At 42.8% G+C, this 144,179-nt stretch overlaps 2 protein-coding genes across 19 annotated transcripts in view; both read left to right on the forward strand.

Moving 5' to 3' along the window:
* Positions 1 to 732: 732 nt before the first annotated feature.
* On the forward strand, positions 733 to 88,335 carry LOC117412360 (sarcolemmal membrane-associated protein). 14 transcript variants are annotated; one of them, XM_034906237.2, is made up of 27 exons: positions 733 to 1,211; positions 1,868 to 2,158; positions 24,302 to 24,449; positions 33,881 to 33,953; positions 37,770 to 37,806; positions 40,454 to 40,516; positions 41,073 to 41,168; positions 42,308 to 42,379; positions 43,355 to 43,495; positions 47,437 to 47,574; positions 50,112 to 50,280; positions 50,651 to 50,701; positions 51,310 to 51,360; positions 53,323 to 53,385; positions 57,707 to 57,769; positions 59,821 to 59,895; positions 60,747 to 60,806; positions 64,169 to 64,249; positions 64,602 to 64,661; positions 77,562 to 77,687; positions 78,479 to 78,553; positions 79,119 to 79,424; positions 80,841 to 80,958; positions 82,400 to 82,571; positions 83,165 to 83,299; positions 84,412 to 84,499; positions 85,461 to 88,335. In XM_034906237.2, exons 2-26 carry the CDS (start codon positions 1,961 to 1,963, stop codon positions 84,493 to 84,495), a joined length of 2,655 nt encoding a protein of 884 aa, XP_034762128.2. In that variant the 5' UTR covers positions 733 to 1,211; positions 1,868 to 1,960; the 3' UTR covers positions 84,496 to 84,499; positions 85,461 to 88,335. The 14 variants fall into 14 exon arrangements, with proteins under 14 accessions (XP_034762128.2, XP_034762126.2, XP_034762125.2 ...); XM_034906235.2 differs by lacking the exon at positions 84,412 to 84,499 and having other exon boundaries at positions 733 to 1,539; XM_034906234.2 differs by lacking the exon at positions 84,412 to 84,499.
* A 10,693-nt stretch (positions 88,336 to 99,028) lies between these two features.
* Positions 99,029 to 144,179, forward strand: part of LOC117411756 (filamin-B) — a 142,023-nt gene continuing 96,872 nt past the window's right edge. For 4 of the 5 annotated variants that reach the window (XM_058988931.1, XM_058988933.1, XM_058988932.1 and 1 more), the window contains exons 1-3: positions 99,033 to 99,450; positions 140,513 to 140,761; positions 141,762 to 141,859. In XM_058988931.1, coding sequence (XP_058844914.1) covers positions 99,159 to 99,450; positions 140,513 to 140,761; positions 141,762 to 141,859 — 639 coding nt within the window. In that variant the 5' untranslated portion in view covers positions 99,033 to 99,158. Of the gene's footprint in view, positions 99,451 to 140,512; positions 140,762 to 141,761; positions 141,860 to 144,179 lie in introns of all 5 variants that reach the window. The other variant, XM_058988936.1, reaches the window with a different exon arrangement.

The raw sequence follows: 144,179 nt of genomic DNA on the forward strand, positions 1-144,179 counted from the left end.
GATTAAAGCAAACACTAAGGTATGAAAACACTGAGGCTAACGCCTAAATGCAGCCTGCATATTTAAAGTGTTTAAAATGTGAGCTCGCAGCTATTACACCCCTGGTATTTAAACTGTTCTTGAGGGATTTTTCAGAGCAGCAGTCTTACCCATCCTGACTGAAAATGACTTGCACAGGTTATGCTTATTTTCTGAATTGCAGAATACATTCAATTACATAACATTGGGCAGACATTTTAGGGTCAGACCATTAAATTTACACGAAAATGCATAACGCATTCAACCTGGTCTGCCTAATAATCCTTCTTCAGTGCATGTTACTTGTCGATACGACACTGATCTGCTCCTTAACGTCTACGCATGGACATTATGTAGGGTGAGGGATACCATATGATACCTCAGACTCTCAGATTTAGAGTTTACAAATTTCTCTCCCGCAGCCAAATGCAGACAGCAACAGTGCGGAAACTGCTGTGTAAGACATATCCGTGTCTGTATCCGACCCCAAAGCTGGCCACACCCCGTCGTCACGTGGGCGTTTCCAGCCTCGCACCCGCTCCTCCTTCTAACTCCTTTCGTTTTCTTGCGGTGGAAAATAAGTAACACCCCGCTCTGCCTTCGTTCCCATTGGAGCGCTCTGCAGAGCACCTGTTGCTTGATTCGAGTAGCAGCTGTCATTCCCCCCGGGCCCGCCCCTTCTTCACGCTGGTGAGCTGGTCGCGCGCGCGGTTCAGAGCGCGCCTGGGTGAGCACGAGCGTGTGTGTGAATGTGCTTCAGACAGTATGGCTGCCGTTACCAACACTATCGGGGTTTGTCCTCACTTTCACCGGGGTAGACAGTAACCTGCAGCGGACAGAATCGTTAACATCCCCGAGGGACACCGCCCAGCGACAAGACAGCAGATGGCTTAACGAGCAGATTCTTCCCATATAGCTGCGAGCTGGTACACAGCAGCGAGGGGAGGAGAGGAGCTTCTTGTGTGGAAATTTCCGTGTATGTTTTTTTAAAAAAGGAGGGGATTTGTTTTGATTTGCAGTTCAGAAAGTTCACGCCGCTGCCTGACAGCAACCTCGTTTACTACCTCTAAAACGGGGGGTAGGATTTTAACCGGGCCCTTGTTTGCTTGGACGTGGATCTCCTGTTGGAATATATATGAAGTTGAAGATGCGTTAGGGATGCGAAGACTCGAGGTTGCGCGTTTGTTGCTTCGGTAAATATTTCTACCAAGACTGTGAAAGGGGAAGAATGTAGATTTGTCAGTATAGACCAATGTGCTGAAACCGATTACCCTCAGGTTTACAGCGCGGGGAGTGGTCCATTAAACCGAAAGAGTCTCTCTTTTGAAATAGATTTTTGCCAAGAAGAAAACTGAACAAAAGAGAACGTTGTTTTGGATTAATGTGGGCTTGGAATTCTGGCCTAATAAAAAATAAGCCGAAGGGAGACATGCTCTGTCATGAACGTGCTTGATCTGTAAGGCTCTGTTGAGCTGGGCCGATTCTGGTATGATAAGGTGTTTTTATTCACCGTGCATATAGGTAAAGTTCAAGTCAATTATTTATTCCGTTATATTTTATAAAAAAATACAGCACACGGCTTAATTAATAATGGACTTGCTTCATAAGTATTACATATTCCAAGTTCGTTCTATCATTAGTACCTAATGGTTTCTTGTGAGCAAAGCTGTGGTAGATTGAAGCTGTGGGTACGGAAGAGAGGATACTCCTGATTACTGGCACTGCTAATGCCTAAGAATATAGAGTGACACAATGACGGCTGGACCTAGGGATGGAGCACATGTAGATGGTTTGTAGGACTTTATGTATAAATAATACTTGTATTTTTTTCTTCGTTGTTATATTTCAGTTTTTGGAGGTAGTCGTAGTAAAGTCTGCCAACCTGGATCAAGAATCGTTAACTTTCGTCCCTGGTTGGAGCGACGCCCCCCAGCTGTCATCAATGCCTTCTGCATTGGCAGTCTTTACCTGTCGGCCGAATTCACATCCCTTTCAGGAGCGCCATGTGTACCTGGACGAGCCGGTCAAGATCGGGCGCTCGGTGGCTCGCTGCCGGCCCGCTCAAAACAACGCGACGTTTGACTGCAAAGTGCTGTCCCGGAACCACGCTCTGATCTGGTTCGACCACAAGACCGGCAAGGTAAGAGGGGTTTTATTTCGGGAAATGAATTCCAGCCGCAGGTATGCAAAGCGGATTTAGTTAGGTACCCACCCCGTATGATGCAGAGTAGTGCTGCACACACAGCAGCACGCAGGATTACAGTGTGAAGCGAATTCATGGGCAGCGCTGACGTTTATGTAACCTCAGGTTTGTGTGGATATTATTATTATTATTATTATTATTATTGCCACAAGATATCTGTATTCCAAGAGATGCGCCTAATTTTAATAACGTAATAAGATTGTCAGTGAATTAAAAAAAAAAAAAAAATATATATATATATATATAATACCGAGCCAGTACATTATATTGGAGCAGCACATCCTGAAAATGGTAAAACTATGAGCCAGTCTGGCCTCACAAGTGACGAAACGAATACGATGTAAAGTTAAACAGAGCAAAACAAAGCGCTTTTCAGGTAAACCGTGCGTGTGTTTAGGCCTCGTGGTTGTGGTGTTTTAGAAGGCGGTTCTGTTTATTTGTAGCCTCGACATTCAGCGAGGATTAGCCTGGGACACGGCGGTTCATTATCCATAGCGCTGATAGCACTTGAAGGAATTATTCTGATATTCATTTACCAAGAACACATGTGGATATGAAGAATGATTTGTGAAAACCGGACAGTTACACCCTCCCTTCCTTTTCAAAGTGGAGATTCACCCCCCCCCCACACACAGTGTGTTAACCTTGGTACAGCATCTGCAGGAAATGTTCTGGCTCTAGCTTACCTTTCTGTACTCGGCATTTCAGTGTTTCCAGACTTCAGCAGAGCCCGAGCGCTAGTCTGTGTCTGTGTACTGGTAAATCTGGTTTTAATTACTGGTAAATACTTGGCCAGCAACTGTGTCTAGAGTTTTCTCCTGCCAAATGTACAGCCCACCTTAAATCGTCTATCCTGGCGTAAACAAAAAAAAACTTTACAAGAGTTATGTTTTAATGCAGAAACACAGATGTTCTTCCAGGTAAGGATCTCATTGAATGTAGTGATGTTTAAGTGTTTCATGAGGTCTTGAAGCACACACGCCTGCCCTGCAGTGGCACTGACTTGAAACTCATGTCTTGTAAATCGGTTACAGAGTTAGGCATCTTCCTGGAAAAACTAAATGTTAAGAATGTAAAGAAAGTAAGCACATTTCACTTTAAGGAATCATTAATAGGCAAATTATTGTGCCTTTAACAAGCGACTTTAGAGACTGCAATGTGCACTTATAGAAATAAGGGTTGGCATTGAATTTGCCTCTCATATGAAGAGATTCTAGGTTAGGACTCAAAGATTTATTACATCTTGGGAATTAAAGATTAGTCTAAAGGTAACGATTAAAATGACCTGGAGTTCACCTTCTCACAGTATTGACTTCAGTGCTGCAAGGCTAGCAACAGTACAGTTAAATATGCCATGTGCTGCTACAGTCAGTTGCCACAGCTGTCTAATAGTGTTAAATTCATGAATCGATTTCATGAAAATGTATATAATAGGCAGCCATCATGAATGGAATAGGTTTGCTTGAACAAATGATCTGTAATCAATGTTTTTATTTCTTAAGTTAATATTATAATATATGGATAAGCCTTGTAGTATTTCCCTGTATATAAAACACTTTTATACAAATCCAATCATGTCACAATGCTGGAAAATCACATATCATGTCAGCTAGTGAGAGAAATTCAGTGTCACTTCAGAACTGACTTCAGGTTGCAGGTGTGGGGGAGTCTCCCTGCACCCAGTCCTAGACCAGCCAGCAATCTGCCATGCTCTTCCAGAGAGTAAAGACTGACTGCAGACGCGCATGAGACTTGCAGCACTTGTTGTGTTGCTCCAGGAGTAATCTGGTGAGTAGATGTAGCAGGAACTGGCTTGCTGGCATACAATTATTTTATTAATGCCTCTCAGCATGGGGGCTCTGAAAAACAGGACTGGGTGCAGAAGTGTGATTCCTGATATCTGTGACCGGTCTAACAGCGTTGGGGGAAGAACCATTTGCTTTCATAGCAGTCTAACTACTGTTTCTGTCTTCTGTGTGCTTGGAATCCTACACTTCCTACACTTGGAATCCTAGTTCAGTCCTTCATTAATCCTTCATTTCGCACATCATGCAAAGTAGCCCACCAGGGCGATCACATGCTCGGTACCTTGAGTAGATGTTGTAGAAGTTTATTAAATAATTATTGCAGTGCACAGGTAGTTGATTTAATTAATAAAATGGTATAGCATGGTATAGTGTTTCAGGTTTATTTAATTAAACCAATTAATGTTTTGCATCTGTATAAATTTGTTTTTAAGTATTTCTTTTCCTCAGAAGTTGTGTTGCTCCAACTGCAACACCTGATTTGTATACATTTTGCATTCCGCTGTGTCCATAGAGACTTTTTGCAAATCCTTACTCTCTCATCTCTTCATAATAGGCTGAGCTGAAGAGCTCTTGCTTGAGGTTGTAGCTCGGTTTACAATCACACAGATTCAATGACTGGGAAACCAGATGGCATGAAGAGAGCTTTCTGTATCCAGGGAGGATCAGTTTCATATTGCCATTTTCCAATACAGTAGTATGACCTCTTAACTGTCTCCCAGCTACAGCAATGTAAAAATGAGCACCGTATTCACTTAAATACAGTGTGCTGTAAGTTATGTGCTGTAAGCAAGGACTGCATGAAAATGTTTCTAGACGTGTTCTTTTTCCCTCGGTCATGTAGGCACGGTCTTTCTTACTGGAAGGTGCTAGTGCAGATTGTTTGATAACTAATCTGTTTTCCATATTGAGGGTTGACTTCCATTGCAGCCCAGGACTTGCTTTAGTAGAACTGTGGAAAGAATAGCTTGGTACAGATTGATGTCATTTTTCCAGATACAAAGTGTTTTTAATTTCTGCCAAAATAGTTATGCAATGAAAATTGATATTAGCCAGACCTCGCAGTCCTGCTTTGCAAACATTTCTCCTGAAGAGTTTTGCAGTCTCACTATGTATTACCTTTCATTGCTTCCCCTCTGCAGACCTGGGTTCGAGTTTGGTGTCTGTTGGAAAAACAGCACACAATTCAGCAAGTGTTTCGGAGGGGAAAGATGTTCCATATGAAGGCTAGCTTCTGATGCAATTTGTAATGTTTCTTTTTATTACCAATCAAACCAATGAGATCAGCAGAGTTGTAAGGTGATTATAAAACTCAATGTTGGATCAACAGAATCTGTATGATTACACACATCATAAAAATGTAGGGGGATACAGTAATGTAAAGCAACATTTGAAGCTTATACCTGAATAAAGTACTGTATTCTTGGGGACAGATATTTGTGTATTTCAGTAATAGGTGACGTGTGGTACTAGTTCCAGGAATAGGCTCATTTAATTACATGCACGACACTTGTTGAAACTTAGCACACATGAAGGAACTCTATTAAGAGGAATGCGTTATTGAGAAAAGCATTAAAAGACGGGTGGTAGCAGATGAGATGTACTGTAATATCATTGCTGTTAAATACACTGAACTTCAGTTGCTTTATATACTGTCTTATAGATCCTACTGAGGGTTGAATGAGGTGTTTAGGTGTGGTTTCCAAAAGGACACACTTTAAAATCCTATATTTTATATGGTGAACTTTGGTAATTTATTAGGAACATGGCATTGTTGACATGCATTGGCATCTTCTATCAAGACACCTGGGTCTGTTGGTACAGTTGATCCAAACAGAAGAGATGGTTAAAGTAAACCAGCTGATTACTGTTTGAGGAGGAGAAGGGTTGCAGAGACCAGGAAGGCAGGAGGATCATATTCATCTGGTATTCAGGTATCCATGTACATTTTGAAAGATTCCTGGGCTGATGTTTTCTTCTTTTAAAACTTTTAAATCTTGTGTGTGGTTAATTAGTGGATCAGTCACAAATAACATACTCTAATGGGCTTGTTAAGTACTGTTTGAAGTAGCGTAATGTATCTCAATGTAGTTCTTCTCATCAGCCCCTTGTGTCAGGTCTTTGGGACCTGTCATTGCAATACAGCTTGTTCTCCTTCACCAAAGGTTCACATTGCTCTCCAAAATGTGATCTGGGACAGACAATGTGTACTCTAAAGCAGAAGACCGAGGTGTGTCTGCCTATTCAAAGAGCTCAAACATGGGACAGGCCCTTGCAAATATGAGATTCTAATTTAGACATGAAAGCAGACCTATTTCAGAGAATTACACAAATATTAACCTGTTTGTTTATTTTTTTTTAGCCCAGACATAATTATATCTATGTCTATCTATATCCCCTTGTTTGGTGCCTTTACAGTAAGTTTAAATATAAATGCTAATCTTACTTTGCTTTGCTTAAATCTATAATTCATAATGCACTTGCTTTACAGTTACTGCAACAGCAATATGTTTGGTCCCTACAGTGTACAGTATGGTGCATTTACTGTTGACCTAGAAATCCAATTAAAAGCATTAGATTAGGTAAGATTAGCATTTATATTTAAACTTACTGTAAAGGCACCAAACAAGGGGAGTGATTCAGCAGTAAAGATCAAACTAAGCCTGGTGTTTTTCTAAAACTTTTTTTTTTTATTTTTACACTTTGAGGCAGCCCAGTTGAACTTCTGCACAAAAGCAGAGGTAAAACATTTGGGCCTCGTACACACACACTGCGGTTAGCTTGACAGCCAATTAACAAACTGCACTTGCTGTGGTTGTGTGTTGTACACACGCGCCTTTCATCACTGAAGTGAGTGACTCCCTGTTTAAACAAACCATTGAACTGGGACCACCATTACACGACATTCGTTAGGTTTGTGTGGCGGGAGCATGGAGGCTGTGTTTTTGTGTATGGTTTTGGTAGAAAGTACAGTACCATACATGTCAACAGTCCCTATATGAGCGTAACTGAACTGTGTGTACTTAAACTGTTTTAAGAGCAAAAGGTGAACGTGCAACCGCATTTAGGCTGTGTGTGTACGAGGCCTTGGAAGAGCTTAATATTAAATTACTGCGATACGGCTTTGCCACTGACCAAGTGTGAATGACTGCTCCCTTGTTTTAGCATCCCACTGGACTGTCATTGTAAAGAATAACACCCCCTACTGTGTGTTGTACAGCTGTATAAACTCAAGACTATTCCTTCTGCTCATGCACAGTGAGCATGAGATGTTTGGATAATGTGATGCAGCCACACAATTCATTCTAGGGGGGCAAGGTTTTTAAAAGCAGTCGGGTAACGTGGTTTTGTATTGCATAATAATTCTTCTAAGCCTCATTTACATTAACAACTCAGACTTAAGCTAAAATCCGATGAAACCCAATACTGTAAGTGTGTGTGTGTGTGGGGGGGGGTTCTGTTCTGTTCTGTTCATAATTTTATTTAAATGTAGATGCTCAGAAATCGTATCCTGCGAAGGAGTAAATTACAAAAAAAAAACAAAAAACTGGAGCTTTGAGAGAGCAGCTCATACCCAAACGGCAATTAACAGTGGGAACCCTAGCCTCCATGTTGACTCCGATTATCAAATTCAGACTAACAGACGTCAAGAAATACAGAGTAACATGATTTAATGTAATTAGTAATAAGGTGCCTTAGTCCAGGTTTCTTTGCGCTCCTGGTTGTTTGAATGTGTGAGTTCTTTCTCTCCCTGTAGTCTGCACACTGAACGCACAAGTTATTTCCCGCCAGCGAAAAAAACTAAAAAAAATAAAATAAAAAAAGGTCCTGCCCAAGAATCTCTGGACAGCAGCTTATCTTTTTGATCAGCTTCGTGTGCTTTCCTATGGCTTTCAAACACATGATATCATCACCCGAATAGATGATGACTCAGTACCACTAACTGAGACAGTTAAGGGTTAAAAATAACAGATTTTTTTTTTGTTTTCTCACTATTTATTATTTAATGTGTAAAGTAAATTAAATTACAAGATTAATTAACATTGGGTCATTTTATATGTATTCTGAGACCAAACAAAGGTCAAAGGTCAGATTTCAGGGTAATGCATTTTAACAAGAGCAATATCTATTTACATATTTGTTCTTAACCAATTTTCTTTTGTCTGAAAAAGATGACTACATTGAATTTTGTTTTGTGAACTTTAACAAAGACAAATAGTTTTTTGCATAAAAATCTTAATTCTTTAACAAAACAAAAAAGTGTGTCTTCTGGCAAAATATTAAGCTATTAATTCTATGCTGTAAAAAGCACTCGTGACTAAGTCATGAGTGCTTGATTTCTTACAAGAAATCATTTTTTAGGAATTCAGAAATGTTCTCTGTGTGCCTCATAGTTACTCTGTGTTTTAAGCAGTGTTAGCCCATTCAGTTCATCATTTTTGACCACTTTTACACTTACAGGCAGCACATTTCGTGTTGACATCGTAGCAGGATTTCTGAGACCTGCTTGCTGTAGAGTAGTGTTTTTTTCAGTGTGTCTTTTTTGCATATATGGGATATGATCGATCGCTGTGATCAATTTAACTTCATCTGCTAGTACATGTGTGATCGAGAACGTTTTTCTAAATGGAATGAGGTTTAAAAAACATTTGGAAGCAAACTTTCCTTTCACTCTGGGCGGTGACATCTTCACGCACGCTGTCAGAACTGCCATAAATGATGCAAAACGTATGCAAATTAGCAAAATGGTAATCATTCGTCACACACACGTGACATTTCCTTAGCCATACCTTAAATTAACATAATATTATCTCGTGAGTCATTTACTCGCCAGCATCTGTGTTTGTCGTGTTTAACTGTAACTCCCCATTTAAAATGACCCGGAGCACTTTTTAAGTGTTTTGGTTTCTGAATTAAAACCGAGAAACTTTTAATTGTGAAATGAATTCGTAAAGGAGAAGCAAAGTCGGAAGAAAACACAGAAAGCCAGAAGCCCGTGTGTGTGTGTGTGTGTGGGTGTGGGTATAACTCGTCTCGAGAATGCAACACAGATCTAAAAATCATTCTATTAATTTTCCTGAAACACTGTACAACTATCGGTTTTTCCTTTTTTTTTTTTTTTTTTTTTTTGTAAATTCACATTCCTATCTGCGGATGCCCATGGCAGCCTACAGACCTGCTTTATTAAAGGCCTGATGGAAGTTGAATAAACCTTTACACAGGACTTTGGTCTCCATTTAGACTCTTTACAACAATGCCAAGTATTAAATAGAAAAGCTGCAGTGTGTTTGGCTAGCAGATCAAGACAGAACTGCTAAACATTACCTTTCATCTTTGCTGCCAGACTAATAACCATACATTACAGCACACCAAGTACTTGAGTAATGCAAAATATTATTCTGTAATCCGGAGTTGTAAAAGTACTGGAGGCCTGCTTGCTCTCCTCTGCAGCTCTCGTGTGCTTTGCACATAGCATGTACAGTAACATTCCATGCATTGGTGGTTCACATGTTATGTTCAATAAAGTCAAGGGGAAACAGCTTGCTAGTTTATGACACAGAAACAAAAGGTCAGCCTCTGACAGGTTGAATGCTGATCTGGTTTTCAGTTTGATTACACTTTGCTGATCTATGGAAAACATAATCACCCCTATTTAAACAAACCATAATCTTTTATTGCAGATAATGTAGCTACCACAGTAATGGCTGCTGTAGTAATCTCAAAAGAATTCAGTTTTACCATTGGTTTTATTTACGTCTACACACATGAATGTCTTCATCTAGACAATGTGGGGAAGCTATAAAAAAGACCAACAAAATGCTTGGATATATAATGAAAAGTGTTGAATTTAAATCAAGGGAAATTATGTTAAAACTTTACAATGCATTAGTAAGACCTCATCTAGAATACTGTGTTCAGTTCTGGTCACCCCGCTACAAAAAGGATATTGCTGCTCTAGAAAGAGTGCAAAGAAGAGTAACCAGAATTATTCCTGGTTTAAAATGCATGTCATATGCAGACAGGCTAAAATAAAACAATTCTAAAAACAATTGACAATGTTGACACAGGGGACTTTTTCGAATTGAAAAAAGAAACAAGGACCAGGGGTCACAAATCAAGATTTATATAAAGGTGCATTCAGAACAGAAAATAGGAGGCACTTTTTGTACACAGAGAATTGTGGGAGTCTGGAACCAACTCCCCATTAATGTTGTTGAAGCAGACACCCTGGGATCCTTCAAGAAGCTGCTTGATGAGATTCTGGGATCAATAAGCTACTAACAACCAAACGAGCAAGATGAGCCAAATGACTTCCTCTTGTTTGTAACTTTTCTTATGTTCTTCTGTGTTCTCTCCATGATATCTGTTATTGTAGCATTATATATGTCCCAGAACCAGTGATACATGTTTGAGATATTTCTCTAATCCCACACCCATTGAAATGGTGTGTCTGTACAGACTTGTCAGTCTGGGTGTGCTCGCTTGCTCCCAGGCGGGCTCAGGAAATCAAGTGCTCTATTTTGAGGATCCTCAGCAAGGATTGAAACCCGAGACCCAGGGAAGCAACTAAGCCACAATGGAAGAGCTTCTGCAGCTTCCCAGAGCACTGCAAACCCAACGGCTGTTACACATTCACCTTTTTCAGTAGAGATTCAGCGTTTGGCTTGATTCTGAAAAAAAACATTTACTCAATTTAAGAAGAGAAGGTGTGTAGAGTTTTAAAATGCAGGTGTGGGGGAAAGGGAGAAAAGTTTGAACAACAATTCCTCCAAAGTATGCTGAGTTTAAACTCCTTGGAGTCGTTGTAATTGAAGTTTAATGTCTTGTGTATAGGGTGTCTCATCATAATTTCTAACTTATTAGAAATCATAAAAATAAGTGTGCGCTGAGTTTCTGTCTTTAAAACTGATGTATGCTCAATGCATGAGATGACATCTATACACAAGATAACAACTGGAATTTTGAAAAAATGTTGGGTGACCAGGAATGCTAACTAAAGCATGATCATGCTAAACAGTATGTTTTCTATTTTATTGGCAACATTTTCAGATGATTTTTTTAAACTGAACATTTGATAAGGTTTGCTAAAGCCTCCTGACTCTCCTGTGCTTGTTTCACTGTGTCCCAGGGGCAGCAGTTAGTTAAACTCCCGCTCCCCTTAAACATTGTTACTAATGACACAAACAGGGTTGTCAAGGTAGATAAACAATCCAGCTTTAGAAGGTCACACAGATCCATTACTCTGCCCCTCTTGTGAAGCCAAATATTGAATAATTTCCTGATTCTTATAATCCGTTTTAGCTTATCCTGTTGAGCCAGGGAGGTAGCCATATCTGGGTACACTTTGCATGCATGGAGTTTACTGAAGTGCCAACACAACTTGTATAACAGCTAAACCTGGGCAGATCTATAAAACAGGCTCTTTCTGTACAGAGGCTGTAAATACCAACACAGTCCCTTAACAGTGAGTATCTTTGATGTACCATGTATCTGTAAAAGCAAGTGACGCTGAGCAGGGCCCAGATGTAATCATTGAATGTTGACAGTGTTTAGATTTGCTTTTTATTTGTATTTCTTTGCTTGATCACTCACACACAGATTTGTGCTCATGAATCGTCTGTGTGAGAACAAATGCTGAGCCTGTATTATGTTTACATGCACAAGATGACTTCCTTTTGGACTCGAGTAAGTGAGAATAAACCTGGTAGCTCCAATCTGACTCTAACATTCAGCCTCCCAGTGTGCGGGAGTGAACTCTGCAAACCGAGCAGCTGCTGGCAGGGCGACGGATCGGTGTCCTTGCGAGAGTTCAGCAGAGTGTTTGGCGAGAGTTTGACTGTGATTTCATCACTAGGGGAGCAGGCCAGGTCAGAGCATGGTTGTGTTAATACAAAAAGAATGCACTAGCAAACTCTGCAGGTTTTTGTTGCGGTTTTAGAAACATGTTTGGAGTAGTTTCAAACAGAAGTACTGTACTGCAGTTAAAATGCCAGCCTCTAAAGCAGCTTTTCATTTCTATATTAAAAAAACAAACATTTTAACCTTTAAAATAAGAGAAGCATGCACATGACTGTTCATGATCTTGGCCTCTGCCTGTGATTGGTCGGTAGGCGATCCCTGTACCTGTTCTGATTGATTTTAATTGCTACCTTTGGCTTTAACAATCCGTTTCCACTTAACTGTTCCATTTTAGCTGTGATATGAGGCAAGTGCTTCTACTAATGACACCGCTGAGTCAGTTGTAAAATTGTAGACAGTAGTTATGTGGGTGTTGAATAGGATGTTGAAATGTTGTTTGATTTGTATATTTGACTTTACAGTATGACTTGGGCACTCAGCACTGCTGGTGCAGGTAGGGGAGGGCTGAGCTGAGCAATGTAACATGGCAGGCAGAGGAACCAACCAATAGACCCCATTGTGTAGGAAATAACCCCAGTGTATCTGACACCTGTAAGTGTTTCAGCATTGACTGCTGTAGTGTGGGCTCAAGTCATCTCAAGGTAACAGTAAAAGTGGCAGATTTAATGAATGAACTCCAGCTTGAACTGTAAGCAGTGGTGTACGTGCTGTGTATAGAAGTCACGGCGTCCTGCTCCTTCATTGTACTGACACTTGTAATAATGTGTTGTCTGTGTTTTAGCCGGACTCAAAACGAAGGCTGAAACACGCGTCCTCCGAAACGTATCCACAGAGAAGCCACCAGACCTATAGTGCCGGAGAACAACACAAATCTGAATTGCTCCACAGCAGACCCGAAGGCGCCCTATCAGCCACAGGGGTCGCTGGTGCACGGTGCACCGTGAATTGCCCTGCCGACCTAAGCCCTCCCTACCCGGGCGACGCTCAGCCCCCTAGGAACTCCAGGGTATAGGGCGCATCCTGCACTCCAAGCGATGCGCCACACGGGAGCCCCTGGTTTTTTTTTTTTTAATTACAGCGCACCTCATAAGAACATAAGAACGCTTTCAAACGAGAGGAGGCCATTCGGCCCATCTTGCTCGTTTTGGTTGTTAGTAGCTTATTGATGCCAGAATCTCATCAAGCAGCTTCTTGAAGGATCCCAGGGTGTCATCTTCAACAACATTACTGGGGAGTTGGTTCCAGACCCTCACAATTCTCTGAGTAAAAAGTGCCTCCTATTTTCTGTTCTGAATGCTCATTTATCTAATCTCCATTTGTGACCCCTGGTCCTTGTTTCTTTTTTCAGGTCAAAAAAGTCCCTTGGGTCGACATTGTCTATACCTTTTAGGATTTTGAATGCTTGAGTCAGATCACCGCGTAGTCTTCTTTGTTCAAGACTGAACAGATTCAATTATTTTAGCCTGTCTGCGTACGACATGCCTTTTAAACCCGGGATAATTCTGGTCGCTCTTCTTTGCACTTATTCTAGAGCAGCAATATCCTTTTTGTAGCGAGATGACCAGAACTGAACACAATATTCTAGATGAGGTCTTACTAATGCATTGTAAAGTTTTAACGTTACTTCCCTTGATTTAAATTCAACACTTCTCACAATATATCCAAGCATCTTGTTGGCCTTTTTTATAGCTTCTCCACATTGTCTAGATGAAGACATTTCTGAGTCAACATAAACTCCTAGGTTTTTTTCATAGATTCCTTCTTCAATTTCAGTATCTCCCATATGATATTTATAATGCACACTTTTATTGCCTGCGTGCAGTACTTTACACTTTTCTCTCTTAAATGTAATTTGCCATGTGTCTGCCCAGTTCTGAATGCTGTCTGGATCATTTTGAATGACCTTTGCTGCTGCAACAGTGTTTGCCACTCCTCCTATTTTTGTGTCGTCTGCAAATTTAACGAGTTTGCTTACTATACCAGAATCTCTGTCAGACTTGGTATACAGAACAGGTTAAAGAAACGCTGGACAAGAGAAATAATGTGTCAGATATCAAAGTGGAGATGAGAATGGCAGTGATGAAGCCAATTTGCTTGAAAACATTAAAAGTAGACCGGACATTTCCATCAATGGATTTAAAAAATGTGGAATTGAGGATGTGTTCAGAAACCCAGAGGCAGTGTAAACTGCCTGCTAGTAGGACTGTTCTTTTTTATGTTAAACATTTTTAGAAGGGTTTAATTAAGTAACAGCCAAAATTGTTTGTCAGACTTGTTGAAAGTCTGTAACAAAATGGTTGATTGTTATTGTCGATACGTTGTAGATACGACTATTAATGCAGGCATTGTGCAGGTATCACAAAGTCCTTAAACAAAACAAAACGTTAAATGATTTCAAAGCAAATAAAAGCATTTTCGTTTGGGCTTTCTTGTTAAAGATTTTACACGTGGCAGTACTGCCCTACAATTACTGCATGGGAGTATTGTGATCGTTCCACTGTGTTTGTTGTGAACCATAACAGCAAATGCTTATCCAAGTTGCTGCAGTTACATTGTAGATGCTATAACAAGTTATTGTAAATGAGATACTGTTTTAGCAGACATTTAAGTAAACATTTATTTATTTTGGAATTAAAAGTAAATTCAAAACTGTGACTTTTTTTTGTGAACGTGCTGTGAAAAAAATCCCCCAATGTATAAATCCGACGAATTTAATACCAGCCAGAATTTCCCTTTATGCAGTATATATTAACTTAAAACAAGTTTTTATGCTGACACCTCCAGGCATGTCAAAGTTTGTAGATGGCGCTGTGCATCTGACTGGTGCCTATTAAGCTTGCATATTTTTGGATGAAGTTCGCTGCCATTTTGTAATGTATGTTGTTTATCAGCTTGTTATGTAGTAAGCGTTAAGTTTGCGTCAAGTACCAGAGTCAAGAGGAAGCGGGGTGCAGCCCAAAAAGTTTGAGAACCGCTGCAATAGAGCATTAAAACAAATTCTGGAATTTGAAAGTTTTCAACAGGAATTACAGCAAGTGCTGTATCTTTTAAACAGGCCAGTCACAAAGCACTGTCAATATTAACATTTTTTCCATTTCCTATCTTCTGAAACTCTACAACAGGCCGGACACGTCCCTTTTTATGTTTTGATCGAGCTGTTGAAATGATGTGGTGTTGTGTAAGCTCTGAGGGAGTGTGCGAGGGCTGTGTTTCTACTTTAAACATCTTGCAGTGTTATACAATATAAAGTGTGTGTGTGATATTTAGCATTTCCACTTCTCCTGAGGACTGGCACAGGTAAGTTAGTCCTCTTGTTTTTGACTCTGTTGCATGTGCAAAAAACACATCAAGACAAAGATGTTAGCCCCAGCGCTGTCACTTTATAGGTTAACCCTAAACTTAATGGACTTGTAAAATTCAGATGCACTTGATGGTTTTTTTTGTGAATACGACTGTTAAAAAATAATTTGGTGAAGTTGGTGTTTTGTAACTGAACTGTATCCTGTTAAGACCGCCCACGCAGCATTTGACAGGCTGCACAAAATGTCAGTTCATCAGCCGAGATGATTATATAAATTCTATCCTGTGGTTACCTAGTAAAGCCCAGCCACGCAGCATTTGACAGGCTGCACAAAAGGTGACAGTAAGCAGGCTTGTGAGATGATATCAAGACAGGCCATTTCTCAAAGAGCCTCTGATGCATGGAGAGTGGATTTTGAAAAATCATGATAATAAGTAGGGCATGATATTAAGCAAGGTGATATAAAACGGGTTCATCTGTATTGTGAAAAAAAAATAGTTACTGTAGTTGGACAATTAAACAAGAACCCAAATTCAGCTGTGACCTATATGTGTACAGTAATGTGCAGACTGCTCTGTCCCAAGAATACTACATCTTCAATCTGTTCCTGTTCCTTTGTTTTTTAAAGATTAGCTGCTGATTTGTTCATGCGTTATTTGAATGTTGTGGAGCCAGTGAAGTGTATGGAATTTGTACAGTAAATGTTTCTGGGGTGAGAGGCAGTGGGGTGGCAGACACCACTGTTTACTCCCAGATGGAGTGAATGCTCGTCTGCTCTGGGTCTGTTTCTATACCTGTCCGCTGTTGCAGAGGAGTAATGAGTGCACTGCATATTCTCAGACTCGAAAGTGGGCAGTGACATTGCCTTAAACTTGATAATGCATCAGTTTTCTTTGAGTGGTTCTCAATCATGGGCCCATCAGAAAATTGTGGAAATTTCTCATCACTCAATAAAAATGCTAGGTTTCTTTCCAGTATTAATCTTCATCATATATAAGACTTTGTTCTTAGTCAAAAGATCAGAGGGTTAGTTTAGTTTTTAACTGAATGCAAATTGGATACAGTACATTCCTCCTTCCATTATAAGCTAAATGAACATTGCAGTTTCAATAGTGGTACAGATCCTTTTGTGATGAGGGAGGGAGTGGATTGTCCCCATTCAAAATCACTTATGGAAGGGCTCCATCATAAAGTTTAAGCAGATTATTCAAAAACATACTTCCGGGGATTGTCTTGTTTTGGAGAATTAGCTGGGGCAGGAGGGGGGTAGCAGGATTTAGCCAGGAGTCTTGTTAAGTCCCAGTGCAGGTCAACATTTCTACTCCTTGGAAGAGGTCAGTGGGCTCTTCAGTGTGCACAGAGCATGCAGCACCTCAATGTAATGTGTCATCTTCCTGAAGCACAGAGCTCTTCATGGGGAATTGCTTGAGATTAGGGAGGAGGAGGAGTTTTGAACTGAGTAACAATATGAGCTGGTTGGTTACACAACAAAGAAACTCCTCCCGCCCTGAGCACCTGGCACTTCACATGGTGATTGTATCGCTGCAGCATTGGGCAAAACAGATAACTACAGAAGAGAGGGGTCCCCGAGTGGCTCTCCCGGTAAAGGCACGACCACGTGGTGCGCAGAGCAAGTCATAGACAAGCCGACGGCCTTCCTGGGGATTCCACAGTGAGCATCACGTTGGCACTGGCACTCCATCGGGTTAGGGAGGCAAACCCTGCAGGGTCTGTAGCTCCTGCTGTGCAGCTGGACAGCCCATATCGCTGTGTGTTCAATCACATTTCATTAGGCAAATTCAAAATCATGTTAAAAAGAGTGTTTACTTTGAAAGAAAGGTTACACTATTCAAGTAATTGTTGATTATTGAATCATTAAATATTTAATTTCAGTTACCAAGTTTCTTTAAACACAGCAAGTGAAACCCCTTTCTCATGCACAACAAAAGTGGCAATCTTGCATGGAAGCAAACCAGGACCAGTCTGTTAATCTGAGTTTCTAATTGTAGCGTGTCTCCAGCTTTTAACCCTTTGCGGTCCATTTATTAATCGCGCGTCAGGCACGCCAGGTCTAATTAATTTTCACACGCGCAGTTAATTTTATACGCGCTGTTTAAAAGTATTTTTTTTCACAGTCAAACGGGTTTAAATGGCCCTGCATATCAACAAAGCACACACTAGGCATCTCCAGCCCCTCCCCAGCCTTTTGTTTGCTATAGCGTTCAGCTGTGTAAGAAATAAATAATAATAATAATAATAGTCGTACATACCGATCGATCATCTCCAGATCACTCGTTTTATCACCAAACTCCTCAATAATGCGATCCAAGTCATTATTTTATTACTATAACATCTGAAAAAAGCTCTGCAAATGTCCATGATAGTCTCAGTGCGCTGACGCACTTAGCCAGCTTGTTTATTATGGACGCCCATTATCTGATACCTGATACCATGTATGACTATTCATGAAATACGCCTTTTTTTTTTTTTTTTTTTTTCCGACTTGTCTCGGCTCCTGTCGCTACCACTCGGCAATTGAATGGTTTTCTCGGCTTTTTCCGGAGAAAAAACGACTAAACACCCGTTTATTGCGTTGCTATAATGATGTCGGACCCAGTCCGACAAAGGACCTGTGAGGAATAATTGCAATGTCGGACCCAGTCCGACAATGGACCGCAAAGGGTTAAAGATCTAGCGATTTTGTAACTGGTGATAATGTGTTTGCTTACGTAATGCTGGCAAACTGTTTGTGCAGCTTAAATGCTTCTAAAATTAGAATTTCTTTGACATTGTTAGATAGCCACTTTGCAGTAAAATGTCAGAATCTGTACATCTGCATCAGTTCGTTTTCCAGCAATGCTGTAAATCCGAATATTCACATGAAACAATGAAAGCAGATTTTGTATTTCTTTACCAGTCTGTATTTTTAAGGTCCCCAGTAAGAAAGTCCCTTTTTGTGGCTGGCTGTCACACTCTACAAGCGAACAAGATAACTGCCTTTATTCTTTTCCAAAACTTTTATTGTACACGCCTATAAACTCTTTTTAACCTTTCAGGTACTGTGTGCTTATTGCACCATTACAAGGACCCTCTGTATTTGTTTTACTGTTGCTACAGGATTGGGCTAGTGTATGTTTCAGTACCAATCCCTGCGACTGGTTTCACAGACCCTGATTAGCACTAATCTTGAACTTGTCAATGTTAATTTAACATGTTTGTCAATGGTAATCCAAGATTAGAGCTCATCCGGGTCTGTGAAACTAGCCGCTAATGTTTTCCTCTTTATTCATTGTGCTGGTGCTGAGCAAGACGGATCAAGGTAGATACTAGCCAGGCCGCTATTCAGTCAAATAATTAAACTGATGAAGACATTTGCAGAAATATTGGATTTATTGACCTGGTTCCTAGTAGTCGTTACCTCCTCTAATCAGTGAAGCACCCAGTTAGTAACTGGTGAAGTGTTCAGGAGCTGCTTCTCTCTTCTAGTGGCCTGCCATGGATCTGTAGTGTCTTTAGAGCAGTAAGAGTGAGCAGCATCTATTAATCGGACTCTCTTCTTTCCTTTAGGTTTTTAGGCAGTACACTCGATTTGTTACTAATAGACACTTTTGCTCCTTAGCACAGACTTAGTAAAAAAAGTGTTTTAGTAATTGCAATAAGAACCATGCAACAATCATACAAGCTGCCTTCTGTTTGTTTTTTATATTTATATGGAGACGGCTTTTATACTTTCAGGTTTTGGCTGCATTTAAAACCAAACTACTTCACATAGAGATTAGTTGCGTTTTTCCCCAGATTAAAAGTAGTTGCTGTGCAATGTATTTCTGGTTTGTCAGTTTGATTCCCTTTCTTATTGTTCTGAGGAATGTTCTTTGTGCAGAGATGCCTGCCTGTGAGATCAGTTTAAGTAACTATGGAAACAAGACTGCCCAAACCCTCAGAATTCCCAGTAAACCTGAAGCTCCCTCTATGGGTGTAAACAAGAAGAGACTCCTGCATCTTCTTGTTTGGGTGAGTTTCACTAACAATGGACCAGATAGCAGATCTGAGACTTTTACAAAGAGCTGGTGTAGGAGCTCAATGTACCAGTGATTAACAGGGAGCCGAATCACAAGAGATGAACCCTGAGACCACACTTCACTGAAGGATTAAAGCACTCCTCTTATTAACCCTCCAGAATAATTGTGAAGACGCTGCAGACTCGCTATGTCAGAGCGGAGCCATCCAGGCTGGCCATGGTGTGCCCTTTGACTGCTATGGAAAGTGTGTAAGTTTCTGTCCCGCCCTTTTCTTTACGAGTGGTGTTTAATTGATTCAACGTTTTTGTTGAATTCAAACCTCTGTTAAACTATTCACCGTAAAGGGCCACATGTTGTAACTTACTGGGAAGATTTGATTTTGCTAGTATGTCTGGGAGGTACATATGCTGTTCAGTGATGCAACTGTAAGACCAAAGCCCTGCAAGGATTGTAGCACAGTGTGAACAGGATGTGAGTGGTGCAATAAACAAGGGAAGGTCCAGACAAAAGTTCTCTCCCAAAATGTCTGTTTTATTTTATAAAAAAATAAAAAATAAACCACCCCTCTACCAGCAATGGTTTCGGGACAGGGGGGACATGGCAGGTTTTACAGTCCTGAAAAATAAACAAATAACACTCCTAAACCATAATCCTCCGTGCATGAAACTGCTCGTTTTCTCCGGGATCGTGGTGAGTGCTGGTGCTGTGCTGTGAGGGATGTGCTCTGGGTATAGTGCTGACTCTGTGGCTGCAGCTCCCGAGTCTTACTCCTCTGTCACAAACACAAAACAATAACAAAACACAGGCTCCGGCTGGATTACGTCATCAGCGCAAGGCCTCGTACTAACGTAGCTGCTTCCCCTTTGTACCCCAAAACTCCTCCCTGCAATCAACCAGTCGACATGGTTTCTCCAATAGAGGGCTGCCCCGCAGCTGATTGCAATGGAGTCCTTCCAGGTGTGTGCAACTACGCGCTCTCCCTAATGTGGTCACCTTCTGGTTTCTGCCTACCGTCAAGGCAGTCCATCTAGGAGGAAGCATACCATCAACCTTACACAGCGCCCTTTCTCAGGAGGGAGATTTACAGTTTGAATTATACCTCTCTCTGTCACACACTGCAATGAGAGATTGCTGTGCCAGTACTGATTAAACAGGGAGAGATCAGAGTTTGAACTCTACCTTCACCACTTCACATTGAAAAGACTTGCTTCAGTCAAAGAATGACCCCTAACTACATTCATTTAAGAGGGCTGAGATATACTGTGTTCTGCTGTTTCTATCCTATGAGTAGACCCCAGTGATTTTATTACAAGTCTGCAGACGGGAGAGAAATCCATGATTGTTGGTTGAAGACAATTGCTGCAATATGGTGTTCTTTGACAGGTGCTTGATTAGTTTGAACTACTCTCAGGATATTAGACTGCCATTGTCTGACTTAAGTCTGTATGGAAAGTGTTCATTTAAATTATTTTTATTTATTTATTTTTTTCTTAGACGCCCCTATCCAGGGCAACTTACAGTTGTTACAAGATATCATATTATTTTTACATACAATTACCCATTTATACAGTTGGGTTTTTACTGGAGCAATCTAGGTAAAGTACCTTGCTCAAGGGTACAGCAGCAGTGTCCCCCACCTGGGATTGAACCCACGACCCTCCGGTCAAGTGTCCAGAGCCCTAACCACTACTCCACAATAATGTATTGTTACAGATTCATGACCAATTATTTTGTTCTAATAAAACAGTAATTGTACACAGTCATAAATTCAGAGCGCTTAACTATAGGAACTAATTTACAAACGTGCATTATGAAGGCAAAAGACAGCACATTTTGTAATAGACTCAACATTTCACCCCTAGCTTGGAGGCAGGATTCCTACTGATGTAGGATCTGACTGTATTCCACAATTCTTTTGCTCTTTTGAGAAGTTTATATAATATGTAACCTGAGGTGTTTCATTTGCCTGGTGTTCTTGTAGTGCAATCCCTAATCTTGCTAGTCCATACATGAAGTAGCAGTGTGGTACCTTTTGGGGAACTGCACATTTCTGGAAGTGATGCAGCTGCTTTACTGTAATTTCATCCTCACTGCCATGCCTTTAAGTTAACTGCATAGCCATGTGAAAAAACAACAAAAAAAACAGTACAATGAACTGGAAATTTAGACCAGGCCAAAGAAAAACCGTTGAACCAACATGCACACAACATAGCTTTCAGACAGCAACTGCAATGAGGAATGGCAGAGTTCCGTCCATTTATGGAAGGTGTTTAATTGCTGTGTGCATTTGATGGGACAGAACTGTACTACAAATTCAGCATTTGTACCATGCACCCATAGCTCTCAGTTGATTTAGAATAGACAGACATACTGTCTACCAATTCAGCACAGTGTTTAGCATGTGCGTGCACAGTAATACCTTGACATCTTGGGAGAAATGTTCTCTTTGTCTTATTTATTGTGTGGAGTAGTGGTTAGGGCTCTGGACTCCAGACCGGAGGGTCATGGGTTCAGTCCCCGGTGGGGGACACTGCTGCTGTACCCTTGAGCAAGGTACTTTACCTAATTTGCTTCAGTAAAAACCCAACTGTATAAATGGGTAATTGTATGTAAAAAAAAAAAATATGTAAAAAAATAATATGATATCTTGTAACAATTGTAAGTCGCCCTGGATAAGGGCGTCTGCTAAGAAATAAATAATAATAATAATAATAATAATGCACTATATGACTATATAATGTATAATACATGACTCTATATAATGTAAGAATATAATGATCTACCTGATATAAAAACGTCATCATCTGGTTGCACAGACCCTGATTAGCACTAATCTTGCTCTAACCTGCCTAAGCTAACATTAGGTAGTTCAAGATTGTTGCCAGTTGGGGTCAATGAAACCAGCACAGGGTTCCCACACGTCCTGGAAAACCTGGAAAATTAAAGACAAGTCTTCCAGGCCTGGAAAACACATGGAAAATGAGAAAAAAAATAAAATGTCCTGGAAAACTTTGAGTGTCCTGGAAAAATCATATAAGGTTACAGATGCCGTAGCAACTCAAACTAATAAGCAGTTGCATCAATTCAAAACGTGTTTGGGCATACTGTAGCTTGTATTAGCGAGCGGCGGCAACATCAGAGTCCAGGGAAGGTCAATTCAGTTCAGCTGTGTCACTAACATTATGCATTGAGACTGGTTGTTATGTTTAATTGCAATTACTTTGTTGTATGTTATAATCTAGCTGGAATCAAATTTAGTAACGATAGCAAGCTACCGAGCTAGTCAACTCGTTGTTGGGGTGAGAGATGGTGCGTGAGTGTGATCCTGATGCTGTGATAATCTTTTCTCAGAAACGTAGGCTACTGGTAGCTAGCTAATCTTGTTGTTGGGAAACAATATGCAACATGAAAGAGTAGCTGTTGTGCAGTGCTTCCTCATTGATGGATTCATGCTCACTTCGGGTAATGCATTGAGAATGAGAGCGGACTTGCAGTTGTGTGTGTGCGTGTGTGTGTGTGTGCACGCGCACAACGTGTATCAACATTTGTGCAGTCTCTTATCAAAAACTCAAAACTCTGTGTGAATGCACCTATGAGTGCTCGTACTGTCTTTGTGCGTGCGTGTGTGTGCGCACCCAATGTGTATCTCCATGAAGTCTCTTATCAAAAACTCAACTCTGTGTGAATGCACCTTTGAGTGTTTGTGCACTGTGCTTGTGTATACTGTATGTGTGTGTGCCAGAGAAATAGCTGTGTAAATATTCATTCACTTTCAGTCACTCAATATAACATAAAGTATTCCATATCTGTCCTAAAGTAACGTTGGTTGTTTCATTTAAGTTGAAGTTATGACATTGGATGTGCTTTTCATGTTTCTACTATTCTCCACTCCTTGTTCTGGAGAGGTGCAGTGTGTGCAAGATTTTGTCTCGGTGACAAAGGTCATCTTGCTGATTTAATTAATCAGGTGTGTTAATGGTGGGCTGTATAGAGAGTCTGCACACACTGCAGCTCTTCAAGACATGAAGTGAAGAATACTAACCAAATGAAAAGTCTGGGTGGAAGATATTAAAGTAGTCTGATAAAGAAACCAGATGATTAATATTGAAGTTTAAAAACATGAAGAACGTAAGCCTATTAGTAAATCTTACGCTAATGGCTGGAAGTTGAGTCCAGTCATGGGAGCTGTCTATGGCCCGGAGCTGTACGCAGCTCGGCGCGATCTGGGACTGTGTAAGAAACTAATTTACCTCGGTCTGTCATCATAATATTTCAGGGATGGGAATAAGACTCCTATTGCACAGCAGTGTGATCCATTCCAAGTTTTACTGCTACCAGCTTGATCAGCCCCCAGTGTGTCTGGGCAGCAGTGTGGAGTAGTGGTTAGGACTCTGGACTCTTGACTGGAGGGTTGTGGGGTCAATCCCAGGTGGGGGACGCTGCTGCTGTACCCTTGAGCAAGGTACTTTACCTAGATTGCTCCAGTAAAAACCCAACTGTATAAATGGGGAATTGTATGTAAAAATCTTGTAACAATTGTAAGTCGCCCTGGATAAGGGCGTCTGCTAAGAAATAAATAATAATAATAATAATAAATCTTTAGATATTAAAGTAGTGAAGAAAAGGGAGGGTCAATAGTGCTGTTTGAAAATGGGTTCATTGGTAGATTTAGAGATTGATTAGCACCAACGTGGTGCTGGTGTGTGTAGGGACAGTCCGTAGCCTGGAGCTGTTCCCTTAGTTGCCCTGTAGGCAAGCACCAGTGTCTTGAATCTGATGTACCCTGCCACCGGAGGCCAGTGGAGAGTGCAGAGGGGAGGTGTGACATGACAATGTTTTTACACATGAGGTACCTACTGAGGCTGTGTGGCAGCCAATCATTGTTAGTAATTGCGTATTTCGCCACTCAGTGAGTAATGTCTCCCTATTATTTATCGTAAAATGTCATTGAAAATGTTCTGGAAATGTCCTGGAAAATTATTTATTGAAAAGAGTTGGAACCCTGCAGCAGCTGTAGCTTTAGCATTGAATACACAAACAAAGTTGCATTCTGTGCAGAATGAAATGACAAGAATGCTTCCCTTTCTGTTTTCAGTTCTATCTCCAGGACACGAAGAGCAGCAATGGCACCTTCATCAACAGCCAGCGCCTGAGCCGTGGCTCGGAGGAAAGCCCTCCATGTGAGATTCTGTCTGGTGACATCATCCAGTTCGGAGTGGATGTGACGGAGAACACTCGCAAAGGTAAAGGGGAGGGAGAGTCTTCTGCTCCGATTAAAAACAACCGCTTTAAATGGGGAAATGAAAATAACATTGAAACATAGGCATGGTATTCACAAACACTTTAACTGACAATGTACTGTTGTAATTAGATTTTCACATTGTTTCACATCACTTGCAATATTTGAATGCATTAACAACTGTAATTGAATCCTGCATGTTGTAAAATTCATTGTAACATTTCAAATACAAAAGTAAAATATTAAGATGACCTGTAAAAACTAAAGCAAGTCTATTTTTTTCTTCAATTTATCTAACAGTTTAAACAGTAAACAACCACATATAAAGAACATTTAAATGTTTAATCTACAAACAGATGTACAGCCTTTCAAATGAGTCTGCTGTATGTGTACATGATGCTTTTGTGAGGTTAGGATTGTACAGTATTTTCCTGGTAGGATTCATATTGCTACAGTTTGTGCATTAATTAAAACAATGGCTGTATATACACAGTGGTAGCTTGAATATTGCTTCACGTTTTCTTTTCCAGCCATTCCTAACATGTTTTACTTTGGGAATATGGGTGCACTGTTTGTTTTTTCTCCCTAAGGGATGTGGCATATGTAATGGCATCTTTCTCAACCTCGATCGCTGCTGCCTGTGTTGGCATGGAGACAGCAGGCCTCTGCACAGCGAGTATCTGGCTGGTGTTTAGTGTGCTAGTGCCAATAGCGGCTGGTGTACACCAGCGTCTGACTTAAGATATTCGTTTTCTCTTTTGATTTTTGCTTTTCTATTAAACCACGATATTCCCCCAGGTTTGGATCAAATGAATCCTGGTTAAGTCTAATGGTGTATTTCACGCTGAGCCAGTTTTAGATCAAGGTTTAATTATAATGTAAGAGCACTTATCCCTGTTATAAGCTTAGTCAGTGGGCCTGAACAGCAATCAAACGTACTGTTTTAAAAATGATAATCAAATGGTCCTCCAGCTAGAAGGTTTATGATGTAATTTCCTTGGCAGAAGAGTTTTGAAACCTGGAACATGGCTTTTTGCCAGCTATGCAATGTCTTAATATTTTAGCACAATGAAATTTTTAAATGAATACTTAAAAATCAGAAATCCAGCTGGTACAGTTCAGTCCTTGAAGCCTGCTGGTTCAGACTCAAGATCCGAAGATCTCAATGGAGCTGAAAGGAACTTGGGGGGGTTTGTGGTGCTGTGAACGCACATCTGCTTCAAGGGATGCAAAGCCAACACTGGGAATGCAGAGATGCTGTTTTAGCTTCAAGTTTATTGAACAGCAGTGTTTTGAAAGTACAGTTACAAGGTGGGAATAAGACTCCCATTGCATAGCAGTTTGATCCGTTCCTGGTTTTAATTTAATAAGACGGCTGATAGTGAAACCTGGATTGAGTGAATCTGTTATGCAATAGGAGTTTTATTTCCATCCCTGTGTTAATGTGTTGCTTGTTTCTACTGTAACAGGGCAGGCTTGAATGATGCACGTTTAGTGTTCCGCGTTTTAGGTTTTTATCTTTAAAACAAATTTCCGGGAATTTTTGGGTTTTTTTGTATATATATTTAAATAGGAATAAAATCAGTAAAAAATAGTTCATTGAAAAAATCTCAGTATACACCCTTTACATGTGGAATATGATGTGCAGCAGTTCTGGTTTCTCATTAGGTTTAATGTCCCTGGCATGTCTGATGAAGCAGAATCTGCAAGTCAAAGCCACATTTTCCCACGTTAACTGGTACTTTGCGAACATTTGGGCAATCGCTGTGCTGACAGAAATAGTATATACAGAAGGTATGAACAGGACATCAGCACAAAACAAGCCAGTTTTATTCGCCTTGAAATCATAAAAAAGAAAATTGACAGGACTGGGTGGTGTAAGCCATCGGGAGAGCGGTCAAAAATCACACTGGATATTTCTATCAATGCGTTCCATAAGTTTACAAACTGAAGCATCACCATTTTCTGTCAAATATTTACGATTTAAGATTGTCTGCGTTAGGCAGTGTTTAACTGATGAACAGATAGTACTGTCGCACGAAGTCACCACTACACCTCTGCAATAAACAGCGGCTGTCCAGCAAAGCACAGCGCTCTGACAAACTTATTAACAGAGTCATTCTGCACTCTTTTTATTAAAGCATGTGTAAAAGCCGCATAAATGGCTTGCTTGTCTCACAGTTCACTTTATTGTTTCAGTTTTAATGTGTCACTTATTTTTCAGTATGTTCCTTTATTGTCAGTGCAATCATGTACCTCAATGCAGCAGTATTTGCAGCGCTATGCATCCTCTGTCTCGTCTCCCCCACTTCTGCTATTTCTGCTTTTTGTATACTTGAAACATTCACTTTCTTTTGAATATTCATAAACTGATTTTACATTTTCTCCCCATTCCTCATCCACTAAAAATATTATATTTTTGTGCAAGTATTTCAATTTAGTTTTTGATCAAGCTAGTAGTTACTACGTCCAGTAATTGCCACAATAATCAGACTTTGATTGGCCAACATGTTACAGATTAGGACCCCTGTGGATGAGATGAGGTTAAAAACTATACCCACTAATGCAGACAAGCTCACCAATTTAGAATGTCCAATTATTTTTAGGCTCAGCTCACCGCTACCAGCCCTATGCTGACTCGGGAGGGGCAAAGACGAACACATGCTGTCTTCCTAGCATATGCCGTTAGCCGCCCGCTTCTTTACACACTGCAGACTCGCCATGCAGCCACCCAGAGCTACAGCGTCGGAGGACAACGCAGCTCTGGGCAGCTTAAAGGCAAGCCTGCAGGCGCCCGGCCAGACCACAGGGGTCGCTGGTGCGCTGTGAGCCGAGGACACCCTGGCCGACCTAGGGTTGCTGTACTCGAACCCTTTTATCTCAGACTGTGTCGAGTCTGGTTGAGTTGGTGTTAGGATTGCTGTATTTCAGTGGTTTTCAAACTTTTTAGGCCCCGTACCCCTTTCCAAAAATATAATATGCCTATGAAAACAGAAAAAAAAATTATTTAATTACTAGGCTTATGTACTTATTGATGTTTTTAAAAAAATGCTTACCTACCAATGTGATGGACGTGCCGGCTTTTTATCACAGTTTTCAGTAAAACTACACCCTGATTAGTAAACAGTGCAACCCTGTGACGGATGCGAGTGGTGTATTGAATAAATAAACAGTCCCGAAACAGTATTTCTCCCAAAACGACTGTGTTTATTTTAATAAACCTCCCCTTTACCAGCGATGGTATTTGGGGGGGAACACAGCTGGCTGACACACAAAACAAAAATACAAAACCCAAACAGAAAGTGTCCACAATGAAATCCCGAGTGTCCTGTGCATGAGAGTGCTCTGTAATCCACACTGGGTGTGCTGATGTTGGTGAAGGGAAGGTAGTGCTCTGTGATCTGGAACTGGCTCCGTGGCTGCAGTCCCGCGCTCCAACTCCGCCTCTGAAAACACACAACAAACAACACATAATCCAAAAAACACAACGCTCCGGCTGGTGGCTCAGTTTCTCAGTGCAAGAGGAGGTACTGACGTAGCTGCTTCCCCTTTGTACCCAGCAAACTCCTCCCTGCAGTCAGCGCGTCGCCATGGTTTCTCCAATAGAGGGCTGCCCCGCAGCTGACTGCACTGGAATCGTCCTGAGTACTTGCAGCTACGCGCCCCTCCTAATATGGTCACCTTCCAGTTTCCACCTACACCAAGGGTATGTTATTCTGCATTTTAAAATGCAATCAAAAATGGCTTAGCAAAATGCTTCCATGTTAGTGTAGTCGTCTGTTCATGTTAATCAGCTGCCAGACAGCTTGTTGATGGGCACTCGCTATATCGTATGAACACATTCAATAGGTCTGGAGTAGGGAATCCAATTCCAGACACTTCCCAATCGCAGGAGTTAGGGATTTTTAATTTTTTTCTTAATCCTGCAATTCCATTTTTGTAATAATAATAATACCGTGCTTTTGCTTTTATTAGCCTAATAATTGGCACCGTACATGCATAGGCTAATGCAGTCACGCGACAAAGGAGTTCTTCAACGAATTAGTCATAGTGAAAAAACACACAAAGCATTGCAAGTAAAGATAGCACAGTCGTGTCGCTCCAGTGCAGTGATTTCACTGTCTAAAGTAGGGCGGCACAGCTGCCTGCTCAACTCAACAATACTGTTATTTAAAAACATTAACTTAGATTAAACTACAAACACTGAACATTTAAACTCCAGACAGTCAACTTACCTAGTAAAAACCACACATTTTTAAAAGATTTTTTTTCTTTTTAGCCTACAGACTGCAGAACCGCCGCCCTGCTGTTTTAAATATGTAATTTAGCCATGTGCGCTCAATGCTCACTCGCTGTCAGCAGCCGGTTGGGTGTTTTATAGTTAACCTCGCCCAACAGAAAGGAAACGTACACCCGTACGGTTGTGGTTTTATTTGAAAGGAGGTTCAACATCGTTAATTCGACTGCTAAGTCGCAAAGTACTACAATGTGGTTAAAAAACAAAAACAAAAAAAAAACTGTTGTCGGCAATTACAGGATTTTTCTCACATACCCCCTGAGGAGCGCTCGAGTACCCCCAGGGGTACGTGTACCCCAGTTTGAAAACCACTGCTATACTTGAACCATTCTATCTCCGACTGTGTCGAGTCTGGTTGAGTTGGTGTACTTGAACCCTTCTTTCTCAGACTGTGTCGAGTCGGGTTGAGTTGGTGTTAGGGTTGCTGTACTTGAACCCTTCTTTCTCAGACTGTGTCGAGTCTGGTTGAGTTGGTGTTAGGGTTGCTGTAGTTGAACCCTTCTTTCTCAGACTGTGTCGAGTCTGGTTGAGTTGGTGTTAGGGTTGCTGTACTTGAACCCTTCTTTCTCAGACTGTGTCGAGTCTGGTTGAGTTGGTGTTAGGGTTGCTGTACTTGAACCCTTCTTTCTCAGACTGTGTCGAGTCTGGTTGAGTTGGTGTTAGGGTTGCTGTAGTTGAACCCTTCTTTCTCAGACTGTGTCGAGTCTGGTTGAGTTGGTGTTGGTGTTAGGGTTGCTGTGCTTGAACCCTTCTATCTCAGACTGTGTCGAGTCTGGTTGAGTTGGTGTTAGGGTTGCTGTACTTGAACCCTTCTATCTCAGACTGTGTCGAGTCTGGTTGAGTTGGTGTTAGGGTTGCTGTACTTGAACCCTTCTATCTCAGACTGTGTCGAGTCTGGTTGAGTTGGTGTTAGGGTTGCTGTACTTGAACCCTTCTTTCTCAGACTGTGTCGAGTCTGGTTGAGTTGGTGTTAGGGTTGCTGTAGTTGAACCCTTCTTTCTCAGACTGTGTCGAGTCTGGTTGAGTTGGTGTTAGGGTTGCTGTGCTTGAACCCTTCTATCTCAGACTGTGTCGAGTCTGGTTGAGTTGGTGTTAGGGTTGCTGTACTTGAACCCTTCTATCTCAGACTGTGTCGAGTCTGGTTGAGTTGGTGTTAGGGTTGCTGTACTTGAACCCTTCTTTCTCAGACTGTGTCGAGTCTGGTTGAGTTGGTGTTAGGGTTGCTGTACTTGAACCCTTCTATCTCAGACTGTGTCGAGTCTGGTTGAGTTGGTGTTAGGGTTGCTGTACTTGAACCCTTCTATCTCAGACTGTGTCAAGTCAGGTTGAGTTGGTGTTAGGGTTGCTGTATTTGAACCCTTCTATCTCAGACTGTTGAGTTGGTGTTGGAGAGAAAGTTCAGGTAGCAGTTTTAGGTTTGGCGCATTTCACAGATTGATCTTCATTAAATATATTGAAATGTTCTCTTTTTTGTAATACCTGTATTCCATCCTTTTTCTTGCTTTTAGAATTTTATATACATCTCATTTCATTTGTTTGCTGTCCCCAATGAAAATAATACAAAATTAATACCATACAATAACTATCTGTATAATTGAGAAACTTGGATTCATGAATTATATGTTTTATCTGATTGTTCCTGTTCTACATTTGAAAAGAGAGATACGATTTTGATTAGTACTTGCTGATTTATTTTTTCTGCCCTCTCCCCATCCCCCTGAACTTTTCAGCATATCCTTTTTTTCCTTATCTGTAATAAACACAATTTGATTGTAATTATTGATTTCATTTTTTTGTCTCCCATGTCCATTTAAAAATGTTTCTAATTATTTGATCTGATTTTTTTTCCCCCAGTTATATTTGATTAAAACAAAACATGCACACACAAAATAAGACTGATTTATACTATATTGATTCAATTTTTCTCCTTTCCCCATATCACAAAAACGATTTGTTTTATAATTTGTTGGTTTTGATTTCTTAGGATTTAAAAAAATAAAATTATAATAATTATTACGTATATAAAAATATATTGTATTGCAATCTGCATGTATTTCTGTCAGTTCTCCCCATATGTTTGTTATGAAAAAAAAGGTTGATTCATTTAATTTCTCTTTCCTCTCCCCCAAAAAACATGACTAATATATATTGATCATTTATTTGATTGTATAAAAGCGACTTTATAAATTATTTCACTGAATTATCCCCTTTCCTCTCAACATGTAATTGCATTTATTTGTACTGGGCAGGGGAGGTTATTTTGAGGAGAAAATGACAAGAAAGCATCTTAGTGCACAATCTGTTGCTAACCTGTTAATGGAGTCTGTGCCAGATGATGCTGACAGTGAATGTGAGCAGAGTGACACATCCTCCAGTGAGGAGATCAACAGTGAGCCTGTGAAAACTGAGCCTGTCCCTGCCTGGAACAAGTACAGCAGGTGTGTCTGGACAGAGGGGGGTAGATTTCAGCCATTCTACCACTGGACTCCCCCCCCCCCAAACATCCTCCAGCCTCGGATACCCCTTTTTCTGGCACACCTGGTAGCACTGTGAACCCAACTGGGTTCACCCCCAATTGACTTTTTCCAGTTTATCATTGATTAATTTTTAGAAAATGTGGTAATCCAAACCAGTTTGTATGCTCAGCAATATCTGGCACAGCATGGTAACAACCTGGGGCCACGTTCTATTGTGCGCAAGTGAGTCCCCACAAATGAAAAAGCTCTGGGGCTTATCTCTTCTAATGGGACTAGGGGATAAACTTAGAATGGATTTATATTGGTCCACCAACCCAATCCATGCGGTCTCAGTTTTCCCTTTCACAATGAGCCGGGGCAGATTCCAGTTATTGTTACGTTTTTTATATTCCAATGACAGTGCTATGGCTCTCCCGAGGGATCATCGTCAGTTTGACAGGCTGTTCAAATTCCGGCCATTTCTAGACCATCTGCACCATACACTTGATAAAAAATATATCTTTGGATGAGTCCCTCCTGCTGTTCAAGGGGAAGCTTCTCTTTAAACAGTATATATTCCCATGAAGCGTGCCTGTTATGGGATTAAACAGAGTTCCGCTGGGTATACTCATGGGTTCAGTGTGTACACGGAAGGACTCTCAGATTGAGCCACCTGGCTTCCCCCATTGCTTGTGTGGCATCTTGTTTTTCCCCTCCTAAATCTTGGTTAGCATGTAGGTAACTTCTACACAGGGGTACCTCTGTTCAGGGCCTTGTACACATCCGATACAATGGCTTGTGGTACCAGCGCTGTGAGGAACTGCTGGCAGTTAAATACATAGACAGAAAATGTGTACCTCCTCACCACCATATACGATGAGACAACTGTAGCAATTCCTGTGCGAGGTCAGGACGCACACACACAAAAAAGCCCAAGTGTGTCCTGGACCACAATAAATACATGGGAGGCGTGGATAGGTCAGATCAGATGCTGGAGCCATACAATGCTGCAAGAAGACCATGTGATGGTATAGAAGCTTCCCATGTACATGGTCCAGATTTCTTTGCACAACGCCTTTGTAGTGTACCTAAGTACAGCACCAGAGAATCATCGCATTTCTGTCTTTTCAGACCTCTGTGGTCTCCAGCCATGTATTTGGTACACAAGAAATACCAGAGATGGAAAGATCAGAAAAAGATTGCGAACGGCATTTCATTCGAATGCTGCCACAGTCTGGAAGAAAAGCCAAGCCACAAAAAAGGTGCTGTGTATGTTCCCGCAAGGGCATATGGAGAGATACACAATTCTACTGTCCATGCTGTCCCTGTCAGCCAGGCCTCAGTTTGGAGGAATGTTTTAAAAGGTACCACATCGTAAATGAGTCCTGGAAGGACTAAATAAACCCCAGAAGAAACAACCGTGACACATGCAGTACCAGTACTTGGTATAATATAACCAAAGGTAGTAAAAATCACTTGTTTTTATATCGTGTGACATTTACCTCGGGCTCCTGAAGGATTATGGGTAACAAACAATTGAAGGGATATGTTATGTTACCCATTTCTAAAATCCTTATTTTGTGCAGTAAAAAAATGTGTACTTGTGCCAGAGTATCTCTTTCTTTGGTGGCTTACTGGGCACATGAAATTGGGGTGGGTGAGCTACACCATGGGCTGCATAATTTGAAGTGGAAAGGTCAAAGTGGCCTGGTGTCAGACTAGAGCACGTAAAACCCCCAAAACCAATGAAAAGATGCACATAAAGACACAGGCAAATTCAGCAGCTTCTAAAATCTTTCATCCTACATTAGTAATGTAGGGAGAATGTGATGCATGTAAAATACATTTTATGAAAAAGTCGCCTTTTGTTTAATAGCAGTATTTTGTGGTCACATGACCAAAAATCAACAACAACTTGGCACCAATGAAAACTATGTATAGTTTGCCTCGGGTATCTGAAAGGTAACATATGGTAATTTTGGTGTAAAACAGCTGACTCCCAAAATCCCCAAATTCTTGTAGCACAGTGTCACAAGGGCCTCGGCAGAGAAGGGATTACACTGACACTTGTGCATTAATACAAATACTTGTAACCTGAAAAATGTGTTATTTTGTTGAACTTGTCAGTGGTATTCCTGGTGAGCTGTCGGAGGACCTGTCCTGTAATTGTGATGAACCTTGGTATGGATACTAGCACACATTTAACTGAGACAACATTTCTCAAATAGATTAACCAAACTTTGCATGGACATCTGCTGCAAAAAGTAAGGGTCTTGAACCCCTTATTTTTGATTGTGGGATGTGCATGTCCATTTCTGGTTATTCTTTCATTTCCATGCTCAACGTGTGCAAGGTGATAGTTGCACAACATCGTGTTGACCAAGACCGCTGTGGTAGGAAGCTGCCTGGGTGTGTGGATAGTGCTGGGCAGGCAGTGAAGAAATGCGCATTAGCAAACTGAAGATCCTCTCGCTCTGCACAACTCTGAAGCACAAAGAGGATGTGTTGTAGAAGTTTGACACTGGCTTGCGTGGCTAAATAAAGCTTCATGCTGTATATTTGTACTTGTGTTCTCTAGCAAACGTTTTGCTATGTTGAAGGTTGTGTTTGAGATATTGCTCCTGTAGTCCTAGTGTGCATGTTCAATAATAATAATAATGTGCATTATATATTTATCTGCAGTTACCCATGGATGTATAGTATCTACAATCAAACTCTTTTTACCTGATGGCATGGAGGCTCGGCGCCGGTCAGAGTAAGTTTGTATCCTTCTTTTGATTATGTAAATATTTATCTAAAGGTAAGTAGTACTAAAAAAGGTAATAAATGTTGTTATAAATTAGATAAGTTTCCATGAGAAGTTATTCTAATGTCATGTTTGCCGGTCTTATTGAGAAATTAATTTTGAAACTTACATTATCATAAGGAACAACTGTTAATGTGTAATATCTGGCATTATTTCTTTTTTTTTTTTTAATTTAGTCGTTGCCAATTAGTTTTTATTGTTTTCTCCCCAATTTGAAATGACCAATTATTTTTAGGCTCAGCTCACCGCTACCACCCCTGCGCTGACTCGGGAGGGGCGAAGATGAACACACGCTGTCCTCCGAAGCGTGTGCCGTCAGCCGCCCGCTTCTTTACACTCTGCAGACTCACCATGCAGCCGCCTCAGAGCTACAGCGTCGGAGGACAACGCAGCTCTGGGCAGCTTACAGGCAAGCCTGCAGGCGCCCGGCCAGACTACAGGGGTCGCTGGTGAGCCGAGGACACCCTGGCCGACCTAACCCTCCCTCCCCCTGGATGACGCTCGGCCAATTGAGCGCCACCCCCTGGGAACTCCCGTCCACGGTCGGCTGTGGAATAGCCTGGACTCGAACCGGCGACGTCCAGGCTATAGAGCGCATCCTGCACTCTAGTGAGTGCTTTTACTGGATGCGCCACTCGGGAGCCCCTATATCTGGCATTATTTCAATCAAATATCTATACGCTCTGAGTACTGGAAGGGATCGTAGATTAAAGTTTTGAGCTCGGATGCGGAAATGATTGAGCGCTTACCATAGGGTTTTAGTACAGTGTGCTTTGCATTGTTCTGTAGTTTAAGTTGCATAAATGAATAACTACTGTAAACATTCTTATAAAGGAAGGAGTTTCTTCTTGAATGACTCAAGTCTGAGAAATGAGCTGGTTCAGCACAGTTCCTGTGTGGGTTCTTCATCCATTATGGATGTAAATGTGATTATCAGCTAGGTGTGCCATGTGAGGGGGGTGTTTTTTTACTGACCGGCAAGAAAGCAAAGACAATAGAAGAGCACCAGCGGGATAGCTAGCTGTGGAGTCTGTAGTTAATGTGGAATTGCTTCATGTTTGTATCAGCCTCCCTCCAGCTCCCTTTTGCTGTTTAGCCTTCAGAGGAAGCCATTGCATCACAGGTGGAATTCCAGTGCGTAGGTTCTGCTTGGTTCCATTCGTACTGTTATTCCACAAGAAGCTCTGCTTGGCTGCAAGCCTGTGGGTGCTGAGATATCTGCAGAGCCCTCTGGGGCGTGAGTCTTTGGGGGTGTTCATTTACATGCTGTCAAAGAATTTGAGAACCAAGTTACAAGAAATACAGTTTGTCTGTATTTGCTGTTTCGTTCGGGGTTGTGCTTTTGTTATACACGCTTGAGTATTTTTGCAGGTCTAATACTGTGTTCTTTTAAATAATACATTGATTGTGAATAAAAGAACATACAATCGATTGGTTATCCGCCACGTATTCCAGACACATCTATAAAAATATTACAGTGCTTCATTAAATAAGCAGGACTTGACTAAATAGAAGATCCCCTCTTTGCAGTTAGTCAGGAGTGAAAATGAAATTTCAGTTTTAGGTTGTGCTGGGACAAATACCCAAATATTTCTTGACATGTATTCAAAGACAGAAATGCCTGTGTCCACCAGAAATTACACAATAACAACATGCTTTGCCCACTTCATGTGTGAGATTAATTAATATATTTGAGAAAAAAAAGAGGAGCATCACAGCTGCTTTTGAGCCTCTATTTTAAGTTAGACAGCAAGAAGTAAACGGTTTATTTACCAAAAGCTGCCGATGTCACAATCGGGATCAGCACATGCAGGTACGTCACTCACAAATGCCTCATGCTTTTTAACACTGGCCCAACTTGCAAGGGAAATGCTGTGTAGTGATCAGCGTTGTGTTTTTGTTTCATGTTGTGATCCTGTTTTCTGTTATGCAGCATGTAATAAACGATAACCAAAATGACAATTCCCCTGTTCCACATTTGAAATGTTCAAATTACACAACAGTTTCTGTTTACTCGTTAAGCTAAAAAAAGAAAAGTCAATAAACCTCAGTAATGATGTTATTATTTTATGAAAATGTGTCTATGGCCACTGTTTATTGCAAAGGAACAGCAATGATGGAATAAAAAAGCAAGCGATGTCTACTTTATGTACTGTTTTTACCTTAAATACACTTACGAAAAAACTGTTTAACTTAAACTACTGTATTGCATCCTGTGCTTTTGTAGTTAATTCAGTGCAGTAAAGTAAGACCTTCACAACCTAGTTTTACTCCTGGGATATTTTTCTTCTTGATACAGTGATCTGTTCTGCACAGAACAGGTGAAATGGAATTCAGAATGGAAACAGATTTGAAGTGCTTGTTGCAGCGGACTAGAGGTGATATTAAACAAACAGGAAGGACATTGTCTTGTCTGTTGTAGTGAAGAAGACATTTCTCATAGGGCTGCACATAACTAGTATGTGAGGGGTGATCTACGTGGAGGTGACCATGTGATTGTACTGTGTGCTGGCTGCTGTATGTATGTAAACCCGTAGGCGAGTTGAGATCGGCTGCAGCAGATTCTGTTCTGCTTGGCTTTGAAGAGAATAGGAGAAGGTGTTGGTGAAAGACATTTTCTTTCTGTTGGATTGGAGCTGGGGCCAATGTCAATGTGGTTTTTTTGGGAGGTACTGTAATGTATTGTGGTATGCCAGGGTGTGGAGTCAGTGCTCAAACTAAACGTGCCTCTGGCTGTCAGACTATCCCAGTCACCTGCAGTGGAGGGACTCCATGTCGAAGCTCACAGGATCAGCTATGTGCTTTTCACCTGCCAGCCACAGAGATAAAGAACACCTGGCAGAGAGAAACTAAAGAGAGAACTTCACGTCTCGCTGTCTCGGGTGGATTTAGACAGAAGAGATTGAACTGGAAGAGTATGGTTGTATTTAACCATTTTACTGTAGAGTTGTCTTTTTTTTATTTATGTAACCTGGTAGTGTGCAATACAAAGGAATCTGCAAAAACAAGTTTATAGCAGTTGGGACACAATTGGCATGAGCCAGTGATCTCCTCTGTGAGTCTGTGTCAATGTGTGCTCTTTTTCTTATTGGTCATCACTGTGTGCAGGTCTGCTGGAGAAGATAATAAATGTTTTGTTGAAGCCCAGTGGAAAGTGAATCTTGGTTTTAAAAAAAACCTCTGCAGGGGTCCCGCTGCTGTTGACTAGAGCAGGGCTTCTCAAAAGGGGGCGTGAAACGAGAACCTCCTGTACAAATTGACCTGCAGTGTAGCATGGCAGGTCTTTAAAAGAAATCCCTTTGGATTTTGAAACTTGTCAGGTAAAAACACTACATACAGTATGTCTGTTTTATTTTTTTGTTATTTGCATATTTACTGTTTATTCAATAAACTAATCATTTCTGTCATTTAGAAAGAAAAAGTATTTAAATTCAAGGATCGCACAAGACCCAAGGGATTTAAAATTGGGTCCCAACTAGACAAAGTTTGAGAACCCCTGCTCTAAAGGATAGACTGTTCGCTCCACTCCAGTACAGTGTCCTGGCTCTGACTGTTACCACACCTGCACAAAGAAATCCCCATAGTCAGACTCCTGTGTGTACTGTGCACTTCAGTTAAACATTTACAGTGCTTGCACAGTTGATTCCCAACCTTGGCAGAGGACACCGTGACATGTATTTTTTCTCAGTTGTCCCGTACAGCTGGGCAGGGTGTTTTTAAATCTGTTAGCTTGTCACTGAAATACTTCTGTTTCATGTTTTCCAGCGTCATTCAAGCTCCATTACCACTTCCTGTAGATAAGGTAAGTTTGACATTGTCAGCTGCTTTATTTTACTGAATGCTTTTATTTTAATGTTGGATTGTAGTTTTCAATGTGTGCTGTACGGGGGGCTTGTAGTTTGGATTGTGTGCAGTACGGGGGGCTTGTAGTTTGGATTGTGTGCAGTACGGGGGGCTTGTGGTTTGGATTGTGTGCAGTACGGGGGGGCTTGTGGTTTGGATTGTGTGCAGTACGGGGGGCTTGTAGTTTGGATTGTGTGCAGTACGGGGGGGCTTGTGGTTTGGATTGTGTGCAGTACGGGGGGCTTGTAGTTTGGATTGTGTGCAGTACGGGGGGCTTGTGGTTTGGATTGTGTGCAGTACGGGGGGCTTGTGGTTTGGATTGTGTGCAGTACGGGGGGCTTGTAGTTTGGATTGTGTGCAGTACGGGGGGCTTGTGGTTTGGATTGTGTGCAGTACGGGGGGGCTTGTGGTTTGGATTGTGTGCAGTACGGGGGGCTTGTAGTTTGGATTGTGTGCAGTACGGGGGTCTTGTAGTTTGGATTGTGTGCAGTACGGGGGGGCTTGGCATTTCAATCATTTATTTTAATATACTAAGGTTAGACAGAAGACTGCATTGTCTCCCGTCCAGGTACTTCTCTGTTCTTCACTCTTAATCTGCGTGGCAGTTTTCTCTTCACTGTCAGCACCTTATCACAATGTTGCTTTTCTATATATAATGTTGAATTTGTTGGTTATCAAATTGTAATTTCTTGTTTTCTAGATGGCACATTCAACTGTGTTTTTTACAATTTATATATATTTCTATATCTATATATATATATATATATATATATACAGCCATTTTTGAGTAACTAGCACTGTACAAGCACAATGGTTTGGGAGAGTTGCACTTGCTTAACTATTGTAGTCAGTCGCACTGTCAGTATCTTGCATGCCGTCTCTGTCAGTGCCGAAGTGCTGGTTAACACCCAGAGAATCTTCTCCGTTTCACATTGACTGTCTCTAAACTGTGCATAGTAACCCAGTAAAAACACACAAAGATTAAATGATTACAAAGGCATCGTGAATGATTTCGTAATTTGTAATGTGTTAAGCACACGAAGAAACAGTATGGCTCACCTTACATTTGCCTGTCCTTTATATTACTACTACTGTACTACTGTATTTCGCAAAATGTCCATGTGGGTATGAACTATAAACCCCTGTCCTTGCATATCAAACAGCCTGGGCCAAAATGCATGGCAGAGACAAACACAAGCATTGCTCTCATAAAGAACACAAGCTTCGTTCAAGGATTAAAGGAAAAACAATTGCCTCTGAAAGACAGTTGTGAACCCACAGGGAGATAAACAAATGTGCTTGTGTTGGTTCCCTTACCGGATCAAAGCACATACCATTATTCCTGCTGCCTTAACATGCTGCCATGTGCACTAGTTCAGTCTAAGTTGTTTTTTCTGTTGGGCTTGCTCTGTAAATGTGTGGCTCTGTTTAAACAGGTTTTGCTTGTGGAACAAATATGTCACGTGAAACTAACCACCTAGAATTCCTGTTTGACAGGGTGTGGGATCTCAGAGTTCATTTTCAATCAAACAGCTGAAACGTAAACATACCATAAGTACAATTGGTGATGGGAATCGGAGGGGTGAAGTCAGCACTGGTAATGGGACCTTTCAAAAACAGATTTTAAGCAGTTGAATGTTATAGGTTATGTATTGATCTTTTTTAGTTTTGTTTAGACAGTTTCCTTAACAAGCTTATAAACCCCAGAAACAATCTATTTTGTTTAGTTTATTCACTTTGTGCCCAGGCGGCCAGCACAGGTACACCTTTATACATGCGTGCAGTGTAATCTATATATACATACACACCGATCAATCCAGTGAACAGAACATTAAATGACTTTGTCAGCACCATAGGGAACTCTAGGTGTGTTTCCCAGCTGTGAGTTTAAATTGTTTTTGAGATTGTGATGCAGTAAGCAAAGAGTAGGGTGAACAGATCCTGAGTTTTACAGCTTCACTGCGAACAAGCAATGCTACACGTGTTATTAACCAGCTGAGAAAATGCCACTAAAATCCTTCCGCTCCCTAACGCTCACATTGTATGCTGTAAATAAGCTCTTTTCTGCCACCTCTCTCTAGCTGAAACCAGAGAGAAAGACGGGGAGGTGCTTTTAGTTACACAATCAAGAACTTCAGCCTCAGAAGATCATATGTATGATTAGGCACCCAACATGTGGATTATATCAAAACAATTGCAATTGTGTTCAGCCCTGCATAGTCCAGGGGAGCCAGATGGAAATGAGCTGCTGGCTTCATAAATCAGAGGTCTGGTGCTGTGTTTTAGGATTGAGTCTATTCAATTCATACAAGTGTTAGTGGATCTACAGATGCCATTTAAATGAGTAGAAGGACTCCTGGAATCTCTTTTTAATTTAGTTTTTTTTATTGAGATTTATTTGGTTGGGGTCATGCATGGAAGCCCATGCTTCGTCAGATCTCCATCTACTGTGACTACTTTTTTCTTTTCAGTTAGCTATGGAAGTCCTTAATGAAGAGAAACACTTCGAGCAGCAGGGTCTGCAGGGATTACAATGCCTGGAATAAATGTACATGGTTTAATAATAAAGTTCCAGGTTTTGACAACTATTTCCTTTGGTCCTGCAGGTTGCTGCTAATACTCCCAGTATGTATTCTCAGGAACTGTTTCAGCTCTCTCAGTATTTACAGGTATGGTGTGATAGTGACCTCTACTGGATAGCTGCTGTAAAAGCACAGATTTAGCTAGAATAATGTTTAAATGGCTGGAATGCTATTGGCATGTTTTTACCAGCTTCTGGAACCTGTTTTTTCCACTGTGGGCAAGTTGTGAAAAATACCAGCCATGGGGTTCCAGTTTTTAGGTGCAGTTTACCCCTATAACAGCTTGATTTACACCTTCACTTTAATTTAATTACTTAACAAGTGTTCAATTATGTTTGATTAGCATTTGATTTGTAATACTGCTGGGACAAAAATATTTTTCATGTTCAGATGTTCTTTCAAAATTTAAATGACAGCGAATGAGCTATTGGACAGGAGAGAAACACTCTTCTGTACACTGGAATGGGTCTGATTTCTTGCAGTGTTTGTTTGAATATTCATATACATGTCCCAGCACTACATTTTAATAGTTGTTAATTGGATAAAAAAAAGCATGCTGTAAGTGTTAGTTTACCTTTCTGAAAAGCCCATGGTGCTGCAGGTAGACCTTCTCTATTAATCCTGTTTGCTGTTTCATTATCAGGAGGCCTTACACCGGGAGCAGATGCTGGAGCAGAAGCTGGCGACCCTGCAGCGCCTGCTGGCCAGCACACAGGAGGCATCAGAGAGCAGCTGGCAGGTAGGGAACGGCAAGGGCACCGACTCGCCGGGTCACCTGTACAAACAGGCTAAAAGTATGAGGGGAAAGGACCGTGACTCCAGAGCTGTGCACTGTACACCTGCAGCTCTTTAACTAACCATTTCTCTTTAGGGGTTTCAGGCTATAGGGGAATGAATTTGTTTTCTCTACCTCTGTGCGCTCCCTCACAATGTACATCAAAAGAAACAGTGATTCCGGTAATTCTCCAGAAGCCTGGTCTGTCTTCAGTCCCATTCATATTGTCCTGTATGTTGGCATATTTGTATTCATTAGAATAGGCTCTGATTGTTCAGCCTAGTGTCTGTGACCCCCCACCCTCCTTGCAGAATCCAGACATGCAAAGCACGAGAATGCAGTGACATGCATGTCAACATTTTCAGGCTTGGTATGCTAAAATGCAAAAGAAAAGTGTATTTTATATTAAGCTGGTATATTTATTTCAAACTGTAAATTGATTTTCATGTACAGTATTCATTTACGGGTTAACAGTACATCAAGATGGTATAAATAATGAAACTTCGCAGGACTCGTTTTTAAGAAGGATAATTTTTATTAAACCTTTAGTAAAATACTCTAAGTTTACAGCTTCAGCGATTAACCAATTCCAGGTTCACACAGCGTAGTGGTAGCCAGTCAGATGGCAATATGTTTGAGATGCCTGCGTTCGACCCGCAGCTGTATTCATGGTGCCCGTCACAAAGCATCCTCAACCGAGTCCATGGCTGCTGACAGTTAGGATTCGCTCTGTACTGGCAGGATTTATTGCATTTGAGTCATTTACAAATAATCCCAAGATTTACTTCCTTACTAGTACATATAAGAGCAAGAGGTAAAGGGAAAGTGAGATTTGATGAAACACCTGCTGAAAAGGCCAAGTTAGTGTGTAGGTTAGCAATATACATAGACATATGTTTGGCTCCATAGTTTTGTTCCCACACTTGCAGAGCACATAAAGATCCCAAAGGGGTTACTTCAAGGAAGAAATCCAGTGTAAAAACCCCAATTAGATCCAGGTTATGTAAAAGCAGACACATGCACAGTATTAAGTTTGATTTGTCCCTTAAGTGTGTTAGGGTCCTGTCATGTGTTGATACAATCATTTTCTTTTTTCCTAACAGGCTTTAATAGATGAAGATAGGCTGCTTTCAAGGCTAGAAGTCATGGGAAACCAGTTGCAAGCTTATTCAAAAGTAGGTGTTTGATTGTTGTTTCTTGCAATACGCAGATATACATCTATTTATATATTTGAATGTCTGGCACATGGCTTTAGTTAAAAACAAACTAAAATAGGCCAGCAATTGTTCTGTATAGTTTGTCTACCTGTGTTAGAATCCTGCGCAGGTCCAATTTCTTCCAACCCGGACCCGGACCCGCGACTACAGGACCTAAGCCGAACCGCTGCAACACCGTGTTCACCGACCCGCTTTAATAAGACCTGCAACCCGACCCGAACCCGCAAGTGTTTGTCAACTGACTCCTCACGCTCTCACATTCACACACAGATATCTTAACAGATTGAGTTTATACAATAGGCTATGCAGCGTGGCAGCTTTCTTTAGTGGTCTGCATATATTTTAACATTGTAACATATTAACTATCTCTACTTACTTTACTATAAAATACCTGTCTGTTCCTTTCGTGCCGCCAGTTGAAAGGGAGCTACACCTGCGCTTTCGCAGTTTTGTGGCTGTCGTTCATAAAAACATAATGACAAGCACAAGCAACGGATCCAGTCACATGTTTATTTTCATTCGCTATGATTCCAAAATAATTCCACACTTCTGATTTACCTCTCGAACTACATGATATAAACCCATGATACAAACATTTTTAATATCACCAAGCAGACATGATAAAAAGATCTTGCGACGTAACAAGTGAGAACAACACTGCTTAGTCAGCTGATTCCTCCCTAATCGCCTCCTGCTTTAGTGCAGGAAATACTGGTACATTTACCTTCAAATACGTTATTTGGGAAAGGGTTACAGACAAGTACGCTGAAAGGACAGAAAATGTTTTTGGCGATTTCAACAGACCCGCGCACGAACCGCAAAAAAGTTCACATTTCGACCGGAAACCGACCTGCTTTTGCAGGTCACCCAATGCAGGACTCTAACCTGTGTCCCTAGTTATTGTATTAATTGATTTGACTGCTGTATTTACAGAACCAAACTGAAGATGGCATTCGAAAGGAGTTGATAGCATTGCAAGAAGACAAACACAACTACGAGACAACAGCCAAAGAGTCCCTGAGACGGGTTCTTCAGGAGAAAATCGAGGTGGTCCGCAAGCTCTCCGAAGTGGAGGTGAGAAACACAGTGGGTTTGTGAAACGTTTACAGCAAATTAGCAACCAAACGCTGAGATCTCCCTCGAGGACCATACTTTACAAAGCACTGCCCTCTGTGAGGAATCCCTCGAGGACCGTGCGGTACAAAGCGCTGCCCTCTGTGAGGAATCCCTCGAGGACCGTGCTGTACAAAGCGCTGCCCTCTGTGAGGAATCCCTCGAGGACCGTGCGGTACAAAGCGCTGCCCTCTGTGAGGAATCCCTCGAGGACCGTGTGGTACAAAGCGCTGCCCTCGGTGTGGAATCCCTCGAGGACCGTGCGGTACAAAGTGCTGCCCTCGGTGAGGAATCCCTCGAGGACCGTGCGGTACAAAGCGCTGCCCTCGGTGTGGAATCCCTCGAGGACCGTGCTGTACAAAGCGCTGCCCTCTGTGAGGAATCCCTCGAGGACCGTGCTGTACAAAGAGCTGCCCTCTGTGAGGAATCCCTCGAGGACCGTGCGGTACAAAGCGCTGCCCTCGGTGTGGAATCCCTCGAGGACCGTGCTGTACAAAGCGCTGCCCTCTGTGAGGAATCCCTCGAGGACCGTGCTGTACAAAGCGCTGCCCTCTGTGAGGAATCCCTCGAGGACCGTGCGGTACAAAGCGCTGCCCTCTGTGAGGAATCCCTCGAGGACCGTGCGGTACAAAGCGCTGCCCTCTGTGAGGAATCCCTCGAGGACCGTGCTGTACAAAGCGCTGCCCTCTGTGAGGAATCCCTCGAGGACCGTGCGGTACAAAGCGCTGCCCTCGGTGAGGAATCCCTCGAGGACCGTGCTGTACAAAGCGCTGCCCTCTTCTGAGCCTGACTGCCACGTGTGTGAAGCTCGCTCTATTAAAAGTCACGTCCCCATTGGAGCCTATTAGCAGCTGCTACACTTCTAATTTCGGTGCAGTGTAGTCAGTGACAAAGCATTTTCAACGTTTAACCACAACAGCTTCTATGGAAACAGATGAAATACTTTAAGCTTTTTGTCTGTTTTTGATTTAGAATAAATGCCTTGTAATATGTTTGCATTCGGTGGCTACCTGTAATCAAGTGGAGTTTCTCTTACACTCTTTGTATGACCGACCCTAACAAAGCAGAGTGTGAGAGAAATTAACTCTCAATTTGTTTAGAGTTAGCCACTGAAATATACAATGAAACAAGCTCTCGGAGATTAGCTGAATTGCAGCTAATTATCAAGTGTAGAAGTAAGGTTGCAGACCTGGGAGACTTGTAATAACAAATAATAATAAAAAAAAATGTTATAAACAGCTTTAAAAGTGTGTCAAAGGATTCTCTCACTGAAACAGATATAACACACAGCAGGTGGTTAGGTGACACTATCCGCATACATGGAGTGAACTTCCATTACTATGCTGATGTTACCCAGCTATATTTGTCCCTAAAGCCAGGAATTTCTTCTGCCTGGGTGTTAGCTACTTGCCTTACAGATATCAAGCATTGATGTCACAGAGGTTATGCTCGTGGGCTCATAGAACCAACTAAAAGGAAATGGGGGGGGGGGGGGGGGAAAGGGGTTACATGATCTCTACCCTTGCAGTCTCTTATCAAAACTAAAACTAGAAATTAAGAGTTTGGGGGTCATCTTTGATCCTGATCTATCATTTGAGACTCATATTAGGGAACTTACTAAAGTATATTTTTATCATTTGAGAAATAAGCCAAACTTAGACCAATTATGTCTGTATCTGATGCTGAGAGACTAATGCATGCCTTTGTTTCATCTAGAATTGATTATTTTAATGCACTTTTTTTCTGGAGTCCCTGAACGTGCGTTATCCCAGCTGGTTCAGAATACCACCGCTAGAATTCTGACTAAAACCAGGGAAAGTGAACATATTACCACTGTTTTGACCTCTTTACACTGGCTCCCTGTGCAGTACAGAATTGATTAAGATTTTCCTGTTAACTTACAAGGCCCTGAATGGATTAGCACCTAGTTATTTGCAGCAGTTACTGACCCCGTATCTTCCAAACCGCACTCTGAGATCACAGGATGCGGGGCTGCTGGTTATTCCTAGGGTCAACAAAAGCAACACGGGAGGTAGGGCTTTGCCTTCGTTTGTCAAGGAAGCTGGGACCGTTACAGTTTTCAAGTCAAGACTAAAAACGTGCTTTTATAAAATGACTTTCTTATCTTAGTAGGTTTTAATGTAACTTTAAAATGGCTGCTTTTGTATTGTGTATACTGTTATTTAAATGGTCTGATTGTGGCTGTTGTATGTGTGACATGCTATACAAATGTATTGTGGTTTGTTCTTTTTGTCTGCTAAGTACTGTACAGTGCTGTATGATACTTTTGTATAAAACACTCTATATAAATGAAATAAATAAATAAAAAGTAATGTATTTAGGAAAGTTGTAAGCATCCCCTTTATGTGTTTGTAAACCTGCCACCTATTCTACTTCAATTGCTAATTTCTCCAAAAAAAAAATAAATCAGTGCTGTGGAGTCCTCAGCACCCTTCACTTTGACCTGTGTGATTTGATCTTTCTGTTTTCAGTGCTGTGAAGAGTCCTCAGCACCCTTCACTTTGACCTGTGTGATTTGATCTTTCTGTTTTCAGTGCTGTGAAGAGTCCTCAGCACCCTTCACTTTGACCTGTGTGATTTGATCTTTCTGTTTTCAGTGCTGTGAAGAGTCCTCAGCACCCTTCACTTTGACCTGTGTGATTTGATCTTTCTGTTTTCAGTGCTGTGAAGAGTCCTCAGCACCCTTCACTTTGACCTGTGTGATTTGATCTTTCTGTTTTCAGTGCTGTGAAGAGTCCTCAGCACCCTTCACTTTGACCTGTGTGATTTGATCTTTCTGTTTTCAGTGCTGTGAAGAGTCCTCAGCACCCTTCACTTTGACCTGTGTGATTTGATCTTTCTGTTTTCAGTGCTGTGAAGAGTCCTCAGCACCCTTCACTTTGACCTGTGTGATTTGATCTTTCTGTTTTCAGTGCTGTGAAGAGTCCTCAGCACCCTTCACTTTGACCTGTGACTTGCCTCAAGATGGCTTTGTAGGGGGGTAGAATGACTACCAATTTGACTGTCAGAATTGTTGAAAATAGTCAAATAGGTTGACTAGTCCGCTTTAAAATATGTCTGGTGTTCTATTTGTCAACATAGTGCTTTGTAACCCTTTGAAGTTCATGCACTACAAAAAAAATCTCCTACATTTAAAATCTCCTATTTATTAATGTTCTAAAATCTAATGTACATGTTAGTGAATTATAACTGTACCGCCATCCGAAAGCACATACATTAGACTCGTGTGACGTATGAACACGAGCAGTTTCTGAGGTCCACTGTCACTTTTCTAGTCGACTGTTCAATGACTCCCTACTTTATACTCGGTACACGTGTATTCTGTGATTCTTTGGGTCAAGTTTAACTGTGGGGAACCCTTTGTGCCTAATTGTACAAAGCTGCTGAACATCAGAACTACCACAATTCCTGAGAATCAAGAAATATCTTCTGGCCCATTTTGATTTTGCAGCTGTAAATGTTACTATGGTCTGAGCCAACAATTTGAGATCAGGACTTCATATTGCTAAATGTGCTAGAGTGCTTGACCTCTGACCTAATATAGCTAGGCTAGTTAGGTGTAGACAGTTCTAGTCTAAATATGATGGTACACAGCTCTATTTTATTATTGTATGAATTACATTTCATTACCAGTGTTGTCCAGTAAGAAGATACAAAATGATACAGAGCACTCGTATATAGTGAACATGTTGAATTGCACCCCAAGTCCACTTCGACTAAACTGTCATTCTAAACTTGTGTTCATGTAACAGTGCTATTAAGGTAAGGTAAGGTGTAACTAATTGGAGGCAGTATGTTATTTTAGTGTAATTCTCTAGTTAATGAGAATGTCCTGTTGAATAAGATGAGATTTCTAATCAGCAACGTCTTGTGTCTTCCAGCGAAGTCTGAGCAACACTGAGGATGAATGTACCCATCTAAAGGAAATGAACGAGCGGACGCAGGAAGAGCTGAGCGAGCTGGCCAATAAGTACAACGGAGCGGTCAACGAAATCAAAGACCTTGCTGACAAGTTAAAGGTACAGTTAGCTCTGCCTTTTTAATTCAAATCTTGGTTCCCAGTGAATGACAGAGAAAGTGTGCTTTCACCCTCAATCTCACTGATGGGGTTGAAACTGCCTGTGTGTTCTCAAGCTGTAGTTTCATGTCAAGAAGGTACAGTAGTTTGTGTGCATGTGTTATTTTATATGTTCACTCTGGTCTGGGTGTGTGTTGTACTGTATGTGTTCACTCTGGTCTGTGTGTGTGTTGTATTGTTTATGCGTGTTCACTCTGGTCTGTGTGTGCTATTGTATGTGTTCACTCTGGTCTGTGTGTGCTATTGTATGTGTTCACTCTGGTCTGTGTGTGCTATTGTATGTGTTCACTCTGGTCTGGGTGGGTGTGGTATTGTATGTGTTCACCTCTGGTCTGGGTGGGTGTGGTATTGTATGTGTTCACTCTGGTCTGGGTGTGTGTATTGTCTGCGTGTTCACTCTGGTCTGGGTGGGTGTGGTATTGTATGTGTTCACTCTGGTCTGGGTGGGTGTGGTATTGTATGTGTTCACTCTGGTCTGGTCTGGGTGTGGTATTGTATGTGTTTTCACTCTGGTCTAGGGGTTGGGGTCTCAGTCTCTGTGTCTGCCTAGTCTGGTCTCAGACTGTGTGTGGGTCTGGTCAGGTCTGGTCTTGGACTCTGTGTGTCTGTCTGGTCTGGTCTAGTCTGGTCTGGTCTCAGACTCTGTGTGTCTGGTCTGGTCAGGTCTGGTCAGGTCTGGTCTCAGACTCTTTTTTTTTTTTTTCCTCCCAGTCTGGTCTCAGACTCTGTGTGTCTGCCTGGTCTGGTCTGGTCTGGTCTCAGACTCTGTCTGCCTGGTCTGGTCTGGTCTCAGACTCTGTGTCTCTGCCTGGTCTGGTCTGGTCTCAGACTCTGTGTCTCTGCCTGGTCTGGTCTGGTCTGAGATTCTGTATGTCTGCCTGGTCTGGTCTGGTCTGAGATTCTGTGTGTCTGCCTGGTCTGGTCTGGTCTGAGATTCTGTGTGTCTGGTCTGGTCTGGTCTCAGTCTCTGTGTGTCTGGTCTGGTCTGGTCTGGTCTGGTCTGGTCTGGTCTCAGACTCTGTGTGTCTGGTCGTGTCTTGTCTGGTCTGGTCTCAGACTCTGTGTGTCTGGTCTGGTCTGGTCTGGTCTCAGACTCTGTGTGTCTGGTCTGGTCTCAGACTCTGTGTGTCTGGTCTGGTCTGGTCTCAGACTCTGTGGGTCTGGTCTGGTCTGGTCTCAGACTCTGTGTGTCTGGTCTGGTCTGGTCTGGTCTCAGACTCTGTGGGTCTGGTCTGGTCTGGTCTCAGACTCTGTGTGTCTGGTCTGGTCTGGTCTGGTCTCAGACTCTGTGTGTCTGGTCTGGTCTCAGACTCTGTGTGTCTGGTCTGGTCTGGTCTCAGACTCTGTGGGTCTGGTCTGGTCTGGTCTCAGACTCTGTGGGTCTGGTCTGGTCTGGTCTCAGACTCTGTGGGTCTGGTCTGGTCTGGTCTCAGACTCTGTGGGTCTGGTCTGGTCTCAGACTCTGTGGGTCTGGTCTGGTCTCAGACTCTGTGTGTCTGGTCTGGTCTCAGACTCTGTGTGTCTGGTCTGGTCTGGTCTCAGACTCTGTGTCTGCCTGGTCTGGTCTGGTCTCAGACTCTGTGTCTCTGCCTGGTCTGGTCTGGTCTGAGATTCTGTGTGTCTGCCTGGTCTGGTCTGGTCTGAGATTCTGTGTGTCTGCCTGGTCTGGTCTGGTCTGAGATTCTGTGTGTCTGGTCTGGTCTGGTCTGGTCTGGTCTGGTCTCAGACTCTGTGTCTCTGCCTGGTCTGGTCTGGTCTGAGATTCTGTGTGTCTGCCTGGTCTGGTCTGAGATTCTGTGTGTCTGCCTGGTCTGGTCTGAGATTCTGTGTGTCTGGTCTGGTCTCAGACTCTGTGTGTCTGGTCTGGTCTGGTCTGGTCTGGTCTGGTCTGGTCTCAGACTCTGTGTGTCTGGTCGTGTCTGGTCTGGTCTGGTCTCAGACTCTGTGTGTCTGGTCTGGTCTCAGACTCTGTGTGTCTGGTCTGGTCTGGTCTGGTCTCAGACTCTGTGTGTCTGGTCTGGTCTGGTCTGGTCTCAGACTCTGTGTGTCTGGTCTGGTCTGGTCTGGTCTCAGACTCTGTGTGTCTGGTCTGGTCTGGTCTGGTCTCAGACTCTGTGTGTCTGGTCTGGTCTGGTCTCAGACTCTGTGTGTCTGGTCTGGTCTGGTCTCAGACTCTGTGTGTCTGGTCTGGTCTGGTCTCAGACTCTGTGTGTCTGGTCTGGTCTGGTCTGGTCTCAGACTCTGTGTGTCTGGTCTGGTCTCAGACTCTGTGTGTCTGGTCTGGTCTGGTCTCAGACTCTGTGTGTCTGGTCTGGTCTGGTCTGGTCTCAGACTCTGTGTGTCTGGTCTGGTCTCAGACTCTGTGTGTCTGGTCTGGTCTGGTCTGGTCTCAGACTCTGTGTGTCGTGTCTGGTCTGGTCTGGTCTCAGACTCTGTGTGTCTGCCTGGTCTCAGACTGTGTCTTCTTGTGTTGAGCAGCAGGCGGAGGGCAGGCAGGAGGAGATCCAGCAGAAAAGCCTGTCTGAGAAGAAGGAGCAGCAGCACAGGATTGAAGAGATGGAGGAGAAGGAGCAGGCACTGCAGGCACGCATAGAGGCCTTGCAGGCAGACAATGACTTCACCAACGAACGTCTCACTGCTTTACAAGGTAACAACTGAAATCTCTCTGTGTAGAAATAGTTATGAACAGAAATGTGCTGACTGGGTATCTAAGACAATGAAAGTAGTATGTAAATGTGTGTGTTCTTAGATTTCATTTATACAAGCAGCAGACCATTCTGGCCACTGCACATGTGTTGGGAATAATGAAATGATGAAGTACTTTAGCACCTGGGTGGGTGTTTCAACTGGTTCATTTTATTCATGAAGGGTTTATACTAGTATTAGTTGAATAATTAAGGACACGCTCCTGTCCTGAAATGGATTAAACAGCCACATGTGGGAGGCCCCGCCCTGTTTTTTTTATTTATTTATTTATTTTTTTAAAGTTTGGTCTTTTTGTGTTTTTGTTTTTTCAGTACGGTTAGAACAACTTCAAGAGAAAAATATTAAGGAACACAACAGTTTAGGTAAGGGCAGGGTATGGAGACTGCAGAAGTGCCGTTTTTTGTGCTAACGCTGTTAAATGTACTAACTGCCATGTCAGTTTATTTCTGTGTTGCATGTTTTCATGCATTTTGTTTGAGCCACACTCCTGTAGTAGCTAGGACTTTTTTTATTTACACAAACACTTAATTACACAAAACACTAAATCGTTTTTCCTTAAATATGCTGAATGAGAGGAATTAAAGTATCTTTGTAAAATTATCATTTCTTTCGTAGTATTTTTAAAGGGGACGAAAACAATTGTGTGTACCTCACCTCCATCATTAAGCATTGTCTGTGTATGCCAAAGGCATCCAGAATTAACAGTGGATCAGCTCCTCATCTCTGTGGAGGTTTGATCAATGCTATATAAAGTGATAGTCACAGATTGTAATCCTTGGACACTACATGCACAAGATCTAGCTTTGCAATGTAACATAACTAAAAATGATGAATCCTGGCTTCTCAAGCAGAAAGGTTTAGCAATTCTACTGTGCTTTTAGTGTATAAATGTCTAGATACTATAGCTGTATTTAAGTGGATTGGTAGTTCTCGTTCTAGTTTTGCCTAAAATATCTCTTGACAATAATAGGAATCCAGGTTGAGGACATCTTGCCTACAATGAATGGGAGTTCAGACAAAGGTAGTGTATTGATAAAACAAACTGCATTGTGTCACCAAATATCGTCTCCAGTCTGTGGTCTTTACCGTGAAGCGGTGTTACTGCAATACTGTTAATGTGTTCGCCCCCTTATCATTTCTACAATGATGGGTAAATGTAGAGGGTGAATGGCTTTGGGACTAAATGGCAATGGTGGGGAAAATGTATTGGTCTCAGAGCTCCAAGAGCTTATCACTGGGATCAAGAATACCACAAGATCCTTGCAGTGATGATGCTGCAATTGAATCAAATGGAAGCTGCATTAAACAGAATATTGAGCAATCCATTTTTCAGTTCACTCTCTCTCCCTCTGTAGATAATACCTTTCTCCAGCTGTTGCTGTTCAGTCCCCAAGCGAGTTCAGAACCACTCTGTTCCAACACAGTACAGCAGTAACAGTTATAAGGGGAAGATCACATGCAGGGTGTGTTAGTTAACAGTTCACAGTGGCGGTGAATACAGTGGTGGCCAATTAATATTGGACTCGTTTCTTAAAATACTTGTGTTGTCAAATTAAACCAGTGTTATGATCTAAATATGATTGAACAGTGAAGATGATACCCAGTGTGAAGTTACTGAATTTGAGACAAACACGGACACATGATTTTGTACAGTGTGGAATTGATCTTCTTGATTCATGCAGTTTAATATATTGCATCATGATCAATGCATGTTTGTAATATTTAAAATCAGTCGTTGCTAGTTGTAGTTAGAAAGTTGAAGTTGTAATGATTCATCCAGATTTAGATTGTTACATTAATGTCATGTAGTATTTGTGGTCACCACAGTGTAGAGAGCTCACTGATGAAGGCATTAGCTGTTGTCAGCTTGGCTTCGTGTCTTGTTTGTTAGACAGATCCTGCACACCAATGTGTGAGCACAGTGAAGGGTTTGTTTGAAGATGCTTATGAAACTATCACTGGCAGCAGTGTGTAAACTGAATGGATTCAGTGGAGTGTATTGTGTTGTTACTACAGTATGGGTACAGCAAACAAGGCTCCTTATTCAGACAGTTACGTAAAATATCCATGGATCTATACACAAGATTCCAGTAAAGTACCTACCTTTTAATGAAAACAACAATTTGGGCAATATTGAATCTACAAAAAATAGTAATAATACAAAATCAAAATAAAACTATTAGCACAAGGCTTGGAGTCACGAATAATTATTCCAGCAGTTTAGATGATATACCTAAATAGGTGCTGGTGGCCACTTGGTGCTAATTAAACTAGTTTGTGTCAATTTAATAATCTGCCAAGCTATTTAGCAGCTAAAGATATTTCCAGGGATGTACTGACAATGACTGTTAAATATATCAGTTTATTTTCACAGATCAGTGATCTGCACTAATCTTGCACTGGTTTCGCTAAACAAATATTTGATAGTCCAAGATTAGTGGTGATCAGGGTCTGTGAAACTAGCCGCTGGTATACTGCTGGCAGGAGGTAGTAACTCTTCATTTTGAGGGATAAAGCTTGAAAATAATATACTGCATAGATCTATGGATATTTAAACTTAGGGTAACTGTCTGATGCAGCGCTGTGGTGGTATTGTGTAGACAATGCTGTATTACAAAAGGGCTGTCTGAGATCAGAAGTACTGTTAGCCTGATTGGAATGCACTGTTTGTCACAGTATATATCTGCACATCAGTAATTGCACATTGAATTTTCAAGTCAGGTTTTTGGTTAAAGACCTTTGCCATACTATCTCAAAACCAGTCACAGTGGACTACATATATTAATAGCTTTAATTTTCTTTTTTTTTTTTTTTTTAATAGCAAAACTTTCACGAGCCAGGCAGTATGTTGTCATCTGTCTGTGTCCAAGTCTAGCCTACACAGTGTGTCGAATTTTTAAACTGGTTTCATGTTGTATTCTGTGAAAAATATAAACAAACTACAATTGTAACATTTAAAAAAAGGTTTTTTTTTCTTTATTAGACCACTTTCTTTTAAAGAGTGGAGGGGACTGCACTTTTATCCAACAGTTCATTGAGTGCCAGAGTGAGTACACAGTATTCTTTACACTGCCTTTTCTAGCTGCTCTAATTAAACTGTAATTAATGGGACAGAGCTGGAAATAGGGAGACTTCATTCTCTTCCTGTCCAAGTTTAAATTCTGTATGCAGCTGTGACTCGGAATAAAGGCCTTGTCTTTCACTTTCGATTTGCTCTGATTGCATTACTGTTTTGAATGATAATTTTACAAAGTTTACAGGTTTTTTAAAAACCTTTATTACTTGTTTGGTGCAAAAGGTTGCATACTTGCCTTTACCTAGCTGTGTTTAAACCTCTCACCAGGTGCCTGTCTCATGATCAAAGCATGGATCAGTGTTCTGCTTTGTGCTGACAATGCAGCTTTATAAAAGCAGGGACATAGCGGAGGTGTCTGTATGTTAACTGCTCATCCCGTTAGGATGAGATGTAGGCATTCCTTGGCTCAAGTTCATGACTGTGGTGACCTGCTTTGGCCTCAGATTTCTGGGATATTGAAGCTATTGAATGCTATATATTGGGACCCACCGTCCTGTTTTTGGTGGTCCTGTGCAAGAGCATCATGATTAAACTGTTGAACTATTCTGTACATGCTGTGATGACTGCTGCTTATGATCCTGATACCTGGGCAGAAACACATTCAGTAGACAAAGACACTTCTTCAACCCCCAGTGTGTGCAGTGGCTTTACGTGGTCTATTAAAGTCAGTGACCATTCCCCTTAACCCCTGATGGGTGCAAATGTGTTGGCAAAGACAGCTAGCCAACAAAAGCCACTGCAGCTTGAAACCATGAACCATCTTACGCAAGTAAACTTAAGTGTTGTTTTATACCAAGGCTTTTAAATGGCAGTCTGACAGACGAGGAAAGCTAAATGTTTTAAACATGTATTTCCTTTTTTTTCTTTTGTTTATTTGAATTTGGTTGCCCTGCTGATTTTTAGAAAGGACACAGTATTTACTTTAAATGTTGATGTTGTCTTCTTCCATCACTGGAACTTGCTATGCTCAGTCTGCATAATCTGATTTGCTTACTTTTTGCTGTCTAAAACTTTTAAATAGAGGCTCAAGAGCTGCTGTTTTGATTCTGTGTTTTTTTTATATATCACATGGAGCTCTTTTTCATTTGCGCAACTTATGGAGAGGTGGTAAATAAGTGCAAGGTATTTTTGTAATTTGTAGTGAATACGAACATCTGATTTTTGTATCCGAATACATCTAAAAAAATATTGGTTTGAATATTTGGATATTTGTCCCAGAACTAATATTTATGTATTTTTATATATATATATATATATATATATATATATATATATATATATATATATATATATATATATATATACAGTACTGTGCAAAAGTTTTAGGCAGGTGTGAAAAAATGCTGTAAAGTAAGAATGCTTTCAAAAATAGACATGTTAATAGTTTATATTTATCAATTAACTAAATGCAAAGTGAGTGAACAGAAGAAAAATCTACATCAAATCAATATTTGGTGTGACCACCCTTTGCCTTCAAAACAGCATCAATTCTTCTAGGGACACTTGCACACAGTTTCTGATGGAACTCGGCAGGTAGGTTGGCCCAAACATCTTGGAGAACTAACCACAGTTCTTCTGTGGATTTAGGCAGCCTCAGTTGCTTCTCTCTCTTCATGTAATCCCAGACAGACTCGATGATGTTGAGATCAGGGCTCTGTGGGGGCCATACCATCACTTCCAGGACTCCTTGTTCTTCTTTACGCCTGAAGATAGTTCTTAATGACTTTCGCTGTATGTTTGGGGTCGTTGTCATGCTGCAGAATAAATTTGGGGCCAATCAGATGCCTCCCTGATGGTATTGCATGATGGATAAGTATCTGCCTGTACTTCTCAGCATTGAGGAGACCATTAATTCTGACCAAATCCCCAACTCCATTTGCAGAAATGCAGCCCCAAACTTGCAAGGAACCTCCACCATGCTTCACTGTTGCCTGCAGACACTCATTTGTGTACCGCTCTTCAGCCCTTCGGTGAACAAACTGCCTTCTGCTACAGCCAAATACTTCAAATTTTGACTCATCAGTCCAGAGCACCTGCTGCCATTTTTCTGCACCCCAGTTCCTGTGTTTTCGTGCATAGTTGAGTCGCTTGGCCTTGTTTCCACTTCGGAGGTATGGCTTTTTGGCCGCAAGTCTTCCATGAAGGCCACTTCTGACCAGACTTCTCCGGACAGTAGATGGGTGTACCAGGGTCCCACTGTTTTCTGCCAATTCTGAGCTGATGGCACTGCTGGACATCTTCCGATTGCGAAGGGAAGTAAGCATGATGTGTCTTTCATCTGCTGCAGTAAGTTTCCTTGGCCGACCACTGCGTCTACGGTCCTCAACGTTGCCCGTTTCTTTGTGCTTCTTCAAAAGAGCTTGGACAGCACATCTGGAAACCCCTGTCTGCCTTGAAATTTCTGCCTGGGAGAGACCTTGCTGATGCAGTATAACTACCTTGTGTCTTGTTGCTGTGCTCAGTCTTGCCATGGTGTATGACTTTTGACAGTAAACTGTCTTCAGCAACCTCACCTTGTTAGCTGAGTTTGGCTGTTCCTCACCTAGTTTTATTCCTCCTACACAGCTGTTTCTGTTTCAGTTAATGATTGTGTTTCAACCTACATATTGAATTGATGATCATTAGCACCTGTTTGGTATAATTGTTTAATCATACACCTGACTATATGCCTACAAAATCCCTGACTTTGTGCAAGTGTACCTAGAAGAATTGATGCTGTTTTGAAGGCAAAGGGTGGTCACACCAAATATTGATTTGATGTAGATTCTTCTTCTGTTCACTCACTTTGCATTTAGTTAATTGATAAATATAATCTATTAACATGTCTATTTTTGAAAGCATTCTTACTTTACAGCATTTTTTCACACCTGCCTAAAACTTTTGCACAGTACTGTATATGTGTATATGTGTGTGTATATATATATATATATATATATATATATATATATATATATATGCATGCGCACACACACTGAAAAGTTATGTTGCAGATCAGTTTCTTATAGCTTTTAGGGAATCCTGGTATTTGAGTTAAGCTAATGTTTTGATCCATTACAGTGATAGGTAACCTGGTAAGCTACTAAACTGTAGTAGCTCGCAACGTCCAGACTATAGGGCACATCCTGCACTCCTTTACTGGATGTGCCACTCGGAAGCCCTAGAAACCTTTTTAACATTATTAAAATGCAAATGTAGTAGATTTTTTAAATATAAAAATGATGCATATGAATAGTAATACAATTGGCACTGCTTTAGTAAAAATATTATTGGATGCACAGGCATGCTTGTGAATCAGTAGGTCTACTGCATTGTGATGTATTTTCGTTCAGCATTAGAAAGTGTCGTGAGACTGCTGGGAAATCATAAACTAGTTCGACTAAATCTTTATCATGTTGACCAAAATCGTTCTGTTCTCTGCCTGTCATCATAAAGCAGTCTGTGGAGAACACTGTATAATTAGTGCAATCCAAGGTCATTTAATTATTCAGATCCATTTGTCATACAGTCAGAACTGCCAACAAACAGAAAATCCATTGTTCAAGCCCCCCCCCTTAGTATACTCTGTATGGAAAACCTTCCTGACAGTATAATGAAGGGATGAAATATTTAGCTACATGTAATGTTAAAATGACAGGTGTCCGCTACTTATTTGCAGTGTTCCCCCAAGCAACTAATGGGTATTGTGAGGCTGAGCTATTGAATGCAAGATATTTGGGCCTGTTTGTATGGGTTTGATTTAAACTATGCATGGGTGTTTGTTAGGAGGTGTGGGAGTAGGTTGTGGTGAACTTCTCTTTCATTGCCTTGTCCTGTGTTGTAATGTGTGTGTGTGTGTGTGTGTGTGGTTACAAACATACCTGGTTTTTCTATTCCAAACCACTAAAATGGCTTGTGTTTGCTTTAGGGTTTGTATGTTTGTTTATTTTGAGAAAAAATGTAAGTGAATTCTTTTGCATTTTTACTAAGCTTTTTTGGTTCTTTACTTTTACCTACATGTCACTGTTTTTTAGTTTGTCAGTTTGCAATTATCTCTTATAATAGAAATAGGATTCAAATAGGATATTCCGTTTTGAGACAGATGTGTCCTGCCTGTGAAGAAAACTCTACATTTCCTGTAGTATTTCAGTATTCAAATAAATATTGTATAATGTAAATGAACTAATCTCATTACAACATTGTGCTATTCCATAAATATTCCATGCAGCCATATACACACATCGTGAATTGTGCTTTTATTTTATTAATTGTGTTTCACGTCTTAAGCATTTGCTTTTCTGCCCCCCTTCAACAGCGGTAAAGCAGCTGAAAGGCCCAGTAGATTCCACACATAACAACAAGATCTCCAGTTTGGAAGGTAAGTGAATATGCTCTGAAGCTACTGGCCATGTCTGTCAAGACCAATTCTCGAGATCCTTTACAGCTTGTCCTCTAAATTTAGATGGAGACCGTTATAGGAGGTTATGCCTCTGTGTAGTTTTATCTTGTAATGCATCTACTGTATAGATATTAAAGCATCATTATTAGTGACGCTGTTGGCTATATCCCATTTTTATTTTGTGTGCAGTATTGTCTTTTAAATAAATGTAGGATACTACCTACTTCATAAGAAATAAAAAAGAACTAGACACTTGAAACCGTTTCAGCAAGCAGCGGTCGTGTTCTTGTATTGTGCTGTTGCATGTATAGGGTTTGCATCTTCCAAGGACCTTTTCAGTGTAATTATCTCAGTGATTTTTAGTTTAGTCCTGGTTGTGCTGGCAGACAAAAGGGTTAACATGTCAATACAAAAGAACTGAAGCAAGAGGGTGCCTGTTTCTTTTGGTTCCTTAACAACTTGTGTTTTTGAAACTGACTAAATTCTCAAGATCTGTGCTAGTTTTAAACTCTGTAGTTGATTGCCAAGTTTATTCATTTGCATATTATAGGGTGTAATTTTAATGTTTGCATTTAATAAGCTATTGGGTAGTATTTTAAAACAGTCTGAAATGCAAGGTCCTAACTGTACAAAGTAATTAACCTGTAATATTTCCTCAGTCATTGAAAACCATAAATGCTCATGCAATGGTTGTTACAAAACACTGGTACAATACTTTGCCTGAATTGCAACACAAAGTAGGCTTGAGTGGTAACTCAGTATTCTCCCATCTTAATGCTTTAGGCTTTTCACTAGGGTTTTTTTTTTTTGGATATTGGATATGGAAATATTTGAGATGTAACATTTCTTGTTAAATACTGTCCTGTTCTTACTAGCTGTGCTGTGGGTGACATGGTCTGACTGTAGCTAGCTCATTGGACTGAGTCTGAACTGGACCACAGGAATGCAAAAGCATTTCACATATAGCTTTGTGTTGAAACATCTGTGTATCCCGAATGAGTAGAAAAAAGCAAATCATTTCAACACAACAAAGGGGTGCCAGTGATAAGGTTGCTAATGCCAAGAGGTAATGCAATGTATTTTAAAGCCTTGATTAGAACTATTAAGATGTGTATTAGAAACTTCAAAATGGAGCGAGGTAACCAGTGGTGTACCACAGGGATCAATATTAGGTCCTCTGCTATTCCTTATCTACATTAATGATTTAGATTCTGTATAGTAAGCAAACTTGTTAAATTTGCAGACGACACAAAAATAGGAGGAGTGGCAAACACTGTTGCAGCAGCAAAGGTCATTCAAATGATCTAGACAGCATTCAGAACTGGGCAGACACATGGCAAATGAAATTTATTAGAAAAAGTGTAAAGTACTGCACACTGGCAAAAAAAATGTGCATTATAAATATAATATGGGAGATACTGAAATTGAAGAAGGAATCTATGAACAAGACCTAGGAGTTTATGCTGACTCATCTAGACAATGGGGGGAAGCTATAAAAAAAGGCCAACAAGATGCTCGGATATATTGTGAGAAGTGTTGAATTTAAATCAAGGGAAGTAGTGTTAAAACTTTACAATGCATTAGTAAGACCTCACCTAGAATATTGTGTTCAGTTCTGGTCACCTCGTTACAAAAAGGATATTGCTGCTCTAGAAAGACTGCAAAGAAGAGCAACCAGAATTATCCTGGGTTTAAAAGGTATGTCGTATGCAGACAGGCTAAAAGAATTGAATCTATTGAATTCTGAACAAAGAAGACTACACAGTGATCTGATTCAAGCATTCAATCCTGAAAGGTATAGACAATGTCAATCTAGGGGACTTTTTCGACCTGAAAAAAGAAACAAGGACCAGGGGTCACAAATGGAGATCCTTCAAGAAGCTGCATGATGAGATTCTGGGATCAATAAGCTACTAACAACCAAACAAGCAAAATGGGCTGAATGGCCTCCTCTCGTTTGTTAATTTTCTTATGTTCTTATAAATGCAATATTACCTGTTTTTTTATGTTTTATTGTTTTTCTTTTTTAGGTGTTATTGATGCTCATCTAGAAAACAATCAAACTGCAGAAGAAAATTTCTTAAGTAGTCCTGAAAGACTCAAAGGTAATTTGATTCACAGCACGAAATTGCTGAACAGTTTGTCATCTATTTTCCAGCTGATTTGAAATAGCCATTTGTATTCCTGGATTATCTAGTGGTTTTAAAGGAAATTAATTCATTGTTCTGACCTTAGGGGCATAGAATTTAAGAAGCAGTAACTGTTTCTGTGTTTCCATCATACAGCCATCAACATAATACATCTAGTGTATCAAAGTGAAGAACACTGCTAGACAATCTAGAATCAGGGTGGATTTGCTGTACAGTATGGAGTGAACATACAGCTAAACCTTGCTATTAAAATGTAATAAAGGGTATCTTCTTACTTAAGGTACATGGTTGAAACATTTAACAAAGAATTTTACTAAATGTTATTTATTTTGTTTTTCTTCAGTGCAAACTGTTCTAATTTACGGTTTTATTTTCCAATAGTGTTTTTTTTTTTTAACTCAATGAAGTTCCATCATGTTGCATGTATGTTTTCTGAGGGTTTGCTCATTTACACCATGCAAGTCTATTAGAAGGGTAATTTAACAGGGCTTTGTTTGGATACTGCAGGTGATGGCTTTAATACTGAATGCTGGGGCAGGCTTAACACTGCAGTCAATAGAAACAAATTAGAACTGTAAAAAGTGGCTTTTATTGAAAACTAGCCTTGAAGCAAGCTTTCACTTAATCTCTGAACTTCTGCAGTTAACAGGCAAGCAAGTTAGCAAGGTGGTGGGTTTTGTTACAGCGTGTAGCTGTTGGAGCAGCTGAACCCCAGTGAGAAAGCTGATGTATATAGTTAACTTTAGAGAGGCATGTACATAGAAATGCTTGTCCCGTACAACATCGGTGTTCTTTTCTTTCACCAGCCAAGCTTATAGACGATGGGCATCGGATGAAAGTTATGGAAGAAACCAAGCTTTTGAAAGGTTTGTGGTGAAGTGAACTTCTTTTAATGTCTGCTGTGAAGTGAAACACAATTAAGATGCGTTTAAGGGGGAAATCTGCATGGACCAGCAAACTGGTAATATTTAGGAGTGTTTGAATACAGAAACAACAGAGAGAATGTGCTTTGTATGTTAATGTTAATATACAAGGCAATTGGAGCAGGGGTCACTGCTCAATTGGGCATTAAAAATGATTTTTTAAGTTAAGGATTCGAAATGGAAAACAAAAAAATATGTACATTTTTCATGGAACAAACAAAAAACGGAACAACTAATTTATTATGTTTTGGAACAAAAATATATTCAAGGTTTTGTTTATCGGTTAAGAACGTTTTTTTTTTTTTTCATTCCCTTTCAGCCTGTTCTCTCTGTCTCTCTCCATTGTTTTCAAAAATACAGTAATTTGAAAAAAGCGCTCTTCCCATGGCCTTACACCTCAGTGGTCAACGACAAAACATTACATCACAGCCAGCTAATGAAATTCAACATTACATTTAGCTTGCTTTTTCAGAGCAGCCAGAATCAAAATTCAAATCGCACTATATTTGCCTTGCGTTCAGGCTTCCACCTTGCGGCGGCTACATGCTGGGTCCACGTAACGTGTTCAGTCTTGTATTCACTCAAAATAAACAGGTACTTTTAACTTATTAAGTTATGTACACAGAAAACAAGCTGTACAGGTATGTGTGGCAAGTGAAGCGCTTTGTTAATAATCAGAGGTTTTTAACAATTCATGATTTAATTGCTAGTGTTTCATATTCATTGTTATATCCAAAAGAAGTATGTAGAAAAGTTGCACGTGTGTACATGTTACATTTGTGGTATGTCTTACTGTGGAACGTGCATACCGATGACAACAATGTTCCCCTTGGTGCTTAATAATAGAGCGTTCACATGTTAATTGGAGAGGATCGTTTTCTGCATATCATCTGTTTAAAACCGAGTAGCTGTGCAATAAGAAATGTGTAGATTATGGTAAATATATAATGCTTTGAAGAGATGTTTGTCACAAAGTTTTTGTTGGTATTACATTTCAAATATATGGCAGATGTGTTGAGCCCTGGACATTTGTTTTTATTTTTATTAAGTTAAAAGCATCACAAAGTTGAAAAGTGGAACAGAACGGAGAAAGAAAAAGTGGCATATTTGATGGAGCCATGATCTCGATTAGCTGCATAGTTAGCTGCTAGTTTATTTCAGACAAACATCACATTTAGTTATTGAGTTGAATGTAGGATGCTAACCCACCGAGATTGTTGGGAAATGTCACCGTTTTGAATTGTTTAAAAACAAAAAAAAAATTGTGAACTCGAACTGAGGCAAAAAAGAGTTGCAACGGAGAAAAGAAAAAATCAGAGGACTGCTGTTATTTTCTTTTAAGACTGCAACATAGGCATTGTTTGTATAGACAGAAAGTAAGTGCATTTATGATACAGACAGATAACTTGGTACACTGTTAATTCGAGAAAATGAAGACCTATGAACACAATACAATAGCTTTTGGCTAGAAAAAAATGAACTGGTATTACCAGTATTTCATTTCATTCAATCAGCTGTTCAGAACTTTCAGAACCAGAGCCAAAAAATCTGGTTCGGATCTCTGGGTGTCCTACAAGCTAGGGTATAGTGGGGGAAAAAATAAATAAAAACTCTAGAAAAGGTGTACAGTAGTCATTTTAAGTGCACAAATGCATTTAATCTTATCCAGCAAATTAGGTTTTACAACTTTATATGATCAGGAAAATAACTTGAATATTATTAATGTATAAGGTTCCTCGCTGCCACTGAATTGCATCCCAAGTGCATGTACTGAATATTAGTAAATGGTAACCACTACATGCAGGTAAAGCACCTGTCTTCTGTAGTTGATCTGTAAATTAAACGTGTCCTGTGCGTTTCTCCGGTAAAGTATTCTATTGCATGTGGTATTGCAATATGTCTGTGCTGGAGATTCCCTTGGGTTCTCACTCACACAAGGGCTTGCGTTTCTAACTGGGGCAGTTATTTTAGTACACTTCTCAAGCCCTCTGTCACCTGAGTTACAAGAACTGGGTGACACCAAAAAAAGATTTTCTAATGCAGTTTTCCAAGATGCTGTACAAGGACAGTTCTTTAACACTTACAAAGCCAAACGTATGGTTATAAAACTTTCATCATCTGTTTCTATCTTTCAGCATGCTATGATTTGTGCTTCTGCCATCATCAAACCTAATAGGTGACAGTGAAATCCCAAGCTGCAATCAGATCTCTTGATGGCAGTTTGCAGTCAGTTTATACTTCATGATGATCCAACTCTGCTGGGCTTTGTTCAAACGCCACTTTTTATTTGTGCAATTTTCAATTCCCCTTTTATTAGTTGGAATCAAAATGTTACAAATGTTAATACAGCTGAGTGGCATCAGGATCCTGAATGTTATTCATTTTGTAGGCATGCAGCACGTTTGTTGCTCTTTTTGCCCCACTCCAACCCTCAGCTCTTTCTTGAACAGATCATTTTCCCCATCTGAAAACGCACAAGTTTTAAATAAAAAATCCATATCAGACGTGCAGTGATAACACTAGATGTAGAACAGCTCAGTGGTATATGTGTGTGTTTTTGTTTTTTTTGTTTAGTTTTGTTTTTTTATCCTCCCAAAATTGTTTTCATCCAGGATCTGGTACCATGTTGAATGTCTGCAGTCCTAAGTTGGGATGCTTCTCTACTCAGGGATACAAAATATATTTAAGCCAAGGGGCCAGGGTAAAACCAGAGAGAAATGCTCTAGTCATTGTATGTATATGTAGAATACTAGTACAGTGGTATATGGCTAATAGAACAAAACACTTTATAAAAAGACTTCAACAATGAAGTTGAATGGTCCTCTGCAATTTAATTTCAGCTACTATTTTTTTAGTTCCATTTCCTGGCGCTGATATCCCTGTATGGAATAAAGAGGGTCTCCACTTTTCTCGAAGCATAGCTCTTGTGGGGCACTGTTGTGGGTTAGCTTTGTGAACAACTAGTTCTTACATCAGCGTCCAACTGGCAGGGAAACAGCTGAGCTCCCTGAACTATTTTAGCAGGCAGCTGAATTCCCCATTGGAAGTGAAGATCGGATATGTGACCATGTGTGGTGAATAGAAGCACAGAATCTGTAACAAGTAGGGAGAAACCATTCATTACAACAGGAGGGGAAAAAACTAAGTTGGGAAGAGAAGTCTGTTTTAAAAGACTCCTATGTGCGTGGATAGCACTCTCTTTGATAACGGTAAAACTGTGAAAGTGAAATATAATAGCCTGGCAACCCAGATCAGGTTACAGAGCTGGCCACCCCTTCAGAGTGGTGTCTTCTATCTCTCCTTAGAAAACCAAGTAGATGCAAAGGAATCGGACATGTCAGACACACTCAGTCCCAGCAAGGATAAAAGCAGCGACGACACTACAGGTACAGTGCAGAATTTCACCTGTTATTAAACTAAGACATTGTTTGAATTGCATTGTAGTTTATCATCAATTCTTTAATCTTTTTCTGCTACTTTTTGTGCACCATTTGAATTGTACAGTAACAAATAGTTTTGCTATGATCTAACAATTATAGATGTCAGCAGGATAATGTGACTGATTCTAATTCAGTTCCGATTTTATGAAGCATTTGTTGGAAATATTTAAAATATTTTGCCTAATGTTCATCTCAACCAAACTGTAACTGAGAAGTAAAACTCAACATTAATGTTGAAAGTGTGGATCTTGTGTCCCTCCTGTCCCAGCTCTCTCTAAGCTTTTCATTTCTGTTGCAGACGGTCAAATGGATGAACAAGAGCTGAATGAATCTCTGACGAAGGGTTCTCTATTAAAAGGTAATGCCAACCTACATTTCCATTATTAGTTTAACGGAACGATACTCAGCCCAGAATCTAGCTTTACTCAATCCAATGTGCACAGTACTCCGACTCTGCTCCTGTAGGTTCCATGCAGACCACACTTCCATATATTATTTTATTCAAACCTGCATGTTTTATTTACTATTTTATTATGACCTAGCTACAGGTCATAATAAAAATGTCTCCTCGAGTCATGCTGGGATTATAGAGCAGCCAGATATCTCGCAGGCTGTGGAAAATCTCCTGAGGAGAGCCGAGTTTATCCATCATGACTATATATGGTATTCTACTGGGAAACGCTCTTCTCGGGAACATTTAGGAGAACTCTGGCATTGACTTGATGATTCATCACGCAAACAAAGGGATCTCGTTCCTTGCATTTTTTTTTTTGGTAAATTATTTTCTGCACAGATTTGAATTGTTTTGTGTTCACACCAGTGATTTATTGCAAAGGCTTTTTGAAATGAGTAGAACATTGTGTTATTCTGGGTTCAGTGGAGAGTTCAGAGCAATTAACAGCCAATTAGTCAGGGGAAGCAGATCAAGCACTCCTCCTGAAGGCAGTGTAGCCTAAACATCCCGGACACACCAACACATTCGATCATACAGTAAACTGCAAAGGAGATTTAGTATCTTAAAGCGCTGGGACAAATATTTAAATATTCCAACAATTACTGATATGTATTTAGTGGCAAAAATGACCCATGTTCATATTCGTTCATATAGCAGAATTTATAAATGACTGCCTCAAAGATACCATGCAAAGGAAACCAGTGCATCAACGAGGTCTGAAATAAATGACACATTCTACTGTACAGAAGTGTTTCACTCCTTTCTTAATAGGGAGTTCCCATAGAATCATTCTTTATAACTGATTGACCAGCCCAATGACTGTAACCCATTGAGCATGCCAGCTGCCATAGTCACTCCTCATTTATAAGCTCATGAATGTGCTGACATCACATACAACACAGTATTGGATTGCAGGCACATTTCTTTTTAATTCATATTTGGAAGAACGTTTACAGAACCCCTTCTCTCTTTCTCTCTGACACACTGTAAAACACCTGCTAGTATTTCTATAATGTCCACATAGGAAAAGCAAAACAAACATTTGCATTTTGACGAAGTTTTTCCACTCCTTGGGATCTAGTTTTGTTCATTCATTTAAAAAATGTCTACACTGACAGCAAGGTAGACTGCCGTATTTATAAGTCTATTGCTGCTAGAAGTGCTTGTCACAGTAAACTACATTTCAGTGGCCTGATGTGACTATTTACCTCTGTGCTTTTATGACCTCTTTCATTTATTAAGGTCAAAGTATGCTGTAGTAATCAAACTTTTCTGTAAATACACCTTAGTATTTCCGTTTTTTTTAAAATTACATTTCCTTTCATATTGCATGTCGCTTCAAATGAATATTTAACTTGAATGAAGGAGCATTTCCAACACAACTTAATAAGAGGGAATGGATAAGCCCAGCTGCTAACAGGACAGCCTGTGTGTCATGTACTGACTGGGACCGTTCTGGGCTGGTATAACTTTAGAAGTCTGCAGGTTCAGGTTCTGAAACTGGGATATAAAACACCATTGCCACCGTATGTGGACGGTTGTCATTAAACTTTGAAGTAAAACTCTAAAGCCTGGTATACAAACATGTCTGTCTTTGATTTGTTACCTCTGCGGTTGATTGTGTGTTTCTTAAGTTAATGAAGGGTGTTCTGCTAATACTTCCCCCAGTGATGATGCATGTTTCCTTTACAGAAGCAATCCGATCAATTCATTTTCGGTGTGGATTGCTGTGTGTCAGTTTTACAGCTGCTCTGTGTGCCCGTGATCCTTGTAGCTGCACTAAACTGTCAATATGGAACTCTGCTTCTCACTTTGTCAGATCATTTAACAGAGCTGTGTCAAGTTTTATCATGTTACTAGAAAATGCAGAGGCATGCTGTACAGTGTCATACACCTGTTTGCTGGTCATGTTCAATATTTTGTTACCAGCTGATGAAAACTGGCCATGAAAGGAAATACTTCTTTAGCAATTATTGACCTGTAAATAGAAAACCACTGCTTGTTAAATGAAGCCTGTAATCCCCCACTTGGCCTTATACTGAAAATACCAAACTGGTTAGACTATTGATTGAAACAGATCAGCAATAGCTTATTCATGGCCATGCATCACCCCAGTCATAATCTGAGAAGCTGAAAGATGAGGCAGAGGGCTTTGGAGCAGCAGAAGGATGTGGTTGACTAGAAGATTCATAATTAGTGATAGCTGACTGGACCACCTAGCACACAGAACTCGCCACCCAAGTCTGATTTAAATCAGGTTTCCGTATACAGACTGTAATAAAATAGTGACAGTTTATTTGAAACTGTGGTGTTGAGACAGTTAGTCAATTTGAGTTCAGCTCTTAGACCCTGATCATTTATTGGAAGTACAACAGTGTATCAATCAAACTGAATGTTTGTCTAGGGTGCGTCTGTTCCCTTTTAACTGAAAAAAAAAACATTGCAAATTGTGCAAACATTCTAATAAGCAAGTCCTTTAACTGTGGAAACAGCCCAGTGGAAATTCCTGTATTCTTCCTGTCCTTTCTACTTGTTGCCAGTGTTTGTTTCTGTGATGAGGTCATGTCTTCTGCGAGCAGCTGATAAAGAACAATGGGACTTGGCTTCTAACTGGTGACCATTTGTGGTGGTGACTCCTTCGGATCCTTATCGTATGCCAGCGAAAGTCGAAAACTTAGTGCCAGGGGGGTGGGGGGTATAATCTTCAGCTCCTGACCAAATGCTTTGGCGCGCATTGTTTGTGTGGGCACGAACATTCTGCAGCCCTGAGGGGGACTAGAATCTTTTGTCCTGTACCTGTGTTTTAATTGATCCATTAATGTCTAGATATCATTTGGCATCATCATTTTACCTACGATAGTTTCATGCAGATTCTTAAAGCCAAAGGAATCTCAGCGTTCTTGATGTTTTAAGACCCTAGTTTATACCATGAGAAAACAAATGAAATTGGCAGTTTTTTTTACGCAAGTCCAGCCCAGCGTTTGTCTAGTGATGAAATGAAAGATCTGTGACGTGGCTTCTCTGCCTTTTTATTCATGCCCCATCACAGCAGAGTTCAGTTTCTATTTCTTTTTTTCACATTTTCACATAAAAAAGCAAAAACTGTAAATGGTTTATTAAAATATGAACTACTACAAAATGAAGAAGTATACCATTTTTTATTGCAGTGATGTAGACCATATGTTCTGTGAAGCTCATATCTCAAAATAAATACTGAAAAGATTGTAGAATACAAGATATCCAGTCTATTGTAATTCCAGTGATATTTAACAGGGGGCGCACTTTGTCAATTTTTGTTCTATCACCCTGTGGCTTTTCAACGTGCAAAAAAAATCATTCCAGTACAGTATTTCATCTCAAATACATGTTACTAATGTTGCTTTGTACATTCTACACCAAGATGTACAATATTAAAGTACAGTGTGCTGCTGTTCGATCCTCAGTGTCCTTTTCCGTTGTATTAAGTTCTTCCTCTCTGGTGTGTTTGCACTCTGTACTGCTTGCTCTGTTTCTGTCCTCTGTAACACCACCTTTCAGGCCCCTTGGTTGAGGCCAGGGCTTCCAGCAGACATGCGAGAGAACTGTGAGTGTAACTGTACTCTCTGTGTGTCGAAAGCGCTTCACGTTGAGAACAGTATTTGAATGCACAGCAGGTGGGTTTTAACCTGGAGTGGGTGATAGCCAGGGTTGGGGGTCAATTCCTGTTTTTCAAAACAGATACAGTGCGGTACTTTCATGGCTCATGGTGCAAAGGAACAGCAAGTAAAGTTTGTTGTGGGGGAGGGGGGACAATTCAAAACATGTACATTTTGCAAATAGTTGTGAAAAGTTCAAAAGCTTTGAAAACTTCGAGAAATGTCAACCAGAATGGAAAGAGGATCATTATAAGGGAGTTCTAAGTAAAGTGGATGGACATTTTGGCTAATGCCTTAATCAGTACACTGGTCTGTTGTACATGTGTCTGCTGGGTTTACCTCTGATTCAGTACACCTGGAAGGATCTTGTCTTTCTTTCAAGGACGGGTGGCTCTATTTATAGAAGCTCATCTCCTCCTGTTTAACACAATTAAGGACAGGTTTTAATAAGCTCATCTCCTGGGTAATTTAATCATTTCAAGGTTTTTATAATAGCTCTTCATGTTACAATAATGTAGAACACCACCAGTGCAAAATTAATAGTTGGCATTAAAGAAAGAGCCACCATGAGACACTGAGCCGACCATCTACCAAGGAGCTGAAGCTTTGTGAGCAGGAGCTTACTGCAGTCTAATCTGCATACAGCATATTTGAAGAGTATATAGAGGATGGGTGAATCACATTTTCAGAACCTGATTGAAGCCGTACCCTTGTGTGCTACCCTAGGTTCTTGTGGGAGGCAGGGTAGGGCTGGCCTAGATAAACAATTCCAGTTTAGAATTTCTTATTGCGTGATCTTTAAGGGATTATATCTTTCAATGATGTATCGCTGAGATGACGTTCTGTAAAAGGAACATTGAGCATCACATTACTTCTATTAGTAACACAGCCAGTGTAAGCCCTGTAAAAAGCAGAAGGATTTTCCTAATATTTACAGTGGCTCTCAAGTATTGACCCCCCTTGGACTTTTCCACATTTTATTGTGTTACAACATGGAATTCAAAATTGATTTAATTAGGAGTCTTTCACAAAAAAGTCCATAATGTCAAAGTGAAAAATAAAATCTACAAATTGTTCTAAATTAATTACAAATATAAAACAGAAAATAATTGATTGCATAAATATTCAACCCTGTCTTTAGAAGTCACATAATTAGTTGAATGGAGTCCAGCTGTGTGCAATTAAGGTGTTTCACATGATTTCAGGTTAAATACACCTATCTCTGGGAGGTCCCACAGTTGGTTAGTACATTTCCTAACAAAAACTACATCATGAAGACAAAGGAACATTCAAAGCAAATCCGGAATAAGCTTCTTCAAAAGCAACAATCAGGCGTAGGATATAAGAACATTTCCAAGGCATTGAATATCCCCCGGAGCACAGTAAAGTCCTTTTTTTTTTTTTTTTTTTAATTTAGTCGTTGCCAATTAGTTTTTATTATTTTCTCCCCAATTTGAAATGCCCAATTATTTTTTAGGCTCAGCTCACCGCTACCACCCCTGCGCTGACTCGGGAGGGGCGAAGATGAACACACGCTGTCCTCCGAAGCGTGTGCCGTCAGCCGCCCGCTTCTTTACACACTGCGAACTCACCGTGCAGCCGCCTCAGAGCTACAGCGTCGGAGGACAATGCAGCTCTGGGCAGCTTACAGGCAAGCCCGCAGGCACCCGGCCAGACTACAGGGGTCGCTGGTGCGCGGTGAGCCGAGGACACCCTGGCCGACCTAACCCTCCCTCCCCCCGGGCGACGCTCGGCCAATTGAGCGCCGCCCCCTGGAAGCTCCCGTCCACGGTCGGCTGTGGAATAGCCTGGACTCGAACTCGCGACGTCCAGGCTATAGAGCGCATCCTGCACTCTAGCGAGTGCTTTTACTGGATGCGCCACTCGGGAGCCCCCCGTAAAGTCCATTATTAAGAAATGGAGAGAATATGGCACAACTGTGAATCTGTCTAGAACAGGCAGTCCTCAAAAACTGAGTATCCGGGCGAGAAGGGCACTAGTCAGGGAGGCCGCCAAGAGACCTATGGCAACTCTAAAGGAGTTACAGTCTTCCACAGCTGGGCTGGGAGACACTGTGCATACGGCAACAATCGCTGGGGTGCTTCACAAAACTGGCCTTTATGGGAGAGTGGCAAAAAAGAAAGCCATTGTTGAAAAAAACTCACATCAAATCTTGGCTGGAGTTTGCCAGAAGGCATGTGGGAGACTCTGAGACCAAGTGGAAGAAGATTCTATGGTCTGAGACCAAAATAGAGCTTTTTGGCCTCAACACTAAGCGCTATGTTTGGCGCAAGCCTAACACCGCACATCATCCTGAGAACACCATCCCTACCGTGAAGCATGGTGGTGGCAGCATCATGCTATTGGGATGCTTCTCTGCGTCAGGGCCTGGAAAGCTTGTGAAGATAGAGGGCAAAATAGATGCAGGAAAGTACAGAGAAATCTTGGAGGAAAACCTGCTGAAGTCTGCAAGAGACCTGGGACTTGGGAGAAGATTCATCTTCCAGCAGGACAATGACCCCAAACATACAGCCAAAGCCACACTGGAGTGGCTTAAAAACAAAAAGGTCAATGTCCTGGAGTGGCCCAGTCAAAGCCCGGACCTCAATCCAATTGAGAATATGTGGAAAGAGTTGAAAATTGCTGTTCACCAAAGGTCCCCATTCAACTTGACGGAGCTTGAGCAATTTTGCAAAGAAGAATGGGCAAAAATTGCAGTGTCCAGATGGGCAAAGCTGGTAGAGACTTATCCAAGTAGACTCATGGCTGTAATTGCTGCCAAAGGTGCCTCTACCAAATATTGACTCAAGGGGGTGAATACTTATGCAATCCTCACAGTCCCTTTGACAATGCTGTCATGTGAACATGCTCTTCAGTACAGCTGCTGGTGTGAATTAAGAACGTCTACAGCTAGTTTGGTGGCTCTCCAGGATAAAGAAAATCCACATTAAAACAGTTTGATCAAATGAGACTGCCTGGTTTTATCGATCACCGAATCTCATTCACTTGAAGCTGTTGTTGTTTGAAAAACAAAGTCCTGGGGCTTGGTTATGTGTTTATTCCCATAGATTATCAGTAGTGCCTGGAAGTTCGAACCATTCACACAAAGAGCAAACGTTCAAACACAGTTAAACCTACAGACACCAATTTTAGCTGCTGTGAAGAAGATACACCCAGTCACTTCCTATGCTGTATTTGACCTACAAGATAGGATGTGCTAAGGTTCCAGGAAGCAGCTTTAATGTGTCATGTTGCATAGTGTTAATAAGATGTAAGAGAATGTAGTTTGAAGCCTTAGTTCTCACCTCTTTAAGGGATACAGTACAATATGCAATGCGTGTATAACATTAGTTATTTAGTTATACTGGAGCCATACCAAAAGAAAATGTTACTGATTTCTTTCAGATTTTGAGTGTTTTCATCATTTTGTTGAATTAACTTCAATAGAGGCGGGCATGCTGCACTGTGAAGGGAATTAGAATTGCTTAGGTTACATTCCTGTCTGCTCAAGTCAGCATGGCTGAGATGGATGAGGTAAAATAGACTAAGACCGTCCTTGATTGCTGCTATCAGCAGGTAGGATTGAAAATAACAACCGGTTTCATTATTGGTGCATGGACATGATGATTGAGAGAGTTGCAGGAAAGCAGATGGACTGGGGGATGGCTGGCAACTGTAGTTTAAGAAGACAGAAATTAATGCACCTGCGGAAATCAAAGCAAAGATTTTATTATTTCTGTGCAAACGAGAGTGTCTGTATCGGCACAGGAAACTCCATGTGACATAATGTTCATTGTTCATTGCTAAGGCTACGATTTTGGCATGATAATGTTTAGTACATTTCACGGGCGAGGTGCGGCAAAAGAAAAACTACATTCGGTGACGGAAAGGTCACCAAATGTAGTTTTAACTCCAACATGCACAATCTTTTAAATAGCACACCAAAACCAAAATATAAAGACTATTTCTTTTGACTACTGACTAGTTTAAATGTTACTTTAGAGTACAAAACTTACAGTACATACTTCAGACTCTGACATCATTTCTTGTCGGAGGCGAGGGTCTCAGTACGACAAGTCGGAATTACGTCATCTACAGTGCTTCTTTTTTGGAAAGGCGTACAGCCTTAACAGATCGTCAACCCTTTCACCTGTCATTCTAAAATACCCAAAATAACTCTCGCTGTCACATACCCGCATCTCCCCAATTGATGTATGAAATTCTTCCTTTCGGGTTCACTGTTGGTTGAGAGGACGGATGTACCAACCAGTGCCAGCGCTAGAACATGCACGTTATTTTTAAGATGGCTGTGAACAAGACAGTAATCAATCAAGTAACAGTTTCTGGAGCTGGGTTTGAATCTTCCCAGTCTGGATGTTTTGGGGTAGACCATTGCTGTAACTTCACGGCACACAGAGGCTTAAGATACATGCTCTGATTTAATCAGTTCAAAGAAAACGTCAAGATTTAAAGTACATTGAAAGCGTTTCATTCACATTTCTAGAACATACAGTAATGTCTGGTTAAAACGAATGTAACTCTACTACAGGTGCAGGGCATCGCCATACTGTATCTAAATGGTAGTATTATGTGAGGGATGTATTGCTATAAAGTGACCCGTCTTTAATCTATGACTCTTCATAAATCATGCCAGTAGTGCTGTTATTGTGACCATGCAATTCAGTGATGTAATGTCAGTTTCAGTATTTGTGTGACCTAGTCTGCAGATGGCATTTAGTTACGGTTTGTTTTATTACCTCTAAAGTGTAAGGAGCATATGAACAGCACAAATTCAAAGTATGCTTTGTAATGTGTCTTGTGCCCTACTTGGGTTCTTTACGTATCCTAAAGGTTATAGAAGTGGAAAGCTGTCAATGTGGGTATCGCTGCACGATGCTTGTGAGATGTATGGCAAGTTGACCGAAGTGCTGACTTCCCCTGTATTATGTAATGTTTGAGGAATGTGCTCAGTGCTTCGTGCTGCCACAAAAAGAGTGTTCTACATTGGAACGGTGCAGACTAGTAATAGCATATCAATGACGTCTGCTCAGTAAATCTGTGAAGGGGTTTGTTTGTTTGGTTTTTTGTGCAAATGAGAGGAGGAAAAAAGCCCTCGATTGTTAGTTTCTCTGTAATTCTTTGATCATGAAAAGTTTTTTGTGTTGGTGTTTGTCAGGTTATGCTCCAGTAGCTAATTAAGGGCAGGGATAGACGGGAAATGATTAGTGAACATTAACAAAGTAACCACTGCTTTTCATAATGAAGTTGTCAGTTTTATTAATGGTTGGTTTTGTAGAGTGGGCCTGTTGCTGATTTTATAATTGTTTTGGTTTCAAAGGTTCCTGCACAATAGACATGTCTGTTTCTACTTTAAGTACAGTGCCTTGCGAAAGTATTCGGCCCCCTTGAACTTTGCGACCTTTTGCCACATTTCAGGCTTCAAACATAAAGATATGAAACTGTAATTTTTTGTGAAGAATCAACAAGAAGTGGGTCACAATCATGAAGTGGAACGAAATTTATTGGATATTTCAAACTTTTTTAACAAATAAAAAACTGAAAAATTGGGCGTGCAAAATTATTCAGCCCCTTTACTTTCAGTGCAGCAAACTCTCTCCAGAAGTTCAGTGAGGATCTCTGAATGATCCAATGTTGACCTAAATGACTAATGATGATAAATAGAATCCACCTGTGTGTAATCAAGTCTCCGTATAAATGCACCTGCACTGTGATAGTCTCAGAGGTCCGTTTAAAGCGCAGAGAGCATCATGAAGAACAAGGAACACACCAGGCAGGTCCGAGATACTGTTGTGGAGAAGTTTAAAGCCGGATTTGGATACAAAAAGATTTCCCCAGCTTTAAACATCCCAAGGAGCACTGTGCAAGCGATAATATTGAAATGGAAGGAGTATCAGACCACTGCAAATCTACCAAGACCTGGCCGTCCCTCTAAACTTTCAGCTCATACAAGGAGAAGACTGATCAGAGATGCAGCCAAGAGGCCCATGATCACTCTGGATGAACTGCAGAGATCTACAGCTGAGGTGGGAGACTCTGTCCATAGGACAACAATCAGTCGTATACTGCACAAATCTGGCCTTTATGGAAGAGTGGCAAGAAGAAAGCCATTTCTTAAAGATATCCATAAAAAGTGTCGTTTACAGTTTGCCACAAGCCACCTGGGAGACACACCAAACATGTGGAAGAAGGTGCTCTGGTCAGATGAAACCAAAATCGAACTTTTTGGCAACAATGCAAAACGTTATGTTTGGCGGAAAAGCAACACAGCTCATCACCCTGAACACACCATCCCCATTGTCAAACATGGTGGTGGCAGCATCATGGTTTGGGCCTGCTTTTCTTCAGCAGGGACAGGGAAGATGGTTAAAATTGATGGGAAGATGGATGGAGCCAAATACAGGACCATTCTGGAAGAAAACCTGATGGAGTCTGCAAAAGACCTGAGCCTGGGACGGAGATTTGTCTTCCAACAAGACAATGATCCAAAATAAAGCAAAATCTACAATGGAATGGTTCACAAATAAACATATCCAGGTGTTAGAATGGCCAAGTCAAAGTCCAGACCTGAATCCAATCGAGAATCTGTGGAAAGAACTGAAAACTGCTGTTCACAAATGCTCTCCATCCAACCTCACTGAGCTCGAGCTGTTTTGCAAGGAGGAATGGGCAAAAATTTCAGTCTCTCGATGTGCAAAACTGATAGAGACATACCCCAAGCGACTTACAGCTGTAATCGCAGCAAAAGGTGGCGCTACAAAGTATTACCTTAAGGGGGCTGAATAATTTTGCACGCCCAATTTTTCAGTTTTTTATTTGTTAAAAAAGTTTGAAATATCCAATAAATTTCGTTCCACTTCATGATTGTGTCCCACTTGTTGTTGATTCTTCACAAAAAATTACAGTTTCATATCTTTGTTTGAAGCCTGAAATGTGGCAAAAGGTCGCAAAGTTCAAGGGGGCCGAATACTTTCGCAAGGCACTGTATATACAGTTAGAACTGAAACACAGTATGTGCAAGTATGCTTTTCTCAGAAGGAAATAAAGTGACACAGGATCCCAATATATTTGAGATACAATGCAGTTCTTTTACTTTTCCTGAAGCTTTTGAAGTAGACAAGTTAATGCCTGTATGTGAATGCATGTCCTATAAACTGAAGCTTTTTATTTGAATCCCGTATGTATCTTCTTACATGGTAAACTTGTTAGTCCCAATGAAATGGTGAGCTACACGAAAGTCTGTCAACACTTTCACTGTCTTACTGTAGAACTAGCGACCTGTAAAAAGTGCTCACCCTGAACTGGGTGACCTGAGATCTTTCAAGCTGAAGTTGGCAAAGCAGCACAAGTTCATGGAGAGCTCGGTGCACCCCAGTTTGTTCCAGTGCCCACTTTCATTTGGGTTCTCAGAGTTTAATAAGGGTGTAATGATGCATTGTGTATCGATGAATTGTGATGCTTTCTTTGTGATGTAATGTAAAAAGGTTTGTCTCATTTGTATTGCGATACAAGACTAAAAGCAAACATAGCTCATAGTAATTTGCAGTGGTTCTTAATGAAGAATAAGTGTGTATCTCATTTTAACTACAAAATAGTCCTTCAATAAATGATCATTTGATCTTCTTGTGCATTTATATAATTAGCCCATCATGACCATCACGTGTATCATGACACAGATCCTATCGCAAGTGTCGTATCGTGACATTAGCTTATCATTACACCACTAGCTTTTAATAGTAAGGGTTGAAGTATAATCTCATTGGGGGAGAACATTTCGCCATCCCTCCCATTTTCTCCTTTGACCCCCTGTACAGTACAACATTGACATTTAAGAATGCTTCTTTTGGAGTGTTTGTAGCTGGCTCTTAACAGAATAACAACATTGATAAAAATGAAAAGGCTATGCTGGTGATGATTTCCAGATGTTTTATTTAATTATTTATTTATTATAAATTGTCGTTGCCAATGGTTTTTACCCTTTCTTTCTTTCTTTCTTTCTTTCTTTCTTTCTTTCTTTCTTTCTTTTTAAATTTAATCTTTGCCAATGGTTTTTACCCTGGTTTTCTCCCCAATTTTGGAAGGTCCAATTATTATTATTTTTATCCTGGTTCACCGCTGCACCCCCCTGGCGACTCGGGAAACAGAGGCTGAAACACACGTCCTCTGAAATGTGTTCCTGCCAATTCATCATTTTTCGCACTGTGGATCCACAGCGAAGCCACCAGACCTATTGTGCCAGAGGACAACACAGATCTGAATGGCTCCACTGCAGACCCGCAGGCGCCCTATCAGCCACAGGGGTCGCTGGTGCACGGTGAACCATGGATTGCCCTGCCGACCCAAGTCCTCTCTACCCGGAGCGGCGCTCGGCCAGTTGTGCGCTGCCTCCTAGGAACCCCCAGTCTCGGTTGGCAGTGACATAGCCTGGATTCGAACCTGCTATCTCCAGGGTATAGGGCACATCCTGCACTCCATGCAGATAGCCTTTACTGGATGCGCCACTCAGGAGCCCCCTCATTTGCCATTTTACCTTATTTACCTGATCTGTCATGGCTTTGAACAATTACGTAAATTTTATGAATTCTTTACATAGTGTTATTATGTAATTGTTGTATCATCTTGTAAAGTAATTATACGTTGCACAAAATAATTCCATACATTTTACCTGCTGTTTTTACAGTAGGTCTCAATCTGCAGTTTTGTTAGAAACACATGTTCTAGAACATGATATCGGGTACGTTGGTTCCCAGTCTTTCAGAATTGGACATTTGAGCCCTATGTTTCAAATGGAATTGCACAGCAGGAAAGATCAATGGATTTATTGTTAGTGTCAGTTACTTTAATTTATGCTGCTGTGTCAGTCAGGTCACGCCTGAAAATGAGATTTTAAATTTGTTTGTTTATTACCTGGTTAGTCAGTGGTTGTGTTCTGTGTGTGTCTCCCTGCACAGTCAGTGGCTATGTTAGGGTTAGGGCAGTGTTCTGTGTGTGTCTCTCTGCACAGTCAGTGGCTGTGTTCTGTGTGTGTCTCCCTGCACAGTCAGTGGCTGTGTTAGGGTTAGGGCAGTGTTCTGTGTGTGTGTGTCTCCCTGCACAGTCAGTGGCTGTGTGTTGTCGCCCCGCTGATCTGTACCTGCCTGTTTCTTTGCAGATGAGCTTCGCCGTGTGAACCTGGAGCCTGGGGACAGCGAGCAGGTGATCGAGCACTTGCACAAGGAGCTGGTGGAAGCGCAGGAGCTAGCCAAGAGCGGCAAACACAAGTGTTTAGAACTGCAATGTGAGTGCTCTCAGGATCTTCCTTTTGAGTTAGTCTGCATACACTGTTCCTACATTGACTGTTTATGAGAGACCTGAACACGTGCTGATTTTACTTGCTGAAATGTGTGGCATGCCACAACATACACCAGCTCTTCTCCCCCTCCTTCTAATTCAAACCGTTAGTGTGTGGGAGCCATGTCTTAGTTTAGTGTAATTGTCATGTTTTTGTTTGTGTGTTTGTCATCAATGAATTCTACCAGTACTGAGTAACACAATCCATAGCTGTTTTACACAAAGGTGTGAAAGGTACTTCCCTCATGTAAAAGCAGCCTGGTGCCTCCTAGTCTAGTCCAGTGGACTCCTGCTGCACAAGGCAAGTTTTCCGGGCTGTACGTGTTTCTGACCATTGTTACCTGACAAAGCAGCCCCCTGTTGTCAGCAAGAATCGCAAACTGCATTCAAAAGCATTTCTAAACACCTACGTTTTTAAGAATTCCTCAGTACAAATCAAATGTAACCCAACATCATTTTGACTGGTTTGCATCCCGAAGTCGAGTTTTTTAAATGTGTTGATGTCAGCAGGCTGAGCACACCTCAGGCACTGAAGGTTTATCCCTATTCTTCTAATTCAGCTCAGAGGTAGTTCCTTTTGTGCATGTTGAAGTGTTTTCCGAGGTGTCGTGTGCAGTGTGTGTGTGTGAGCTGAACCTACCCTGTCCTGGTTCTGTGGTCCTGTGGGGGGGTGCAGTGGGACATCAGGGGGGCCCCTGTCGGCTCCAGTCAGACTCATCTCCCTGTGCTTTGGTGCAGCGCTGCTTGAAGAGGAGAGACGAGCGAGCAAGCAGCAGACTGAGAACTCCACCAAGCAGATCCAACTCCTGCAAGGTCGGTCTGTCGCACTCTTTGTTTGTCACTAAGCTGCTGTGACATCTAGGGCATCAAAACACCAAAGCACAAAGCAAACGTTTAGATTGTTATCAGTAGATTTATCCTTCAGGATTTGAAAGAGGGAAATTTAAGTTAGTATTTACAGAAGCTTTTTATTTTATTTAAAATCTGAATATAATTAATACTTTGTGTCAATTACCATGTATAATCTAATTTGTATTTTGCATGTACCTATATGTACTTATGGCTGTGTTTTTTAAAATAAATATATATATATATATATATATATATATATATATTAATTATAAAAGACACATTTTTTAATTAGAGTTTGATGTTTATTAACAAGGAATGTATTGCAGTTCAATTGCACAGTACTAGTGTAAGGTTTCTTCTAAATAAATGCCTTAGTTGCTATAAATGTATTCATTATTTATAATGGCTCCTTGAACTAAAGCATTGCCAGTGTATTTTAGTTGCTAGTAGTAGTGTAAGCAGCAGTTTATGATGCACAGATTTGAACAGTGAGACTAATCTGGCACCGCTGCCCTTGCCCCCCCAGCCCAGCTGCACAAGCTGCAGGCAGACGTTGCCACACTGCGGGAGGAGAAGGAGAATGACATCAGCAGCACTCGTGAGGAGCTGTCCCAGGCCCAGGAGGAGGTGAGCGTGATGAGGAGAGCCATGGAGGCAGCCACCTCGGAGCGCGAGCGCGAGATCACAGCCCTGCAGGAGGACCTGAGCATGGTGCGGGAGGAGCTGGAAAAGTGGCGCGCGGCTGCCTCCCAGTACGAGGCTGAGATAACCAGCCTGCAGGCCAGCTTCCAGCAGCAGAGTCGGCAGAGGGAGAAGGCTGCCGAGCTGCAAGGTAAACGCACTTGTTATAGGGCGGCCCATTGTACCGCGGAACAGGTCGTGCCTCCCATGTGCCCCATGATGCCATTACACCAGCACTTGTATTCTCATTATAAGATGCAACACAAATTTCACAGTCCCTTACCTATGGCTCACAGCTGTGAAAGCTCTGTATATACAGCCTGATAATTACCAGTATGGGTGACCAAAGGAAAGTATTTCCGCACTGAACACAAATGTTTACCTTCACAATTAGAAAACCTTACAGGTGTTAACTTCCCTGTGTAGTGTCTAGTGGTTTAACTTCCCTGTGTAGTGTCTAGTGGTTTAACTTCCCTGTGTCTAGTGTCAAAATCTTACCAATTTATCAGGGAGGTAATTCACTTTCACAGTAGGTTGTAACAACATGTTTGTTTTTTGTATGGGTAATTAGCCAAATGCTTATGAACCTTTTTCATCCTGGATTTCTGTGTTACATACTGCATGCAAGTCCATTTGTATTTCAGACTGGAATCAAGCATAGCAAGAGACTCAATCTTAACCCTTTGTGTTCCTATGTCGGACCAGGTCCGACATTACAATTTTCCCTTTCTGGTCCGATGTCAGACCCTGTCCGTAATCAATAAAAATACGTAAAACTCAGGTTTCTAGTTGTTTTTTCTCCGGAAAAAGACGAGAAAACCATTCAATGGCCGAGTGAGACCGATAGGAGCCGAGAGAAGCCAAAAAAAAAACCCAAAAGGGCGGATCTGAGCAATACACATAGCCCCGGCACCACAGAGATAACACAGGCCTAAACAAACAAGATAGCTGCTTCTGCATCCAGCGCTCAAAGAATATCACAAACATTTGCAGAGCTTTTTGAGATGTTACAGTAATAAAATAATGGCTTGGATCGCATTATTGAGGCATTTGGTGATAAAACGAGTGATCAGGAGATGATTTATCGGTATGCACGACTATGAAGAGGTATGTGAAAAATACACCGAACAAGGGGTGGGGCGGGGCTGGAGATGGAGTACTGAGTGTCCTGTTGATATGCAGTGCCTTTTTAAACCTGTTTTACTGTGAAAAAAAAAAGCACGTCTAAAATAAACTCCACGTGTGAAAATAAATTGGACCTGACGTGCCTGAGACGCGCTGAATAAGTGGACCGCAAAGGGGTTAAGGGGCATCCAGGACAGAGCAGTTGTAATTTGCATTATATTAAAATAATCTTGATGCTTGTGTGCATGTTTCTTGAAGCAAATCACTTTGACCTATTTTTAAAGACATTTAACCTCTTACCAAATCTCTTAAACTGTTTCAATTAATTTTCCACAAAAAGGAAAGAATGTCAGTCCAAGTTCTCTGCAGAAAGTTTAGGGTAGAATTAAGGACTGGGACTTTGCCCAAACAGTAAAAACAATGACATGCTGTTTTGTTTCAGATGAGCTTGAGAGGCTCCAGAAGGAGTGTGCGACTCTGCAGGGTGAGTGCGCTTCCCTTCAGGAGGAGAAGGCCCCCCTCGTGGGGAAGCTGCAGAGCCTGGAGAAGGAGCTCGACAGGCAAGTCCCTCTGCGTTCATACTGTGTCCAGCATGCAGCCTCTAATGACATCTTATACAGTACTTCATTGTGATGCACTTCATAGGAAACAACATGTTTTTTTTTTCTTAAATGTGTAATTTCAGACTTGAAAACACAAGCCATTCACTCTACTAGGGTATTTTAAACAGCAGGAACTCGTCCAAGACGGACACTTACAGAGAACCTCTTCAGGGAGTACTTGGGGACGATAGAGGATGCATTCAGTTCATAGCGGAGGAAAGCTCTATTTGTGAAGGGGGAGATACCAACCTCAGTACTGCTTTATGAAGGATCTGTCAATAGGTGGAGAACGTGCTACATGCTGCTGTTTTTATGGCTCTCGTTCCAATGAGTCAAATCTGTTAAAAACAGCAAAGTTCCCGCGGTAACTAGAGTACGTTGTCACAAAACAACCTGAAACTTGGCAGAAAGTTCGACAGACCTGAGGTCCAGAACCCTATTGACCAGCAGCTGGGTCTCGCTGGTCCCTGTGCAGCCGGCTCTTCCTGAAGTCGGCGCCTCATGATTAATGACCCTGCTCTGCTGTAAAGCTCTGGCAAGATGCCGCCTTGTGAACAATGCAGTTCCCATAATCAAATATATTTTCTTAGCTCATTGTTCTAGGGATTGATTGGGTCTTAAAACATTGTGGTCTGTGTTGAAATGCTGTGCAGCGGCAACCTGCAGTGAACTAGACATGCTCCTGAAGAATGGCTTAATGTGTGTGTGATCTTATCACGTTTCCTTTTATACAGACACTCTTACTTCATTTTCAAGGAATGCGTTGGTTCAGTGCAACACAAGTCCTGCTAATGTTTTACAAAAAACACTTCTTCACTGTCTGAGTTTTTATTTTTAGCTGTAGATTTCTTTGTGCTAGTTTCTTGAGGAAATGGTACATATTGATTGTGTTTATGTTCATTGCACTTGAATCCTTATTGATCCAGGGGGTTGATAAGGTAAAACAGCTGACATTGTGCTGCTTTCACTGGTTACATCCCCCAATATGAATACAGTACCGCTGGAATGAGTGCTTCATTAACTATTGATGGAGCTATTCTGCTTTGGCATACACAATATATTGAGCCTATCCCTATCTGTAAACCTCATAGCATGCCTCGGAGGCTTTGAAATAAATGATAACCTTCCCTTTTTGTGACATACATATTGATGTGTGCTTCAGAACAATGAAGATTAACATTCAGAATGAATGCTTCTGGATGATATTTTAGTTACATTCAGACAGTTTTTTCAGCTGTACAAATACAGTGCAGAGACCGTGACGCTGGTTTTATTACAATAAGCAATAGTTTGATTCTGCTTTGCAAGTCAATCAGGAGGGTTTTATTGCATAAAGCAGCTTTCCCAAGCAGTCTTGTGTGTTTAATCCTTTTGGTTTTGAACATTTGCTTTGGCACAGCTCTCGCCAGCACAGTGTGGAGCTGACCAGTACCCTGAGTGTGCTGGAGAAGACTCGCAGAGACCTGGAGAGCGAGGCGGGAGTCCTGAAGGAGAAGCACCAGCAGGATGCCAGTGGTCTCAAGGCTCAGCTTGCAGAGGCCAGCAACCGGACCAAGGGCCTGCAGAAAGAGGTATCCACTTCTCAAGCCTTCCATTCACTAAACCCCAGTCAAACATTGCACCAAGCTGCTCATCGATAATACTAAAGAAACCCTTTCTTCAATATTAGAAAGGGGAGCACATTTCTTAGTGCAGACACCTTCTGCTTCACACGACCGCCCCAGAGACTGAAATGCTTGTCAAAAACATGGGCTGCAATACTAGAGAACAAACTGTTTTACACCACATGGAGTATCATAAGGTGTAACTCTCTTCTGAACCATTTCATTAATAAATCACTCATTTCTGTCGGTGCTCTTTTGAAACATTACATCAACTTCTCAAACACATCCTTTTAGTCTCTCAGGTACAACCAAGGGCCTCCTGAACAAAATCAAGAAGCAAAGCACAATTTCTTTCCCTCCCCGTAACTTGCATGAAATGAAACCTTAAATAGTTGAGTAATCTCCATTGTGGCTTGTGTGTAATGATTTTTGAAGGATGCTTTGCCTTGTAAATGTAATGAACAGGAGGTTTTACTGCAGGACCCTCCTGAAAGCAGGTATCCGCACCCCATTGTTTGACGAACACTTGTGTAATGAAGATTCTCTTGTTGATTTCCTAGTTTGAAGAGACTCAGGCTCTGCTCTCAGACCTGAAGGAGAGGTATGAGAGAACAGAGCAGGAGAAACAGACCATCACAGACGAGCTCCAGCAATGTAAAGTGAATTTGAAGCTGCTGCAGGAGAAAGAAAGCCATGTGAGTGTCTCGATTCCTCCGCTCCGTGAGTCTGTAACACAGTAATGAATCTATCACTTTAGTAGGGTTGGATATTGCAACTCGTTCTCCACTTCCTGGAGAGTCAGAATGACTTCATCATGCCAGTAATGTTGTTGAAGATCTGGTTTAAATGTACAAGATTCACTGTTCATAATTCACGCAACAGTTACCTTCAAATGTTAAATTTGTGTCCTTGTTGTTGTCTGGTGTTCGCTAATGAATAAGGAATACGCACCTTCAACCAGTTTACACTGCACAAATGGCAATGCTGTGGAGCTATTGCAGAAATTTTCTTAAACTTTTTAACCATGTTCATTTCAGTGGATATTCTGCATCTTCGGATTCCTTCAGTGCTTTAATCATCATTACTGGGACGTCCCAGGACATCTCTCCTCATGTTACCTGTCGCTGCTTCTATTCCTGTAGCTCTCCTTTCCTCCAATAATTGTGATGTTAATGTTTTTGTCCCAAAACCTTTAAAAGTAATCCCCCTGTTATCCTATAGAGTACAGCTCTTCTCTGAAGCCTGACTGTTGTAACTGTAATATGCTGTGAACAGTGTATCGGTGATGGTGATGGTGATCAGTGCTCTTCATACAGGAATGAGAATCCTAGCTGCTTGAGTCAGCAGTATTTAGGCTGTTTACTGTCCAGCTCCGTTGCTTCACTTCTCCACAGCACCATGAGAGCTGATCTGCAAGCAGCTGGCCTGTGCAGCACTTCACTGCTAGGAAAGCTAGATTGGCACGAGCATGGAACATACACAGAGCTACAATAAGATGTACATTCATTTTCACACGTGCAAGTGAAACCAAGTGTGACTCGCACCTTTATATTGAGGTTTTATAATTATTACTAAACAGTCTTTTATTGAAAGTGAGGATATTGAAGGAGTTAAAAAAAAAAAAAAAAAAAGTATCTCACGGTTAGTGAGAGATGAAATTTATTCTGTTTTTTAAAAAAAGAATAGAAATGATTTTGTGTTTGCTTTAAAAAAAATATTTAAAAAAATCTCCCCATTCTTTTGTCCTTCTAAATTGCACACCCCCTGCTCAAATTGATTATTTACTATCCCTTCCCTCCTTTTTTAGCCCTCCATATTGCAACCTGTCCAAGCCATTTTCATCGGCCTTGTCCTGGCCTTCCTGTATTGGTGTTTCGGCCCCTTGCGGTAGAAAGGTACACAGAGCTACTGTTGAGTCAATGTCTGTGTGTGTGTATCACCTCTGTGTGTCATTCTCCTCTCAAGAGCAGTGCATGACAAAAGCAAGTGCACTACTTGTGTCTGAGACCTTGTCCTGGTCAGTAGATGCGCTGGGCACAACTTTATACAAACTTCTACTAATCGTCTAACAGTCGTCTGTCTGGCTTCGGGTAGGACCTCACTAATGTATCACATTCATCCTGGCTTTTTGAGGGCTTACACACAGTAATGATGGAGTATGTGCTAGAATTGCAGCACCATTCTGGGGATTAGTCAAGGGACGATTGCTTTTATTCAGAATGTGCAGTGTTTGTTCCCTACACATTTAAAATGTAAGCTGCTGTTACTTCCTGGTACCTAATAATCCCTACCTGTGTTGTTTGACCTGATTGCAGCTACAGTTGAATGAATGTGACCTAGCAAAAAAGAAGTGATCAGAAAACAAGAGCAACTGTCTTGTTGAGTTCTTAATACAGATTTGAGCTTTATATATAGATATATATATATATATATATATATATAGATATAGATATATATATAAGTGAAATAAGACCTTAGAACCAAGGGGTGGGAGGCAGTGGTAATAAAAATAAGAAGACAGACCCTACATTTTAAAACCTTGGTTATAATGTAACCCCTTTAATTCATACTGTAGAGCAGGGATGGGCAGCTCTTCCTGAGCAGGAATTAACCTCCTTCCAGACCCAAATCTGTTCATTATCTCACGATGCCTGTTTAACCTGGTGCACAATCGGCAGCCCTCCAAGCACAGAGCTACACAGCCCTGTTTGTTTGTTTTCCCAGTCCCAGGTTTACTCAGTGTAAAAGCAGACAGCCTGCTTTCCCTGTGTGTGTAGCCTGTGCCCCCTACTGGAAGCTGTCTGTGCCCCGGTGTGTAACGCCTCCCTCCTCCTCCCTCCTGCTCTTCTCTTGCAGGGTCGCTGGCTGCCCTGGATGCCCGTGGTGGCCGTGCTGGTTGCTGTGACCGTGGTGGTGCTGTACCCTGGCCTGTCAAGGGGCTCTCCCTGAGAGCAGCCTCCCGAGCACACCGTCCTCACCCTCCCCATGCTGCTTCCATCGCGACACCCCGTCGCCTTCCTCCACACCTCTAATCACAGGCACACACACTCGGCTCTGTCAGAGTGCAACAGTAGGGTCTCTCTGCTTTACCTGTATAAAATGGAACTGTACATATATCGAGGGAATAAAAATTGTGACTTACTACTTCAACTCTAGGTAATACATTATTTGCAGGGTTTTTTTGTATGTGTATGTTGGGATTCTCATAATATTGTGGTGGCATAAACTAGGCTTTTTAGGTACCAAACTGTTCTCACAAGTTCAGGTGTGTTTTTACAGCAGGACTTGGTTGCTACATTAGCTGAGGCAATGTGGTCCTCTAGGTCAAGTTACTAGACACACATTCACCCAGTCCATCCCTCAGTGATGTGCCATTCTTACCCTCTCTGTGGCTTGAATGTTTCAGGGGAACAGCTTAGACACTCCTCTACAAGAAAATACAAATAAAGAACAATATCATTTCTCTTATTTAGTTTTCTGAGAGAATATGAAATAAGAACCTTCTATTAAAAATGTATAGGTGCTTTAGCCAGGGTATAAAATGATCTGTACATTTTTGTATTGTACCTTCAAAATTAAGACTTCCGTGCATTTAAAAAACGAAACACTACGTAGCAGTTTGGGGTGTCAGTATTTTTGTTAAAGGAGTCCTCTGCAGTAGCTGGTACAGTGACAGAGCTAATACCGCAATTCAGCGATGTGCAATCTTCTCGCATATCCTCTCCACATCAACTCCCACCCGATTTCAGGGCTGCTTATAAATGCCTGATTGCAAGGTCACCACTGTAAAGGAGGTGTTACATCTCACTGTTTTTTTACCCTGAAAAAAGAAATATAAATAAATAAATACAATCCAAACCAAAATGTCTCGCCTTCAAGTTAAAACTCCCAATTCCAGCAGCCTTGTGCAGGACTTGTGCAGTGTTACAGTTTCATATAGGTTCAGTTCAGTTTCCATGCCAAAGGCACATCAACATGTTTAGTGTAAGTGTTTATTACAGTGCATGTGTATAGTGTACATCTAACACCTGACCGCACACTTCTAGCGCTTCCTCGTCGCACTCAGCGCTGTAGTCTTGAGTCGGCCTTGGGGGGGGGGGGGGGTGTTTGTACATATTTCCACAGTTTCTGTTTATTTGTTGATAGAAAGTAAAGACACATTTAGATGGAGTGCTGTTGTACCATGAGGAAACAATGCAGTTTGAAATCACCACCCCTTCCTTTGGTTATACCTCAAATGTTAAAGAAAATGTAGTTCACTTTTGCAACTTGGGCATTTTACCCATAAGTCTTTGTTTTTTTAAATGTTGCATATCATTTGATGATAGGATTAAAAATGGGATTAACGTTGGGGCATGCATTTGGCACACCTAGGTCTTGAAGGGGTTTAGTTTTAATCAGTTACTAAAGGACCTTTTAATGAGGTTGAGCCACAGAATCTGATTTGGTTCCAGTAACACCACAGTGTATCTCTGCAGATGTAAGGCATGCAGAAAGACTGCATTCAGAGAAGTTGATCAATTGCACAGCTGTCCTGTAATCTGATCAAATGCAATCCCGGTACCCATTATTTTTGTATTTATTTATTTTTCTTAATACAGGCATGCAAATTATCAACGATTAAATCCACAAGTCCCTCACCTTGCAAGCTGAACATGATAAAATGTTCTTAACAGGAATAGATTTAGAGTTTTAAAGTTTAATGAGTAAATAGGAACTTTAGTGTTTTAAAAGGATGGGGGGGTGAATGTATACTTTTATAAATATTACTATTGTTGGGTGTTTGTTGATTGACGAATCATTAATTTGTGAAAAAATGTACACAAGCTGTAATAGCAACAATGTTCTGTGGTAATCCGTTTCCTTTGACAAGAATAAAGTACAAACAGCCGCCCAACTGCAACACAACTCATTTGCCAGCGGTGCTTGTGAGTACCTTCCTGTACAAAGCAGTGCTTGCGAGTACCTTCCTGTACAAAGCGGTGCTTGTGAGTACCTTCCTGTACAAAGCGGTGCTTGTGAGTACCTTCCTGTACAAAGCGGTGCTTGTGAGTACCTTCCTGTACAAAGCGGTGCTTGTGAGTACCTTCCTGTACAATGAGGTGCTTGTGAGTACCTTCCTGTACAAAGCGGTGCTTGTGAGTACCTTCCTGTACAATGAGGTGCTTGTGAGTACCTTCCTGTACAAAGCGGTGCTTGTGAGTACCTTCCTGTACAATGAGGTGCTTGTGAGTACCTTCCTGTACAATGAGGTGCTTGCGAGTACCTTCCTGTACAATGAGGTGCTTGCGAGTACCTTCCTGTACAAAGCGGTGCTTGCGAGTACCTTCCTGTACAAAGCGGTGCTTGCGAGTACCTTCCTGTACAAAGCGGTGCTTGCGAGTACCTTCCTGTACAAAGCGGTGCTTGCGAGTACCTTCCTGTACAAAGCGGTGCTTGCGAGTACCTTCCTGTACAAAGCGGTGCTTGCGAGTACCTTCCTGTACAAAGCGGTGCTTGCGAGTACCTTCCTGTTCAAAGCGGTGCTTGCGAGTACCTTCCTGTACATAATTTGTTTGCAAATATTGTCCTGAGATGCTAAAGTTCAGAATTACATTTTTTAAAGTAAATAATTGTTTAAAATCTATTTTGTAAAGATATGGAAAGTACAGTATAAATTCTGGAGTACAGATTAAACTATTTGCACTAACACTTGTGATGTGCATGATTTAATAAAACAAACTTTACTCTCCCTCCCTTCATGCGTTTGAATTCATTCCGTAGTGAAAGGATATATAGAGAGTGGTATAGAAGAACAGGGCACTCCTACTGAACACAACAATAGAAATGGAATGTGCAACAAAATAAAAAAGCTTTTTCAGCAATATTCTTCCATCCTTCATCTTGCTTTTCTACATCTTTTATCAGCTGAATATTTCATGTGCAGTTAATCAAACATTGCAAAATAAGAAGAGCCAGGTGAAGCTGTGCCTGTTAGGAAACTTTTTTGTATAAACACATCGAACATTGGGAGGGGCTCTTACACTTGTGTGTGTGTGTAGGATTATTTGTTAGCGGTTCTGATGAACTCCACACATGAACCTCAGATCTCATTGTTAACCCAGGGGAGGAACCAGAGTGTATTGCATCCAGGCCCCCCCCTCCCCCTCCCCCTCCCCAGGTGATGCAGGTGAGAAAGAGAAGAGGATCCCTTTCCATTCGTTTATCTTGCTTTTGCCCAGAGAAGGACTGTGGCAATGTGGCCATGCCCTTGTGCGTAGTTTGTGTTATATGTTGTATGTTGCGTGTTGAGTGTAAATATTGGTGTATGGAGATGGTACACGGGATATAAACGGGTCTGTGTTTCACGTGTATTTAAAAATGTAGATTTGTATTTCGGCACGAGGATGGCACAAATCACTTCACGTGCTGGTTAAAATGTAATGTGTGGTCACGGGAGTGCACTTTAATTAATTCACGTGCAGTTGTACCGAGATTCCTGCTGGTTCCACCTCCACCAGCAGAGGAAGAATGTCTGCTGTCCCCATGTCCACCAGCAGAGGGAGCATGCCTGTTGGTTCACCTGCTGCTGCCGTCCTGAGAGCTAGAGGGGGAGGAGCCATCGCTGCCATCCCGAGAGCCAGAAGAGGAGTTACAGGCTCAACCCCCTGAATTTTTTTTGGGGGGGAGAAGGGCAGGATGCCGGTGTCCCCCAGCAGCCTCTATTTATGCTGCTGAAGGGAGCACGGCACACACCAGCCCAGCCGCCACAGCCTCCCTCTGAGTGGCCAGCATCCGCCCCATCACCACTGCCTCCATCACAGTCCCCTGCAAGTGAGGCAGAGCCGCACCAGTCCCCTGCAAGAGAGGCAGAGCCGCACCAGTCCCCTGCAACGTCAGGAGACTACACGCTGCTCCCACCTCCATCGTCAGGAGACTACACGCTGCTCCCACCTCCATCGCCAGGAGACTACACGCTGCTCCCACCTCCACCGCTTCCGCCACTAGGAGCAGAGCAGCAGGAGCTGCCTCTGCCTCCGCCACCTCCACCGCTTCCTCCACTAGGAGCAGAGCAGCAGGAGCTGCCTCTGCCTCCACCACTGCCAGGAGCAGAACAGCAGGAGCTGTCTCTGCTTCCCGCACCTCCACCACAGGGAGTACGGTGGCCGGAGCCCCAGAAAGGGGAGCTACCGGCTACAAAGACAGGGGGAGAGGTCAGGAGACCACTTTCCCCAGCAGCAGTTTCGCTGCAGGAGTTCTTGTGGCCGGAGCCCCACAGGAGGGAGCTACCGGCTACGAAGAAAGGGGGAGAGGTCAGGAGACTAGCATCCCCCGCAGCAATTTCGCTGCAGGAGTGGACCAGCATGCTGTCAGCCGTGCCACTACCGGCAGGGGTGCTGACAGCATTGCCAGCCATGGGCCCACTGAAGCCTCCCTTCCCAGCCCGAGACTTTGTCCTGGGCTGCTGGGTTTTTAAGGGGGGAGGTGGCCGTTGATGCCATGTGTGCTGCGCACAAGGGGGGGTATATGTGGCCACGCCCTTGTGCGTAGTTTGTGTTGTATGTTGCGTGTAAATGTTGGTGTATAGAGATGGTACACGGGATATAAACGGGTCTGTGTTTCACGTGTATTTAAAAATGTAGATTTGTATTTAGGCACGAGGATGGCACAAATCACTTCATGTGCTGGTTAAAATGTAATGTGTGGTCACGGGAGTGCACTTTAATTAATTCACGTGCAGTTGTACCGAGATTCCAATTGAATGATTGACTAGCAATCGAGTCTCGGTACAACTGCATAAAAGCAGCATGTTTTCACTCACTCGGGGTTGGGTGTTCGAGAGTGGAGAACGGGTGAGAGAAGGAGAACGTAAAATTAAGGACCATAATAATAAGTGTTTTTGTACTCACCGTGTTTGTTTGTCTCCGTGCACCGTTTGTTAAGTGTTAGTTCGTTTTGTTTGACTGTTTATTTTGGCCTCAAGCACCGTGTCCTGTTTTCTGTTTGTTCAACCTTTTTATTTATTGGTTATTAAACACTGAGTGCAGCCATTGCACTCAGTTTCACTCATCACCACCGTCTGTCTGTGTGTTTTCTTCCGGGTCTGACGTGTCACTACCAGCCAGCCTTGTGACAAGGACTAAACAGCATACATATACAAATTTAAAAAACAATGAAACACAATTACGAAATAAAACCAAACAGCATTAAAAAAAATAACATTTCTCTTGCACAATTTAAAAATGCTTAATGAGTGCTGTGCCTGCTAAAGGGTCAAGCGCTATTCATGGGCAGGAATCAACCAGAGGCACAAGAGAATGACCTCAAGCCCACACAGGCCATGGCGAACACAGAACAAATGTGGGCAAAAAACAGCACTACTGCCCCTGCCTTCAATGGCAACAGCTCCAGACCTTCTGCCTTCTACTTCAGCTGCCACCATCCTATTCCAGCAATGATCTCTCTTTCCAATCCCTTACAGAATGGGCTGAATAAAGGGATGCATCCCAAGAGCGATATCCCTGCCAGCTATACCCCAGGCATCAGCAATGGCACTTCCGCCAACCACACAAACAAGTCCTGATGTGGGCTTATACCCTGCACCGCCATCCCAGGCTCAGATGAAGACCCTGATCCCTCTGCAGGCGTTACCCCTTCAGGGTTCCAACACCTAGGGCTCCTGATAAGCCTGGAAGCATCTTGGCTAAACAAAGACTAACGTCAGATCGATATCAGTTCTATGATCCCTGGCAAGCCGCTTCAAGCAAGAATCAAATCTGGAAAAGCCTTCCAAACCTTACTTGGCCACGTTGCCTCTGTTATATCTCTGGTCCAAGACACTTACCTTCACATGAGATGCCTTCAACGATGCTTCTTGACAGGGTGAAAATACGAATGTAACCACAAGCAGCAGGAGGCAACATGGTGGGCTCAGTCACCCACGCTTTCACAGGGCATGCCATTGTAAGGAAATAACCCCCACAAAACCCTCTACACAGATGCACATTCCACCAACTCTCTGGAACTCCTGGCAGTCTCGCTGTGAAACACTTCAAAGTAACCTCGCACAGCCAGAACATCCTCATCATAACAGACAACACCACAGTAGTCAAGTACACAAACCACCAAGGAGGCACAAAATCTTAGCAGCTCTGCAAACTGGCAATGAAGACCTGGAAGTGGTGCACACAGCATAGAATCTCCCTGTGTGCAAGTTACTTACCGGGACCCTCAACCACGAATCTCCCTGTGTGCAAGTTACTTACCAGGACCCTCAACCTCACGAATCTCCCTGTGTGCAAGTTACTTACCGGGACCCTCAACCTGTCAGATGTCTTCAAAAGACTGGGAACACCCAAAATAAACCTTTCCACCACAAAAGAAAACTCGCAGCTTCTTCAGTTCTGTTCAAGGAACCACCAGAAGGGGGTGTTAGTGATCAATGGGCTCTCAATCTCCTGGTCACACCTGCTGTACGCATTTCACCCTTTTCCTTGATTACAGCTGTCCTGAAGAAAATAAAACAAGACCTAGTCTGTATGATCCTCTTGGCCCCCTACTGGCCAAACAGCTACTAGCTCCCTGAAATCATGGGTCTAGCCATCTCGAGACCAATCCACCTTCCTCCCCCAGAGACCTACCGTCCAAAAACAATGGCAAGCTACTCCACAACAACCAAGACTGCTTCCACTTAGCAGCCTGGACATTGAAGAACCTAGAGCACAGAGTTCTTTCAGACTCAAAGAAGTACTAACTGCCTCAAAGAAAAGTCCACGCACTCATTCCACTCCAAGAAATGGGAAGAATTCAGCAGGTGGTGTCAAGACAATCACATGCACCCATTCTCAATATCCCTTCAAGATTACCTTCTATATCTCAGGGGACTTTATGATACGGGCCTAGCAACATCCCCTATAAAGGTTCACTCCTCGGCCCTATCCAGCATCCCTGGATGCGAGGGTTACCCTGCAGGATCACTCATCAACCCTATCCAGCATCCTCCCTGGATGCGAGGGTCTCCCTGCGGGATCACTCCTCAGCCCTACCCAGCATCCTCCCTGGACGCGAGGGTCACCCTGCGGAATCACTCCTCAGCCCTATCCAGCATCCCTGGATGCGAGGGTCACCCTGCGGGATCACTCCTCAGCCCTACCCAGCATCCTCCCTGGACGCGAGGGTCACCCTGCGGAATCACTCCTCAGCCCTATCCAGCATCCCTGGATGCGAGGGTCACCCTGCGGGATCACTCCTCAGCCCTATCCAGCATCCTCCCTGGATGCGAGGGTCTCCCTGCGGGATCACTCCTCAGCCCTATCCAGCATCCTCCCTGGATGCGAGGGTCTCCCTGCGGGATCACTCCTCAGCCCTATCCAGCATCCCTGGATGCGAGGGTTACCCTGCGGGATCACTCCTCAGCCCTATCCAGCATCCTCCCTGGACGCGAGGGTCTCCCTGCGGGATCACTCCTCAGCCCTACCTAGCATCCTCCCTGGATGCGAAGGTCTCCCTGCGGAATCACTCCTCAGCCCTATCCAGCATCCTCCCTGGATGCGAGGGTCTCCCTGCAGGATCACTCCTCAGCCCCATCCAGCATCCCTGGATGCGAGGGTTACCCTGCGGAATCACTCCTCAGCCCTACCCAGCATCCTCCCCGGATGCGAGGGTCACCCTGCGGGATCACTCCTCAGCCCTATCCAGCATCCTCCCTGGATGCGAGGGTCTCCCTGCGGGATCACTCCTCAGCTCTACCCAGCATCCTCCCTGGACATGAGGGTCTCCCTGCGGAATCACTCCTCAGCCCTATCCAGCATCCCTGGATGCGAGGGTCTCCCTGCGGGATCACTCCTCAGCCCTACCCAGCATCCTCCCTGGATGCGAGGGTCTCCCTGCGGGATCACTCCTCAGCCCTCTCCAGCATCCTCCCTGGATGCGAGGGTCTCCCTGCGGGATCACAACCCATGGTAGCAGCAGTTCTTAAAGGCCTCCTGCACCAAGACCACCCTGTAGGCCTTTGGTCCCACAGTGGAGCCTGGCCATAGTCTTGAGAAGGCTAACAAAGCCCCTTCGAACCCCTAAGCGCCTGCTCCTTAAAACATCTGTCCCTCAAACAGCATTTCTAGTGGGCATAGTTTTGATAAGGAGAGTAAGTGAACTCCAAGCCCTAGTTATGAACTGTCCACACAATTCTCAAAGACAAGTTACTTACAGGCTAAGTTCCTGCTGAAAGTTGTCTCAGAATTCCACCTCTCTCCTCCTGCTTTCCAATAACAACACTACCAGCCCCCACTGTCATTTCTTTGGTATAGGGGTTAATCGGAATCGGTACGAATACCATCATTACCTGAGATGAACTCCACACCCATACACTGTATTTCCCTCCCTCCTTCCCAGCTATCTTACTAAAGAGAACGGGGACACTCTTCCCTGTCTCGCCTGTATCATCTGCAGGGAGGGAGGGACCCATGGACCCAGATACGCATAAGCTTCCATTTCCGGGAAGCTTGGGTTCTGTCTCCTGTGCTAGCAATGAGATTGGAGGTTCATGTGTGGAGTTCATGTTGACCCTGAAGAAATCCAATTAAAAATTAAAAAAAAAACACTAGTAAAATAAAATATATACAAAATATATATAGAATGAATGCCTGCTTGCCTTGTCTGAATTGAGATTTGAAGTCATGACTGGAAGAGCAGGCATCCTGAAGAGGACCCCAGCAGAATAGACTCCTCCATTATTGCACAGTAAAGAAAATACAAGCCTCCAACTATACAATACTCACATGTGATTTTTAAAACCCCAAAAGTAATGACTAAAGCTAAGGTTTACAATTTTAGAAAAGGAAACTATGAAGGTATGAAACAGAGACTGACAGAAGTAGATTGGAGTAAAATAGAGAAAACATCCACAGAAAAAGGACGGCTGTTTTTTAAAAATGTAGTACTAGAGTCGCAAAACAATTACATCCCAAAAGTAGATAAATCTAAATCAAAAACAATCAGTACTTTCTGTTTCCTACATGTTAACCACTCCCTAATCCATGTGCATGCATTTCCTTGAATCCCTACTGCGGTCAGTTTGATGATTAATCTTTCATGCAGGACTTTGTCAAAAGGTTTCTGGAAATCTAAATAAACCATGTCATATGCTTTGCAGTTATCCATTGTCAAGCAGGTTAGTTAGACACGATCTCCCTTTCCTAAAACCATGCTGACTGTCTCCCAGGTTACTGTTACCATATAGGTAATTTTCCATTTTGGATTTTATTATAGTTTCCATAAGTTTACATATAATAGAAGTCAGGCTTACTGGTCTGTAGTTACCTGGTTCGGTTTTGTCTCCCTTTTTGTGGATCGGTATTACGTTTGCAATTTTCCAGTCTGTCGGTACAACCCCTGTGTCAAGAGACTGTTGCATGATCTTGGTTAGCGGTTTGTAAATAACTTCTTTCATTTCTTTGGGTACTATTGGGAGAATCTCATCCGGCCCAGGGGATTTGTTTATTTTAAGAGCTCCTAGTTCCTTTAACACTTCTGTCTCTGTTATGCTAAAGTTATTTAAAACTGGATAGGAACAGGTCGACATGTGGGGCATGTTGTCCGTGTCCTCCTTTGTAAAAACTTGTGAAAAGTAATCATTTAATATATTTGCTAATTTTTTCTCTTCATCCATGATTTTGCTATTTGTATCTCTTAGACATTTGACCTCCTCTATGAATGTCCTCTTGCTGTTATAATATTGGAAAAACGCGGTCCCCGACCAAAGCGCTACCGCCTGCTCCGACGCCCTGCCGGAGGGGACGCGGTCCCCGACCAGAGCGCTACCGCCTGCTCCGACGCCCTGCCGGAGGGGACGCGGTCCCCGACCAGAGCGCTACCGCCTGCTCCGACGCCCTGCCGGAGGAGACGCGGTCCCCGACCAGAGCGCTACCGCCTGCTCCGACGCCCTGCCGGAGGGGACGCGGTCCCCGACCAGAGCGCTACCGCCTGCTCCGACGCCCTGCCGGAGGGGACGCGGTCCCCGACCAGAGCGCTACCGCCTGCTCCGACACCCTGCCGGAGGGGACGCGGCCCCGACCAGAGTGCTACCGCCTGCTCCGGTACAGTGTTTTAACAGGACGCTCGCCACCCAGTTGGCAATCCTAACCTCCAGCCACCAGCACGACTGGGACGTGCACCTGTCCCAAGAGTCCACCTCTCATGTTCGGTCGGGAGCTGTGCACCCCGGTGGAGCTGCTGTTTGGGAAACCACCCCAACCGGAGCTGAGGGGTCCCCCGGGCCCAGAGTACCTGACTGCGCTACAGGAGTGTCTGGAGAGAGCGCCCATGTGTTCACCCGTGACCATCTGCAGGGGGGCAGAGCCCAGGACTGTGGTTTCCAAGCGGGGAAACTGGTTTGGGTATACTGCCCACGCCGGAAGAGAGGTCTCAACCCGAAGCTGTAGAGCACCTGGAAAGGGCCCTGCTGCGTCTTGGAGCACCTGATGGAGGTGGTATACCGGGTGAGGTTCTGCACCCAGAACTGGACTGTGGTGCTCCACGGGGATCGCTTAGCCCGCTACTTGGGACATGACCGTGGGGACGCAAGCAACTCAACCAGCCCTACTCCTGACTCACCGGGCCCGGAGCTCAGCCACCTCGAAACCATCACTAACCCAACCACCGGCACTGAGCCTGCCACCAGGAGCCCACATCCACAGTCAACACACCAGAGCCAACGCCGTCAAAAGACTGCTAACTCGCCTCAGCCTGCAGGTGGAGTACTACTCCCGGCCGGGGCGGCTGAGAAGCGAGAGGGGGCAGTATAGCAAGCCGGAGGATCACTCGTGCTACCGCTACCTGTCAGACTGTCTCCCTACAAACACAGCAACCTGCTGTGACAGAGCTGCCAGGGCCCAGGCCAAACAGTCAAGGCTCAACCGGGATACTTTATGTAAAAAGCTGTTTTAATATATGCTTTTGACTTGTCCCGTCCCACTGTACCTGTCCTGAGTGTCTGCGGTTAAATTGTCGCTGCCACTTAGGGCAAATGTATTCAACTCTTGTGCAGATGGATCCCTGATGTTTACCCTTTCACTGCTCTTTTGTAATTCCTACAGTGTGAAAGAAGTGTATTGGGGGATCACTCCTATAGTTTGAATGAAGTGTGTTGAGGGATCACTCCTATAGTGTGAGTGAAGTGTGTTGAGGGATCACTCCTATAGGGTGAGTGAAGTGTGTTGGGGGCTCACTCCTATAGGGTGAGTGAAGTGTGTTGAGGGATCACTCCTATAGTGTGAGTGAAGTGTTCACTTCCCCTCGCTGTCCCCTTGCTGAATGCACACTCTCTTCCCCTCGCTGTCCCCTTGCTGAATGCACACTCTCTTCCCCTCGCTGTCCCCTTGCTGAATGTACACTCTCTTCCCCTTGCTGAATGCACACTCTTCCCCTCGCTGTCCCCTTGCTGAATGCACACTCTCTTCCCCTCGCTGTCCCCTTGCTGAATGCACACTCTCTTCCCCTCGCTGTCCCCTTGCTGAATGCACACTCTCTTCCCCTCGCTGTCCCCTTGCTGAATGCACACTCTCTTCCCCTCGCTGTCCCCTTGCTGAATGCACACTCTCTTCCCCTCGCTGTCCCCTTGCTGAATGTACACTCACTTCCCCTCGCTGTCCCCTTGCTGAATGCACACTCACTTCCCCTCTCTGGGGATTATGTGCTGAAGTCACACTGATCCGTGTGGAAGACGCGTCGCTCAGTGATAAGTATCCTGAACGACACATCTGTCAAACCAAGAGATATTATTGTGTTATTCATGTACCACAAGCCTGTTTCCTTTCCTGCATGAATAATCACTGAGAACAGCCTGGCATTGGATTAGCACACACAGGGAACAAAGTGAGTACTCATAGAAAGATTACAAATATACATATATATATTAGTAATACTGTATCACTACTAATAGGATACTATTGGTGGTAAGAGGTAGATGTTTCAAATAGTTCTGATGCAAGTACACACACACACAGTGCTGGTGTAGATTAGATAAGGCAGGCAGGGCAGATTGACAGTCCCTGTCAGTATCAGTTAAATACTAAGCCACTCCCTGTGTTCAGTGTTAAGGTCACTCCCTGTGTTCAGTGTTAAGCCCACAATCAGCAGTCCCAAACTTATCAAGCCTCGCTAAGAAAAACAACTGTTTTATTGTTTTGTTTTTTCTTTAACAAACCCTCTTAAAACTTGGATGCAACATGGTTCAATTAATTTGCATTTGGGTAAAAACTAAAACAGAAGAAATCATGATAATAAATTATAGAAAGCTTGATAAGAACCGCTAAATAATCAAAGTCTTATGACACTAAATTTCTTTAAATAAATTCTGTACCCGTATAGTATGGTTTTAGTGTCAGCAGCCAGGGTACCTGCGCGGGTCAGTGTGTCAGCAGCCAGGGTACCTGCGCGGGTCAGGGTGTCAGCAGCCAGGGTCCCTGTGCGGGTCAGTTTGACCCATGCTAGATCCCTGCCCCGTGCATACACAGTAAACAGGAAGGAGATCACAATGGAGGGAAGAGTTGCAGTAGAGTTAGCAGGGACTCCCCGCCTTTGTCACATAAACAGCTCACTCTTTACTACAAGCAGAGCATGCAAATATAATTACACGGATACAGGTGTTAATGTGCTTAATGACACGATCGACTCATACCCCCTCTCAGCATTAATCAAAGAACAATATACAAATGGGTGTGGAAACACCTGCAATATGCAACACACACTTGTGTGTTAATGTAATGACCTGACCCTCACATGACTGATTATTCTTATATTCCATCCTATAAAAGATGCTTTGCCGTGTTTCAGTCAGTTTCAGTCACCACAGGCCGGGCGGTGGAGAGAGGGCTGGAAGTAGGAGCTCAGTTGGCAGGTGCTTCAGTGTTCAAGCCTGTACAAGGTACCGATGTTTCACGAAGAACAGAACAAGCATTACCTCTGCATTCCATTGTGGAGAATGCAACACCTTGTACACCTTGAAATCAGTGCTGGCCATTGCGGCCCTACACCCCATTGACACTGTTATGGCAGGTGTTTGCATTATTATTTTTAAATGGGATCACAAATTACATTTCTGCTGCTGTTTACAAATCAGATGACTTGCAAAAAAAAAAAAAATTAAACAATAACAAGTATGACGCGTGCTGCATCAAAACAGTCTTGCTGTGATGGGTTTGTGTTTAAAAGGATGTTATTGTGTTATTTTAGTTTAAACGCTACTAGCAAGTCAAAACTGCATCTATTGCAACACCCTGAAGGCAATATGACTAGAACCTTGTTTTTTGTTTTGTTTTTATGTAGGAGATTAAACAAAGTTCCACAATACACGCAACACCAAAGTTACACCAGCGACTGGACTCTTCAAAGCAAGCTTTATTTATTTATTCATTCATTAAAAAAATAGAGGGAGGCGTGTCGCCACAACCAGGCACCATGAGTGCGCATGTGCAGCTGCTGCCCACAAGGAAAGACTCTGAGCAGCCGAGACGCAGCGCTTCAAACGCTACAGAGCTAAGCCAGCCGCAGCTGTATCAGAATTAAAAGGAACACGACATGCCGGTCACAGAGAAAGACCTGGCCGATGACGCGCCATGGAAGCGGATCCAGCAGAACACCTTCACCCGCTGGTTCAACGAGCACCTGAAGTGCGTGAACAAGCGGGTAGGTAACCTGCAGACTGACCTGGCCGACGGGCTCCGGCTCATCGCGCTCCTGGAGGTGCTGAGCCAGAAGAAGATGTACAGAAAGTACAACCAGAGACCCACCTTCCGGCAGATGCAGCTGGAGAACGTGTCGGTGGCGCTGGAGTTCCTGGACAAGGAGGGCATCAAGCTGGTGTCCATAGGTGAGTCACGGCGAACTGACCAGTGTGCCTGGCACGTGACCCGGCTCACTTGGTACCAACGCCACAGCCGGAAAACTGGCTGCGTGGGGTTCGTGCTGTTCAATAACTTGTGTAAGGTAGCATACGTGGAATGGATTGTGTTATTAGGGTTGTAATGAAGGAGTAACACTGACGAGCACCTTAACGTGAGCAGGTGCTATGGCGGCCAGTGGTGGAGTGACGTCTTTCTTGTGCACCTGTCTGTGTTTTGAAGGTGGCATTCGGCTGAACAGTACAGTGAGCAGGCCATAGTGCCATGAGCTACAGGTGGTTTACTTGGAAAACAATAGCGCAAGGAACATGAACTCGTTTTTCCTATTTATTTGTCCTCTGTTTACTGTACAATTTGTGTATGCGGTGTCTGAAACATGATAATGTATCCCAACACATTTCTGTGTTAATCGGTACTAAGCAGGGTAATCGTGTTCTGTACGTGAGTAGAATTCACATTACTGGTGTTCGTGACTTGACCGGGGCACAGGGTGGGCGGTTCGGCTTTAGGTGAGATTAGGATCCTGAATGTGGTCGGCCCGCATTCCTGTGTGGTTATTGCGTTGTGTTCTGTAATCTTTGTAATGATTCACAGAGGCTTCCACCGTGTGGGAAAGTATGGGACTTACAGCAGAGCTGAGCCGCCCGAGCCCTCCCTGAACCAGACTCGGTGTGCGTGTGCGTGTGCGTGTACGTGTGTGCGCGCCGCCAGACCGGGGACTGCGCGGCACCGCGGCTCCATTCACAAACTCGCCGATACGTTAAACTCTGCGTTAGATTACACAATCATGTAATTCATAAATGTTGTTATTATTTTAATAACATGAAGACCACTGCATAAAGCATCAGTGTGTATGTTATGTAACTTTCTTCTAGTAAATGTTCTAGATATTTGTGTAGCGGTGACATATATATATATATATATATATATATATATATTGTTTCGCGCTTACAGTTTTTAATAACTTTCCAAACCAGACGTGTTCCTGGCATTCCGGCAAACTGAAAACCCGGAGTTGAAGTGTAGCGTGTTTCAGCAGCACTGTACGCGGTGCGCTGCAGTGTAATATTGCAGCTCTGTACACAGTAACCAGTGTAGTAATAAGTCCGCTTGCGTTTTATTATTGTTATTATAATAATGTGTTATTATTTTTGCAATACCAATTTATTTGAACAGAACAGAAGACGGTTTTGTTTTTCAAAGCTGTATGTATTTCCACGCATGTTCCTTTCAGTGTGTTGTGGGAAACAGAATGCAGTTTAAATAGACACAGTGTTTTATGTTCGAATGGCACTGCAGAGAGGATCTCCACATCAGACCGCACTCACTCGGTCGGTATCCGCACTAGTTTAAACAGATTGGCACATTGGGGAGCGAGTCCACAGTCTCGTTCTGCTGCTTCAGTACACAATGCGTCATTCTTGTTGGTTTCGGGAGCTCGCGAGGTAAATCGAGCACCCCCCTCCCCGAGCCCCCCAACGAGTCGTCAAAACACAGGGAAACATTGCCATGGAAACACACTAACTATAATGCCGGAGGAACTGAAACTGGGAGCCAAGGTCTCGCTGCGTGAGATGTTTTTTTTGGTTGTTTTAATGTCTGAAGCAGAAAGTCCCAACTTCTAATCACGCACATGGAGCCCGCTGGATACAATGAGCCTGACCCTCCAGTATCAATGAGAATGACCCCTGGGATACTTACACCTCGTGAAACTATTGATGGAATCACATTCCCTTTATTACATTTCTGTTAACTAAGCTTTATATACAAGCTGTTGTTCATAACACAATTGATAACCTCCCACTGCTGCAGGTTTTGACAGAAGCATGCTTACTGTGCCCATGGTGTGGTGACTGAGTGGGCAGCTTGTGTCCCTCAAGCTAGAATCTTTGGGGAATTATAATAACTTATATATATGTATGTTTTATCTCAAAGAACCAGCTGCCCAACGTTTCGATATGTTGTACATATCTTTCTCAAGGGACCATGTGTTTGAATCAAAACATTGGAGATTATATATATATAGTTATTATAGAATAACCTAGTGTGGTAAGGCTCCAGTGAGTGCAAGCTGATATCATGTATGTAACATTGATTTCTGAGAGTGTTCTCTATGATTCTTTGCACTATCGTTGTTTCTGCTTACATCACTATTTGCAATGCTTATGAACTCAAGGCTCTCAAACTCTCCCATTGAGGGTCCAGGACTCTCAACTAAAAATACTGAAGGTCCCAGAGGACAGTGGGGGAGGGGGCAGTGAAAATGTTGGGGGTCCCAATAAAGTACAAAGTCTTTTGTTGTGGTACACCTTTTATTTTTAAAGTTTTGACATGTTTTTAACAATAAAACGCAAACACTAAAAGCCACAAGCAGAACATTTCTGTCTAAAAGAGCAAAGAACAAAACAGCTTAGCAATAGAATCCACAAAAGCACAATTAGAACTTGCTGTTCAATATTTCAAACTATGCATGCTCTGCTCTCAGCTCCAGAAGACACCAAGCTCTAGAAAATGGGATGTGAAATCCTGCTGCATTCTTAAAACTGCATCAACATAGTTAATATCAAACTGAAAAGGAGGGGAGCTGTTAGGGATGTGCTTTTGGTAACTTTTCACGAACGTTTAAACCATATCTCCACACACACACACACTCTCTTTATATTACATTCTGATACTGACAGCCCTGGTTAGTATTTTTTAAGCAAATAATTTTAACATCGCAAAGACTAAAAAGTAAAAATAAATAAATAAACAAACAGGTACACAAAGTATATATTGAAATGTTTCTATTTCTGGTTGTAATTGAAGTTGCCAGTGGAGATATAATTTTATACATACATAGTATTGAACACATTTTTGGACAGTATAATGTTTTAAGAATAGTGTGTTTCTTAAAGTTTTTTTTTTATCAGTAACTTTGGCCAAAATTATATGGTTTAAAAAAATAAATAAATAAAAAAGAAAACAGAGAAACATCACCCATTAATGCAAAGTGGCTACAGGAAAGCGAAAGCGAGTTGTGCTTACAATTGAAAAAAATGTGGAAATACTTTTACTTCTGGAAAATTTTTGAATTGTAAAGAGCACTGTGACTGATATTAAAGTCTGCCTCAGAGATTTAAAAGTTTGCGGTCTTTGATAGTAGCGATGGGATTTTTGAGATCTATTGCTCGAGTACTTGAGCATTACAATTTCCGAGTACTTGAATCAAACGCCACTCTCCTCTAAATACTGTACTAGTGTACATAAACCTCCCAAACATTAACACAAGTCCTATTTTAAATGCCAAACAAACACACAATCAAGTAATATATTAAGTGATTAAAATAATGTTTGCCTTCTTGTGCAGTTAATTGTATATGGTCAAGTAATACTAAATAACTTAAAGCATTCAAATTCACGTATCAACACAACTTTTCGTTAAATTGGAAGATGCCTGGTCTACCTGTTTGAAGTGTGTCTCAGGGGTCCTTTACTTTAGTGCAGTAGTTCCAACATACAAATAAAAACTGTACTAAACATAAACGGCCGTTCAGTCCAAAAGCTTACAGAACAATTTCAAGTGAAAAAAGCCTTCCACCTATGGGAAGATTGGGGAATGGGGTCCACGAGTCTGTGGTAATTGCAGCTTTTTCTCCCTTTTGAAAGTTTTGTATGAACAGCTGGCGCATGATTGTCTTTAAGTTTTTCAGCCTCGCTGTTATTGTTTTATGGGTCGGCACACTAGTGGGACAATCTTGCATCGATTTCAAAACTGCAGCATTCAATGTTGCTATGGATGTTTGATTTTTATTGCCATCAGTAGCTCCATCCACAATAGTTTTGAATGTTTTCATTTGAAATTGTGAAGCATTGAACTTGTGTTTTTGTGGTAATGCAATTTTATATGGCATAATTATTTACATACCACGGTTTTCTCATCCCTCAAAATACTTCCAAACGTGGCTTCCTTTGTTTAAAGATGCCATTTTAAATATAGAACAAACTAAAAAAAAAACACTTGTCATTAACGTTATTACCCCGCCATGGAATTGATACCATAAGGGCAGCAGTGTGGAGTAGTGGTTAGGGCTCTGGACTCTTGACCGGAGGGTCGTGGGTTCAATCCCAGGTGGGGGACACTGCTGCTGTACCCTTGAGCAAGGTACTTTACCTAGATTGCTCCAGTAAAAACCCAACTGTATAAATGGGTAATGGTATGTAAAAATAATGTGATATCTTATAACAATTGTAAGTCGCCCTGGATAAGGGTGTCTGTTAAGAAATAAATAATAATAATAATAATAATACCATGCCTACTACAGGCATAAACACACACAGTGCACCAATGAAGCGCCAGATCGACCGAGAATAAAACCCGCCCCAGTGTCAATCTTTCTGTTGTACCAATTAGAAAAGCTACTTGGAGTCAATTGCCAAACCCCATCCTTTTTATAATATCCACCCTTACTGTGGCACAAGAGCAGTCTGATACGCGACGGACTAATGATGATAAATTACTAAAATTAATGCAGAAAAAAATGTTTGGTGACATTTGTCACATGACTGGTTTTACGTCTAGCATATTATTAAACGTTTAACCACTTCTTTTAGAGTTTATACGTTTAAACGTTTAAAATCCCCCTTCCCTAGGAGCTGTGTTTTTCATCATATTTAATACGATCGGCTGGTACTGGGGATATTTAAATGAGCATGTTTTCTTTCAGTTTCTCTCTATATAGCGCCACTCATTTGGAAGAAAACTACTGGTATCCAACATCTGAACAGCCATTAATTCTGCCAAGATGTAAAAAGCAAGCACTAGACCCTTAAACTTCACAGTGTAACTACAATACATTTAAATAGACAGTGGGAAATGAACCTACCCTGGCTACTACATGGCTGGACTTTACTGTCATTTCAACACTACTTTAAAAGGCGCATTGTGAAAGGGGAGCTGCTATGAGCAGTGGCAACGCGCAGGGGGGGCACGCCTGGTCACGTGCCCCCCCCCCCCAGATTTCTGCCAGGCAGTGGCTTAGCCGCTGTGTTACAGGGGGAAAAAAGTGCTGAAAATATTTTTTTGGGTGGCCTCAATACGCTTCAATCAGTACAGCTTTCAATTAGTATACACATGAACCGCCTCTCACAACTGACCAATGACATGCTTACTGTCTGCCAAAGCTCACGTTTCAAATTTCTGTTTGTGATTGGGCTATTTACTGTTGTGAGAGGTTCAACCTTGAACTCTTCTGATTGGACAAAAATCCTGGCAATGCCACTGCTGCCAGGGTTTATTATTTAAAAATAAAAATATATATTTGTATGTTTTTCGTAAGTGGGTAGAGATTAGGGAGTGGATTAGGGAGTGGTTACAATGTAGAAAACAGAAAGTACTGATTAGAGGAGAAACCTCAAAATGGAGCGAGGTAACCAGTGGTGTACCACAGGGATCAGTATTAGGTCCTCTGCTATTCCTAATCTACATCAATGATTTAGATTCTGGTACAGTAAGCAAACTTGTTAAATTTGCAGACGACACAAAAATAGGAGCAGTGGCAAACACTGTTGCAGCAGCAAAAGTCATTCAAAATGATCTAGACAGCATTCAGAACTGGGCAGGCACATGGCAAATGACATTTAATAGAGAAAAGGTGTAAGGTACTGTACGCAGGAAAAATGTGCGTTCTAAATATCATATGGAAGATACTGAAATTGAAGAAGGAATCTATGAAAAGACCTAGGAGTTTATGTTGACTCAGAAATGTCTTCATCTAGACAATGTGGGGAAGCTATAAAAAAAAGGCCAACAAGATGCTTGGATATATTGTGAAAAGTGTTGAATTTAAATCAAGGGAAGTAATGTTAAAACTTTACAATGTATTAGTAAGACCTTGCCTAGAATATTGTGTTCAGTTCTGGTCACCTTGTTACAAAAAGGATATTGCTGCTCTAGAAAGAGTACAAAGAAGAGTGACCAGAATTATCCCGGGTTTAAAAGGCATGTTGTATGCAGACAGGCTAAAATAATTGAATCTATTCAGTCTTGAACAAAGAAGACTATGCGGTGATCTGATTCAAGCATTCACAATTCTAAAAGGTATTGACAATGTCGACCCAGGGGACTTTTTTCGACCTGAAAAAAGAAACAAGGACCAGGGGTCACAAATGGAGATTATATGAAGGGGCATTCAGAACAGAAAATAGGAGGCACTTTTTTTACACAGAGAATTGTGAGGGTCTGGAATCAACTCCCCAGTAATGTTGTTGAAGCTGACACCCTGGGATCCTTCAAGAAGCTGCTTGATGAGATTCTGGGATCAATAAGCTACTAACAACCAAACGAGCAAGATGGGCCGAATGGCCTCCTCACGTTTGTAAACTTTCTTATGTTCTCAGTTCCTCCAGTTCTCTCTGCAGGCTCTTCAGGTGGCTGTGCTGGGCTGTCCTGGCTGCTCCTCTTACTCTCCGGAGCTCAGTCTTCAGGATCTGGTTGTTCTCCTCTAGTCCTCTCCTTGCCTCTCTCAGCTCTTGCACCTCGGCCCTGTGCTGTGTCTTGAACCTGGTCCCCTTGTCTCTGAGTTGCTGTGTGGGGCTGCTCTGGTTTAGGTTGGCCAGGGTTTGCTCCCTGAACTCTGTGAATTCCAGCTCCAATACTGACAGGCACTCCTTCAGAGTTCTGATGTTGCTGCAGAGTTTTGGTGAAACGCGGGTGCAGTGCGTGGGGGGTGTTGCTTCGCTCACTGTTTCACTGGGGGGGGGTTGCAGGCTCTGGTTCAGTGTTGTGGGGGAGGCTGCAGTCTGCAGGGTTGCAGGCTCTGGTTCAGTGTTGGGGGGGAGACTGCAGTCTGCAGGGTTGCAGGCTCTGGTTCAGTGTTGTGGGGGAGGCTGCAGTCTGCAGGGTTGCAGGCTCTGGTTCAGTGCTGTGGGGCGTGGGGGGGGTGTGGCAGTCTGCAGGGTTGCAGGCTCTGGTTCAGTGTTGTGGGGGAGGCTGCAGTCTGCAGGGTTGCAGGCTCTGGTTCAGTTTTGGGGGGAGGCTGCAGTCTGCAGGGTTGCAGGCTCTGCTTCAGTGTTGTAGGGGAGGCTGTAGTCTGCAGGGTTTCACGCTCTGGTTCAGTGTTGGGGGAGGCTGCAGTCTGCAGGGTTGCAGGCTCTGGTTCAGTGTTGGGGGACTGCAGTCTGCAGGGTTGCAGGCTCTGGTTCAGTGTTGTGGGGACTGCAGTGTGCAGGCTCTGGTTCAGTGTTGGGTGGGAGGCTGCAGTCTGCAGGGTTGCAGGGTCTGGTTCAGTGTTGGGGGGAGGCTGCAGTCTGCAGGGTTGCAGGCTCTGGTTCAGTGTTGGGAGGGAGGCTGCAGTCTGCAGGGTTGCCAGCTCTGGTTCAGTGTTGGGAGGGAGGCTGCAGGGTTACAGGCTCTGCTTCTTGTTTCTCCCTCTCTGTTTGTTCTTTCAGTGTCTGGAAGCTGAGTGCAAACCTGTCTAGGCTGTTCTCAGTGCCCTGCACCATGACTGTGTTGTTGTGGTACACAGTGTCAGTGAGCATGGTGCTGTCTGTGTCCTTGTCTTCAGACACTATGATCTGCCTGCCTTTGCCAATCCCCCTCTTCCTGATGCAGGGGTGGGTCTTGCACAGGGCAGTGGGGTGCTGCGTGTGGAACAGCAGGTTGCTCTTGACCCTGCTCTCCCCCAGCACAGTGCAGTCTGCAATCAGGGGCTCTGAGGATTCTCTCAGAAACGTGTTTTTATATTGTCTCTTGGCCTGAGCAGCGCAAACTACTTCTGGGCATTATATTTCACAGCCCTGCTCTGCACTGAGAATGCTGCTGGTGGGAGGAGCTATGATTGATACATGTCTATTAGAGTGGCAGTTGCTGGGTCTAGCCCAACTGTCATTTCATTTAAATTCTCCCTCTGCATTTTCTGAAAATAAATTGCAGTAAATCTGAAGTTTGATAAGCCTTATTTATTTTAATTATAGTATTTTCTATCTTCTCTTTAGTTTATATTTAGACAGGCTTACCTTGGCTGTCTCTGTCTTTCTTTCTTTCCCAAACTTCCCTTTTCTTTCTCCTGTTTTCCCTCTTTCTTACCTTTTCTTTAAATAATTTTAATCCTAATATTTTTTCAAGAAGAAAAACATCCTCCCTGTCTCCTCTAGAAGTTTAGACAACTTTATGCAAAATTTCAGATCACAAATCAAACATTTTTCTGTGTAAACATTTCAAAGTACTATTTCTTTTTAGGAGCTAATCTCTCTGCTCGCTTCACAGAGTGCTCTCTCTGTCTCTCTCCCTCTCTGTCTGTCTCTCTCTCTCTCTGTCTCACTCACTTTTTCTTTAATAATGTCAGGGGTTTGCAGGTCAGGATTGAGGTGCTGTCTCTCTCTCTCTGTCTCTGTCTCTGTCTCTGTCTCTGTCTCTCTCACACTCTCTGCCCATGAGAAATGACAGCTGGGCTCTTCACACCACCTCTCCAGTTCACAGGGCTGTCCAGTATTTCTCATGCTGATAGGAACTCTCTTTCTGTGTCGCAGTGAAGCTGCACTGCATGAGATTCACACCCCAGGTGCAGAGGACAGCCACACCAGCACCTATTCACTCAGATCCTGCAGATCCATGTCTGTCTCTGAGTGAGTGTGTATCTGTGTCTCTGTCTCCTTATGTCTCAAAGTGTCTGCCTGTGTCTCTGAGTGTGTCTGTGAGTGTGTCCGCCTGTGTCTCTGTCTCTGTGTCTCTGTCTGTCTGTGTGTGTGCTCATGTACAGTAAGTGCTGGTTCTCTGTGTGTGTGCTCATGCACAGTAAGTGCTGGTTCTCTGTGTGTGTGTCATGTTGCTCTTTGGATAGCTGAGATTTCTTTCAGGAGTCGCATTTACTTTCAGCCTGTAATAAATTCAAGGAAATTCCAAATTATGAAGCAAACTTCAGCAAAGTTTTTCTGAACAACATTTATATTCAAATAAAACTAGCAAAAAACTAGTTTGCTGCGTCGAGGAGCAGTTTAGCTGTCTTGAGCTGTTTCTTTCTTTCCTAATGTTGAAATTGTTCTGTTTGTTTGAGCAAAGTATTGTGGAAACTCTGCACACAGCTAATGGGGCCTGCTACCACCCCCACAGTACCGACTGGAGAAAGGAGAGAAACATTCTCCTGTACAGTGAGAGGGCTTCTTTATTTATTTCACACCTCATTGATGCACTGCTTTCCTTTGCGAGGCAGTCATTTATAAATTCTGCTATATGAACGAATAGAAACATGGTCATTTTTGCCATTTAATAAGTTTCAAGCAGCATTTGTTTGAATACTTGGATATCTCTCTCAGCACAAATGCACAGACACTTTATAAGGAGGGTCAGGTTCAGCTCCATCCCTCTGTCTGGATGCACTGGTAAGAGCAGAGCTGGAATGAAGGTGCGTTTACACAGTCCTGAGAGATTCCTTGCTCTACGAAGAGCAAAAGGCAGCGAGAGGGCCTGGGACTGTGCCGGCTCCCACACAGCACACGCTGCGCACAAAAGGGTTCTCTCATTCCATTCCCAGAATGTGAAGGAACACAACCGTCTACAGCCCAGGACAGTTTCATGGATGTTGAACTGAATTTTATTCATGAAAGAGAATTCTTCAGGTGCAGTGCCCCCAGACAGTTTTAAAAACATTTCTCACATACCACTATTTAGGGAGATTGTTACATTGCAAGCAACAAGTTTCAAAAGTTGATTTAGAGACAAAAATAAACGTTATTTGTTTACATTTTAGTTTTGATTCCCTTAAAACAGAGCTTGCATACAGGATGACATTTCTACCATGCAGGGTAGTGGCTGGTTTGTTCAGAGTGACCGCAATAAGCGGCAAGGTTGACAGGGAGAGCATGTGTGTCCTCAACTACCTCTGGTGATGTAAACAAACAGGCACGCCTACAACACGTGGTATCTGATGAGCTAGACTATAGGAATCCCAGTTCTGAGTGTGTGGCTGAAGTGGATTGCTGGGTCCCTCTCTGCTCGTTCACACAGGCAGGGACAGAGATGATTGCTGGCACTGTGGGATCTTATCAGCTTTTTTACAAAACAAAAGTGAAACTCCTTGCAACAATACAACCATTGAGTTTCAAGTGAAACTTGATTTCCAATGGAGTCTGTCCTTGTAGAGATTACAAATTCCCCATCACTCTCTACATCTGCCTCTCCCTCTGTCTCTCTTGCTCCCTCCCACACACCAATGAACAGCTACTGCAAGACCATAAATGTGTAATCTGGTGTGTCCAGCAGCTACCGACCTTGTAAATCATTCACTGGGGAGTGTGAGCCAAGCAGTACAGGGTGGAACACGTGTCTTATCAGAGCAGTACAGAATGGAACAGGTCTCTCATCGGAGCAGTACAGAATGGAACAGGTCTCTCATCGGAGCAGTACAGAATGGAACAGGTCTCTCATCGGAGCAGTACAGGGTGGAACAGGTCTCTCATCAGAGCAGTACAGAATGGAACAGGTCTCTCATCAGAGCAGTACAGAATGGAACAGGTCTCTCATCAGAGCAGTACAGAATGGAACAGGTCTCTCATCGGAGCAGTACAGGGTGGAACAGGTCTCTCATCGGAGCAGTACAGAATGGAACAGGTCTCTCATCAGAGCGGTACAGAGTGGAACAGGTCTCTCATCAGAGCAGTACAGAGTGGAACAGGTCTCTCATCAGAGCAGTACAGGGTGGAACAGGCCTCTCATCGGAGCAGTACAGGGTGGAACAGGTCTCTCATCGGAGCAGTACAGGGTGGAACAGGTCTCTCATCGGAGCAGTACAGGGTGGAACAGGTCTCTCATCGGAGCAGTACAGGGTGGAACAGGTCTCTCATCGGAGCAGTACAGAGTGGAACAGGTCTCTCATCGGAGCAGTACAGGGTGGAACAGGCCTCTCATCGGAGCAGTACAGGGTGGAACAGGCCTCTCATCGGAGCAGTACAGGGTGGAACAGGTCTCTCATCGGAGCAGTACAGAGTGGAACAGGTCTCTCATCGGAGCAGTACAGGGTGGAACAGGCCTCTCATCGGAGCAGTACAGGGTGGAACAGGCCTCTCATCGGAGCAGTACAGGGTGGAACAGGCCTCTCATCGGAGCAGTACAGGGTGGAACAGGCCTCTCATCGGAGCAGTACAGGGTGGAACAGGTCTCTCATCAGAGCAGTACAGAGTGGAACAGGTCTCTCATCAGAGAGGAGTGCTTGTGGAAAGTGACGGTGTCTTTCTGAAGGGAATGATTTCCCTGAGGTTTAATAGATCAGGTTATTAATGCAGCATGCTCTGTCCTGACACTGCTCCACACAGCTGTGCAGTATTGATTGGCTCTCATACAGATATGAACACATTGCTACCGTACAATGTAACCTGCATCGGCGCAAAGCTAATTCTAGGCCAGGTCCTGTGGGACACATTTTACAATGCATATGTCCAGGTGTGTAGAATTTAGTGGCAATATTAAAACGTGTCTGATCGTCTCACATTTACTCAAAAATTTCAAGTGTTCTGCATCCTGGCCGTATACTAACTGCCGATTTAGTTTAATGTCACTTCAGTTACTTTGGTAATAATGGCATTATCAACTGAAAACATTTACAGAATGGTTTTCTATACTGGTAAAAAGTCATGGATTTTAAACATAATTTTATTCACAATAAATAAATCAATCCAGTCTTTCAGTTGAGAAGCCCCACACAGTTTGACACACCAGGATTCAGGAAGATTGTTACATCACAAGTTGAAAGTATCAGCTGTACACTTATTGGTTGTAAAAGCACCAAATCCTAAACCTGTTTGTTTAGATTCGTTGAGCCAAAACGCAGCATATCCAGACTTGTTAACGTTTCAAGCTTGTGGCTCTAATATTTGAAGAAGTAAAGTGTTCTGGAAGCAGTGCCACATTCAGGATGTGATTTAGGAGCCAGTCCTCCTCTCAGGCAATGAAGTGTGCAGAACTCCTCGGCACTTCGCGTGTGGAGACTGGTGTCAGAATCGGTTCTAGCCTTCAATTGTGGGGCAAAAGTCTGAATTTCATCAAACTTTGCACAAGCATTTATTAGAAGAAGTTCTTCTGTTTGCTGTGAGTCGAGGTTCTAGTGACTTTGTTTCCATGGGATTTCCTGAGCTGTTAAAGGGTAGCCACTTGCTTGATTTTCCATGAAGTATCATTTTACTGTGTATACAAGTCCCGCTGGCCTACCTGTTCATAGTGCAGCTGTATCCGCGTAGAGGAACACCTAAGAGAACACCCTTATGGTGAAACTGATTTTTCCTATTCGAAATGTTCCAGCTAAAGGAACAGGAACTTCACTTATAAGAACACCTTCTGGGGGTCCCCGAGTGGCTCATCCAGTTAAAGCGCTGCCGCTGGGAGTGCAGGATGAGTCACACAGCTTGGACGGCGCCGGTTCACGTCCAGGCTGTGCAAAGAGGCCGAACTTTGCTGGGGACTCCGAAGGGGGCGTCACATTGGCTCTGACACTCCCAGGGTGGAGGATGGGAAACCGGCAGAGATTACTTCTCCTCCTCGCGGAACAGCAAACCCTACTGGCCAGACACCGAGCACATTCAGAGTGGATAGAGGCAGGGCTGGTCTCTGTTCTCCGGGATCGGTAGCCCACCCACCTCTGCTCTCGATTGCTCTGCGTAAAAGCGATTCTGGCTTTATGTTTGTGAGATCGGAGGACGCTCACACACCCTGAGAACGTCTGTCCTGTGTGGGGACCCGCTGCGGTGAAGAGAAAAAACATAACTGGACATTCCTAATTGGGGGAAAATAAGTAAAAAGAATAATTGGTCACTCTAAATTTAAAAAAAACAAAAAACACCCTTCTTGGCACTGATAGTGATTTGTTCACAACAGATACATACTGTTTTGTAACCTGATAACTCGTCATCAGACTTCATTATCAAACTAAAATGGTTTATTCTGCCTTTTCAAATGTGACTTGTAGTCATGAGAGTGTCTTGAGGCACACTGATTGGTTTATTAAATCTTTCCAGAGCTGCCATCATGTCATTGAATTGTTTTGTATTCTGATTTTTTGAGCTCCTGAAAAAAAACCTGAATGGTGAGTTGCTTCTCTCACACTGGCAGGCAGGAAGCAACAGTTTATACATCTGCAGTCTCTCACACTGGTAGGCAGGAAGCAGCAGTTTATATATCTGCAGTCTCTCACTGGCAGGCAGGAAGCAGCAGTTTATATATCTGCAGTCTCTCTCACTGGCAGGCAGGAAGCAGCAGTTTATATATCTGGAGTCTCTCACTGGCAGGCAGGAAGCAGCAGTTTATATATCTGCAGTCTCTCATACTGGTGCTCAGGTAGGAAGCAGCAGTTTATATATCTGCAGTCTCTCACACTGGCAGGCAGGAAGCAGCAGTTTATATATCTGCAGTCTCTCACTGGCAGGCAGGAAGCAGCAGTTTATATATCTGCAGTCTCTCTCACTGGCAGGCAGGAAGCAGCAGTTTATATATCTGCAGTCTCTCTCACTGGCAGGCAGGAAGCAGCAGTTTATATATCTGCAGTCTCTCACACTGACAGGTAGGAAGCAGCAGTTTATATATCTGCAGTCTCTCTCACTGGCAGGCAGGAAGCAGCAGTTTATATATCTGCAGTCTCTCTCACTGGCAGGCAGGAAGCAGCAGTTTATATATCTGCAGTCTCTCTCACTGGCAGGCAGGAAGCAGCAGTTTATATATCTGCAGTCTCTCTCACTGGCAGGCAGGAAGCAGCAGTTTATATATCTGCAGTCTCTCACACTGACAGGTAGGAAGCAGCAGTTTATATATCTGCAGTCTCTCTCACTGGCAGGCAGGAAGCAGCAGTTTATATATCTGCAGTCTCTCACACTGACAGGTAGGAAGCAGCAGTTTATATATCTGCAGTCTCTCACACTGGTGCTCAGGCAGGAAGCAACAGTTTATATATCTGCAGTCTCTCACACTGGTGCTCAGGTAGGAAGCAGTTGTGGAATGTGGATATTTGGCACGACTGGGGTTGTGTAACATGAAGAAGAAAAAAAAAAATTCCAAGGCCAGTCCAGGGAATGTGTTTCTTGTTGGCATGACAACCTTGGTAAATAAAACCTCAATCTCTGGAATCCCACGTAGGCCTTCAGTAACCTCTGGCCCACTGCCAAAGGACAGGCACTGTGCAGCGTCTGCACACTCGCTGGAGCAGGGCAAGGAGGACGCTGGAAAAAACCCTGCTTTAAAAAGAAAAGCAAGCACGCCCTCTTTCAGATCTGAATTACACTAAACAGAAATATATACCTGTATACAGTGTGTGTGTGTGTGTAAAGTAGTTACACAGGAAATTATAAATCACATATCACAAATCAACTGTTCACAGTGAAGTATTTGCTGAAATTGCAGTACCTCTATGTTATCGTGTGCATAGAACACCACGCCTGATTCCAATGTTCTAAAATCTAAACAGAACAAAAAACACACTGGTACCTTTTTGTAAAATAGATCATCCTGTTAGTTGAACTATTTCTTTAAATGTTTCTCTGGCTGCTCTTCACTTTGTTTTTAATAAATAGTCTCCCCACGTCATGGCACCCGTAGCCCTGCGTGCAGTACAGGGGAACGGGGGGTTGTCATGGCACCCGTAGCCCTGTGTGCAGTACAGGGGAACGGGGGGTTGTCATGGCACCCGTAGCCCTGCGTGCAGTACAGGGGAACGGGGGGTTGTCATGGCACCCGTAGCCCTGCGTGCAGTACAGGGGAACGGGGGGTTGTCATGGCACCCGTAGCCCTGCGTGCAGTACAGGGGAACGGGGGGTTGTCATGGCACCCGTAGCCCTGCGTGCAGTACAGGGGAACGGGGGGTTGTCATGGCACCCGTAGCCCTGCGTGCAGTACAGGGGAACGGGGGGTTGTCATGGCACCCGTAGCCCTGCGTGCAGTACAGGGGAACGGGGGGTTGTCATGGCACCCGTAGCCATGCGTGCAGTGTGTGTGCCGGGTGTTTCTTACTGTATAGGAGCTGTCATTTTGCACAGTTTGAGCAGCCGCTTTGCTTCATGCTTCTTTCTCCCAAACTGCACCAGGTTATACTTATTATAGAAGAAGAGACACCATACACACCACGGATTCACTCGGAATATACAGGACTTGTACCAATTTCCTGTCAACTGTGAATGAACCAAATCTGTGAAATATCGAGGGGACGAGTCTGTGGAGCTAATTGCACACTTAACATTACTGTAGAGGTTCCAGTACAATATAAACCCCTGCCATGGCAGTAAGGGGATGGTTTCCTTCTTGGGGTCACCCCACCACCTTTGCTTTCTCAATATCTTGGCATGCCTGCAGTGAATCCTCTTTAAATATGGACAGGTTTTGGGGGTAAATGAATCCCACCCAGTCTTTCTGCATCGCTGGTAAACACATAGCATTCGGGCACCACTGTGCTTGGGAGACAGCTGGCTCATTAATATCATGAACTTGTATTGAAACGATAGACTACCCTTAATGTGTGGTGCAGAACTCTTTCAGCTTGGCAGAGACTCAGACAGGCGTGACTTATCAAACACGTGCACTAATGACTTCAAATATTCAGATCTGCCAGAATGTTTGAATTCTTCTTTGTTCTGTGAAGGGCTGACTCACCTGGATGTGAAAGCTGTGTGAGTGAACATTAGCAGGCTCTGTCTGGTACAGAGTGAGAACATAAGAACATAAGAAAGTTTACAAACGAGAGGAGGCCATTCAGCCCATCTTGCTCGTTTGGTTGTTAGTAGCTTATTGATCCCAGAATCTCATCAAGCAGCTTCTTGAAGGATCCCAAGGTGTCAGCTTCAACAACATTACTGGGGAGTGCTCTCCATTCAACTTGCACAGCAGTGCCAGGCTGGAGCTCTGATTAGATAAGATAAAGCAACACATTGCAAACTCTGCAGAGGTCCTGTAACAACACAAAGGAGATGCAGTAACTTACACAGGCCTGCTTATTGACTGAGCCTCTGAGTCCCAGTCTCTTGATCAGACCTCGGTTTACCTGCGTCCCTTTGACAGCTCAGTCGGAGTGCAGTTCACCTGCTGGTTGACAGCGGCTGGGCAGGGAGGTTAGTGAACCCCAGAGTGTTTCCCCTCTCACACACTCTGAACCCCTCCTGGCAGACAGACAGGCAGGCAGGCTGTCATTCTGTCTGGTGTTTCCCCTCTCACACACTCTGAACCCCTCCTGGCAGGCAGGCAGGCTGTCGTTCTGTCTGGTGTTTCCTATCTCACACACTCTGAACCCTCTGTTTCCCCCAGACAACAAACCTTGAGTTTTTACTCAGACCATCATAAGCAACACTACAGCAGGCTGGCCTATTACATCATGTCGCTTCCGTTGCCAAAAGAGATTTGCATTGGAATCGTGCTCAGTCATGTCGCTCATAATACATCATCCTGCTCCTGGGAAAGACATGAAAGCACGGATCTGAAAACCAGCAGAATGATCAGTCCTCAGGATTACTCAGCCCGCTTGAAGCATTAGAAATGTGTGCCGCCGCGGGGCTCTGTTCAGAGTCCATACAGACTGAGAGGATCCACAGCAGGAGAGACCTCCAGTGGGTAATGCAGGGCTCAGTGGTTCGAGGTGGGTAATCGGAGGTGGGCTTGTTCAGACTTCCTCAAACTCATTTCAAAAGGATGATAAAGAGCAGCTCGGGTTACAGACACTCTCACTTTCAAAGGGCGGGCTCACAAGCCAGCAGCTCATGGAACAGTCCAGTCGCTACTTACCAGTGTTTAAAGTGATTGAAGCTACACAAAGGATTCTGTCAATCGGCCGATCTGCTGTGCACAGCCAGTCTCAAATGTTTTGAAAGAAACGCATGTTTTAGTAAACGTGACTCTTTATTTTAAAACATGACATCGGCTACTACACTAGGTTAAACGGTTTGCAAGCCATGCTTTCAGATGTTGCACTTCTTTTGAAGAGAACATTTGACCCTGTGATGACCTGGTATATGAAACAATAACAGACGACAGGAAACCAAACCAAGCTGAGAACTTTCTTTGCCGGAGTGTAGACCCAGATTTAACTTTTAAAAAGACCTGGGGCCGTATTCCTGAAACTGTCTAAGACAAAAAACCTTAACTTTTTTCTATTCTTGAAAAAAAAGTATTTTCTTAAAGATGTTCTTAACTTTAAGATACCTAAACACTTGTCTTAAAATTCGCTCTTGGCACGTATGTAGGAGAAATATGTATTAAATATTTTAATAGTTTAATGAAGAAATGTGTGTGTGTGTGTGTGTCATATATATATATATATATATATATATATATATATATATATATATATATATATATATATATGTCAATCTTATGAATTCCCCAATAGTAATTTTTCATTATGGGTTTGTTGGTATTTTAAGATAAGTTAATATTGCTTCATAGACGTTATACACCTGAATGTAAAAGCTTTTCAGTCTTGAGTGACTGTTTTTTACCCTCAAGAAGACCTATAATCTGTTAGTCGTACAACAATCTAGTCACTGTTTTCGCAAGTCGTAGTCCTAAGGACAGATCAGTGAAGCAGGAGCACCCCCCAAGCAGGAGCACCCCCCAAGCAGGAGCACCCCCAAGCAGGAGCACCCCTAAGCAGAAGCATCCCCAAGTAGAAGCATGGTTTTCAGTCATACAGGGATTTGGGCCATTTTTTTTAACTGTATTTCTAATAAGTTGAGTCACAAGAACACAAACCACACAATCTCTTTCTAGTTAAAAGCCAGTCACAGACGATTATTGGTATATTCATTTTATTGTTGCGTTATTTCTGTTTAGATTTGGCCTAATATATACAGGGTCAAAATAAATTGCTCGGTTGAAACGTTTCATTTGTGTGTTGTATTTATTTATTGTATTAATCCGATGTGTAATACGTAGCTATCCGGGTTTAAATCAATACACGAATATGTACAATGTGGTGTATATTTATTGTATTAATCCGATGTGTAATACATAGCTGTCCGGTCGGGACAGTCCTGATTTCCTAACAAATGTCCCGCGTCCCGATGCATAGGAAGAAAGTCCTGATATTTACCCATACAAAAAAAATAATTTATTCTGCACAGTAGAGAGAGTGAAAACCACACACTGTGCTCTTCGTGCGGCTGACACATCATATTATTAGTATATGATATAGTATGACCCCTACTATGTGTATGATGCCTATACTTCTTGGCTTCAGTTTGTCGAACAGCATGAATGGAGACCTGCTCCTGTCAAGCCTGATGCTTTCAGCAGCGGATTAGAACGGGCCTGAATGGAAAAAGTGACTCTCAGGACACTGTATAGCCAAGTGTGTCCCAAAACGACAATCACTCCTGATTTATATTCAAGACACTGATGCTGGAGCCAGAAAACAGCTCTGTGCATTGAGGCTTCAACCCTTGACCTCTGTGGTGCAGGAGACTTGAGTGAGTGAAGGGGCTGGTCTGGTACCCCCCAGAGTGAGTAAACTACTTTGTTTAGAACTCCATGAGGTCACAGTGGTTCCCAGACTCCCAGTTCTGTCCGTGCTGGAACACAACAGAGAATAGTAATGTGTGCTGGTTCTATACCAGGCATGTGACCTCCATTACTGAACAGCGCAATGCACATTTTCTTTTCTTCTTTTTTAATTGGACTTTGTCGTGACCCACACAAATCTGTGACCTCCCAAGGGAAAACACCATTTCTGCTTTGGATGGAGTGAAGTAAACAGCTTGAAATAACCCTTTGTAAATAGTTTTCAGTGGAAGCCAAGGAATACAAAACAAAAGTTTGTTTCACTTGGATGAAGACAGAAGAAAAGCAAGCTTGCCAGAATTAGTGAGCAAAGCATGCTGAGACAAATCTACAGCGTCTCTCTTCAGAGAGACACAGAGCCAGATTTTACAAGTGAAACATTTACACGGTGCAGAGGTTGGCGTAGCTGGGATTGAAATGGTTCAGTCTTGCAACACCAGTGACATGCGATCAAGGGAAAGTGGCAGTGTGTGTAAAACGGCTGTATTTCTAGGGAATGAATTATCCAGCGATGAAACATTGAGAACCTACAAACCCCTTTTCCCAGGTCTTCACAGTGTTAATTGGACTGGATGTAACCGCACATAAGAAAAGAAGCCCAGAATGTGAAGTGACAGAAGCTCCTGTCAGTAGCGGCTTTGCTTCACCTCACAATCCAGGGCATGGAGCCTTTGGTACTGGCACTGGATTAGCTGTTCAGAGACTATAACTTGATTAAGTGTAACATTGACACATGCAATTGCCTGAGCTGTTGAAGACTATATTTTGGGGACGTATCCAAATTGGCTAAAACTCTGCATGACATATGATCTCATTGAATATGCTTGCCATAGTCATTTTACTGATTCCTACAATGTGCAGTTTATTTAATTTTGGAAATGCTAAAAGAAACATAATGATAAACATGTTGACTAGAATTCAATTGAAGACACTGAGAAAGATATTTCTTATGACCTTTTAGGCTCTTTTAGTGTTTCTAAATGTAGCACTACTGCGTGTGTGATAGTTACAGGTAATGGTTTATAACCTGGCCTGTACTGGTACGTGCAGGGTCCCTTCTGAATCTGTTAAAGTGTGCTCACAAAAAGGAGCCCAAGCAAAGAGTCTGGAGATGCTAACCTCCCCGCCGCCCCCTCCCCTGCTCCTTGTGGTGATCTCATCCCTGTCTTTCTCTTGGAGTGTCGAGAGCTGGGCTCTGTGCACTTAGCTGAGATCATTCTCTGGAGAGCTGGGCTCTGTGCACCTAGCTGAGATCATTCTCTGGAGAGCTGGACTCTGTGCACCTAGCTGAGATCGTTCTCTGGAGAGCTGGGCTCTGTGCACCTAGCTGAGATCATTCCTCGCAGTGAGGTCACCTTCCTGAGCTCAGCAGTGACAGGCTTCAGTAGAGAGGAGAGGCATGTGTGGGACCAGGTCACTGTCAACGTGACCCTCCAACTCCTGGCCAGAGCAAGCTGTGAAACCAGGAGAGGGCTAGGGTTCAAAAAGGTGCTTTGCATAAATATCTAAAAATGGACAGTTTTCTGAGGAAGTGTTGGGAATAGGAGTAATGAAGGGGAATTGAGTGGCAGAAGTGCCGACAACCTGAAAAGCTTGCAGATGCTAAATGGCTTGCTCTGCTAGCTGACCTGGCAGATATTAGTGATCGTTTAAATATTCTTAACACCAAGAGTTTACCCAAATGTAATACGAAAGGAGGCTAGGAATCTGATAAAAGATTGTTAAATTCAAGCCAGTTCTCGTGTTCGCCATGTAGATTCAGAGAGACAGACAGGGTCAGAGCCGGAGAGTCCACACTTTAGTAGAGTAGATGCCCTTTGTTTCCTTGAGCTGCAGCACAGTGTTCAGAGGATACTCATAACCTCCTGCTGCTGCAAGTAGTGATATGAGCATGCCTGCAGCTGACACCACCTACAAACAGGACAGCCAGCAAGTCCTGGCATCTGATGATGTAGCATTCTAAACTATGCTTCGCATGTAGTAACTAGACACGCAGGAGTCCTATAGTAGTAGAACACTGAGCGTCTTTGTGGGACTCCGGCAAAGACTCTGATGTAGAAGCGCACAGAGCTCTATGTGTCTCATTGATTAGAAGATACTGAAACTAAATACCCAAGGCCTCAGAGGCATTCTGTCTTTTTGCCATCTCATTACTACAGGAATTATTTGATGTCGTTAATGTGTGCCTCTTGCCTTGTGAAATGCAAGATAGACCTAAGGAGGAGGCTGCTGATCTTGTGAAATGCAAGATAGACCTAAGGAGGAGGCTGCTGATCTTGTGAAATGCATGATGGACCTTCAGAGGAGGCTGCTGATCTTGTGAAATGCATGATGGACCTGCAGAGGAGGCTGCTGATCTCGTGAAATACACGATGGACCTACAGAGGAGGCTGCTGATCTTGTGAAATGCACGATGGACCTGCAGAGGAGGCTGCTGATCTTGTGAAATGCACGATGGACCTGCAGAGGAGGCTGCTGATCTTGTGAAATGCACGATGGACCTGCAGAGGAGGCTGCTGATCTTGTGAAATGCACGATGGACCTGCAGAGGAGGCTGCTGATCTTGCTTTCCTCTGGAGTTCTATAACTCAGACTCATGCTGGCAGACGCCTTCCCCCCTGCAGTTCAGTCTACATGATGCCTCATTACTGCAGCTGATTGAATATCATTAGGCAGAGCCGAGCGCGTCACTCCTGCAGGAAGGGGGAGAGGCGACACTGAGGTCTGTGTTGAACTGGTAGCTCTAACTGAGTATTACAGGTCTGCTGTAGGGGGAAACAGTACTGTGTTACTGGCACACGTATTGTTGTTTAAATCTCACTTAAATGTGTGTTTTACTAGCATTGCAATTATTCACTGATTTCAGTGAATCATTTTGTGATTTCCTGAATATTTTCATAATTTGAATTAGTTGTCTTACACTGACACAGTACACCTATAGGCAGACACTGCATTAGGAACAGGCTTGGACTAATATTTGAGTGCCCCCTTTTATAAAGCAGTGTGCACACAAGCTTCTGAAGGTGTAGGGAACAGCCTCCTGGAGATCTTAGTCACACCGGGAAGGGAATCATGCAAAGGCTGTTTTGTCCTGGCTCTTCTGTTTTCAATAGGGATGCACGGAATCCAGGATTCAGCCTGAATACCTTCTATTTGAGCATGGTTCGGATTCGGACGAATCCTATATCCGCCCAAACACACACCCAGTTTAATACATCACTCCAATGTGTGCAGTTCTTCTTTAAATAAAAGACATGAATCCGGAATTGAACGTAACTGTTGTATTTAATAACAAGAACACGTTTGATGAACTCTGTCGCAGCTCTCGACTCCCTAAATTACTGGTGCGCACGCACTAAACACGTCACGCAGCTGCTGAATGCAGACATACCCCCGTATGCAACAGCACAGTCACATCACACTTTTATTAAACCTGTAATATACAATAACGACAAACTGCTGTAGACTTTTGTGCTTTGTTGCTTTGTCTGTCAAATGTGTTCTAGAGATCATACTGAGATTAAAAAAAAATAATAATCGGTGCACACAAATATATATTTTTTGTAACTTTACAACTGTCAGATGTGCAAGACGTTGTTAAACAATATGCTTTAGTAAATTAAATGTTATTGCATTGTGCCAATACAAGTCGAACCATTTGGGAACTGCTGTGTTTTATTAAAATAATTTTTAAACTATTTCGTAGCCTATTTGATATGTGTTACACACCCGGTGCATTTAAATCAACGTGGGTTTTATTTCTCAGGGAGATCATTCAGGTCACTCATCACGGTAATTTTTCCCTCATAGCTCTCAGATAGGGTTGTCAACAGGCTCCAGAATCTCGGGACACTTTAAGGCAGGTCAGGTTGTTTAACTCACCTCTCTAAACTGCAATGTATTCGACATGTAAGGTGAGTGTGAATTGCTTCAGCAGTTTAGTAAATGTATTTAAGTGTTTAATTGTGGTGGCGATTCTATCCCGAGAGCCTCGTAACAACAATTAATCATATTGCTTGAATTTTTTTATACAGTAAACAATATCTATCAAAATAGCGCAACACCATTATTATAGATAACTTTGCACTCATCTGCACTCTTTCATTTAACCTTGTGGCAGCAGGTAAAGTTTCGGTTTAATATTTCTTGCTTCACACAGTCCAGTATAGGTCTGATTGATGGAAACGATCCTCACAGGCAGGTGTGTGCTTTTGGTAACAATTAAGTAAAACAATTAAATTAATTTAGCGACAGTTCACACAATTCACATTCACTTTACTGAATCCATTGCAGTTTAGAGAGGCGAGTTACAAAACCTGACCTGCCTTAAAGTGTCCTGAGATTCTGGAGCCTGTTGACAACGCTACTCTCAGATCAGGTGACACAGGTTGAAACATCGTTAAAGAAAATAGTGGGTTATGGCAAAGATGCAGCTCTCCTTTCTTGTAAAGGTAAAGTTAACGGTTCTGTATTTTGCCATTTCTTTTGTGGGGGGAGGGGGGTAGTGGTAAATTGTGTAGTCAGTTTTTCATTCAACAGTTTCTTTCAGTGTTTCTTGACAGTTCGGTATTCGGCCAAATCTTTTGAGATGGATTCGGTATTCGGCTGAATCCCCAAAACTTGGATTCAGTTCATCCCTAGTTCTCACACCTCCTAATTCTCATTTCATTTGTTTGTCATAAACCCGTTACTGAAAAATAGCACTTGGAATTGAAGAAGGTAAAACTGGAACTGTTTCCACAGATATATCAATTCCAGTTTTATGGGTGTCCTCATAGCTAGTTACAGCCATGCCCATAACTATAAAACACTCAGTAGAGCTGAATGTAGAAATCCTTCAAACTTACTAAATCCAGTGACGCATGTTTCAACGAGAAGTCTTTCTCAATAGAAATTGCGACACTTCTTGACTAAGGGAACTAGTCCAAACTCATTGAGCTGTAAACAGTTATTTAACAGACTGGTTTTGACTGGGCACTGCAACCATTTGATCTGCACAAGAGTGAAAACACCACAACCACTGCTGTAAAAGTTTCCCACAGTAAAAGCACAGCAAAGTGTAATAAAGCACGCTAAAAGCATGGTAAAGCACAGAGAGGTATGGTAAAGCATAGGGAAGCATTGTAAAGCACAGAGAGGTATGGTAAAGCATAGGGAAGCATTGTAAAGCACAGAGAGGTATGGTAAAGCATAGGGAAGCATTGTGAAGCACAGAGAGGTGTGGTAAAGCATAGGGAAGCATTGTAAAGCACATAGAGGTATGGTAAAGCATAGGGAAGCATTGTGAAGCACAGAGAGGTGTGGTAAAGCATAGGGAAGCATTGTGAAGCACAGAGAGGTATGGTAAAGCATAGGGAAGCATTGTAAAGCACAGAGAGGTATGGTAAAGCATAGGGAAGCATTGTAAAGCACAGAGAGGTATGGTAAAGCATAGGGAAGCATTGTGAAGCACAGAGAGGTATGGTAAAGCATAGGGAAGCATTGTAAAGCACAGAGAGGTATGGTAAAGCACAGGGAAGCATTGTAAAGCACAGAGAGGTATGGTAAAGCATAGGGAAGCATTGTAAAGCACAGAGAGGTCTGGTAAAGCAGGTTAATAAACTGGGTGAACTCTGGTACAGTAAATACATAGTATAACCATGGGGAAAAGCATGGGGGGAAAACTACAAAAAACACTGTTTTTTGCTACAGATAAGTAATGATCTAAGCAAAAATATAATTGGATAATTCTACAGAACTCACATAATAGTATATTAAGCAGACAAGAAATGAAATAGTGTATTCGTCTAAATAATGTCCAGCTTAGTGAATCGGCAGCATTGAGTCCTGTGTCCCTCTGCAATAGCAGGGTGCAGATGCATGTGTCTCTGTAATAGCAGGGTGCAGACGCATGTCCCTCTGTAATAGCAGGGTGCAGACGCATGTCCCTCTGTAATAGCAGGGTGCAGATGCGTGTCCCTCTGTAGTAGCAGGATGCAGACACATGTCCCTCTGCAATAGCAGGGTGCAGACGCGTGTCCCTCTGTAATAGCAGGGTGCAGATGCATGTCCCTCTGTAACAGCAGGGTGCAGATGCGTGTCCCTCTGTAACAGCAGGGTGCAGACGCGTGTCCCTCTGCAAGAGCAGGGTGCAGACGCGTGTCCCTCTGCAAGAGCAGGTTGCAGACGCGTGTCCCTCTGCAAGAGCAGGGTGCAGACGCGTGTCCCTCTGCAAGAGCAGGGTGCAGACGCGTGTCCCTCTGCAAGAGCAGGGTGCAGACGCGTGTCCCTCTGCAAGAGCAGGGTGCAGACGCGTGTCCCTCTGCAAGAGCAGGGTGCAGACGCGTGTCCCTCTGCAAGAGCAGGGTGCAGACGCGTGTCCCTCTGTAACAGCAGGGTGCAGACGCGTGTCCCTCTGTAATAGCAGGGTGCAGTTGCTGCACTGGCGGGTTGCGCAGTGAGCCCGGCCCACTGTCTCTCAAGCTGCACACACTCTGCTGAAAGGTTGCAGAAGCTCAAGGCTGTATTGCCTTGTGTGTCACACCTGGGAATCATCTGCCTTCACAGCTCTCTGCATTCCTCTTTTAATATGTTTGGATTAGGATGCCGGTGGACACTGACCAGCTTCTGAGCAGGGCGCACTGGCACAGCATGAAGCCGGGCTAAGCCTGCCTGACTCTGCCTATGTGTTAGCTGTCTGGCTGCTCCTCTCTCAAATGAGAGGTGACAGGGAGCCCTGGAGGCTGGGGGAGGAAAGCAGAATGGCTCCAGTGTTCGACAGGGTGGTAATATCCCTCTTCCACACACGGCAGCTTGAACGTTGTGTTACAATAACACGGTTAGAGCAGAACCGTGCAGAGCTTGTACAGCAGCACTGACTTCCAGGCACAGGGTATCTGTGGCTTAAAGGAAAGACACTGAAGAAAACAGTTCTTAAAAGCTTTATGGTGAAAAAGAAAATTAGAAAAAGTCTCCCAAATTGCAGAGTGCTTGTTAGGGACCCTCTGTGCGGATCACATCAGTTTGTCTGCCACATTTTACATGGTGATCATGATAACGGCCTTGATTTTAAATCAAACTTTTATCATGCACTCCTAGCCTCTCCTGGACATTTCGGATTGCATTTGGAGCTAAACCCTCTGTATAATGGGGGCACTTTTTTCCGCAAAGCTGTTCCTATACTCTTATTATGCCCTTACCATGTTGTCAGCTGATCCTCTGTTGCTGTCTGATTTGCTGAGTGGTTGTTACAGTTTGTTTTGTAGCACTGTGGTCAGCTGATTTTATATACATTTTACCACCATTTTCTCCATAATTTGAAATGCCCAATTCTAATGGACCACCTCACCACTGCAACCCACTTACCGACTGAATATCCAGGGGCAACCTCCATCCATGCTGTCCAGTCTGTCCAATCAGAACCGCTCGGCTGCTCCTCACACTTCAGCACTTTCATTTCCATTGTAATTTAGCTGCCACTTCCTTTAGCATTAGACATGGCCTGTCTCATTGAGTTATGGAAAGGGCTGTGTTCTGTATGCTGTGGGTTTTGATGCGTTTCTCGTGTTACTGGGCAGGAAAGTGCAGTCTCACACTTCAGTCTGTCGGAGCAGCTCTGTTCCCAGCACAGCTGCTGTTCACACGTTATCCTTCGTGTGCAAGTCTTGGGTATTTGTCAGCCCTTAAAAGCAGTTCTTCTATTCATTCAATAGGAATTTCATCTGTAACTTCATCATAAATACTGGGGCTTGTGATTACAGCTGTGTAACATCCAAGCAACAAAGCTGCCTTTTTCATCCAAGTGTAATAACTTCGATTTAGTTTGTGCTTTTTAAACAGTGCTCACTGTGTTTTTCTTCTGGTAAAGTTGGAATCCTTTATCCTTTGTGTTCACAAACTCTAACCTGTTGCTGGTGAGACAGTTCAGTAGTTTAATTGGTCTGGCCCTATTCACGGCTGCAAATTATTTGAGCAATGAAGCTGCATCTAATTGAATTCAGGCGCATTGTTAATTTGTCATTAAGGGTAAGCAAACGGGCTGCCTGTCTTACACAGTTGGGCTAATCTCTTTAGACGTGTGTGTGTGTGTGTGTGTGATGCACCCTGGAGACTGTACTGCTTCATTTGCAAGTCTTTGAACATTGATTGCACCTTGTGGCTGCCTGTGGTCGGAAACATTGCAGTAACTTTACTGAGGAAATGTTTGCCCAGTTTAAGTAATGGATTATGCGGCATCTTTATTGCATTGGTTTTAATGGTATTTATCATTTCAAACAAAGGGATGTTTTTATAACTGCAGAACAATTCATTTTATCGCATTACATCACAGGTCTTTTGTCACTGTCTTAATAGCTTTCTCATTGGTGATCGCAAGTGGAAAATGGTATTATTCATGTGCACCAGGCAAAACATTCAATAAACTGGGCATCGCACTGCAGGGATGGAAATAAGACTTCCATTGCATAGCAGTTTGATCCATTCCTGGTTTTACTGTGAGTTTAATCACACACCTGAGCTTGTTATACAAACTGACATATCAAGCTTGTATTAAAACCTGGCATGGGTAGCACTGCTATGCAATAGGAGTCTTATTAACTGGGAACACCCCTATAGCATCACGTCTTCAGGGTTTTCAATTAGTTTTGAATGTGGGAACACCCCCATAGCATCACACCTTCAGGGTTTTCAATTCATTTTGAATGTGGGAACACGCCCATAGCATCACGCCTTCAGGGTTTTCAATTAGTTTTGAATGTGGGAACACCCCCATAGCATCACGCCTTCAGGGTTTTCAATTCGTTTTGAATGTGGGAACACGCCCATAGCATCATGCCTTCAGGGTTTTCAATTAGTTTTGAATGTGGGAACACCCCCATAGCATCACACCTTCAGGGTTTTCAATTCATTTTGAATGTGGGAACACGCCCATAGCATCACGCCTTCAGGGTTTTCAATTAGTTTTGAATGTGGGAACACCCCCATAGCATCACGCCTTGAGGGTTTTCTTTTTTTTTTTCTTTTTTTTTTTTTTAAATTTAGTTGTCGCCAATTATTTTTACCCCGGTTTTCACCCCAATTTAGCATGCCCAATTATTATCTGTATCCCCGGCTCACCGCTCGCAACCCCCCCGCCGACTCGGGAAACGGAGGCTGGAACACGCGTCCTCCGAAACGTGCTCCTTCCAAGCCGTCATTTTTCGCACTGCAGATCCACAGCAACGCCACCAGACCTATAGTGCCGGAGGACAACACAGATCTGGCGGCTCCGCTGCAGAGCCACAGGCGCCCTATCGGCCACAGGGGTCGCTGATGCGCGGTGAGCCGTGGATTCCCCTGCTGACCTAAGCCCTCCCTACCCGGGCAGCGCTCAGTCAATTGTGCGCCGCCCCCTAGGAACTCTCGGTCACGGTCAGCTGTGACATAGCCTGGATTCGAACCTGCGATCTCCAGGCTATAGGGCACATCCTGCGAGGAGCGCCTTTACTGGATGCGCCACTCGGGAGCCCCCGCCTTGAGGGTTTTCAATTCGTTTTGAATGTGGGAACACCCCCATAGCATCACGCCTTCAGGGTTTTCAATTCGTTTTGAATGTGGGAACACCCCTATAGCATCACGCCTTGAGGGTTTTCAATTAGTTTTGAATGTGGGAACACCCCTATAGCATCACGTCTTCAGGGTTTTCAATTAGTTTTATGTGGCACTTACAAGGTAGTAGGGGGCAGCAGTGTCATCGAGACGCATTGGCACATTTCTGTATGGTTTAAGCATGTGTTGGACTAGTAATGGTCTGCTTGTAGTTTCTGACAAAGTACTCCATTAGTGTAATGAAGGAGCTTTATTTCAGCACTGCTAACAGCAAGGCAAGATCAACAAGAACAACAATTGTACTTTAGGATCATCAGGGCCCTGCAATACAAGACTGGCTGGAAAAAGAACTGGTATTTTCTAAGAAAATCAATGACATGCTCTGATGCAAAATATTCTCTTTCACTCAACTTAAATATACCCCTGCTGCTTTAAATCACACACGTCATACAGAGCAGAGTGCAAAACTGTGGGACCACCCCAGAAAAAATGACCATTGGAAGCTATAAACAAACTGGAATGTAAGCAAAGTCTGCATTCTAAAGAAGCTGAGTGCGCAGATAGCGGAACTACGGAAGAATGCAGCAACCATCCATCTATAATCACAATAGTTTAAATATTGTCTTTCAGAGATTATCCTTTTTATTTCAATTATTATCTTTTGATATTTATGCTATTTATAAATAAGTTAGTATTCCTCCGTTTAGTTGCATATTATTACTTTCTTTGCACACTGTAATGGGTAACTGCCCGACATATTACTACTGTAGTATTATTATTATCATTATTATTATTATTATTATTTATTTAGCTGCTGTCTTTATCCAAGGCAACCCATCTATGTATTTATTGATTTGGTATTTATTTATTTTGCTTCAGTCTCAGATAACTCAAGATATTTAAATACAAAGACGATAATATCTCTAATGTTGGATTGATACAACACACAGGGATTTAAAGCTTAGGCTATTTGAATGGAATGGAAAAAAACGCAACAAGATTTATACTGTATAGAGAACAAGTACCTGAGGCCTCTTCTGAACACAATACATCTATACTGTAGGTGCAAAGATATCTTGTCTTTCGTAATAATAATTCAAAAGCAGTATTTATAACAATTTGTGAATTTAAAGAAGACAATAGACTTCAAAAATACTATTCTCAATTTCTCAATTTTTTGGTGGACTCGGCCGACGGAACAATGTTGGACTCCAAAGTGGAGTATGCAGAGTTACAAGATTACAGCATTACAAAGACACAATCACAAAATGAGAGAGAGAGAGAGAGAGAGAGAGAGAGAAAGAGAGAGACACACAGAGAGGAGAGAGAGAGAGAGAGAGAGAGATGCAGTTACAGAGTACAGCATTACAAAGACACAATCACAAAATGAGAGAGAGCGAGAGAGACACACACACAGAGAAGAGAGAGAGAGAGATGCAGAGTTACACAGAGTACAGCATTACAAAGACACAGAGAGAGAGAGAGAGGAGAGAGAGCGATGCAGAGTTACACAGAGTACAGCATTACAAAGACACAATCACAAAATAACAAATAAAACAAAAAAAGGTTTGGTGATTATCGTAAAATACTCGATTACGAAGTACAGACATTTTGAACACAAACGGAGTACAGACGTATCGTTTTCTGATATGCAGGGAGTAGTTCATTAAAATGTTGTTATTTTGGATATAAGTAACTTCTATTTAATGAGAGTTCAATAATACACATTTTATAAAATAATTTAAATAACCACTGCAGAGTAAATTACCATTTTTTTTTTTTTTGTTATGCAATTATTGACACCATTTGACATGCGAAACCTGCATTGATGATCTGTAGCTCCACCATGCAAGAAAGAAACAAACACACCAACCACGTATTTTAAAAGCCTATTTGGACGACAGTGGGAAATTGAGTGGAGACCCAGGACTGTTTCACACAGAGGGTGGTGAGGGTACTGTATGGAATGGGTACGCAGTCACGGTGTAGCTGCTGAGTCATTGGGATCCTTTAGGAGCCGACTAGACGAAGTTTTGAGATCAATCAGCTGCTGGAAGCGCATGTGCGTTAGTGGCCTGAAAGAACTCGAGCTTGTAACTTTTTTTCTTGTTTTAGATTGACAGTGAATTTTATATACACTCCCGTGGTCAGCCCCTGCAGTGTCCTCTGTTAATTCAGGGTTCCAAAGATAGGTCACACATGTTCTGTAATATCTCTATACTGTGAATGGAAAGTTTGTTTTAATGATGGGGAGAAGGAAGCTTTCCTTCCCTGCTTCTCGTGTGAGTTGAGCTGAATGTATTAGCTGCTCCGACACTCTGCACTCAGACAGGGGGGAGGAGTGTGCCATGGACATCAGAGCAAGAGAGAGAGACTGACAGACACTCGGAGAGAGAGACTGAGAGACACTGCTTCACAGGAGTGTGCCATGGACATCAGAGCAAGAGAGAGAGACTGACAGACACTCGGAGAGAGAGACTGAGAGACACTGCTTCACAGGAGTCTGCCATGGACATCAGAGCAAGAGAGAGAGACTGACAGACACTCGGAGAGAGAGACTGAGAGACACTGCTTCACAGGAGTGTGCCATGGACATCAGAGCAAGAGAGAGAGACTGACAGACACTCGGAGAGAGAGACTGAGAGACACTGCTTCACAGGAGTCTGCCATGGACATCAGAGCAAGAGAGAGAGACTGACAGACACTCGGAGAGAGAGACTGAGAGACACTGCTTCACAGGAGTGTGCCATGGACATCAGAGCAAGAGAGAGAGACTGAGAGACACTCGGAGAGAGAGACTGAGAGACACTCGGAGAGAGAGACTGAGAGACACTGCTTCACAGGAGTGTGCCATGGACATCAGAGCAAGAGAGAGAGACTGACAGACACTCGGAGAGAGAGACTGAGAGACACTGCTTCACAGGAGTGTGCCATGGACATCAGAGCAAGAGAGAGAGACTGACAGACACTCGGAGAGAGAGACTGAGAGACACTGCTTCACAGGAGTGTGCCATGGACATCAGAGCAAGAGAGAGAGACTGACAGACACTCGGAGAGAGAGACTGAGAGACACTGCTTCACAGGAGTGTGCCATGGACATCAGAGCAAGAGAGAGAGACTGAGAGACACTCGGAGAGAGAGACTGAGAGACACTCGGAGAGAGAGACTCGGAGAGAGGTGTCCCGGGGCTGCGCCCTGCTACCCAGCGTGCACCTGGCACACCACCACCACATCAGGCCCCACCACATGTACGACCAGGTGCACCTCAACAGGGAGGGCATGAAGCTTTTTGCTAAATCCCTCAAGGACATCGCCCTGGGCCGAGAGCTCACCAGCACACCCTACACCGAGACCAGGAGCACGCCCAGCCGCCCCCGAGCTCCTAGGATCCCCCAGCCCCCCAGACCACGCCCCCACCACAGAGCTGCCAGTCAGCAGGAGCAGCGCCTGGGACCCCCCCGCCCCCCGCATTCCATCCAGCCCCCCAGGCCACGCCCCCACCACAGAGCTGCCAATCAGCAGGAGCGACGCCAGGGACCCCCACGTCACCCGCATTCCCCCCAGCCCCCGCAGCACAGCTATGCTGCAGCCGTGTCCCGTCGGCCAGGAAACCCCGCCAGCACGGAGCTGAACGAGATAAGACATCTCCTAAACCTTATCTGCACTAAGCTAATTAGCTAATGTATCACCTGTATACCACAAAATTAAGGAAAATAACAGTAATATAGTATAAATATATAAATCATAACCAAATTTAAATATGAAAATGTAAAACTTTGTCACTTCTTATTTCTTTACTACTATAAACCATAGATTTTTTGTTAACAAAAATTGCATCATTTAAAATAAGTAGCTGGAATATCCAGGGTCTGTGCTCCTCAACCTTTGGAATGAAGAGCACAGACCCAGACTTTGTAAATAGTATAAATAACATGGAGGTAATAATCCTCCATGAAACATGGAGTCGTGCGGACGTGTCCACACACTGTCCCAATGGATACAGGGAACTGATAGTCCCCTCCCTAAAGAACCCCCACATCAAACGTGGCAGGGACTCGGGGGGCATCATTGTGTGGTACAAAGAGGAACTTAAAAACACTGTCTCTCCCATTAAAAGAGGAGAGACACATTTATGGCTCAAAATTGAAAAAAAAATCATCCAATCCCAATCTGACACATTCCTGTGCGCAGTTTACATGCCACCAATTGACTCCCCCTACCACCGAGAGGGGTGCTTCCAAAATTTACAATCAGAAATTAGCCATTTCCAATCCCTGGGCTCTGTGCTGCTGTGTGGAGATCTCAATGCCAGGACCGGCAGAGAGGTCGACTACATCAGCACAGAGGGGAACAGCCATGTGATTGGACAGCAGACCTCTTTGTACCACACACCCATCACCACACAGAGGAATAGTTTTGACAGTGTGGTGAACAAGAGTGGGAAGCAGGTACTGCATATCTGTAAAGGCCTGGGTCTGTACATCATTAACGGCAGGATCAGAGGGGATTCTCAGGGCAGATATACATACAGCTCTGCTCTAGGTAATAGTGTAGTGGACTACGCTATCACAGACATGGACCCAGAATCTATTAATGCATTTATAGTCCGGCAACAAAACCCCCTATCAGACCACTGCCAAACAGTCCTGTATCTAAAAACGAATCCAAAACTAAATAATTCAAACCCGACCCCACCCGCCAAATTATACGGTCTTAAACCAGCCTATAAGTGGACACAAAGCAGTGCTGAGGAATATAAACAAACAATTCATAGTGCAGAAATAGAAAGTATGCTAAACAGCTTTCTAACTAAATTTTTTAAATTAGACAAAAATGGAATCAATTCGGCCATCAAAGAAATCAATTTTATATTCGAAACAACAGCAACAAAATCAAAACTCAAGAAAACAAACAAGAAAAAAACTAATTCTAAAAAGAAATCAAATGAAAAATGGTTTGACATGGAGTGTAAAACAAACAGAAAAGAATTAAGAAAATTGTCAAACCAGAAACACAGAGAGCCAAACAATATTGAACTGAGACTCAGCTACTGCAAGGCTCTGAAACAATACAAACACCTTCTCAATAAGAAAAGAGAAGAACACGTGTCCAAACAATTATCCCAAATTGAAGAATCCATAGAGCAAAATTCCTTTTGGGAACTATGGAACAAATTAAACACATCAAAAACTAGTCATGAATTGGCAATCAAAAATGGTAACATTTGGAAAAATTACTTTGATAAACTTTATCAAGAATTAGACGAAAACGAATTAAACCCAGACCAAAATTCAATATTAAAAAAACTAAACAAATTGGAAACCAAAATTAAGGACAATCAGAACCCACTGGACTTCCCAATAACAGGACCAGAGCTAAAAGAAAAGCTCCAAGCCCTCAAGCCCAGGAAAGCCTGCGGGCCCGACAGCATCATAAACGAGATGCTGAAACACAGCAGCCCCAGGATGCAGGAGGCCCTGCTCAAAGTATTCAACCTCATCCTGGCTGCGGGCTGTTTCCCTGACATCTGGAACCAAGGGCTAATAACACCAATTCATAAAAGTGGAGACAAATTCGACCCCAATAATTACCGAGGCATATGTGTGAGCAGTAATCTGGGGAAGGTGTTCTGCAGTATCATTAATGCCCGGATACTGGCCTTCCTTACCGAACACAATGTCTTGAGTAAGAGTCAGATTGGATTTCTGCCAAATTACCGCACCTCTGACCATGTTTACACCCTACACACCCTAATAAACAATCATGTGCACCAAAAAAATAAAGGAAAAATCTTTGCTTGTTTTATAGATTTTAAAAAAGCATTCGACTCAATTTGGCATCCAGGTCTATTCCTTAGAATTCTTGAGAGCGGTGTAGGGGGTAAAATTTATGACATCATTAAGTCAATGTATACAGAGAATAAGTGTGGTGTGAAAATTGGAAACCAAAGAACAGGGTTTTTCACCCAAGGGCGTGGAGTGAGACAGGGCTGCAGTCTGAGCCCAACACTGTTCAACATCTACATCAACGAGTTGGCTACGGTGCTGGAACAGTCTGCAGCCCCTGGCATCACTCTACACGACAAAGAAATCAAATTCCTGCTCTATGCAGATGACCTGGTCCTGCTGTCACCCACTGAACAGGGGTTGCAGCAGAGCCTGGCACTGCTGGAGCAGTACTGTCAGAAATGGGCACTGACAGTAAACCTGGACAAGACCAGAGTTATGGTATTCCAGAAGAAAGCCAGATCTCAGGGAAACAGGTACCACTTCACCCTGGGAAACAACACCTTGGAGCATAGCACCAGCTACAATTACCTGGGTCTAAAAATCAGTGCGTCTGGGAACTTCAACCTGGCTATAAATGCATTAAGAGATAAAGCGCGCAGGGCTTTTTATGCAATAAAGAATCGGCTATACAAAATTAAACCACCAATAAAAATTTGGCTAAAAATTTTCGACAGCATAATAAAGCCAATCCTTCTGTATGGTAGTGAAGTATGGGGTCCCCTTATGAACCCTGATTATAAAAAATGGGATCAAAGCCCCATAGAGAATTTCCATCTGGAATTCTGTAAACACCTCCTGCAGGTTCACAGGAGTGCAGCCAATAGCGCTTGCAGGGCTGAATTGGGCCGGTTCCCCTTACTCCACTCCATACAGAAACGAGCGCTCAACTACTGGGTCCATCTACAGCAGGCTGATCCGCAGTCCTACCACCACACTGCACTGCGGAGCTGCTCACAGCCCCCACAAGAGAATCCCCTCAGTAGAATGGTACTGAAGCTCAGCCAAATAAGTCAAATTAATACCAGCGAGCTTCAGAACACCACCAACAAAAAACTCCCAGCACAAAAAATGAAACAAATTAATCTAAATCTGGAAAACAATTATAAAGTACACTGGAATAACGAAATTGAATCACACAATAAATTACAATGCTATCTGGCCCTAAAAAAAGAATTTACCCTGGCAGAATATCTGGTCAGGGTCAAAAACACAAAACATAGACAGATCCTGACCAAGTACAGACTCAGTGACCACAGCCTGGCCATCGAAACTGGCCGGCACAAAAAAACCTGGATTGCCAAAGAAAAAAGGCTGTGCGGTCACTGTGATCTGGGAGAGGTAGAGACAGAAATGCACTTCCTGTTGTCCTGCTCAAAATACATAGAGATACGGGAGAGATATATCCCCCAATTCAAAAAACAAATGGCAGAGTTTAACCTCCTCTCCATTTCGAGTAAAATCCCCATCCTTCTAGGAGAGGAGGAGCGAACTGCAAATCTAGCAGCACAGTATGTGTCTGCCTGCCACAACCTGAGGGACAGTGTGTGACACCCTGCATACACGACCAGGGGGGTACGGGTGATGAGGAGGGAGGGAGGGAGGTAGTTATATCGTTCAAAGGGAAGGGAACAATGGTTTTTTGTGTTTGTTAGGTTCTGTAATTGTATTTCCGTTTTATTATTTCTGTTTTGTATTATAAAAGCTTTGGCAATACCTGAGCGCTCTCGTCATGCCAATAAAGCATTTTTGAATTTGAATTTGAATTTGAATTTGAATTTGACTGAGAGACACTGCTTCACAGGAGTGTGCCATGGACATCAGAGCAAGAGAGAGAGACTGACAGACACTCGGAGAGAGAGACTGAGAGACACTGCTTCACAGGAGTCTGCCATGGACATCAGAGCAAGAGAGAGAGACTGACAGACACTCGGAGAGAGAGACTGAGAGACACTGCTTCACAGGAGTCTGCCATGGACATCAGAGCAAGAGAGAGAGACTGACAGACACTCGGAGAGAGAGACTGAGAGACACTGCTTCACAGGAGTGTGCCATGGACATCAGAGCAAGAGAGAGAGACTGAGAGACACTCGGAGAGAGAGACTGAGAGACACTCGGAGAGAGAGACTGAGAGACACTGCTTCACAGGAGTGTGCCATGGACATCAGAGCAAGAGAGAGAGACTGACAGACACTCGGAGAGAGAGACTGAGAGACACTGCTTCACAGGAGTCTGCCATGGACATCAGAGCAAGAGAGAGAGACTGACAGACACTCGGAGAGAGAGACTGAGAGACACTGCTTCACAGGAGTCTGCCATGGACATCAGAGCAAGAGAGAGAGACTGACAGACACTCGGAGAGAGAGACTGAGAGACACTGCTTCACAGGAGTGTGCCATGGACATCAGAGCAAGAGAGAGAGACTGACAGACACTCGGAGAGAGAGACTGAGAGACACTGCTTCACAGGAGTCTGCCATGGACATCAGAGCAAGAGAGAGAGACTGACAGACACTCGGAGAGAGAGACTGAGAGACACTGCTTCACAGGAGTCTGCCATGGACATCAGAGCAAGAGAGAGAGACTGACAGACACTCGGAGAGAGAGACTGAGAGACACTGCTTCACAGGAGTGTGCCATGGACATCAGAGCAAGAGAGAGAGACTGACAGACACTCGGAGAGAGAGACTGAGAGACACTGCTTCACAGGAGTGTGCCATGGACATCAGAGCAAGAGAGAGAGACTGAGAGACACTCGGAGAGAGAGACTGAGAGACACTCGGAGAGAGAGACTGAGAGACACTGCTTCACAGGAGTGTGCCATGGACATCAGAGCAAGAGAGAGAGACTGAGAGACACTCGGAGAGAGAGACTGTGAGACACTCGGAGAGAGAGACTGAGAGACACTGCTTCACAGGAGTGTGCCATGGACATCAGAGCAAGAGAGAGAGACTGACAGACACTCGGAGAGAGAGACTGAGAGACACTGCTTCACAGGAGTCTGCCATGGACATCAGAGCAAGAGAGAGAGACTGACAGACACTCGGAGAGAGAGACTGAGAGACACTGCTTCACAGGAGTCTGCCATGGACATCATGTCATTACTGACAGTGCGAGAGAGAGAGACTGAGATATAATGAATTGCAGTGCACAATGATGTGATCTTCCATGTTAGACACACACTCTTCTAGTTTCTCGCCTGCTCAATAGCCTGTTGTGTGTGTTCTGTCTGACTCTTCAGTGTCTGCTAAGATCATGATATACCATGCTTATTGTCCATTACTCTGTAAGAGAAGCATTGTGTGCTGACGTCCGTGCAACACCGATGTGCTTCCCCTCCTTGCATCTGAAGCTGTTTCTGCTGGAATAGTTAGTAAGCATGGGGCAACACATGGTCCAAGTTAAAAACAACCGAACACACACCAGCAGGTATTAAACAAGTATGAAATTACCTATTAGCAAATGGATTTAGAAAGTACCCTTTAGCACCAAGTTCATTGGTTTCTGTTTTAGAAACCTGAGTAAAAAGAAACTAAGCCTTTAGTAAATGCCTTTAGTATTTGTAAACTGTAATAATAAGGGTCATTTGACCCACGCTTCTTGAAGCGCTGGCTTGCGATGAACCTGTCGTAGCAGATGAGCCGGTATGGCAAGTGTCTGGTGGAAAGTACCCTGAGGCTGATCCAGCCAGTCCTGATCAGACTCCCCCTCGCTGTTCAGAAAGTACCCTGAGGCTGATCCAGCCCGTCCTGATCACAGACTCCTCCTCGCTGTTCAGAAAGTACCCTGAGGCTGATCCAGCCAGTCCTGATCAGACTCCCCCTCGCTGTTCAGAAAGTACCCTGAGGCTGATCCAGCCCGTCCTGATCACAGACTCCTCCTCGCTGTTCAGACAGCTGGGAATCCCGTTTATCAGCTCTTCTCACTTCTCAGTCATGCGTGAAATCCAGCCATGATGGTGTCTGTGCAGAACACTGACTTCAATGCAACGCTGAGCTGCTTGCATTTGGTTTGGTTTTGCTGTTTTGTGCCCAATCACTCCTGCCTCGGGTTTCAGAAGTGCTGCTGATTTCAAACACACAATGCCATGGACTTGTTGTGATTTCCTAATTGTTATTGTCCCAGCATGCAAATCGAATGCTGCTGCTGCTGCTCCCGAAGGCATGGGACCCAGAGCATGGCTTTGCATAATGACTCTAGAATTCAGGTCATGTTCTAGCATCATGAAACTGAGGAGCAGGACAGGTTTGAGAGAGCAGCCATAGAATTGAATTTAAACACAATCTTGGAACTGGAAGTCTAAAGGAATGAAGGGTTATGCTGTTTTTTTTTGGAAATGGGTAGTATACCAAGGATCTTAACTGTCTTCTGAATCTTGGTTGTTATTTGAAATACTAAAAGAAACAAATAATTTGATGACAAATGTTTCAACCAGTCTCTTTCAATGTGATTGAAGTTTCGTATTTCTTGGGCACCATTGAGTTATGAGAGCAATTAAACTTAAAAATCCATGAAGAGCAAGTAGGAAGTACAATAAATGGATAAGAACGATTTCAAATAAGAGCAATTACAAAAACCATGAATACAGATACCTTTAAGAGTAAAATCAATCACATGATACAGAAAATATAATTATGATTGAGAGCAGTAGTGGAATACAGCAAAGTGTGGAGCAGTTCAGTGCAAGTACAAGCTGATGCAAGTACTGGTACAACTGGGTGCCATATAGTCCAGTATAGTCGAGAGGTGAGGTTTACAGATGCTGTCTGAACAGTTGTGTCTTGAGGAGGTGCCAGAAGGTGGTCAGGGACTGGCAGTCTTGATATCCATGGGTAGGTCGTTCCACCACTGAGGGGCAAGGGTGGAGAAGGAGCGGGCTCTGGAAGTGGGGGAGCAGAGGGGGTACAGCTAATCTGCTGGTGGCGGAGGAGGGGTTGTAGGGAGAAATAATAGTCTGGCGATAGGAGGGTGCAGAAAGATCGAGGCAGCAATAGGCGAGAGCAAGAGTTTTGAATTGGATGCGAGTGGCAATAGGGAGCAGAGTAGAGTGCATTAATTAGGAACATAAAAACATAAGAAAGTTTACAAACGAGAGGAGGCCATTCGGCCCATCTTGCTTGTTTGGTTGTTATTATTATTATTATTTAGTTCTTAGCTGACGCCCTTATCCATGGCGACTTACAATTGTTACAAGATATCACATTATTTTTACATACAATTACCCATTTATACAGTTGGGTTTTTACTGGAGCAATCTAGGTAAAGTACCTTGCTCAAGGGTACAGCAGCAGTGTCCCCACCGGGATTTGAACCCACGACCCTCCGGTCCAGAGCCCTAACCACTACTCCACACTGCTGTTAGTAGCTTATTGATCCCAGAATCTCATCAAGCAGCTTCTTGAAGGATCCCAGGGTGTCAGCTTCAACAACATTACTGGGGAGTTGGTTCCAGACTCTTCTGTAAAAAAAAGTGCCTCCTATTTTCTGTTCTGAATACCCCTTCATATAATTTCCATTTGTGACACCTGGTCCTTGTTTCTAAAAAAAAGTTGAAAAAGTCCCCTGGGTCAACATTGTCAATACCTTTTTGAATTTTGAGTGCTTGAATCAGATCGCTGCGTAGTCTACTTTGTTCAAGACTGAATAGATTCAATTATTTTATCTGTCTGCAATAATTTTAAACCCAGAATAATTCTGGTCGCTTTTCTTTGCTCTCTTTGTAGAGTTGCAATATCCTTTTTGGAGCGAGGTGACCAGAACTGAACACAATATTCTAGATGAGGTCTTACTAATGCATTGTAAAGTTTTAACATTACTTCCCTTGATTTAAATTCAACACTTTTCCTGTTCTGTGCTCAATGGAATGTTCTAGATTAGAGGAACTGATTAGAGGAACTGCTAATTGACTTATTTTTCTCCATTCTTGCTAATGGAATTTGAAAGTCAGCAATGTGTTTTCCTTGTGTTTCCAATGTTTCGTTTAGATTTAGAACTGTGATGTTGAATCCGCTGTATTATTCACTTCCTGGCACCTACAGGCAGTATTGTGTGATGCGCTGATGGGACGGATTCTTAGCCCTGCAGATGACATGAGGGCGATTTCTAGAACTGCAGATGACATGAGGGCAATTCTAGAACTGCAAATGACGAGGGTGATTCTAGAACTGCAGATGAAATGAGGGCGATTCTAGAACTGCAGATGACATGAGGGCGATTATAGAACTGCTCGTGCAAACCAGACTCTCTTCAAAGTGTTTGTAGATGACTGTCTGTCAAAAACATGGTTTTCAACATGGCAATGATTTTTCAGTACAATAAATAGTGCTGGTACGAACATGGCTTTTCAAATGTTCTTTGAAAGTGTAGAGGAATATCTTATTTCATTTTTAAATAACTGAAAAACTAGGTGTGATTCCTCACTATACTATACTGTAGAGGTTTGATACACACAGGGCAGGGATTCCTCACTATACTGTAGAGGTTTGATACACACAGGACAGTGATTCCTCACTATACTGTAGAGGTTTGATACACACAGGACAGTGATTCCTCACTATACTGTAGAGATTTGATACACACAGGGCAGTGATTCCTCACTATACTGTAGAGGTTTGATACACACAGGGCAGTGATTCCTCACTATACTGTAGAGGTTTGATACACACAGGGCAGGGATTCCTCACTATACTGTAGAGGTTTGATACACACAGGGCAGTGATTCCTCACTATACTGTAGAGGTTTGATACACACAGGGCAGTGATTCCTCACTATACTATACTGTAGAGGTTTGATACACACAGGGCAATGATTTCTCACTATACTGTAGAGGTTTGATACACACAGGGCAGTGATTCCTCACTATACTATACTGTAGAGGTTTGATACACACAGGACAGTGATTCCTCACTATATTATAGGTTTGATACACACAGGGCGGTGATTCCTCACTATACTATACTGTAGAGGTTTGATTTCACACAGGGCAGGGATTCCTCAATACTATACTGTAGAGGTTTGATACACACAGGACAGTGATTCCTCACTATATTATAGGTTTGATACACACAGGGCAGTGATTCCTCACTATACTATACTGTAGAGGTTTGATTCCACACAGGGCAGGGATTCCTCACTATACTGTACACTGTGTTGCCTGTGCTAAGTGCCTCCCTGTCCTTCCCTAACCAGACTCCAAGGCCATCGTGGATGGGAACCTGAAGCTGATCCTGGGGTTGGTGTGGACGCTCATCCTGCACTACTCCATCTCCATGCCTGTGTGGGAGGATGAGGGGGACGAGGATGCCAAGAAGCAGACGCCCAAGCAGCGCCTCCTGGGCTGGATCCAGAACAAGATCCCCTACCTGCCTATCACCAACTTCAGCAGAGACTGGCAAGACGGGCGCACGCTCGGGGCTCTGGTGGACAGCTGTGCGCCAGGTGAGCGGCCACCAGGGGGCAGCAGCAGCAACACTGTTCACTGGGGTACAATACGATGCATGGCACAGTGTGCCAGGCTGATGCATGCGGGGGTCCAGATGAGCTGCGCTGAGCAATAAGATATGATTCTTTTATATGCTGGTATTGTTGAAAAGCAATGCTTGAATAAGGCAGTATAGAGGAGCATAGAAGTCACACTGAGCATGTCTAGATATTCTGCCTTCTCGTGAATGACTACAGGCTCTGGAAGAGTGTAGTAAACACACACCGAGCAATGTGACGTGGGTGGAAAGGGACATGCTTGTGTGACGCTACTCTAGTACTGAAGTCCTGCTTATATTGAAGCTGGAGAGAAAGTTCCTGTGATTAATAGGAGAGACTAGCTGACATGAACACTGTGCTTCATAGGCGTTTGATACTTTGACACATTAAAGTGCAGTCCTGTGCCTTTACCCGTTAAGCTCCATGCTTACAAGGCTTGAGCTCTGTAAAATGTATTTGATCACCCACATTATTAATCATGAGTGAGAAGTCAACAAGTCGCTGTTCAGGGCTTGTCACAATCCCTTATCCTGTGTGTAGATGTCAACACGTTTTTGTTTGCTAACAGTACAGCAGTTCATGAGTGCAATCATTGTTTTTGTGATTTGTAATAGATTAAGTGTGTATATAATATGACAAAGCAGACAGAACCTCACCCAAACTGCATGACTCTTATAATAAGAGACCCCCTAACCACACATTACAGATCTTTTTTATGATCACATGCAAGAGTTCTGATATTAACCAAGTCAGTGTGTTATTTGATTGGAGTGCCTTTCCCTACCCTTCACCCAGTCAGTCTGGAACAGCATTGCTGGAAACACTCATCGCTGCCCCAGCTACTTCCAGGTCTGAGGCTGCTCCTTTCCAAGTTCCTATCCTCTTTGAAACTCACTCATCGTTGTATTAGGCTGCTAATCACCAGGGAATATCAAATGAGTGTGTGTCTCATTTCCAGGTCTGTGTCCTGACTGGGAGAATTGGGATGGAGCCAAACCAGTGGACAATGCGCGGGAGGCCATGCAGCAGGCAGACGACTGGCTGGGGATCCCACAGGTAAAGAGACACATTGGTACAGCCAGTGAGGGGCAGCAATGGGTCGTCTTTCTTTCTTTCTTTCTTTCTTTCTTTCTTTCTTTCTTTCTTTCTTTCTCTCCTTTTCTTTCTTTCCTTCTCACCTTTTCTTTTCTTTCTTTCTCTCCTTTTCTTTTCTTTCTCATTATTCTGGTCCTTGTGCAGTGATGTCAAGAATTACAGTAATTCCATGACATCACCTGCTCATAGAAACAACACAATTACACTCCCTTCCTTATTGTAACACCCCCTGTAATGTGATCCAGACTGCTGTAGCTCATTCAGGCCTACCAAGCGCCTCAGCATGGCAACCGTTTTGAATGGGCTGGCTGGGGCCAAGGATTTAGTGTTGAATCCTTGAATGAGTCTCGAGTGACCAGTCTTCATCAGCTCCTAATGAGTGGTGAGTTTGAAAAGAACACCCCTGAGAGTCTCCACTCTCACACTATTCACACTGTCTCCACTCTCACACTATTCACACTGTCTCCACTCTCACACTATTCACACTGTCTCCACTCTCACACTATTCACACTGTCTCCACTCTCACACTATTCACACTGTCTCCACTCTCACACTATTCACACTGTCTCCACTCTCACATTATTCACACTGTCTCCACTCTCACACTGTTCACACTGTACACAGGAAAGGCAGCCCTTAAGGGGCGGAGACAATATCACCCTGCAGGTCAAATGATCATGAAAGTGCAAGACAGCAAGGCCTGTATACAGGGATTTCTTTTACCTCGTGCAGTTCATGATACCATGGTTTGAAATGAAGACGTGTTTCTTAAAACATAGATTTCTTTTGAGACTTATAAGGCATGGTGTGGAAAATGAATGGAAAGATTTTGTTAGCTGTAATTATTTTAAACTGCTAGTGTTGTGTTGGGCTGCACTCCGAGTCTGGGGAGAATGAACAGCTCACATGTCAAAGCACTGCTGCACTTGGAGAGGGAAGCTGCTGTCTGTTGCGTGTTGACACGGCTCTGCAGTGCCACTAATTTGGTCGCATATACAACTAAAAATTGCTTGTGTGAACGTACATTTAAATTTAGACTAGCAATCATTAAAGGTTGACTATAAAAAAATAAATGTGATTTTTTTTTTTTTTTTCAGCTGAAAGTATTTTTTTTTTTTTTTTTTAAACAAAACTCTCAGATCTAATCTTGCATAGCTCAGTCGTAATGTACTCTGGGAATGTAGTTTATTGGTGTCCACTTCTTGTCTTTTCTGTCTCAAACAAGATAAGGAAAATAACAAATTATTCATGTGATTTGGAGAGGTTTTTAAAAAAAAAACAATGTGATGATGAAAGGAATTCAGATATGTCTGCATCTCTACAAGAAATGAGCAACGCAGACCTGTCAAAAGAGGAGCGCGCAGGGATCTTAAAGGCTTGTAACATACAACCTACTCACAGTCGACGGAGCACAAAAAGAACAGACAAGTTCAACCAACAGTGGTGAAAAGATTTGCCCTGGCTTAGATTTGACAATGTGAAGAAATGCACGTTTTGTCAGGATGCAGGGGAGCTGATGGCAGGCAAGACTGCATTTTTAACAGGGAGCCAGCAGTTCTAACATAAAACTTTATTAAAAGGGTTGGATTAGCGATTTGCTTTTCAATCAACCAAAAAATAAGCCCATTACTTTAAATACACTAGTGAAATAGATCTCTCTCTGTGTGTCTCTCTCTCTCTCTCTCTCTCTCTCTGTGTCTCTCTATCTCTCTCTCTATCTATCTCTCTCTCTCTCTCTCTATCTATCTCTCTCTATATATATATATATCTCTCTCTCTCTATCTCTCTCTCTCTCTGTGTGTCTCTCTCTCTATCTCTCTCTCTCTGTCTCTCTCTGTGTCTCTCTCTCTGTGTCTCTCTCTCTCTATCTCTCTCTGTCTCTCTCTCTCTCTCTGTGTCTCTCTCTCTCTCTCAATTCAAATTGGCTTTATTGGCATGACAATAAAAATAATTGTGTTGCCAAAGCACATACATGGCATAACCAACTCAAATATACAGACAAATAATTTTTCTTAATACTAACAGTATCCCTCCTCCCTCTATATTAATACAGTAAACAGAATCCCTCCCTTCCCCTCTATATCAAACAGTACCCCCTTCCCCCCTCTATATTAAACAGAATCCCCCTCCCTCCCTCTATTAAACAGAATCCCCCTCCCTCAATTAAACAATACCCCCTCCCTCCCTCCCTCCCTCTTTCTATATTAAACAGAATCCCCCTCCCTCCCTCTATTAAACAGAATCCCCCTCCCTCCCTCTATTAAACAGAATCCCCCCTCC

Source organism: Acipenser ruthenus, chromosome 16 (assembly GCF_902713425.1).
Source record: "Acipenser ruthenus chromosome 16, fAciRut3.2 maternal haplotype, whole genome shotgun sequence".
Lineage (NCBI taxonomy): Eukaryota > Metazoa > Chordata > Actinopteri > Acipenseriformes > Acipenseridae > Acipenser > Acipenser ruthenus.

Coding starts and splice junctions, on each gene's coding strand:
- LOC117412360 (XM_034906235.2), top strand. CDS start 1,961: ATGCCTTCTGCATTGGCAGTCTTTACCTGTCGGCCGAATTCACATCCC. Junction 37,807..40,453: donor TACCACTTCCTGTAGATAAG/GTAAGTTTGACA, acceptor TTGGTCCTGCAG/GTTGCTGCTAATACTCCCAG. Junction 59,896..60,746: donor TAGTCCTGAAAGACTCAAAG/GTAATTTGATTC, acceptor TTCTTTCACCAG/CCAAGCTTATAGACGATGGG.